At 45.6% G+C, this 144,179-nt stretch overlaps 2 protein-coding genes across 2 annotated transcripts; one reads left to right on the top strand and one right to left on the bottom strand.

Annotated features, from left to right (window-relative positions):
- Positions 1–27,264: 27,264 nt before the first annotated feature.
- On the top strand, positions 27,265–53,811 carry LY86 (lymphocyte antigen 86). The gene is made up of 5 exons (XM_082754806.1): positions 27,265–27,578; positions 41,896–41,982; positions 43,084–43,212; positions 49,848–49,900; positions 53,053–53,811. Exons 1-5 carry the CDS (start codon positions 27,458–27,460, stop codon positions 53,146–53,148), a joined length of 486 nt encoding a protein of 161 aa, XP_082610932.1. The 5' UTR covers positions 27,265–27,457; the 3' UTR covers positions 53,149–53,811.
- Positions 53,812–86,921: 33,110 nt separating this feature from the next.
- On the bottom strand, positions 86,922–122,612 carry LOC309875694 (uncharacterized protein; the record flags this gene model as incomplete). The annotated part of the gene is made up of 6 exons (XM_082755360.1): positions 122,533–122,612; positions 120,833–120,923; positions 91,133–91,176; positions 90,498–90,634; positions 87,836–87,933; positions 86,922–86,978 (listed from the first exon to the last, which is right to left on the bottom strand). Exons 1-6 carry the CDS (start codon positions 122,535–122,537, stop codon positions 86,922–86,924), a joined length of 432 nt encoding a protein of 143 aa, XP_082611486.1. The 5' UTR covers positions 122,538–122,612.
- Positions 122,613–144,179: the final 21,567 nt, after the last annotated feature.

Raw genomic sequence — 144,179 nt, 5'->3', positions numbered from 1 at the left:
CAGATTGTGCTCTCCACTGCACGGGTAGAGGAGAGCCCTGCATTTGACCTGGATGCTCTCCAGCAAGCAGCTGCAGCCTGTCCCCTCTGATTCAGGCAGTTCAGAGCCCTTTCCACTGAGACAAACATTCCATTTGCATTTCCCTTTCCCACCTCGGATAATGGGAACATACTGCTGATGGCGGTCACAGAGGCCGTACATCACACACCACTTCAGAGATCTCCCGTTGTGCAGTTCACTCCTCAGACAATAAAAATACCATGAAAATCCACAGTGGCACAAGTTATCCTTCAAGTCACAGCATTTGCTAAATGAAGAGAAACATGCAAGGCATCATGTCATACCCAGTGCAGCTCTGACTGCATGCTGGAAGCTTCATAACACAGTAATTGGTAACACTTGAGGTTTTTACTAAGTGTTTAAACCACAGTATAAGTGAAACACAACCTCTAGCAGAGATGTAATACATTTTTTAAAATAGACTATGCATTACTGAATATGCCACCATTTTTCTAGTACCCCTTGAAAGGCAAATGAAAGAAAGGGTCAGCCTTCCTAATCTAGCAGGCAAGCCACATAGCACAACCTTCATGTAGGATGTACCAGCCTCCTACTTCTCACTCTGCCTCCCCCAGCCAGGGCTTCACTCCCAAACACCTCTGGGTCTGACAGCCAGGATCCATCCCCAAACCTCTCTGCATCTGAGGGCCTGGAGAGCCCCAGCCCTCCTCAGCTTTTACCCAAGGTGCTGCCAGTCCCTCCAAAAGCCAGCAGAGGAGCCACGTTTTGCTTTTGCACAAGGCAGAAGCTCCTGTGCTATGCAGAACAGCTGAACTTCAATGACTTGCAAAACCCAGGATGCCCAGAAATAGCGCCATGGCCGCCTCTGGGTTAAATGCCATTAAAAATAAGCATGGACTGTGCCCCCTCTTTTCTTTGCACAGGCACAGGTTTGATTCTTGCTGTCTTCTCATTTGCCAACTCAGAAATTACCCCATCACTTTGCAACCTAATGGAGAAACTATGTGAGAACACAAATGTCGCATATCTCCTAATATAACCTGCTAGTTAGAAAGGAATTGGAGCAAATGAGATCTCCTGGGCCCAGGAACCTGTGCCTGGTGAACAAACCAAGCAAGCTACTTCCCAAAGGGCCCTTTGGATATAACTTGGAAAGGATTGGGCTGAAAATCAGCATAGGCAGAGGAATCTTTTTTTCAGAATAGTCCTTCGTTCGTGAAGAACTAAAGATACACTTTCAGAAGTACTGTTGTGGCTTAATCTTGCTAAATACCATTCTGCTGGAGGCCAGACACCCTGCATTTTTAAAGAGATTTTATGGACTGTTTATCTTAATATAATCTCCCACAAACGTTTATGGGGAGCGTTTTATTTAAAGCAGTCTGTGATCGGTATAAACATCACCATGGTATTAGGCTAACCAAGCTCTGAGCCGAACTGGAAGTTGTGTGGGAGCTTTATTTGGGATATTAAAGTAGCACAGCTCAATATATGATTTTATTTGCAGTAGACTGCTGGGAATTAGAGATTAGTCATGTGGGGATTTTAACAGTTGTGAAGTTATAGAAGGCTGACTCAATGGTTTTCGTCTTGTAAAATGTCACCCAACTGTCTTGTTACTTCAGATTACAAGATTAAGAAGTTAAATACTCAAATCCCCAGAGAAAGGTTTGAATTTTGGGGTGGGAGGGCAGGAGAGAAGCACAGAAGGAGGAGAGAAGTAGGAAGGTATCTGCAAGCACAGTCCCATAGTGTTCTCACAAGTGACTAGAAAAATGGCACTGGCGCTTCCAAATTTAATTTTCTCTCCATGACCCTGTGTCAGATTCATTCAGTTTACAAGTCGATTTCATATTATTAATTGTCAGCCTTGAAAACTCCGCTTGGGATCCACAAATCAAGTTGTGTCTCTTTAAGCCTCCTAAATCACCAGTAATGAAGATTCTGCCCTTTGTAATTTACCTGTCAGTGCTTTGGAGATCCAGACCCAAATCCATCTTGCTCAGCCCTGCAGTGCCTGAATATGTAGCTCTGGATCTTTTCTGAAGCAGCACTGTTGTTTCAACGTGGAGGAGACTAAGACAGGCGTTCCCCGGGCCTCCTCACTTTTTTCTTCACTCTATTTGTTATACACGTATTGCTGGGATGCTGAGAGGATGCAAGAAAATGGGTCTTAAGATACTGGAAAAAATGCACTAAGTGAAGGATCAGATAGGATTACCTGCTGCTCTGCCCTGAGCTGTATGTTGACATTCTCAGTAGCAGGATAGGCTGAAAAGAGGATTAAAAAAGAGAAGAATGTGGCCTGCCTGACTGCCATAGCAGAGAATTTTGATATACCCTTTGTTCGCTAGGTTTTATTTTGCACATGCAGGAATCCAGGTTTCTGTGACATCTAAATTCTTGGCCTTTTGCCACCCATATCAGTAACTAGCATTTGTTATTAGTAAGAGAGCTCCTGTCCTATTAGAAGTCCATCCTTCTTCACATTCTGTACTTGCTATTGATTACATTTACACAATCATACAGTCTATTTAAGCTTGTACTTTGAGGAAAGTGATAGTGCTTTACATTAGGAAGTGTCACTTGCTAGATTCACATATGGCAGTTGCATGGTGAGTTGAAAAAGAAGCAATCAAGGGCTGTGTGTGGGAGTTTCTGATTTGTGCCTCGGAGTTACTGCCTCTCTGCCAGGTATAAAGGCAGAGCCAGAACAAACTCTTCTAGAAAAAATAACACTATTTTTGCTGCTAACACATAACGAAGATCAGGGATCAGATTTCTTATGTCAGTCATGTTATCTTTTTAGCCAACTCCAGACTGTGTATTACAGGCCATCTGATTTTTGCTGCCTGCAGTCCAGCTTCTGGTAATTGCTCTGCCCCAGAATGAGCATTCTGCTGAGCAGAAACAATCTGATCCCAGAGCCTTTGTATTTACTCCCCCAAACATGAAAACAACTCCAAAATCCATGTATGAAAAGCTTATAACTTTGCCTCATACCACTTCAGAGCATGGAAAATGCTGATGATCCATGATTTTCACTTCATTCGTTCATCAAATTCTTGGGATAGTGCATCCAGGAAGAAGAAAATCATCATGTCACAATTAAATGCCACGGAAAACTACCTGCACAGGAGTTAGCTACACAAGACTTCAACAAATACTGAGTGTAGTTCATTCTCTACTGAACCAAGAATCTCTTTGTAAAAACACCTTCTCCTTAGTAAGTTGCTTGAAAGGAAACCTTATCCAGGATATTTAAACAGCTGCTGAATTGAAGCCTTATATGCATTCCTATGAACTTGGCTGTATCTCATTTTTTCCCTGCCCTTATTTCCAATTTACAGGGATTTAAAATAGTCACTGTAATAGATTAAACAAAGCAATCCTGATGTAACTTTCATCTCAGGAATTCCCTAAACACCTGATGGTGTGATGCAGGGGAGGTATGTCAGGGTAGGCATCAATCTCTGACACACTATGGCAGTTCTCATTTTCCTACAGACTTTCCAAAATTGGTACAGTTATGATGCAACTCTTCCTCTGAGAGACCAAGTGAACAAGTACATCTCAGCCAGTAATGTTTTACGCTTTAGCTTAAGAACCTACACTGTGTAAACTGTTATTTTTGCCATCACAGATAGAGTCATCTTAGTACGTAAACGGACAAAGGACAATAATGTCTTATTTTGCCTTTAAGATGAATAATGCATCCTTTACCTCCTGATTTCCACCCACTAAACTCCTTAATCATTGCTAAGCTACTATCAGGGTTATTACCTTCATCCACATCATCTAATCCCATTTTGATGCCTTTTGGTCTTGCTCACATGCTGTAGCAATGAGCTTCACTAACTTTCCAATCACCACAAGATAAGTTATTGCCTGAAGACCGTTAAACCTTCTCCCCAGTGAATTTCACTGGATAATCTTGTGTTGTGGCTGCTCATGGCAGTTTCTCATACACTTTATCCATGTTCTCCACAGCAGACCTCCGTGGCACCACACACCTGTCTCTCCATAGCCATTTTCCCCCCCTAGACTGAAGAATGCGATTTATTCTCCTGCTATAAAAACTACATCTATCATGTCTTTGCCCTTCTCTGAGCTTTTTCTAATCCTACTGTGTCCTGGTTGAGAGTGTGTTCAGAACTGCATAGATTTATATAGGGACATAATGTTTAACCTCCATTCCTTTTCTGCTCTTGTCTAGTCTTCCATCATGAGGGAACTGAAACAATATTTATTATGCAGAGATGGTATCTTCCATATCCTGGATGAAACAGTTTTGGTTACTGAGGATCCAGGCTCAGATGAATGAGAGGATACAACCAATAAAAAAAAGAATGAAATAAAATTAGGCAATCAGGTTAGAAATTAAAGGAAATAATAGTGTGATAATAAAAAATAAAAATAAAAATATAAAAAAGCAAAATTTATGGAAGTTTTCATAGCACAGTATTTGGGAGGGACAAAAAAAAAAAAAAAAATCATTTTTTTTTGCTGAGCTGTGGTTTGAAAAAGTGTCACCGAGGTAACCATACCAGGAATTTAGGGTATGTCTATGCTGCACACTGATAATTTATCCAGTCAACCTCTGTGCTAATGCAACTATACTGCTTATAATACTTACAAGCTAACTAGTTTAGGGCTCTCTCTGAAACCCCTTCAACCAAATTGCACTGTGCAATAGAAATTAATAAATAAATAAATAAATAAATAAATAAAAAGTGTTCAGCACTGCAGGACACCTTGAAAAGGAAAGTAACACAATTATCTCCTTTATACCAATGGAATAGCAGCTATGGTGTTTTTACAGGCATGGGGTGTTGAATAAACCTTGCAGAAGACCTGAGCCAGGCCAACCTATGCAGCCTTACTCTGCATAGATGAAGATGCCTGCTGACTCCAACAGAAGTGCTCCCAGGCACAAAATTAAATCCAGGCATATGGGTCTTTTGCAGCAGTAGGCCTAAAATTGGTAACCCCCCCACGCACAGAAAGCTATCTCTGCAATAGAGCCTGTGCAAGATGATATGTTATCAGGGCGACAGGGCCTGACACACAGGGGTGCTGTACCTAAGATGCAGCAGTTACTACACACTTGAACTCACCTAACTCTAAACAGGATCAAAATTTAAGAGACTGTGTCTCAGACAAAAATGCAACTGGAGCATGGGGAAGGCCTTACTCCATTAGCTTTGGTCTGTTATTTCTGCCCATAACAGAAAACACCAGTTTGTGCACAGAGGGTGGGTGCTCACTGAGGGCACAGACTTCTCTCCAGAGAGGAGTCACACACTGGTACAATGTCCTTTCTGTTTCTAAAGCCCTTGGCCACAAGTAAGCCCCACCTGCCTAGCACAGGCCAATTGATGTGCCCCTACATTCACAAGGAACAGAAAACCCCGGGTTGCCAAGTCCCCTCTGAGAGTGCAGTGATGATCAGAGTCGAGGGACGCATTTGAACATTTCCAAGGAGCTCCTCACTGAAACAGGCACAGAGTAATCATACCTTCTGGACGCAGGCATAGCTATCCCAACAGGCCAGCCTGGGAGAAACGTGGTATTAAATTAACAGCTACCCATGACACACAGAACTGACATGATGTATTTTTGGCCTGATTTCCTGTCTGTCAGCTCCCTTTAGTGAATTTTTTCTTCAGCTAATTTTAACCAATTTTGAAAGAAGGGCTGAAGTCTCACAGATAATTATATTTTTATAAGTTTCAAGGATCTGGCAGCTGGAGAGAGAAGAAAGACCAAAATTAGTGCTTTCCATTAAGGAAAGGCAGGCAAAACTCAGCCACTATATATACGCCAGCGAGCCTGAGACAGCTAACGAACCCGTACGCATACAGCTGCAGACTAGCATCATCTGTGTTCTCTCTTGTCCAATAAAGCTGGTAAGAAGGACATGGAGATGCAGTAGCAGTTTTGCACTGGTGTACGTGTTAGGACACAAAAAAAATTAAATAAATTCTGCTGTTCTCATAACAGTTCCCGTGGTTTTGTTGATGTACTGGTAATCACACACACAGAATTTCTAGGTTGGAAGAGACCTCAAGATCATCGAGTCCAACCTCTGACCTAACGCTAGCAGTCCCCACTAAACCATTTCCCTAAGCTCTACATCTAAACGTCTTTTGAAGACTTCCAGGGATGGTGACTCCACCACTTCCCTGGGCAGCCTGTTCCAATGCCTAACAACCCTTTCAGTAAAGAAGTTCTTCCTAACATCTAACCTAAAACTCCCCTGGCACAACTTTAGCCCATTCCCCCTCGTCCTGTCACCAGGCATGTGGGAGAACAGACCAACCCCCACCTCGCTACAGCCTCCCTTGAGGTACCTATAGAGAGTGATAAGGTCGCCAATAGCAGAGTATCTACTGAAATTAAGATTATTTGTGAAGATGCAGAAAAAATATCTACCTTATTGTAGAAAACTACAATTATTGCATCTCATTAATGACTTTTATTCATGGTCATTCTGTTTTCAACTGTTAATCCCACAGTTATTAGATCATAATATTGGACCATGAATTTTGTAATTATTAAAAAGAAATTCAAAGTTTCTCAGGCCAATTTTCTGTTGTGTCAAATTAAGGGAAATTGTGGTTTGTCTTTAAATTAAAACCAAAAAGAAAAACAATGCTTCAGAAATAAAAATGTCATTGTTCAAGGAAGAGTAATAAAGTATGAATGCTTCTCCTTCATCAGACTTTTATAAATGAGCAAGAACACTGAAACCAATAAATTACCATTACCCAAGCTTCATAAATCCTCAGTGGTTGGTTTTTACCATGTAGTTTAAGTGTAGTGTAGTAAGATCTCAGAAGAGGCTAAGAAAGATTCATTTGGTGGATTTATAGGTAGAGAAGAGGTCTCTGCACTTTCTCAACCATTACTTGCAAAGTCAATATGGAAAAAGTTGCCCATTATGAAAATTGGTGGTTCTATAAGACAGCTCTCTGTAAGTGAAACTGTAAGAAAAGGCCTACAGTTACGCAGTAGAATGAGTAGGTTTTATCTGCCCATTTTGCAAGCACAGCTTTGCTAGCAGGTTAGCTGGAAGAGGGAATCAAAACAACAACAAAAATAAAAGTAAGGTCAGCATACATACAAATATGAAACATCACTGAAACTTGGAACACAATTTAAAAAGTGAAAAGTGGAGGAGTTGACCAAAACAAGAGGCAAAATAGGTTGCATGAATTGTACAGGGAGTTACCCAAGGAAGAGTGACAGGGAACACAGATGGGTTCCTCCTGTACCGATTCAGCTCCTTGATGTAACAACACCCAGAACCACAAAGTATATACACCAGCACAGTTTGAAAGTGGAAAGTCAGAGAAAATAAATAGAATGTCTAGTCTATAAATATGAAATGAAACCATTGCTGAAAAGGGCTTTGTGCCTTGTGGAAGGCAAGTGTAAGCTTGTCTGCACTGTCCTACAATTGGAGTGTGGGAGAAATGTCTACATTTGGGTACAGCAAAAAATTCAAGTTTAGGTCTCAGTGAAATCTGGGCTTCTAAGTATCCCAATTTCCTTAAATTTGGAACCTGTGTTACTTACATGCTTCTGATGATTTTTACCTTTGAGTGAAATTGTAAACCCAACAGGCTGGAGACTGTCTCACATTTATCTCCTTAGCTGATCGCAAAATACAAATTGTAGCTTGCCATACATTTCTAAGAAAAAAAAAGACAGACCTCTCCAGCAATGGGCAAATAAGAGAAAGCCAGCATGCCTGAGCTCCAAGACAGACCCAGGGGAGGAGAGGGGCTGTTGGAAAGCTGTTGATTAAACTTTGCTTCTACTAAAGTAGACTGATGGAGGGCATCATTATCAATAGGAAACATGTACTTCAGTTAAAATTAAAAAAAAAAAAAAATTGTTTCTTGTACTCATATAACAAGGAAGTCATTTGAGTGCATCAGATTAAGAGTATTATTATATGCTGTCACAGGGCATCCTTGAAGGCAACCCATGAGATGAACAACATGCAGTATGTGATAGCATTCAGAGCACAGCTTTTACTATTCCATGCCTTTGAACGGCACTTGGTGACCTTGAATATTCTGAGCAGGGATATGGGAGGGCTGTATTAAGAAGGAATTATTAAATATTGATTTTTTCTCTCCTGGCATTGGGCATCAAGATAAATGCCAGAAATTCATCTATCCTGTTGAAGCTCACCCAGAAAAGGTGCTTCATCAAGTTCTGGTGCATAGAAAAGGAGACAGGGACAAAGAAACAAGAAACTTTTGCAGCTTTTCAAAAAAAAAAAAAAAAAAAAAAAAAAAAGTCTTTGTCAGGCTTCTGAGCAGACCCTTAAAAAAGCTTCTGCAACCAGTATTAGCTCAGTTACCACACTGCTCTCCTGTTACACTCCCATCACAGATTTATTCACTTACTCATGGAAGTGATCCTAATACTAAGACCACAAAAATTATGAGACTTTCAGAGGGAAATTTGCAAGTGCTTATGCCATGCTCAGGAACTTTGCTGATCCAAAACTTGGTAGTTGTCTCGCTTCCTCCTGAGCACAGTCTGTGAACTTTCAGACCAGGGAATCCTGGGTCAAACTCAATATAACTTGCGGCACCTTGACGCTAAGCTAACACATGCTGCAATGCTTATGGTTAATTTCACACTTAAAATATCTTCTCAGGAGTTCTCAAGACAGAAATCCTGAACTTTATTATTTTATTAACTGCCAGCAAGGGAGTGCCTTCATTGATTCTTTCATTCACTCTAAAATAATGATAAAATAATATGTTGCCACAGAGTTCAGCTGTGGATTTTAAGGCCAGCATGACTTTGTCCAGAACTGGATGAATTCCAGGGCTGAAGGAAAGGAGAGAGCCAGAACTTGTGACTGCATCAGAGCTCAGCTGCAATTCGAACTAGGATAGTCTTTCTGGCACCTTCAGTGCTACTGGATCCACTTTACAAAAGGAAAGCTGGAGGACATTTTAATGATTTATTCAAGCCATAGTCAGGTTGCTCACAGTTCTCTGCTGACAATGCAACATGTTCCTTTGAACCAGGGCTTCAGCTTACTGACATTTTTCCAGAAAATTGGAACAATTGACCTCCTTGGAAGAGTCACAGCTCAAAGAGGTGGTGCAGTTTTTGCTCTTTGGAGTTTTAAGAACCCAACTGGATAAAGCCCTGAGTAACCTGGTCTAACATCATTGTCTGTCCTACTTTGAGCCTGAGGTGGGATTAGAGATGTCCCAAGATCACTTCCAACCTAATTTATCCTATGATCCTGTGACAATGTTCAAGACTTGCAAACAAAGTCCTCTGTAATTTGTTCTCCCAAATAGGGGATAATTTTATTTTTTTTCCAAAAATTAAATTCATGAAAAATTCCTATTTGCTCTGTATCCTATTCAGATATGCCGGTATGGATGAAACGGCATTTGGTTGATCTCAAAGAATGGATGCTCACTTCATCCTCTTGAGACCCAAGCCAAGTTCTCTGTTTCATTTTAAATGTTGACACAGTGGTTATTTGCAGTCTGTTTAAGCCTAGTGGGCTGAAACCTTAAGAAAAAATTGAGGAGAGAGTTCATCAATAACATCTGCTGGTGAAAAGAGCAAAGAACCCTTCCTCACAAGCCCCTCAGTGAGACTTGCCAGAGCTTTCTGTAAGAATCTGCTGAAGAGGACAGGGAGACACCTGGGAAGCACAGGGCTAAGGTAGGACTAATCTTCATGTGCAGTTTATACCAATTCAGGCTCTTTGTAAAAGCAGATGTTTTCAGCTAGAGATGAATCCAATAGCCATTGTCCCATATTGGAAAACACAGGCAAAGAAAATGCTGAGTGTGTATGGGGTGAGGAGTGGCAGCTTGCAGAGTTTTGGCAAAGGTTTTTGTGGTATGAAGAGTCCTGAGGGATTTTTGTTTCTGAAAGGAATGGAAAAGACTTGCCTGGAAGTCATTCTGGGGCATTACAGAGGCAGTACAGACTGCATAAAACACTCCTTGCATTCTCTCACAAAGTCATGAAGCCATGAAATAATTGAAGTAAAAAGGGACTTCTGGAGGTTACTTAGTCCAAGTTCCAAGCTGAATATCTCCAAACATAGAGATTCCACAGCCTTTCTGGGCAACCTCTTCCAATGCTTGACTGCCCCCCTGTGAAGATCATCCCTCTACCTGGCTGGACTTTCTCAGGCTATGACTTGTGTATGTTGCCTCTCGCCCTTTTGCTGTGGACATCTGGCTACATCTTCTCTATAATTTCCTATTATTCAGCTGCAGGCAGCAATTAGACACTCCACACCTTCTCCAGGATGAAGAAAGCACTACATCCTGCTTCTCCTTGTACATCATATGCCCCAGACCCCTACCTGTCCTAGAGGACTCACTCCAATTTCCAATACCCCTTTTGTGCTAGGGACTCAGAACTGGGCACAGTGCAGTAGATATGGCCTAACAAGTGCAGCACAGAGGGGAAAATCCACCTCCCTAGGCTTCATAGCAAAGATCCTGCTAACACAGCTTAGTCTGCAGTTGAACTTCAGTGCCACCAAATGCATGGCTGCTGGAGACAGGAGTAGCCAAGCAGTTCCATGTGGACTGGTAATAGGAAGAGAAAAACAGGGAATTAATTTTTTTTCCTTTCCCTCCAGGTTTCTCCACGCTTCATACCAGCCTGCCTGCCCAGCCATTAGCCTGGAAACAATTAGGAAAAGTTGTGGGGCTCAAAACAGATTATACCAAGGTCCCAAACACATTTTATGGTTCTCACAGTCCAGGCTTACATAAGAGGTAGACAAGCAAAAACATCAACCAAAAGATGGGCTGACAGAGCATGCATCATCTGTGTCTGGTGAGAAAAATGACTAATGGAGTACAGTAAAAAAACTAAAATCTGTGCTATTTACTCTTTTGTGCAATATCTGAACTTAACTCAGTACTTAACTCAGAGTACTGTTAAACTGTAGCATGACAAAAATTGTAAATGTAAACTATGATGCTGAGAAAACCAACCCTGAATCAAAATTTGGACATCTTGCCTCAAATAGTAATTTTCATTGTAATTCCTCTCCCTTCACCAATTTTTTCTAGAATGGTATTATTCTTTTTTTCAGAGAGCATAATGTAAGTTTGTTCATTCACGCTTAACTTTGGAAGCTGTTATTAAAAACTACATTTTTTTTCCTTCTTCAGGTACAGTTTCTATCACATGTATTTGTAGTAAGTCATGTTTTGCCCTATGACTAGTCCTGTTTATTTCTGGGATGACAGAAGTGGCAAATTTTGGCCCATAATATCTGTATGCATCAGAAAGAGTGAAAGAGAGACAGAAAGAAGTGGTTAGAGTACCATGTATTCTCAGTAACCACCCACATATGCCTGCATACCCACAGAAGTCTCTCTCTACAAAAAGTTATTAATTATATTTTAAAGATCTAGAGGTTTAATCAAGCTGCTTTGGAAGAGCTGATTACAGAATAAGTTTAATTCCCTCATTACAATTGGTCAAATAAAAAAAAAAAAAATCCAGTTATAGAGAAAAAAGATCTACTAAGAAGCCTAATAAAGACTATTAAAGACTATGATGGAGTCTAACGTGCCTTCACCTTTTTTTTTTTTTTTTTTTTTTTCCCCACACTGTCTGCTTTTATTTCTTTCATCAGTATTGGCATAAAGTTCCCAGACATCTAACTTCCAGGCTTCCATATTATCCTTTTACAAGCTAGTCTGTCTGTTATCATTTTTCAGTGAGCACTTTGCATTGTAGGGTACCAGCCCCAAAAAAACCCTGAAGACATTAGTTAAATTTAAAAATCAAGCAAACAAAATCCCTTCAAAACCTACTTGCAAAAGTAGAGATTAAACACAGAAAAGTTAACAGGAGTCCAAAAGGTTGATTTTCCAAGAGATGTGTGAAGCTAGCTGGATGGAGATTAAAGTACCTGGGCGGAACCAGCCCCAGACCTCTGTTTGGGGTGCTTCCAGAAACTACACCAAAACACACAATAAGAAAAAACACAATACATGTATATACATATGTATATATATATACACACATACAGATACATGCAGACTTGACTAGAACAGCAGTGGACTGTCCATGCAATACAGACTTCACAGAATTCTAATAACAAAATAACACGCTGTATTTGAGGTCTCTTCTAACCTGAATGATTCTATGATTCAGACCACATCTCCTTCCAAGCAGTTAGATGCTGAGGGCCAGTTCTTGTACCATGAGTACAAGGTCAGCCCCTTTGCCTGTGGAAGACTAGATAGTGTCACCAGCATGAAACTCCTGCTCAGTCCCAGGAACGCCAGCCTGCTGGTGAAGCAAACTCTAATTCCATATCTTCATATCCGCCCAGTTTCCAGATCCAGTCTGTTCTGCCCAGTTCATGGCACAAGCTTCCCACAAAACAGGGTACCCAACTGGGCTTGCCACTTGGACCTTACCTGCTACGCAGCATGCACTAGCCTGTTGCATAATGGCAAGACAAAGGTCAGTAGGGAGAGCTGTGAACTGCGTAGTGTACACCGGGCTAAGATGGAAAAGTGGAAAGAGCCTCTCTCATTTGTCCATACCCAGTTAATCTCCTCCATTCTTCTGCCTTCCAAACTACACCAACCTGTCTCCTCCTCGTTTGAGTTAAGATCACCCACCAATTCCTACAGAGCTACCAAATTTGATATATCACAGCTTATATATCTCTGAAACAGCAGATGACCAGACAGCAGCAGTAAATGAGAAGCCAGCACATTTTGCAGCCCATCCCTGCTGTCTGAGCAGCAGAGAAATTTCTGAGCATGCAGGCAACTGGGTGACTTCCAGGCACATGTGGCCTTGTCTCCCTTTTCCATGTTTGACACATTCACATTTATTTTTGTTATTGGCAGACCCCTGTAACTTGACTTCAACACCACCAAGAGAGAGGGCTGGAGAAGCTCGGACCACTACAGAAGCTCTTTGGTTGGATTATTCTCTCACTAGTGAAACACAGTGTGTCTTAACGCTCCCCATAGCACAAGTTATCAGAGTGAAACATCTTTCACCATGAAATCAATATAGCCCAGAAAATCCAGAAGAGTGTTACACAGACTATTTTACAGTGGCATGCAACATTAGCGTGAAAATACCTTCCTACTGGCTTTTCCCATGTCAGCAAGTGAGGCATTGCCACTGGCACACCTGTAGAAATCCAGCACGCAGCTGGGACTTTCTGCTGACATGGTACAGCAACATCTTCCCTCCCAGCAGGTAGCTGAGAGGTAAACTGCTTGTATAGACCCCTGCTTTCAACCTTGGTATTCTATCCCAGCCCATTTCCTTCAGCTGGCTCAGCAATAAAATACCTAATGATGCTGCTGCCTGAATCATCACTGGACTCTGGAGATAAATGGCCTGGATCCCCCTCTGCAGAACCATTGCTCCAGGCTCTTTGCAGTCTCAAGTAAGCATTAACACCAGCATGTGTCCCCTGCATACAGTGCCCCACTTCCACTCGGGTGTTTTGCAGAGAGATAAATTGGTTCCACCACCTACTCTGCTGCAAGCGCTCAAACATCCTAGCTCTTAAGAGGGACTCTGAGTCCAGTAGAGCCTCCCTCCTGGAGGTGTGGCACCACGGGAAGGGAAGCCAGCCTGGGTATTGCTCTTAGAGTGATCATTAAGGGATGTCTGCTCTTGTGATTTCATTAGAAGAGCCTCTTCCCCCAGCAGCAGTGCTTCCAGGAATATTTAAGTAGAATCAAGGAGTGATAAAGACTATTATTATATTAATACATATTTATTCCTTCTCCTCCCATCAACTTCCCCTCCTCAACGTCAGCAATTAGCACATCTGATGAGAGATGCAGCGAGGAAACAATTTCAGGTTAAGCACATCACGTACTGACTCACTGCCACGAAGCACCAGCCTTCGACAGAATTCCTGGTGAACGACAATGAAATATTCATCAGCCCATATTTGTAAATGGCCCAGCAACACACTGAGTAAATGACCTCTGATGAAGCGCTTCACATTAAAATGGAACGGCAGCCAGCTGAAGCGAGGGAGCTACAAACTACGCATGTTTTGTCAGCACAGACAAGCAGCAAACACAAACAGAAAGGAATCTAGTTGGACTCATCATCCTGACGGGGAGAAACAAATGAGGAGCCAGCCTGTTTACTTCAGAGAGACCCAGTGGTAGTGCTTGCCTGAGGCCGGAGTGGCTGGGCTACATTTTACTCCCCAGCTGCTGGCCAGCATCAGTCACCCCTGGTCCCTTGCACCTCCACTGAAGCATCAGTGCTACCGGTCCTTAACCAAGGGACCTGGTCCCTAAGATTGCACACATAGGCCTGTGCCCTTCCAAGCAAACAGGGTGCCCAGCACTGGGCAGAAGCAGCCCCACAGTTTGCATTTCTTGCCTTACCCACGCATTTCAACGTGAGCCCCTGGGAGGGGGCTGTGAGGCAGGCAGGTTGTGGGCACGGGGTGTGCCCAAGCACTGCTCTTTGCCTGGGGTGTTATGGCGCAGTGATGGTTTCGGGAGCAGAAGGGTGGATTTTCTGTCCTGCTTTCAGCTCTCATCGTTATTCAGGACGCGTGATTTCCAGGGAGGTTGCCAGCGCTGCACTGCACTGCTTGTGACGGTTAATCCTCGTACGGGAAAGCTCCACAATGGAAATTGTGAGGAGAATGCAAAATAAATTAGAAAAACCTAGCAAGCCATCGCCAGCCTCCACAAAACGCAGAGGCATGCAGGCTCTGCCTCCCCCAGACCTTTTCCAAAGCGCTTTCTTGAAATCGAGCTTAAAAATACCCATCAGTTATTGCCCCGGGGCCTTGCAGAAAGGTGAGCTCCTACCGCCAGAGCCCGGCTGGAGACGCAGACACGTTTTTAGCATGTATGTATTAATTAAACGCACGGCGATGAGGCAGATCCCCGTTCAGGCCCAGAGGCCCGCAAGGAGCAGAGCAGGCAGCGCGTCCAGGAACTTGGGCAGACAGCACCATCAGGTGGCTCCTGTGGAAAGCGATGGGCAGAGACACACAGGGCTGCCAACGTACCCAGCAGCACCCTGCCACCCTCTTGGCCATCCCTGGCCTCTCCTCATCCCCTTCCAGGTTCTGGGAGAGCACAGGGGTCCTCCTGGAAGGATCACTGTAGGTCCAAAATTACACAGAAAGCTTTGATGGCAGCAAGGCACAGCCAGAAGGGAAAGCTTCCCTTTCTCCCACTGTGCAGATCCTCAGATCCCTTGTCTTGTCCTTTTTATTGCTGAGAAGTGTACGTATCTCAGCTTTACTACATAGTTTAACTAACACGTTAACAGACTACCTGCTCATGGCCACCAGAGTGCTGGTCTGAGCCAAGTCTCCATCGTTCCCTTCAGCCTCTTCAAATCTGGGGGGCACTGGCAAATTAAAGTTTTCACTTTGAAAACTATCCCCAGTGTGCAAATCCCTGTGAAGCCACCTCCACCTGCCTCTCTAGGGCAGATGAAGGATACCCCGTTCAGCCTCAAGCAGGTGCTCTTTCACCAAAGACTGCCTTTTAAACAGCAGCTGCTTCAACATCTTTGCTGCCTGCCCTTGTTGCTCACATATTTGGTGAGTGTAAACTGGGAGCAGGAGCATTGACCACATTCTGGAGTCACAGAGCAGATATGGCCCCAAGACGTGTGGTATTTAGGAGCTGGAAGAGCATAAACATAATGAACAGCAATTGAGCTCTTCGACTTCAGACCTCGAGTATGCTGCAGCCTCTGCCCCCAGCCTCACACCTGTAGTTCTTACCTGACCCCAAAAAGACAGGAGAGCATTGGATGCAAGAATCTGAAGGAAAAAGAAACACTATTTCACCTACAGTTGTGCAATGACAACCATACCCACCACATTGTGCTGCCAAGGGAGAGACCCATCCAGTCTTAGTTGCTTTTCTTATACATGGACATTAAGAGATTTTTCTTCATAGTGTTCTCCACTCCAATGAATAATTATTTCTAATTGACTCCTAGGAGCACTTAGGTAACCTAGTTAGAAATATTTATAAATATACTTACTTGGTTGTGTCTTTGTTTATGAATGTAAGATATATAAATAAATACATCAATACACATACGGATTTATGCATTCACAAATTTAAAGGAAAACTATTCAGATGTGGTTACTCAGCTCCTTTAGGAAACACCACAACTCAGAGTTTCAACCTTGAATGCACACAGTTAGATCCTATCCCAGCTGCTTGAAAATCAGGACTTTTCTTAGCTACATTTGTGCTTATGCTTACAGAAGGGTTGATTTAGGTACCTAATTTTGGGTCCCTAATTTTCAAAAATTTGTGGCCTAAGCAGGAAGTCCTGTGTTTCCAGTTATAGTGCCCCAAGGGGCACTTCTGTGCGAAGTGCATCATCCAGTCACCTTGAAGGGATGTTAAAGCATTGAAAGTTGTTGACAGCCCATCTCAAAATCTCTGCCTCCTGTAATAAAGAGACCTCCAATTCCCAGATATGTTCAATGCAATAAAATTTCTGAACATCCCACATAAAGATGATAACGGAGCACCTAACACAAAAGATGAAAGAAAGTGGAAATGAGATTATATTTCCCATCATGGCATCCACATTAAGCTCAATAGCTGCTTATTTCTGCTATAATTGTGCCAGAGTCATTTTGAATTTCGTTTTTGTTATGCACCTTGCTCCAAAGCTGAGATATTTGGGGAAAAACAATACACAAAACAGCACTTAAATGCACACGGCAACGTCTCACCAGTTGCTGCTAATGATGTCAGAGGAGGTCAGGTGGGCATAGAAGTATGAATTATCCCTACTTTTGTACATTTTTGAGTGACTAAACAGTACCCAGGAGAACTAAAGTCTTCCTAGGACAGCAGGAGCACAGAAAGCTAAGGAGGAAGAATGCCTTTTTTCCTGCCACCTTAATTCTCTTTGCTTGCAAGCCCCTCCTCAGCCCTTGCCTTTGGTTTTACTGTAAAAAGAGAATGTGGTGCTAAGGAAAGTCAGCTTGCAGCAGCGTTGGTTCATGGGAAATCCTGCAGAAGCCACCTCCAGGCACTTCTGCAAGTACATTTCTATGCTGGGCTGTCAGTTGTGCTGCTCTATTCTAAGAGTAGAGCCATGGAGCAAGATGCTTGGGGTGGATTTGTTGGCAGATCAGTAGGGACTCATAATATTCCTGCCAAATTCATTTTCTCATGTGACCTGAGCTTGACTTGGAACATGGATTTCCTACAGAGACAAGTTTGAGCAGTGCCAGGAATCTGAAGGCCAGGTGGTCTGCAAAGCTTCTCCCCAAGCTCTGCGATCTTATTTCCTCACATCATTCTTTCCAGCCAGCACAGAGCTTGGGCTGGGGTGCTCACATCAAACCGAGTCCTAAAAACCAATGCAATCATTCCTTCCCACCACCACCTATCCTCTGGAAGAGATTGCAACAGAAGTAGGAGGAAAGAGGAGCACGTTTCTGCTAGGAAACAGATTCAGACAGGCTTTGACCAAGACTGCTAGTGAAACTTTTCTCTGCCAGAGGAAACTCGAAAGAAATCCCACTTTTTCATCTCAGCCACATCCAAATTGGGCTTAGCTAGTGCAAACTGTCATGTCCTTGCTAACTTAGAAAGCCTGTATTTACTTCCTACCCGAGAAGGAAAGCTATCATGCAAAGACAGATAGATGGGCTTTTCTGAAGAAAGCTATCCACAGCCATGCCGGTCTCTTGGGACAAGATGGCCCATATATTAATTTTAGATCTCTGGCAATCCATATACTAGAAATAACTTGTGGCTCTGATCCATACTGACTTCTATTAAGGAAAGAGATGCTAGAATGAGCTGGAAGCTCTCCCAGATGATGCTCTCTGAACATCCATTGAGAAAAAGCAGCCTACCCTAATACACTACTCTGTCCTAACCCTAAGAAACTCTTATGAAAGAAAGCAAGTTTAGCTTTCTGAATAGGCTCGATGACACTGTCAGAATTATAAGGTGATATCAGGCCAGGACCTGGACCAAAGATGGTGCTTTTCTCACTATTTTGTCTCAGCAGCAACCAGGGGTAATACACAGTTGTCTTGTCTCCTTCTGGACTTTTTAATCTTCTCGTACCACTAAGGAAGGATCCCTGCTGTCCAGCCCCTGACACGGAGCAGGACAAGCAGTCTCATCCTAAAATGGCTCCTGTCATTCTTTCTGGAAATGATAAGAGAAGTCGAAGTGGCCCTTTGCACGTATAATCCCATATCTATAATTGCTGCCTTGTTGGCAAATCCCAGTCACAGATTGCACTCAGCTCTATCCCACCCTCACATCAGATGCAATCCGCACCAACCTGTGCCTGTCAGAGTGCCTGGCTGAGGTAGCTGGGCGGAGGAGAGCTCACTGCGCTTGCTCCCCCAGGAGACTGAGCAGAGAAAAGATTTCAGCAAGCCTGAAAAATCCCTCTCAGCTGAAACCATCCCTGCACCAGCTCTGTCCTATGTTTCTGAGGAAGGGATGTAGTACCTCCTTCCTCCCAGCTAGGAGAGAGAAGATGGTACTAGACCATACTCCCTTCTGTCAGATTTAGGTTTGGTTGCAGCAGCTGAGCTCCCCCTGCACAATTACAATAATGCTCAATACATAGGGAGGCATATCTTCCACTGAAGCAGTATTTGAAATAACAAGCCAACCAAGAAACTGACCTCCATGCATTCTCTTCACTGGCATCATGCTGAAGAAAAGGTTCAAAAATCCTGTGTTTCTACAGTTTGAGACCTGCTGGATTAATTCAGGAATTGCTTCATGGGGAGCATCTGCAAACTGCCTTACCAGACACCACTTCTGCTGGAAGAACGTAACTGGAAGAACGTCAGTAGCAGCTATCAAATTCATTTGCATCAGAAACTTTTTGGCAGTAGGCTGACCAATCTGAAATTCAGCCCCTGAATCCATTAGAATCCAGTTTAAACTTAATCTTCCCTGAGCTCTAGTTCCTTCGCCCCCGTTTCCAGGCAATCAAACAAACCCAACTTCACCAACCATCAATCAGAAAGAATAAATATAGGATAGCAAACACTTGGGTATCAAAATGCAGCCTCTGCAAGTGGCAAAGTAGGTTGATGAAATCCAGAATTATTGCCTAATTTAAAAGCCCTGCTTTCTTGTCTGGAAGGGTTGAGCAGGTTGTTTTCAATGTCTGTTGTTGGTGAGAGACCTCTGCCTCCATTTTGCAGTGTTACTGGAGCACACGCTTCCTTTCATGCCTGCCAGCATTTCATTACAAGAACATTTTTAAAGATTTCATGTCATGCCTGTGTGGAAGTCAATTTAATCATTTTAGGAGAGAGAAACTATCCATGATAGGTGATCCAGAAGTAGAAGGTCAGCTATTTTGGACATTCTTCCCTGCTTGTGGATCATTATTTAAGCCAAAACTGTACTGAGGTTCCAAGTTCTTGTGTGGCTGTGAAGTTCCACTGTGTGCATTTTTCATTTTGATATCTATGGATTCCACTTCCTGTCCCTGTATTGGAATCACTTACAAACACAATTAACCTGTAATGCCAGAAACTCAAACCTCAACCGGTGCCTTGCTAGGTCTGCTCTGTCAGAAGTCCCCGGGCTGTATTATGAGAGGAATGCCTGGACACCACTGAGCATTTCCAGGCAGTGAAGTGAGCTTATTCCACCAAGTCGCCTCCCCGTGAACACAGGAAACTCCATTAGCCAGGATGGAGAAATGCTCGTTTTCAACAGACTTCCAACAGCCAACACCACGCCCCAGTCCATCTGTCCCAGGCGTGGGTGGCTGCTGTTCCTTGCTGCCTAACCAGCACCGATCTGCATAAATCCAAAGTTGTGCATTGGCATTGCAGTGCTGGCAAACAAATTCACTCCATCCGGGAGGACTAGAGGTTTTGATGCAGACCACTGGCCCCATTGCAATCCTGATCCCAACAGCAAGGTAGACATAATGCCTGGCCAAACAGCTGCTCGTGAGCGCAGCCACAAAGCAGCACAGAAGAGAGTGACTTCGGATATAACTATACCTGCCAAGCTCATGCAGAGCCAGAGGCTGTTTTCTTAACTACATAAGGTTTCCCGCCAGAGCAGTTTCTCACCATGTTGCTGTCACTGCCATGCACTGAGAGGCAGTCCACATTCTGGGGGGCAGCACAACAGCACAAAACACCCTCTCACCCCTTTGAAGTTTGAGGTTTCAAAGCTTCTACCATCTTTGGACTTCATCTGAAAAAAACAGAGGACATCCTGTGGTAGCTCAGAGTTTGTTAGCCAAGTATAAAAGTGGATACAAGTCCCTGCTTTGAATTCCAGCCTCACAAAAAAAGTTTACCAGCCCATATAGGCTATTGTGGAACAAGTTAGCAGAGAACTCTGTTAACTCTGTTCTCTGCTAACCACAACACATATTGCCATTACTGAGAAAGCTCCCCTTCTAGTATGCACGTTTCCACCAAATTGTACCATAAGGAGTTTTGGACTCAGTGAAGTGGTATTTTCTGAGAGAAGTATTCACTAGAAAATTTCCACCCACCTCAAAACCTGCCTGTCACAGTAACAGCTCCACGCAGCTCCTGAGATGGGCTGGTGGAAGTGAGGAGGGGAGATGCAGAAGCAGATGAATGCTTTTCTCTTTGCACCAAAGCTGTTTCCACTGCTTTCACCCCTGCTACAGTTGGAGAGACCACATGGCTCAAAGGACAGAATTTCTTTTTAGCCTTAGGCTCGTGTTCATTTGCATCCGAAACAGGCAATGCAAACACGAGTACATGTATACATGTACCACTGCTTCTGCTCTGAGCAGTGCTAAGCCTGCCTCCCTCCTTCCCATTCCCGTATTCCAAGGCACATGCTGCAGGAGGAATGGGCGCACTCAGCAGCACTCATCCAAGACAAATGGCACAGACACTTCACACATATGTCTATCCTCTTCAGAGAGCACCAGAACAAACTTGTCTTACATTTCTTTCCCACATGCAAATGAAGGGCAGGGGAATATTACACAGGTACCACCTTCCTGCCCCAATCCTACCACGGACAAGTACCAAGTCCTCACACACTTTTCCTCCTGGAAGAAAGGTGAGAGAAGAGTCCAGGCAGAACACAACCTAGTTCTTTGCTTGGGGTTTAGCACGGAGTTTGTATTGCTAGAAGGGTCCCTGGTACAGCAGGGCAAAAACAAGGGCAGTAAAAGAATATAATGATAAATGAAAGCTTGAACCCAGACAAGCACTCTTGCCTGTGTACTACCCATTGGCTTCATAACTATGTTTCAAATGCTTCTGCTACTGACAGTAGAAGTCTACAAGCCTGAAAATCAGGTTTTATTCATCTTAACTTCCAGCAATTTAGAAAGGAGTTAAATAGAGCTTTAACAAATATTCTGTGTTCTTATATGAAGACACTATATAATCACAGCACAGGAATTGCATATGTCTTTCAAATATTGGATTTTGTAAATGTAAGGATTCAAGTGTTAAAATCTATAAGTATTCAGCATGCTTCCTTCATGACAGCAGCTTAATTTTGTCCTTTCTCTATGACTGGCCATCAATTTTTTCCTGGAAAAGCTTTGTTATTAACCAGAAGGAAGCTGTGTAAGGCTTTGGTTTTACATGTACCTATTACAGCTGCATGGCCTTCACTGTAGGTTGAATCAATGTACACCTTCTCTCTTTGTAGCAGACAAACCAGTCTGTGTCTCAGAGTGTAGACTCCAGATGAGTACTGAAAAGTCCTAACAACGTACAACCTTAATATAGTTTTCTGAACACTTAATGTAAATGATACAAAGGAGAATGTCCTTAACTTTTCTCCATACCACTGAGTAATTCCTTCTCCTGAAAGCTTTGATTTTTAGAAAGAACAACCAAATTTAGCACGACACCTAAAATAGTGCTCCACTACTATTTAAGGTGACAAAGTAATTAGAACCTGACCTGTATAAAGCCACATGGGCTCATGCCATACACCAACCAGCAGTGGGTACTGCTGAGAAGCAGCCCAACCCCAGACAGCCAACAGAAGGCTTGTGCTGAGAGCCTGCCAGGGCTGAGCAAAACTCAGCTTCATGGTGCCCAGAGAAAGCACACAACAGCAGCCCCATCTGCGAGCCTTGCTTTTATAAAACTTTTATAAAATTTTGTTGCTCTGCTCATTGTCTTAGCCTCTGACTCTCGCCTTGCTCCCGGAGCACTTGCGAGGACAGCGGGTGCTCACAGGTTGCTGCGGTGACAGCTAAGAGGGCCAGCAGGTCCCAGAAGCCTTCCCACATGTGAGCCCAGTCCGCACACTGCTGGCAGTGTTGCAGCTCAAACACCCCCCTAGCACCATGCAAAACTCACCTTTGCTTCGGAACAGTTGGAAAGGGAGAGGGGGTGGAGCATTAGCTTTTGTTGAGGACAAATGAAATACTGTTTTTGCTTTTCTAAGCCATGCTGTATTTTAACTAAAACATTAGAAACCTTAGTGACAGTACACTAGGAAAAGCTGACTTTTGCAGTTAGTGAAGGTAATTCCTCTGAAAATCTCATTTATCTTGTCATCTTTTACTCATGGGAGACCCACACGGAGACATCTGAAGAAGAAAGCTTTGGTTCAGAGGGAATTGCAAGAGAAAATAAATTAGCAAAATTTTTAGTGCAAAGTTTTATCTGTAAAAATATTTCATTGTACGATAGAGGAGTACCCAAAGATACCAAAGGCAAGAAGAAATAATTTTGTTTGAAAGAACAAACGTAAACTTTGTTTAGAACTCACCTTACACTGGACTTGCACATTGCAGTAAAAATTCTTTAAAGAAGAGAAACTCAAGGGGAAAACCAGTTGCAGAGATGAGGTGAAGTGCTATCCAGGCCTACATTTGGAAAAGTTTTGTAAACACAACTGCCTGGCTAAGAGTAAATAAAAAACAACATACCCATAACTATTCTGCAAAATTTGGAGTGCAGGTACAGTTGTATGTATGCAAGAAAGAGGCCCCACAAGAGGCATCGGGTCTCATGACCAGCTAAGCCTCTGCAGGGAACCCAGAGAGTAATTAAAGCAATTCAAGGGCAAGGATGCTGTGTGAGCACAAAACAGAGCATGAAAAATATGTAGCTTTGTTGTCCTGGTATGCAGGCTATGCCTTGGATATGAAACTACTTGCATTAATTGGAGGCAGGTAAAGGAATCAAGGCTAGAGGAAGATAATTTGCCTTAGTGAGTGTATGAAATCTGGAGAAATAAGAAAAAAAAAAAGGCATTGTCAGTATCAACTAGATAATTGTAGGGGACCTTTAAGGATACAGTCTTCAGATCTTAGGAGGCTACCTTTACCTAAGCAACTGTACCAGTAACACTACATAAGGCCAAGACGTGAATAAAAGTATTGGAAACACCAAATTTGAGAATGGAAGTAGCAGAATCAGGGACAACAATGAAAAAAAAATAATGAGGTGAATTGCATATTTGCAAGGAGTTTGGGTAAAGAAAGAAAAGTGGTAAAAACAGCAAAAAAGGCAGGTTCCGCAATGTAAAAAGGGGGGAGAAAGGCATAAAATCAGGCAAAGGGCAAAAGAGGGTGGGATCTTCTGACAGCGGGAGCTCAGACACCTACAAACATTAGCAAAGCTACCTGCATACCCAAGCCCACCAGGATGCTAGAGAGAGCCCCCGTGGATAATTCATACAACTGTTCATCAATGGTCCGTGTCCAAAAGACTCAGTGGAGAGAATAAAGAGGGACAGGCTCACGCCCTGGCACCAAGTGGGTGGAAAGAAAGGGTGACAGAATGATAATAGCATAGTTGGGTTAATCTTAAAAGATTTGAGAATTATACTTAGTAGTTTTGTAGTTATAACTGCAAAATAATACAATTGTAAATTAATGATAGCAGCATCTGTATTCATAATATCTATCATTAGGCTACTTAATAGTATGTTGTTTAATCAATATTGCTGTCTATTAAAAGTTATGACTCAAGCTTCCCTAAAAGGGAAGAGGTGGACCTGAAGTAATGAGGAAAAACAAGAAAAAAGTCTCTTTATTGCTATACTTTCTCCAAGGAGCTGCTACTGGTTATTGTTAAGAGGTTAGAGACGTGAGAGGCTAGTGATAAAAGCTACTGGTAAGAGAGGATTTGCTCACATAACAATCCTGTATCACTAAAACCAAGAAATAGTTACAGACATTGACAGAACATTTACCTGCTTACTGGTCTCTCTTTGTACTTTTTGCTCTTTCCATTTATATTACAGATGTAATTTCCTTGTTAAGGTAACAAGCATTTTCACTCCTTAATACTGCAGAAGCACCCAAATAAGGTGAAAAGTGCTCTAGAGAGACAAAGCCACTTCCTCTCCTCAAGTAAATAGTTTTCTTTACTAGCATTTTGTGCTGCTTATCTCCATGGTCAAAGCCTCCAATCAGATAAAGAAACATGCTTGTTGGCCAGCTAAGCAAGCTGCCAAAACAGAATTCCCACTGCCAGCACTGATACCACTTCATTTAGATGTAGTTTCTCATCCCACAGGCTTCGGCTGTTTGAAGGGAAAGCAGTTCTCAGAACAGATGGAGTTGGTAATAAAGCACTTTCTAGGAGATACAGGGATTACACAGGGAATGAAATGGCGAAACAGTGTCTGGAGTACACGTTGTAAACTAAAACCACCCAAAGTATAATTCTCTTCCCACTGAGAACAACATGGTGGAGAAAACTGGAAGCAGCAGCACAGCTTTCCAAAATGTTCGCCATCATGGCTGCTTCCCCTCAGAAGGGCGGCTATTGAAACTACTTGAGACACGTTCCAACCTCGCACCCACAAAAAAATCTTGTGATTTGTCATTTCGAGTCAGTGTCAGGAGCACTGCCAAAAAAAAAAGGATGAAGTAGCTTTCTCAAAAGAGCAAGAGAGAGTCTATGCAACAGACGGGGAAACAGTGCAGGCGCTTGTCTGTGTATAACAGCACTTCTGGACTCATCTACAAAGTCACATTTGATTTCTGCTAGGACATCTACACCAACTGTCCTGCTTTCAGTGAAGCAGGAAAACCCATATCCTGAAAGTCCACTGATGTTCTGCTCTCCCAGGCTCGTGCTTAGACTGAAATCTCTGCAAAGCACAGCCTAGACTTTTGGACATGAAGAGAACAGCCACCACAGGGCTTCCATGAAGAAGAAAAGCTGCTTTAAGTCAGCACTTCAGCAGTCACTGACGCTGGAAACACAGTGCCGGCAGGATGGGGTAGAGAGAGGCAAGGAGGGTAATGTTTACAATGTCCAGATAAACCATTTTGGTCCAGACCAAGGCTCCATTCTGCTCAGTAACCTGCCCCAGTGCTGTCTATGATCAGGCATGCAGAGAAGAGTAAGAGTAGGGCAAGCATCTGTAGTCTTTCTCCCACATTTTCCCCTCTTCCAATTATTTTCATCTCACAAGAGGTCTTAAGCCTAATATGGTTTATTAGTTGACACCCCCCACAGTGGGTCTCTCTTTCAAGTATTTGCCCTATTATTTGGTTTTCTTTGTTCATTATTATTGAGCATCATACTGATGTTTCAAAGGAAGAACCATGACAATGTCACTCCTAATAATAATAATAATAAAAATAAAATAATAAAATAATAAAAATAATAATAATAATAATAATAATAATAATAATAATAATAATAATAATAATAAAACAGAGGTTATGTTATGTTCTCATTTCTGACTTGCAGTGCTTTGCATTTTGTAAGGAGTCACTACATCCAGTTCTCATTTTCTTCATAGATCTTAGTGGAAAGGGACTTTTACTCTACATGATTCAAGTTTAAATGCATGATAACAATCCTGGACATTGTCTCTGCTTATGGAATTGTGCTAGCTCTCATCAGCTATCAGCTGGGTATCACCAGAAGTCCAGTCAAACCAGACAGATCTGTAACTCAAATCTTTTTTTGTATGACCTGTACACATGTGTTATGCCTAAAGACAGTTGCCTGGATTCTCACCCTGGCCCTGGACATATAACTCACTATTATGACAGCAACCAAAACCATGAAGCAGACCTGAAGCTCATTATTCAAAGCAAGCAAGGTTTATTGGACTGCATTAAACTGGTTTTTCAATTTAATACATCCTGGCTGAAATATTGGCCCCCTCTTTAATCTATGGGATTACTTTCGTTACCTTCATTCAGGCTAGGATTTCACCTCAGGAACAACTCTACTGTGTATCATTATTTTATAATTATCTTGTCAGGTGCTCTCCTGTTTGCTGAAGTACATAGGCTTTCCCCTCCTCAACTTTACTCAGTGACAGAGCAAATGATACTTGTAGCCTTTGGAGCAAGAAAGACTGAGATGACCAAAGCAATCTTTTACTCGACTCTGTCATGCTGCAGAGCCAATTTCTCCTCATCTCCAGCTCCAAGAACACTATTCCAGACTTTTGCTTTATGGCTGAGTTTAGCTTGTAGATTTTTTCCAGTTAATACTTTGTCCAGGAAAGTCCTTTTTGGCAACTGGGTTTTGAAATGCTGTTCCAAATCCTGGATCTCAAACTGAATCAGAGAATTTTACTGGGGATGAGGCAACACTCCCTCCTTTCCTTACTGATCATTCCTTGCCATCTGCAACAGCCACCATTATTTATTTTTTTTTAAAGCTGTGCTTCATGCAAAAGCTAGCATGAATAACAAATGCAGTGTCAGTACTGGATGGTTAAATAATCAGGAAGACAGAAGGAAAAAAGTAATGTCTGCATTTACCTGACTGGGTTTACAATTAAGTAGTATATTCCTAAGAACCATTGAACAAAATGAACAAAAACGCAGCCTTCAGCACAGTCAAGCAGAGAGGATTCCTAAAAGGTTCAAGGCTTGGTTATCTGGTGTGTCAGCTGTGTCAGACAAATCTCTCTTCCCTCTAGCAGAGTGATTTTATTTTCTTTTTAACCAAGAAAAACACAGAAACCAAACTGGCCACCTTGCAAAATTTAGTCTGACTTTGTGCAATTAAGATGGGGTGATTTGGATCAAAATGTTTTGCAGCCAGGGGGCCTAAATAAGTTTGTCTGAAGTCTGGACCCAAATGCTTTGACTTCAAGAGAAGAAACTGGCAGTAAGAAGAAAAATAAACAGTTTGCTGCATTGTTCCAGCAGGCATCAAGGCAGGGCTACGCAGTGCAGCAAGTAGGTGTGATTAGCTCATTTGTCATTAGTTTAAACTAACATGAAGCAGAAAGCAGAAGTCTGAGCACACGGAAACAGCACCCTCCAATTCCGATTAGCCTCTTGTTTATACCACGTTGTGGTAAGCTGGAGGCTGCCTTGGCTCACTTAACCCTTCTGCAGGCGTGAACGTAGTAACTCCTGTCTCCCTCAGAGAAGGGAACAGCTCCCTCCAGAGAGGGTTAGCAAGAGACAGAGAGAACTGATCCTGCAAACTGCCACTGTCACCATGAAGACATCAAATGCTCTCGTTCTCATCTTAGTCCTGCTTTCCATCAGTGCCAGCACAGAATGGCCTACGCACACAGTCTGCAAAGAGGACAACTTGGAAATTCATTACAAAAGCTGCGGTGAGATTCTTAACATTTCCATTTTCCTTTTAGCTGGGCAACAAAGTTGTTCTTAGGCAGTGAGAGAAGCCTATAAACCAGGCAGTGAATGGAAGGGTTACGTTCTCAGGCCAGCACTGGGTTTTGCAGCTGGAATGTTTTTAGTTTTTCAAATATAACGGGGTTGGTTCTCACACACACAAATCTAACTGGTTTTAGATGGAATATAATAGGAAATAATGTAACCTAATTCAGATTGTTAAATAGCTGCCAAAAATTCAGTTCAGCATGAAAGACAGTTAGGATTTTTAACTTGAAGCTCAGTTACAAAAAACAGGAAGACCCTAAATCTTTATCCTTTTTTTACCTCTGACACAGACTCTTCAACACACCAATGTGCTGTTTTCTTACCGTGTGGTTAGGCTGTGGTGATGTGCTTTCTGTCCTCCCACTTGGAGTGACAAGGGACCTGGTGTGACAGTGGGAAGGAGTTGCATTCTCAGCAGTTGCCACCATGCTTAGCAAGACCTCAGCAGCAGCACTTAACAGAGGCATTTCCCAGGGACCTCAGGGTTTGTTTGTTCTTTAAATCTGTAGAGAAGAAAAGGAGCAAGTGGCACAGGGATGACTGAAAATGAATTCACTGAATGGTGCCTGCTTTCCACCTCTTGCTTTGCTGGCCTTGTGCCTCTCCTATTGTGCTGATCGGCTTTACAACTGGGACAAAGGGAATTAGATTCACAGACGCCTCATTCATTTTCCGCACGTGATGTGAAAAGTGATTCATGGCAAATGAGCACCCTAGAGTTTGTTTTTCCAATTCATCCAGATACAAAGGCTTTCCTGGGGGGCTTTTTCTCCCCTGTAGCTTTCATGCAGTTTTGCACACCCATTAAAATAAAACCAGTGAGGGACAAGGGAAGTAAATAAATATTTGCAATGCAATTCTTCACTGGCCTGCTCCCAGGAGAACAAAGTCAGGCTTCACATATTATAAATGGGTATACTGCATTAGGAAAATATATAATTAGATATTGAATACGAGCACTGGTATTACCTTTATTTTAAGAATTCGTTGTATAAACAAATTCTGTTCCCTCTACAGGTCTCAGTTAGCATGAGATGCCTTGACACAGGGGCACGGGCTACAGTTTGAGTTGATTCAAACGATGATGAAATTTGTCTGCTGGGCACGTGTCAGTCAGGCATTGCTTCTTACTATGCACACCACTGGACTGACAAACAAAATGCATTTGTTTAGAGCATACATATCACTTGTTTGGTTTGCCACACACAGAAAGGTAACAGGAGGAGTTCATGAGGAGTTCACAGCTTGAGAAGCACAAGCCAGAGATCTCAAGTCAGGTCCCAACACGAGAGTGATTTTCTGTTCTCCTACCCACAGCTATGGGAGATGAGAGGATTACACAGACATGGAAGCAATGCAAGAATTAAATCAGATTCCTTGTTTGAAGCCTGATTCTTTGCCCCCTTATAGCTCAGGCAGATTCAGTTGTGGCAGCACTCACAACTGCTCTCAAAGTGTTCTGCCCTGCCTTTTTCCACAAGCTACCTGTACCTGTAGCACCAGACCAGGAAGCACCATTGGCATCTTAGCTGATCTATCTCATAGTCTGGTAGCTTGCATGAAACAAAACAAACAAAAAAAAAGTCTTTTGGGATGAGCCCAAAAATCTATAGAAAGCCTGCTAGATGGGGAGGATAAATCAGAATACAGTCTGCATTCCCTCTCTTCAGAGAAGATACTGCTCTTCCTGAACTCACTGGCCAGCTTGCAACAGTGATCAACCTTTCAGGAGGAGGGAAGCTTTGTCTGCACTTCATTTCACTCTTAACCATCATTTGATGTAAAGAACATAGCTTTTTTTCTTTAGCTATGTCCCATCAGCTATTCTCACCCAGGAAGGAAAAGACATGCTAGTGCCTGGATTTGACAAGACCCTCTCCCAACCAACCCTCTCATGAAAACTTTGTAATGTCAGCAGGCACAGCATCAATGCTAGGCAGCTGCCCATACACTTCAGGTGTTTCAAGGGAAGGAGTACCCCAAAACCATAGGGTTGCTCATCCTTCAAGGTGTTAGTGTGAGATTAAAAAAAAGTGGAAGCAGCTTCCTGGCTAACAGACCAGAGCTGGGAAAAAGGGACTATGATAACACATCCTAGCAGCCACAGAAGGCATCCCAACAAACTACTGAAGAACATTAATATGTTGCAAAACTAAAACCACACTTATTTTAAGCTGACTCCCCACGGAGGGCACCCAATCCCCAAATCAATGTTAGCCCCCCTCCATGAAACTTTCCCCCCTGCGTGTCCTCTTCATTCTGATACATCCTCAAGGTATCTCCTGATCCACTGAAGATGCCAGAGAATGAGACATTTTGGGATACAATATCTACAGGGAGGTTTCTAGTATGAAATATTGGGTAAAAAAATCCCTGATCATTTCAAGAGGGTCAGGATTTCACCACTATTATGGTTACAATAAATTCTACGATGATATCAGTACACCAGGGCTGAATCAAGTAAAATCTAAGAAGGTCGGGAGAATTTTAACCAAGTACTTCACAACTTTATTTCTCAAACTCTATCAGCAGATTAATAGAGTTCAGTCTGAGAGCTTAAAATGGAGGTGTGTGTTCATTTATGCTTTGCAGTTTATCAGATCTTCTCCTATAAGGCAGCAAAATCTGATTAAAGCCAAAAGTAAGAGTTAATATACCAGTGATAAGCGTAGCAGAGAAGCTTAGCTGGCTAACTGAAGATAGAGAAAGAATAGCAGTCTTCTATACCCAGGAGCAAGTCCCAGTTCCCTGTTGAAAGCACTTGACCTAGCTGCAACCTGCCTCTATAGTGCGGTAGTTTACAGGCATGCATCAGTGCATGCCTGTATGCCTCAGTGTTACCCCGTATTCTGGATCCTACAGAAAGCATCCCCATTCACACCCAGCAGCGTCAGACTAAGCAGTCCAAAAACAGGACCCTAAGGCATGTATCAAAAGAAAGGGCTGGATAAAACCCCAGTGATCAATGTCACTCACTTGGAGGGAAAAAAAAAATAAAGGAAATCAGAAGAAAATTCTCAGCAGTAAGACCATTGCAAGAAATTCAGGCTGAGAGATGGGTGGTCTAGAAGTAAATAGGCAGTACGCTGCCTCCTCCACATAACCGCAGGAGACATAACACCGAGACAGTCTATAAATAGCAAGACATTTCCCATCAGTGCCACTCTTCCTCCCAGGAAGAAGTGACAAAAACGAAGGAAGATCTCAAATGACCACAAATCACTTTAGAAACCTGGGCAGGGATCCTGAGATAAAAGCCACACAGGTTAACATCTCCAGCTGAGAAAAGAGAACCATAATTGGCAAGTCTATGCAGAGACGTGAAAAGAATCTGCTACACAAATGGCTGATTCCTATCCCTTTTAATTTCACAGTGATTTTTACAGCAACAATGCTTTTGATCTTTCTAGCTACATTTTAAAAGGAAATTCTGTGGGAAGGGAAAGGCAGCAAGGCAGCAGTAACAGAGTGCCCTGAGCAGATTCCAATGGTACTTGATTGTCAGGCATCTAGCTGAAAGTGCAAAGTGCAATGCAGTCAGAAACTACAAAATGTAACTCTTCAATGCATCTACCAGCACCTGCCTCTAGACCATTCACATAAGCTTGTGCCAATTAGCCATGAAAACATTCTTACGAGGTACTGTTCAAATGGGACTCTCTCCATAGGGTAAAGCAGGTGACTGCTACTACAGGTGCATGAAAAGAATTTTACAAGCATTTTTACAGCTCTTTCTTAAAACTTGAGTTGGGCCTGTGTCAACAAATCAGTATTCCAGAATAGCTGTTTTTATTTCAGCCAGCATGCCCAGACCAGGGTTCCCAGTGATGAAAAAAGCTCTGTGTGAAGGTTAGGACCTTGAAGACTTCCGAACTTCTGCTGCCTGAAAATGGAGACTTCTTGACAATGCAGAAAAGGCTACTATTAAGGTAGAAGGGTCCTAAAAAGGGTCTGGAGAGAGCGGACCATTAAGGACTTTGTTTCCTAAGCACAGGAGTAAATAACACAGAATTTCAGAGAGCTTCAGGCCAGCAAAAGCTAAGTCTTGAAGGATATTCCCCAGGCTTTATAAAATGCTGTTCGGAGCATATGGGATTTTTGACTATCAGGCAGAGATGAGCAGATTTCCCAAGTCACGTTTGACTTTTTTTCATCTGAAGCCACTAGCTGAAGTTTTGAGAGGAGGAGGAATCAATCACCATCCATTTCAAACTCCAGAACCTAAACAGAAAACTGACTGTACCCTGTCTTTACAATTTTATCTATCTACAAATTTAAAAACAAACATGCAAACAAATAACAACACTCAGTGATATGGGCAACCATTTGCTATAATTAATGCCTTCTGCTAGACATAGCAGCAGCCTCTCTCGTCCCCTTCAGGGAATTATTTTTACATGCCAATGCCTCTTCCTAAAGAGAGCAGTTAGACTGAACATGTGTTGTCCACTGAGATCCACGACTGCTTGCATAGCTCTATGTCACACTTCAAGCAGGGTTATTTTTATGAAGATTTTTCCTGCCCTACACTGATAGAGTAAAAGAGAGCAGCACTGCCTGCTTTGGTGTGAGCTTGCACTGGATTGCATTTACTGGTAGAGAAAAATCTCATTTGTATTGTTTTTTAAACTTGCAAGCTCAGATTTGGATCTTGCCAGAAAAAGCCCCTTGAAGTCAACAGGGTTGTCCTGGTGCAGAATCTGCCTTGCTCAGATAAACTGTTAACCCTCCTGTTAAACTCCACTTCGAGGGAACTTCTCAGTGTTGGTTTTTATTTGTTTTGGGAAGGAGGAAGGTTGCTTGTTTGTTAGTTTTAAAAGTGGAGACTGATAGGCTGGTTAGATTACATTATCCCGATGATTTGTCTGTCTGTGCTAATAGTTTTGGTCTTATTGGTGTCCCCCTCACACACTCAGGCCCATCACATCCTTTCTCCTACATATAGAGATCAAATACACTTTCTTTTAAAAATCCTTTTTTCCTTATTTTCTTTTTCTAATAGACAACCTAACAGCCATCCTGCTAAATCAACAATACCAACTTGTAAGCAATCCTGCTATGTTGTCATTGCTGCAGCACTAATTTCACAGCATATCCCTTTCTGCTCCTACGTCAACCAAGGCTGCTGGTCCCTTCCTCCCTGGCCACAAACACATGCATCCTTTAGTTAAAGGACAACAGTAATCCGATAGCTTCAGCCGGCAAAGAAATGTCTGCAAAAACTCTCACCTCATGCATCTTCAGGGCAAATGTTCTGCTAGATGCTTGGTGAAGGAAGGCTCTTTTTCCATTATTCTTTGTTTTTTTTTTGGCAGACAAATTGAGCCAGATGCTTCCCTTGGACTTATTTATTTATTTCCCTCAAGCAGTCTCCAGCAATTGCTTCTGCTTCTAAATTATTTAAAGCCACATGACACCAACTCCCCTCTGATCTTTTGTTGCATAGATTGCTAATGGGCAAACAATCAAAGAACTTAAGAATTTCACTTGAAAACATTTTTTTATTTGCTCTGTCCAAGCCATCTTATTGTCATAGCCTGGCTGCTGCACTCATCTGGTATAGCTTACTTATTCCAGGGGGAAGGCCAGATGTTGACAGGCATATTTCTGGCACTGAATCCTAACAGACTGAAGCTACCATCAGAATCAAGGTAGAATGGATGTGAGTACACATGTAAATTTGCTTTAATTTTGCACATGTAAAACTTTTTAAAAAATTTTGATCCTTCCATGAACTGAAATTTCTGAGTGTGTTTCTTTCTCCACTTCATTAGAAAGGATTAAAACTTTCTTTCCCTATGTGACCTATGTTTCCCTATGTTAGATGGTTCTAACTTAATTTTACCTCATTTCAGAGAGAAAAGGGTATTTTGTAAGTTTTAAAATGTAAACAGTAAGGAGGAACAGGATACAATTTCACACCTCTGTGGTACTTTGGAAAAAAAAAATAGGTTCAGCATGTAGACTTTGAACCATTTAGCAAAATCAATATTAATGCTTTCAATGAGACTAGTTGTGGAGAAAATTAACCTCAGCTGAACTTTTGCCACCTTGCTTTAAATTTTCCCATCTAATTTAGTTCTCAGAGATTTCCTCATGGTGCCCATTTTTTTCCCATCAAATCAATGAAGGTCCTGCATCACATACTGCAAAAGAAGGTTGTTTGTGACAGCCCATCCTGCTCATCTGCAGCTGCTAAATCTAAAATAACAGATACATTTTCCACCTATTGACTTTTACCATGTCTTCAGTTGTTGTAGCCACTGAGTCACTAAGCTATCACAAGCAGAAGGGGTAACAAAAATGTGCTCTTCTCTTTGGGAGCAAAGAGGAAAACAGGAGAGATGCATATTAAAAAAAAAAAAAAAAAAAAAAAAAAAAAAAAAAGGTGCATTTCACTACAGTTAAAAAGTACTGTGGGCAAGGCAGAACCACCATTTGCTACTGCATGCAGAATTTGAGTCTGTATGTTAACACAGCTTTGTTAGCAATGTGATAAAACTGAGATTAACTTCCTGGGTTATATAAAGTTAAAATTATCAAAAGGCACATTCACTGCATCAAGTTAGGAACAAGAACAAGCTCATAAGTGCTCCAGGGCAAAGCTTTCTGTGTAAGTGTATGAAGCATTGCTAGGCTTTCTGGGCATGGCCACATCACCTCATTTAGAGCTGCCATGAAAGTCCCAAAAAAAGCTCTGTACCCTACAATACCTACAGTTTACCAAAGAAAATAGGAAAGAGGTAGGAGGTTTCGCCCAGAGAAGGTGTGGATGCCCCATCCCTGGAAGCATTTAGGGCCAGGCTTTGTACAGGTCTGGTGGGAGGTGTCTCTGCCCATGACAGGGGGTTGGAACTGGATCACCCTTAAGGGCCCTTCCAACCCAAACCAGTCTGTGATTCTATGATCAGCTTCTTGCAGCAATTTAACATCCACCAGCAAAAATACCTAGAATAATCCAAGAAAAATGAAAGTACACCTCAAAAATGCCAAAATGACTGCTGCATTATTGTGTTGGTGTCACTGCAGCAACCTGAAGGGAGCTTATGGCAAACTAACATTTGAAAGGAACAGTAACAACAAGGGACAAGATGCCCAAACACTCTGCAAAGAACCACCATATACCAAACCCCAAACCTCTGATCTGTCATAAATGCTGCTTTTAGACTCAGGAGAGCTGCCGCTTGCCAAAACTAGGATCTTGAAAACTACCACAAGTTAATTCAATGCACCAGTTTCCTCTTCACCTGAAGATGGATGACTCCTGTCAAACGATCCAGTGGCGATTGGGCAGGCGGGAACCCTGCTAGTTTCCTTAGCAGAGGGAGCATGCCATTCTAATTATAGCTTACTGCCACACTCCTGTGGTGGACTTCAACCCATCCTGGGAAAATGGGAACATTCAGTCCATTTATATGCTGCTGATTACTGTTCTGTATAATCAGCAGTGAAGCCTGCTATCCCAGAGCATGGCATGTGTCTAACAGCAGGGCAGCTGCTGGTAATGTTTGGTTCTATTTCTGACACAGGCCTGCAAGTCTGTTGTGAATCCTCAGTCCTAGAGGCAAGCCCTGATACCCAGAGATCTGTCTCAAGCAGAACAATATAAAAAATGATAAAGAAGCACGTGAAGAAAGAAGAGACAGATCTGATTAGGAATACAGGCAGTTACCGTATGCATCTTACTCATGCAGTGCATGGCATTTTCTTACCAACAGAACAGAAGAACAAAGACTTTCTCTCTAATACATTCCCTGCTGGGCCTAAATTAATGCAGTTCTTTTTTTTTTTTTTTTTTTTTTTTTTTTTTTTTTTGTTAGACTGCTGTAGCTGAAGCCTGCCCTGCCTCCCTTTCTCTCTCAGGCTAACTAGGACAAATCAGGATTATCAAATACAAATGCAGATCCGTGTGTGCTGTCTCTCAAAGCCAGCATCTCTCAGTTTTGCCTTCTTAAACAGGCTTAGACAAAGCTTTGTCATACCACTCAAAGCACAGCAATATCTCCTCACCCACACCTTTCCAAATATCACCACTGGCAAAAGCAAGGAAAGCCTTCATGAACCCTGAGACACTGGGCCCCCCCTCAAGCCCTTGCAAATAGCTTTAACAAGTCTGCTGTCAAGAAAGGTGGTTTGGGCAGGAAAAAGCCGGGAAAATTGAGTTAAGTTTTTGGCAGGGCTGATTTTGGTGCAAGGTAATGACACTCTCATCCCCAGACATAGCCCCAGGCTGTAGAGAGCCCCTCACCTACATTGCCTTTAGAGGCTTCCACCCAGCTCACCACCAGCTCTTTGGCTTGATACTGGGCACATCTCTTCCTCTCTTTGCTATCTGCCACACATCTTTGCTCATGGGCTGAGCCTTCTATCCCACATCTGGTCCTCACACCCCAAATGCTGTTAATATTGCAGTTATTGCCCCAGCAACACATTGGGAGGTCACCAGCCTTCTGAGTTAGTTTCTGAACATCTGCAAATCTGGGCATCAGTCATACTCTGCAATGAGCTGTATTTGAATTAGTAAGAGACAAAGCCTTAGTCCTTCATTGAAATTATTTCATAAAATGCTGGAATTACCTGGCTCCAAAACTAGGGCCATAAAAACAGGCCAGTAATGCCTTTGCCTTAATCTAACAAAACTGTAATTGCTATTTGCATTACCAGTGTTCAGTATTCTTGAGAGAGGAGTGGAAATTATTTAAATATTGCATGAACATTTTTTAACCATATTCTACATTTCTCTTTCTAGTCTTGTAGGGGTTTTTAGATTACAGACTGTACTGAGACTGATCTTCAGACTCCACCCTACTGCCACATACGTCTTATCAGAAAGGAAGCAGAGTTATTGACTATTAGCCACCTCAAAGAGCTTCAGGTTTAAGCAGACCTCAGAGACCACAAGTTGATAGGACTATAGGCAGTGGGGAATCCCTATGGTCTGTAGCTCCCAGGATGTTAAAGATACATCAACTGTGATTTTCCTGTTCCTTAACCTCCACGTTGCCTAATCATGTCAGAAACATACAGGAGATAAACCATACCATGGCTTCTGCAAAGGAAACCAGTGTGCCTATCTGAACTAAGGAAAAGCCTGGGTGAGTGCTTTGAAAATAAGTATCCTTATGATTAAGTAGCCACAACTGACATGATTCTCAAAATTTATTCTGCTCCACACTGAACAGAGGGTCCCTCTGCTCTTCCCAGCCACGTATGAACATGGCTGCAGCACACAGTGAAGGCAGACCTGAAGGGAAGTTCATTAAACTGAAGGTACTCAGGGAAATCTAGACATAGAACTAGAAATCTAATTCAGCTGGTGCTTCTTCCTCAGTACCTCGTAAGTAGATTCCACAGTGTCAAATATAACCTTGAGCATTCAGGTTAATTTATTTAAATAGACATTAAAGGGAAAACGTTGAGTGAATACAGAGTGAGATCCCAAACAGTTCCTCATTCTTTCCCCCCCTTTCATCACCTTGAATGTTGTAAGGACTAATGATTTAATTTTATTAAGAGCTTTGAAGATGAGGAGTGTTGGGTAATTACTAAATGTTTCTTCCTTGTGCTCATTTCCAGCTCTTCTAGCATCAGTCTGTCCTTGTATGACCCTAACCAAGCCCAGCTATGTCATTCCACTCAATTGTACATCTTTTGTCCTAGAAGTACAATTTCTAAAGACCCAAAGCTTACTAATTTGGAGAGGCTTCTCACCTCTGCAAGAGTTACAGATGTGCTCTCCTGCAAGAAAAGCTTGAATGCTTGCTGCTCTTGGTTCGGTCATGCCGCTTATTTTCGTATTCATATAAGAACAGTGGGATTTAAGAGCAAGTTCGGATAAGAGTAAAGCCAGTAGAGGATAGCTAACAGGATGGTGGGGAGAAAGATAAGACAGGCTGTTCTAGAGTAGCCCAGTAAAATTCCCATAACAGGTACTTCCCATCTGATCATGCAGTTTCTGTAATCCCCTGTTAGTGGTCTGCTAATAGCTCTGGCTCTGAAGGACACAGCTGTAGCAGGTTAAGACATTATCATTCCCAGCTGTCCACTTCATCTCCCTGATGAAGATCAACTCCCAGAGAACAGGAGACCGAACAGACATGTGGGGCACATGGACAGCCACAGCTTGCAGCCCTGTGTCCTGGTGCACACCCGTGTTCAGCAGGAGGGTGAGCTGGTGGCCCTGCAGCTGCAGTAACTGAGGCATGAAAGCGTGCCCCTGTCTCTGTCAAAGGTACAATGCCTGCAGCCAGGAGGGTCACGTAGATATACCACTGTAAGTCTGCCTGAGCTAACTTACCTAGGACATGACCTTCTGCTAAGAAAAGGAGTAGGAAAAGGAGTTCCTGAACTTTTCTTCCTAGAATTTATCTGAGCTTCTAAGCAGTACTAATTGTGTCTGCTCAGTGATCTAGAAATGCCCAGCCAACTTCACCACTGCAAGCACCTCAGAATATTAAGCCAGGCTGAAATTGTGAACTATGGTGCCACACTACAGGTTGTACATGAGGAAAACCACATACCAAGTCAATATTGCAATCAATCTCCAACGTAGTACTTGGGAAAGAGTAAAACAAGAGGTATGATACAGGGGTCAGCTGTCACTCCACCTTGTAACTGATGATCAGATACATCCCAAAGTTACCTCCCACAAAGCAGGACTGTACTGCAGAAAATGCTATTTAATAAAAGCTGTACATTCAGTGTGAGATAAAGCTGAAGGCCCAGCATTAGGCATGGCATTGAGTTCAAACAGCAGGCCTAAGAGATCTTACAATGCTTCAGATCTTCAGACTGTTTACAAAGGACAAAGATTCACATCTTTCTGAAGGCAGTTGATTGAAAGGTTTAGAACTGTCTATAGAGAAACTTCAGCCAAATCCTGTTCCTGGGCACCTTCATGATAGCCGAAAATGTTGTAACCCAAGTATTTCTCACACAGATGTACAGAGAAATAAAAAACACAAAAAATATTCCCCCCCTTCCCCCCAATAAGCAGATTTTTACTAATAAACCTCTACATGTTTGCAAAATTTCCAGCAACGTTTAAGTGTTGGTAATATATCAAAGCTGAACTGGAAAAGCAAAACTCCGCATTCAGTTGAAGAGTTTCTAGCTTTAATTATGGAAGAGGGAGCAGATTGAAGGGAGTGGGTGGAGGGAAGTCTGGGAACATACAGTACTGTGCACTATGAAATGTTGCAGGGAAGTAGAAGGCTGAAGGGCAGCCCCACGTATTTTAGAGATTTAATGATAAATGTTATTGCTCTGCACATGTGAAAGACATAACTTGTAGTTTTTCAGTCTAACCAGCTCACTTCAGATTGAGGCAACAAGGAAGAGTAAGAATTAAACCTCCGTAAGAGAGAGACAGTGACTCACAGTTGTGCAACAGAGAAATGGCAATGGCCTTGAGTTGCTTTTGTCACACATGAGGGACTCCTCTACATTTGAAGAAAGGAGTAAGGCACACTACCTTAGTTCACAGCACACAGCTCAATCCACAAAACATCTCTGCATATCAAGTAGTGTGTTTTGTTTTTGTTTTTGTTTTTTTTTTAAAAAAAAAAGTATTTCCTTTAATTTCCTTTTAGCAGCATCCTTTAGCAACAAAGCCATCCTTTCAATTGATGTCAGCAGGAGTCTGCCATGTACACTATAGTAACCAAGATGTTGGATTGCAAAGTCATCACCTGAATTTCCACAGGGAGATGGTCAGAAAATTAATTGGAGTTTAATTCACCAGTAGAAAAGTTTGTTTCACAGCAAAATAGTACCAACACAAAATCTGAGTGCTCTAATTCACGAATTTTGCTGGACTACCTCATGTGAGTGTTTTCACACACACTTCCTCACTGGGGATCAGGCAACACGTGCCTCAACACACCAGTGTCCCTCTGTGCTGCACCACTTGTGGTGGAATATGGGACACCATGGTTATGTTGCACCATGAAATAATTCACCTGGCAAAAAAGCTCAGCTCATGTACTAAACTTAAACAGCTCTGAGGTGGAGTTCCTTGTGAGAAATACATGTTTTCCAGGGAGGCTTGGTTTCATGAGCACCTTCTTTCCATCCAAGCAGTTATGGAAGATAAATTTTCAGCTAAAAACAAAAACAAAACAAACAAACAAAAAAATCTAACCCTAATACCTAATACTAATAAATAAATATTTAATTTGTTGACTAAAGCACAGCCTCTTTCTCTTGAAAACAAAAGAGTATTCATTGCAGTGCCATCTTTGATCATGTTCCCCTCTGAAAATTACGGAACTGGCAATTTTTGTCGTTTGACAACCAGTACAGTTTGTAGGCAACAGTACCCAACGTGCTCAGGATCTGAGCAGCTGCTTCCTGAAACTTATCCATGTACCACACACCAAAAACAGAAATGAGAGGGGCTCTTGCAGAAGTCCAGAAGAAAGCGGAAACCAAGCCCTGAGAGGTGGCAGAGACCAGAGCGGAAGCAGGCATAACAGTCCTGGAGAAAAAAAAGGAGAAGTTTGACACTCTTTCCATCTGGAGCTGGAAACTGCTCTCCTACCTGATTGCAACAACTTCTGAAGCTGCAATAACAAAGCAAAAACTGACAGGAACATGGAAAAGGAGGAAAGACCCCCTTCTGACCCCTGTCACACTTGAGTAGCCAATGAACACTCACTCGCCTGTCCCAAGCAGGTCATATAACTGCAGAGACTGGTTTAGTGATGTGGAAGGAAAAAAAAAAAAAAATCATAGGGATACAGAGCTGTGGGAAATGACTGTGACTTTTACATATAACAAATAGTTATTTTAAATTGTCATAAGCTAGGACCTGGGAGATCCTTTTGGACCACACTGACAATCCACATGCTGCAGATTCTGGCTTGAAGATGCCAGGTCCTCCCAGTGCTTTCATTCTTTTCACGCTCGCCTAATAGACAAACAAGTTTTGGTCACCCAGGCTGGTTCCCTGTCAGCTGCTACAGCTGTGGAGCACTGCTGCAAAAATAGGGTCAGACTAGGAGCAAAAAAGATGATAGACACATTAGCTCAGACTCGCAGAAGTCACTCATGACTCAAGTTTCACCACAGCACCAAAGTAAAATTCTCCCGACCCATAATTTTCCATTCAGTAAGATGATCACCTCAAAGCACAAGCAATAATAAGTTAGAAACAGGATTCAATTCTCAAGTCTATAATTTGTCACCAACAGCTCTGTGTAAACCATAGAGCCTACAGCTGCTTCTGTGTGTGCTGCAGTTGTGCCTGGGTCCACGCCCACAGCTTCTTGGTTTTCCACAGAAGCCACCGTGAGGGCCAAGTACGCCTTGAGGCTCTCCTACAGCATACATCCATGAGTTAGATGACATCCAGCCAAACTGGCCACATCTTCTACCTCCAGCCACAGCTCTGGAAACCTCTTGCACGTGCTGCTCATTGCAGCCATGCCAGCAGCAACTGAGCTGTCAGTTGTTGCTGCTGGCTGTCACCAGAAAGTGACACATCGGCAAGCCTTCAGGCATAGCGCATAGCCTGGGGAAGGAAGGAAGAAGGTGGAAGCAGGAGGAAAGCAGTTGTGTTTGTTCAAGAGTTTTGGAGTCTTATGCTGAGGAAGGGGCACCATGGAAAGCAGCAAGAAACACATACATCCAATGTTGGTAAGCAGCTTTACAGCTCCTTCTGCCCTCAGCTCTGCTAAGGTCTCCAAGAGAAGAAACAAGTTAGAAATATCACACAATAACAGACCCAGCATGGACCACTACAGGATCTCAGCAACAAAATTTTGCTTTCGTCTTTGGACCTTCTAATTAAATTCAGGATACAGGTTTCCAGACAATCACCAAGCAATCATGTGATACAAATTCATTAAAAAACAGTCATCGTAATCAATTCTTTGTTTGTGCTGATGAAGGAATGGTGACACACACAACCTACGAACAGCAGTGCTAGGACTTCAGTGTCAAATGAGTACAGACAACCCACCTCTATGAGGAATTTGCTTTCCCTGAACTTGGTTAAATTTTCCACCCAGCAGGTTGTAGCCACATCTGAACGTGTTTCAGATTGAAGTGGCAGGAAGGACAGACAGAAGTAGCTAGTAAACATGGCATGTAGGAGCTTTGAGCCCATCTTGGAACATTTCTAGGAAATCTGTAATGCTTTTGTTGTTGTTGTTGTTTTGTGTGTGTGTGTTTTTTTTTTTGTTTTTTTTTTAAAGCACTTTGTAGTTTTATTGCTCTTGTTACCCATTGCTTTCTATTTCCTGACAGATCCCCAGCAAGACTTTGCTTTCAGCATTGACCGTTGTTCTGATGTCACAACCCACACCTTTAACATCAGAGCTGCCATGGTCCTAAGTAAGTGAATCACTATTTCCTTGTGCCAAGAGCAGGTAATTCACCTGTAAGTGCTGATATTAAGTAAGCTAGGGCGACAACCTCCGATAAAATAAAAATGGGCTTCATTTTTGAGAAGTTTCAAAACCTGCTTGAGGCTAGAGAAATGGCAGTTCTGTTACCAGCTCTGCCTCAGACAATGTATTCAGCCCTGAGCCCCTATCCCTCTCCTACCCTTCATCTGTACATATGAGCCGCCAAGGTGGGGGCTGGCTCTAGAGCTTTTCTTCACAAAGAAATCATTTGGGGAAAGTCCTGCTGAATGAGATGGCTACAGCACCCACAATCTCGTGTCAGCACCCGCAGCGCTTCCCAAATTGCCAAGGCTTACCCTTGCACCTTCTTGCAGCCCCGTTGGCCCCAAGTTCACCTTGAACCTCTACTGCTACAACAAATATGAGACTGTGCTGCTGTATACTCCTTCTCTGAACAGGAGTTTGTGTGCCAAGCATCTTTTAACACTTAGGAATGCTTCCTTACATGTAAAGGTCATCCTCCTGACGGATGTGCTGCCCTTTTCCCTGGAGCACCTGTTATCAGATGGCTGCAAAGTTAAACAAGCCTGCGCACCACATTATAGGCGTTTGCAAATACCTTTCCACCAAATCAGATTACAGGGCCTCCCTCTAGATCTGGTAGCCTCCTAGCACTACTTATCTGCCATGCTGGTCCCTGACACAGGGCAACCATCCCAAGCCAGATATTCAGCCACAGGCTGCTCCAGGGGGCACACTGGACATGGCCACGCTGCTAGGGACAGAAGGGAAAAAAGAGTTTAGGTGCGTGGACACATGCTTTCCTATGCCACTTGATCTCAGGATCAGAGAATTGTCATGGGCATAATTTACAATAAAAATATAAGTTATGCCTCTCGTTATATCTACCTTGAGAGACTTGGAGACCTGCTCCTGAAACATGTATTTCTAAGTATCAAGAATCCTCAGTGAAGAGAAAATGTTTAATGGCTTAAAAACTGGAGGGGAGGATGGGGTGAATGGAAAATAAATTAAAGCTGTTTACTCTTGCACTTTTTCTGAACACTCCATCCTTCTTTCTGTGTAGGACACAGCATTAAGGAACTGTACGTCAAGGCTGATCTGATCATAGGTGGGAAGACCGTTCTAAGCTACTCAGACACACTTTGCGAGCCTGGTCATTCTCAGCTTATTTTCTGTGGAAAGAAGAAAGGAGGTAATTTAGGTAGCACTCTGAAATGTTTGATGGCTACTGAATACTCCAACCAGGATGCACCTGCTGTGCTGCTGAACGCACCAATACATCATAATGTTCTGTTTACTTCAACAGCATGTTAATGGATGACAGAAACACAGTAGGAAAGAGATGTTTTAATTTTAGAGCCTGCATTTCCTTAACCTGTTTGCTTGCTTTTCTTTTAATCACAGAATATTGCGCACACATGGGATTTCACATCCATAAAAAATAAGTTTAGTAATGTGTCCACATCCAACTGCAGAGAGGTTCATAAGCCCTATTTATAGCCACATGGTTGTCATGTGAGCAAAAAGTACTACGGAACTAGCCTTTATTTTTGTCAGAGGAAGGGCTGAGCAAACAAACAAGGCATTCTGAACACATTCTTTACTATTAAGCAAATAACACATCCTGTCCTTAAAGGCAGTTTCTAACACACTTTAAGGACTATGCTTGAATAAGGATCTTTGGATCAAGATAGTATTTGATACCATCTCTGCTTTGCACCTTGTTTCTGCCTACTGTGTGACTATGCTGCAGTTGGATGAATACAGATCATGCCAGTCAAGCTGCCAGCCAGCAGCTGCCAGCCTCACACTAGTTGGTTTACAGCAGCATTAGCTGACCCCAAAAAACAGGCATTGTTGTTTTCATGGGGGCCTGTGCACCTCAAGGTCCTTCTGCCATGATCCAGGCCAGGTAGTGCAAAGCTAGCCACAATATGTCCAGAAAGAGCTATGGTCATGTCTCTGGACTGTAAAATTCACATATCATAAACAGTCATTTTGAAATCCCTCTTACATCATGATTGTCCTCTATGTTGATTTTAAAACAAAGAGGTGGAACTGTAGGGAAGTCTGCCACAGAGCTCTTAGAGAATCAGTTAGTTTCAGGAGCTCCACTTTCCTTCCATTCATTTGCATCTTCATCATGATAATGCTGCAACAATTCATGTGCAAGGGCTATGAGTCTGACAATCAAGCGCAACACTATTGCTATGACTGCCCCTGGAAAATTACTAAAACATTTCATGCAGTATAGAAATATCACAAAGAATAATAGAGAAATGCTGCATGAGCAACCAATTATGTAAATCCCATAAGCCAGATAGACACACACACACACAAAAAGAAAGTTTTAGAGGTTTCTTCAATTGTGTATTAAATTATAAGAAAAAAATAACTACCACAGACCTCGTGAAAAACTACCTTGTTTTCATGAAGTACTTAATAACATCCTTTAGAGAACACATTAAGAAGTGGAGCCAGTCCTGAGTAGAGCACAAACTGCCCTTCACACATTAAGCTACAAAGCCAAAACCTCCTGGGGTTTCCAATTCTCTTAATCTTAGACTGACAGGTGATTGTTTCTACTAATTGAAGCACACAATGATATAAAGCCATAGTTGACTGGTGAAATAATATTACGTATCTTTGTTTAGAAGCATCCCTAAGTTGATTTGAGGACCTCTGCACCCCTATCGTGTTCAGTAGCTATTTTTATTTAGTAATTAAATCACAGTGGGAAAGAAGTGAACTTTCTCAGACTAAGGTTCAAACTGAAAGCATGGTATTTCTTAATTAGTTGACATTTGATTCTAACCCATGTTTTAGAAAGTGTGCTCAATACCTGTTTGAGGCAATTCAGCACAACCATATTTTGACCATATTAGTACAACTGTAAATCTGACCACAAAAGACAATATTGTGAATAGTCAAGTATGCAGCCTAGCAAAAGTGAAGGGTAGATGACTCTTAACAATGGAAGCTTTGTGTGCAGAGCCGTGTTTCCATGTTGTATGGACAGCATTTCCAACATTAGTCAAATCCGACATGAGCTTAAATACAGTTCTACACACAGCATGCTTGCCTACTACAAGAAGGACAAAAATTACCTCTGCCTTCCTCTTCCAAAGTGACAAATAACATAAAATAAAAGTTCTATTGCAGATTTTGTTGGTCCACTGGCATGCACAAGCAGAGAGGAAGTTACAAGGAAGAGAGATTTGTAAGAGATGGATTTGGCAAAGTTTTGGATGTTGCCTCCCTCCAAGTATAATAATTATATACCATATATACAGTATATAATACCTAATATGGCTGCAGGTTTCATGTTCATCATAATCATAGTATTTACTATTTATGTTAAACAAACCTCACATCTGGCACAGCTCACCGGGAATCCCAAAAAGGATTGAAGGTTTTTGTTTGAGTTATATCCCTGTTGAGAAGTTGCAAGCTCAAAGGTTGCAAGGAAATAGGCCATTGTTCACTTAAGAACAGCAATAACAAAAAAAGAAAAACAACTGCTAAATTCTTTGTGGTATAACACGAGCTCAGCTCTTCCTTTATTTTAATAGAAAGTGGTTATTCTCCACTTCCTCTAAAGAAAATAGTTACATAAGATTTAACAGATTTCTCAATGCAATCACTAAAATCAGAAAAAGAGACCTAGCGTGGTAATACTTAGCAGTGTGCCAACCACAACTTGCAGGCTTCAACAAAACTTCCTGGTGAAAGATGCTAGCATACTCTGCAAGTTTGCAACTTTTCTTTCAGCCCCAACTGAAGAAAGCACCAGAGAACTGGCACAATTCCCTGTGCGCACTCTCAAAACAATACAAAAACACCCCTGACTTTAGACCTCCACTCTACGCATTATTGCTTCTTCTGCTAGGTTTTACAGTGAGTGTTTCCAAAAAAGTATTTATGAATAAAAATAGAGAACGAGGCATAAATTACAGAACTGGGTATCACTTTGGGAGTTTAGATACATTTTTTTTTCCAAAAAAGCAGCTACACCACAAAGCTAGGTCTTGTACTGATATACAATGCCATCTTGCTTAGCCCCTTCATATCACTTTTTCATCCCCAGTAAAGAGAGTGAATGTTTCTCATCCAGCTATGTATTTATATACTTTTTTCTCACTCAACTGTATATCTATAGCTGGCAGTTATTCAGATCATTCCTGCATCCCTGAAACTCACAAAAGTTTTGTGTCAATTGCATGGGTGCAAGATCGTGTCCTAGAAGAACTCCAACATGGAGCATTTAAGTTCTAAAAAGATTTAAAACATAGAAAAAGAAGAGGTGGGTGCAGATGTACAGGGCCTTTATATAGTACAAGAGTGTGAGAACGTTTAAGATTTTCAGTGCAAGGAAGATTTGAGAAAGAGGAGTGAGAATTTCATTATAGGTGTTTTGTCAGGAATGAGAAGCATCTTCGTGGTAAATGGTAACTAGTAAGTTGAAGTAATTCTCGGGAAGTTCTTACACATTTGAAAACTCTGCGTCAAACTGGAAGCTACCAGAGGCCTGTTCACTGACAGGGAAAAGGACTAAGTTACTTTTGGTAGAAATAGTAGAGGAAAGCTAATACAAATACAGTAATATTACCTTGAATCAATGGTGGATTAGAAATGTTTCCCAGAATGCTCTATAGAAATCACATTCAGTTAAGTCTTTAAGGAGAAGAGCTGAACATGGAAGGCAGGCTAAAAGCACATCACTGATGACAGCACACGTTATAGGTGCTGTAACTTACCAGACTAATAATGACATAGGGGACCTTTAATTAGGAAAAATGTAGTCATGATTTATGCTGTTCCCAATAATGTAAATATACAGTCATGCATTTGTGCAACTACAAAAGCATCTGGGCTTGCTCTGTGAAGACCACAGAATTCTTTCAATGAGCTTGGCTCAGTGTTTGTGACAGTTACAGCCACTGTTCATCCTCTTTCAATGTAGGAATGCAAAAGAGTATATGAGTATATGAAGGATGCTGTGATAAACTACAGCCCTTAAAGCCTTGGAGAATGTTTACACTTCTGGAACTGTAGCAGAAATCTCCATGTGAGAGGAACACGGAATGGGCTGTGAGAAGCCTGATCCAGACAATTTAGGCACCAAGAAGATTGCTATAGTCAGAAATGAGTATGAACAATAAAATTCACAGATCTACGATTCTATATTATTTCATAGCAGGTCTCAACTAAATGAAAAGTAAAGCTGCTTTTGCTTTCCTATCAGAATATACATGCAAAGCAGCACAGTCCTTTTTCACAGTTACTTAAGCAAGGAGGGTCACAGGAGCTTTGTGTGGGCCTGCTACAGAACCACACAATGGTTGATGCTGGAAGGGACCTCTGGAGATCATCTAGTCCAATCCCCCTGCTCAAGCAAGTTGCCCATGACCACATCCAGGTAGCTTTAGAATGTCGCACAGGATGGAGACTCTGCAACCTCTCTGGGCAGCCTGTGCCAGAGGTCAGTCACTCTCACAGCACAGAAGTGCTTCCTGATGTTCAGACAGCACCTCCTCTGTTTCAGGTTGTGCCCATTGCTTCTTGTCCTGTCACTGGACACCACTGGAAAGAGCCTGGCTCTCTCCCATGTTTGTTACGGAACAAATACGGAGCTACCACAAGTCAGAGCAATCAAAGAAAACAGGGAGAGGTGAGGCAGAACCCTAAGTCTGCCTTCATATAACTGATGTAATCATTACTTTGTCATAGCAAAGAGGGACAAAACGGCTTCTGCCTGTAGCAAAGGAGAGATCAGCGTTGCCATCCTTTCAGAAAAAAAAAATATATGGCCTGATGACTTCTATTTCATTTTGACATATAGGTTTTGCAGAGCTTGGATACTGTTTCTCTGCATTTAGAATCTGGACAGCTTTCCAACAGCCTAGGTGAGACACTAAAGAACTACATGATCCAAGCCGAGTTTCCATATCCCAGAGGAAAAGGATTTCAGGGAAAGGAAATTGTTCACAGCCCAGTTTACTCTCTCTCCTCCTCTGCTGTCATCTAAGATGTGCTAAATTCAGAGATGACTGAAGGAGGGACAGATAAGGCCCATTTTAGGCCCTCTACTGAAAGCAAGTGCATATAAACCATGAGCCATTCCAATGCAGGGTCCGCACCACTCTGGGGGTGCAGCTCACAACATGCCTTAGCTCACATCCACACACGTACATGTACATCCCAAGTCCCAAGAGAGTCACTCATCACATAAGTCGTGCAGTAAGCAATGCCTTTAACTCCTATTTAGGCTCTAGTAAGTTGTGAACTGAGAAGTGGGCTGTGCTGTATTTTTAAGATTCTTGAGTCACCGCTCTCTGCCGCGGAGATGTGTCAGACTCCAGGGCTTTCTTCATGCACAGAAGCAAGCAGTGATGGCAACTGCTCTTTGAATAAAAGACTTCTTGGTGTCTGGGTGAGGTGGCCAGGGAAGCAGAGTGGAAGGAAAACAGTCTGAGTGCTATAATGCAGTTGATCAGTTTTGGAGTGAGAAGCCAGAATGTACTGATTCTATTCAATTTGGGTATTATTTTTTTTCAGGGAGACACTGGGAAGTCCTGCTTTTCTCCACCTCCCAGAATCATCAGGGCATTACATTTAACAAACTTCTCATTAATACAAAGTTGTGGGACACTGGTGATGTCTCAGGTTTCTGCTACTCATTTCCTAGTGCATATTATAGTTACGATTCTTTAATTTAAGTTTGTTAAATGAAGGCATTGACTAGAAGACATTCTGTACACTTGTTTCCATTTCAGATACCTATCACATGGTGGGATGGACCATATGACAATCATGTGACAAATCTTTTGTCCACCCTTTAACAAGGAACAGTTAAAGCAACGCAGAGATACTGGACTAAAACAACTTTCTAGGATTGACAAGCATCAAAATGCCAGCACATGCTCAAACACGATGAAACACTTACTCCTCTGTCACTGTCAAAGTAAAGAATATTTCATGACACCTACAAAAGAGAATCCTTAAACAGTTCTTAGTTTTCCATGACTTCTGTAGGGCAAGTTGTGCAAGAAATTCTGTACCAAAACATCTACGAATTTTATTTTCAGTCAAGTCTACACAGTTTGGCCCAGTAAGCTATGAAAAAGTAGGAGGAACTGCAGAACAGCTTGTGAATTCTGTCCATTAATGCTAAAGTTGCCCTTTCTTCCACAGTGAAGAGCAAGCATGTCTTGCAATTAAGGAGATGGAGATTGGAAGGTGCAACTCCTGGGCTCCATTCCAGTCACCGACACAACTCACGATGGCTTTAGCACATCATGTAACTTCTTGGTGAATGCTCTCTCAGTGAGATAGACATGTTCTTATTACTTTAAGGTCATGTTCAGCAAGCAGTCAGAACTCTACACCTACAGAAACACTCAGCTCAGATTTACCATTCTGCTAATTCTAAGCAAAAAGTACAGCTCAACTGTTGAATCCCCAGGTGTTTAACAGATCATGCTAAAGGGCTCATGTCTAGCAATTTCCTGCTCCCCTTTCATTTCCCCATTTGCAGGATGCATGCTGACATACGGACACCCACCTGGTTGTGCAAAGCCGGGGCCCCCTCCTTTATCTTCTTGAGCCCAGGCTCTGCCTTCCCCATAAGGCAGTACACGTCCTGACATTTCTTTCAAGAGGGTTGTTGCAAGACTGTGTATTGAGCACTTTGCAGTTCTGTAACACTTGTCACTGGAGCACTTTGAAGTGCTATTACCAAAAAAAAAAAAAAAAAATTGTCTATCAGATGCTTGTTTCCTTCATGTGCTATGTGGTGTCTAACCACCCCTCATTTCTGCTTTTCAGAACACCTCTACTATGAGGGACCTGTCACACTGGGGATCAAAGAAATCCCACAGGTAAGATTGCCATAGATGTGCTCTCAAGCAGAAGGGCTTTCTGGATGAGGTGTAGTCCTCTGACCATAAGCAACAGCAGCAGCATATTACAAGCTTCCCCAGCTGGCACACTGCATCATGGCTAATCTTTGTCAACATGAAATTAAGAGGCTTTGTTTAAAAAGCAACAAAGACACCATTATCCAGAGACAGCCAGGCTTTCTTCAAATAGGAGATCCCCTCTACCAGCACTAACTCACACAGACATACAGTTCTTTAGTAGACTTTTCTTCTATTTATCTTAAACTGGCAACAAACAATGCAGCTTCAAGTGACTCCTGAGAGACTAAAGCTGCAGTTCAACTCACTCCTTGCTGTGCTGAATAATTTGGAGAGTCTCATTCATCCTCACAGACTATAAAGGCAATTTGGATAACTATTGCAATTGCATGCATTTCACTGTACGTATATAGTTTTAGGTAGTGACAGATTTCTTCTAAGTTACAAATAAAAGTCCAAGTTATGAGACCAAGAGCACTTTAAGGTTCCCCGAGGCCATAGAATAAGAGATGAATTTCTCAGAAGGCTGAGAAAGCAGGCAGTGCTTAGGCATTGCTCTTACTGAGTTGCTTGGTTGTCCATTATAGATGCTCTTTACAAGCAGTCTTCTTCACACTCAGCTAGGTCTCCTTCCTAAACCTCAACCAAATCACATTGCAAAGCTAGATAGGTTTTAAATGCTGAAAGCAATATGGTCTGTCGTAACCAGGCACAACTTGAAGCGATATTTTATGGTCAAAAACAAATGATTTCTAGCCAGATACCTGAAAGATGGGACTGAAGGGGAGAAGGCTAGATCTGGATCATCAAGAGATCTGTTTGAGTACATGGGGAGGAAGGAACCACAGTCACCACTGTGAAAGCATGCAGCTCAAGTGGTCAGTCAAACACCCCTTAGATTTACTGGCACAGAGAAGTACACCATGAGCTCTCAGTTCTACAACAGCTGACATAAAAACTTATGCCTCAGCCTCAAAAATGGGGATCTGGGGCCTAATCAGCACTGGATTGGTCCAGGCACAAGAAAAGATGACAGGATCAGAATAGGGATAGAGGACAAGGACACACGTCCTGGAGAGCTAAGCTTGCCAGGTCCTGCACAGGTTAGAAGAATGATAGCTGGGTTTGGGGAGAGCAAGCCTCCATAACAGCAGCTATCATCTCAGCCTTCCTCCGCTGATAGCTGCAACCATAGCCTTCACTTTCCAGGCTCTCCTACAGGGAGCTGAGCTCCCTTACGCAGGCTGTTATCCCTGTTATCCCATCCTTACATCCCAGGCTTCCCTAAATGCCATGCCTAGAGATACCATGCCAATGCCTAACGTGTATTCCCCCCACCACAGCACAGAGAAATACCCAAGCTTGGATCACTCAGCATCCTGCTCCAAGAGCAGCTTTTCTAACATACTGATGACACTTCTGTAGTAAAGGCTCTAAAGAAACTTAGACACAGGTCTCCAGACAAGGAGAAAGCCTTGAAAACATCCACACAGAGCAGCAGAACTCCAATCATGGGCAAATTAGCTGAATTTGGAGCCAGAAACATTAAGACTGTTCGCTATCTTGTTTTAATAACAATTTTTACCCATGAGGAAATTATTATTCTGGAGAATGAAAAAAATCTAGTCACTAATGAGCAATGGAAATGAGTTATTAAAAACTCACTTCCATGAATAAAACTATAAACTTTTGGAGAATTAACATGCTTGTGAGAAAGGGAATAGGAAGCCTTCACTGTTAATTAATTGATCAGGCAAATAATGCCATTCTTCCATGCAGCAATCAGCTTCTGCTCATTACAGAGAAGTCTCATCTGACCAGCCCAAGGGACCCTTAGACAATCTGTACAGCAATTACAACAAGGCTGTATTCTCATGAGCATGTTGCCATTGGGCCTCTCTCTAAATTTGGATGTTACACTTAGCTTGATACTCTCTGTGAGGAAAGATGGCAGATATTGCCTTTGAAATCCCATGGTAAAAGGAGAATGGCAAGGAGCACAATTAATTCTAGCTGTACCTCTTTCTGCTTCACAACCAGAGAAGTCCTGAGCAGGGCAAGAACTTCCTATGGTTCAAGGCCAGGAGGCCACTGATGCCAAGTTCTCCTCTTCTGCTGGTTTGCCTACCCCAGGTTTTGCTCCCTTACAAACTCCAGAGAAAACAAATGCCACAATGCTAGCAACCCAGCGTCACAGAACAGTTGAGGTTGGAAGGGGCCTCTGGACATCTTGTCTCAGACTGATCCCCTCCTCAAGCATGGTCACCTAAAGCACATCACACAGGATCACATCCAGGTGGGTTTTGAATATTTCCAGAGAAGGAGACTCCACACACTCTCCATGCAACTTGTTCCAGTGCTCTGCCATGCTCACAGTAAAGAAGTTTTTTTTCAAGAGGATGAAATTTCATTCACCTCTTCTGAACCTCATAAGTGAGCCTTGACACCTCCCTGCCCACTGCATCTCCAGACACCTGGAGAGAGCAGTTATGACCAACACAAAAAAAGCCATGGCACCTTTAAGGTTGAGATTTTTGCCCTTCGACAATACAAGTTCTGTCCCTAAAAAAAAGATACTAGTGTTTACCTCACAATTTGAAGTTAAACTACCACTTGTTTTACTGAATAAGAGTTCATCACAGTTTGACTCATCTATACACACATCCCCAAGATGCCATCTTTTATAGAAATTCATATGCATCAATAACAGTGTACACGGTGAACAAGATCCAAGAAAGAAGGGCCAGACAGACAACTGAGCACCTCTTCCCCTTCCAGTTACTAAACAGCACAGGCCATACTGTGCTTGCTCACAAGAAACATGAGAAACAATACAGATTTAAATGGAATTTTTATGCATCAAAACATTTCATTCCCCCCATTGTTTTAATTTTGAACTTGTGCTGTCAGCATTGATATTTCTGAAGAGCATATTTTGGCAGAAACTATTGGCAACTCCTTTACCAGCTGAAACATTTGGACAGGAAATATTTCAGAGAAACTTGATGGGAAAAGTATTATTTTGTTTCTAGGAAAATGACTCGCTCATAGAAACTGAAGCAATTATTTACTACTCGTGGACTAATCTCTCGCTTTGTGTTTGTTTCATACAGGGAGAGTACACTGTTTCAGCAAGGCTGACTAATGAAGATCATGTCACTGTTGCTTGTGCTGATTTTACTGTGAAAAATTATTTAGATTATTATTAGCAACTAAAATAACGTACCCAGACCAATTTCATTAAAGCTACAGATTACCAAAACTATTCAAGCCAATTGAATTGCTTGCATGCTGCAATAATTCTGAAGGAAATAATTCCCATATGGTGGTTCTGATGCTGTTCCTCTTTATAATTCAGTTTTCAAGAAGTCAGTAGACCCTCTAGTGGTAATTTTATCTCTAAATGCACACTGTAGCCCACTTTTTGCTTTTAATACATACAGCTGCAAATAGAAAGCATTTGATACCAACATTCTCATCTCACGATGAAAATAGGATGAGGCAGAACAGGCGAGAGCCAAAACAGTTTTTGCAGTAAGCTATGGAGGTATCCATTTCTAACACAGGCTAAAGAAGATTTTCATATGTATTATGTAGTTACACCCCTCAATGCTTTCAATCTTCCCTGAGGCCTGTCTGGAGCCTCTGATTGTATAGATTTTGTTATAACTACAGAACAAAAACATGATGAATGTGCCTCTTTTCAGCACTCCATGTCCAGTCATGGTATTGATATTACGTCAGGCTTCAGGACTCTACATGCATTTGTTTGTTCATCAATGTTTTTGTGATATGCAAATTGTTCTATTTCTAATCTATGTGCTTGTCTTGCTTCTTGATCAATTTGTAATAAAAGAAAATTTTCCTCATGATTCTGGGATTGTTCCAAAACTCAAAAGGGGGAAAAAAAAAACTACCCACAAACTTGGGAGGGAAAGAGTAACCAAGGGGGAATATTGAAGGAAATAATTTGAATGAGCATGTTCCTTTATTATTTTTTTTTTTTTAAATATGAAACATGAGTTATGCTGATACACATTTTATGTCAGCAGAGGACAGACTGTTCTTTGCTTTGAGCAAAAAGCAGTATGAGAAGTAAACACAACTTATACTACCAGCCACAGCACACCCCCAAACTTCTCATTCCAGGAGCCTCTGCAGCTGGCATAGCTGATGGGTAGGTCGATAGCCAAGCATAGGGAAAACACCTGGGCTCAGGAGCTTGGGTTGGAGAATGTGGACCTGGAAACCTGTTTAGGGGACTGGAGAAGTAGGAGAAGGATCAAGAGTGGGTTTGAATGTTCATTTTGAGAGGTAGGGACATGAATCAGAGCCACAGGAGGGTGCTGGAGCTGAGCACAGGTTCACGAGGTAATGAGCATGGTGCTGCATGCCTCACCTTGGCACGCTTCGCCAAGGGCAGCAGGGGCTGTGGCTCACAGCTGGCCACACAGGAGCTCTGACACACATGGTCTCTGTCCTACTCACCCACATGCTTGTGGCACAAATAAATTCCTGAGCAGCAAGAGCATCCCTGCTGCACTGATAACCAACACTGCAGAGCAGCCAACAGCTGGCAGGCAAGGGATAGTCCCTTGCTTCCCTCCTGCACAGTGAAACTCTCACCTGCCATCCCAAAGGTGAGCAAGTCCTTGAGGCCTAACTTGTGTTAGGCAGGCTCGCCTCTGCTGAACATGAACCAGCAAGCGCCACAACATGGGATAAGACAGAACAACATCCTGTGGTTTCAGCCCATTTTTATTAAAGCCTGATTTGGAGAGGGGAAAAAAATGCTGGAAGTTCCCATTACAGCTTTGTCCACCACTTCCCAGATCAGGATTCAGCTCTAATGCACTGATACTCCTTTAGAAATAGTTTGTCCAAGTCACCACAGTTGCTACGTTTTATGTTTTCATAACTAATAAAACTGTACCACAACACAGATACAAACTCAGTTTCTCTTCACCTCAGTAGTTTAGGTTCACCTCTCCCTATGATTCCCATATCAGAAGAGACAGACCTTAAGATGAAATGAACAAAGCTGCATTTAGCAGTAGTACTTGCACAAGAGTCTGCTTGCTCAGCTCCCTTCCACTGCAACTCCAGAACAAAAGCCTGAGTAAAACCCAAATGCTAGCCACTGAGCCTCTTGGTCTTTTTATCTGATGAAAGATTCACCAGGTGGAAAACAAACTTGCACTATTTTAAACTCTTATGCTTTAAAAAAAAAAAAATAAAAAAATCCCATAATAGCCAAGTTCCTCTTAGTCAAATGCGCCATGCTCTGTACACTCCGGAGCAAGCCCAGCCAAACACAGCAAAAAAAACAGCCTTCGCCTCCACATGGTGCTCCCCTGGAACCAATGCAGCAGAAGCAGGAGGTCTCAGCTGCCCAGAAACTGGTAATTTCAACCGGAAGCATCACACTTCTGCCCTTGAGATCTTCTGTCACTGATTCTTTGATGCCTGAATTACTCAAACCCATTACAGAGCCTCAATTCTGGCAGCAGCTAAACAACATTTGCCCCTCCAGCCTCAGCTTATTGCTTGAATTCCTGTTTCTCATCAGCAACCATTGTGCGTGGTCAAGCAACAAAAAAAAAAAAACAGGGCTCATCTTCCTTGATCCCAGAACAGCTAACGAACTCCTTGCTATCCCGGCAGGCTTGTGCTGTAGTCACACTGTCACACCTGAATTCAAACACACTTGACAGTCACTGCAGTTACCTTTTCTGAAATAGCCTCAAAAAGCTTAATAAGGGCACTGCAGCAACATCCAGATACTGAATATAGCTCAGCTGTGCAAGGGTGAGATATCCTCCAGGGGTTTGCAGCCCAAGCAAGTAGGCAGCTGAGTTTTGCAGAAACAAGCACCCGAGTACTTCTAGCCAGTTCTCCTTGAGGACACAGGGAAGGTAAAGCACAAAGTTATCTTTATTCTCATGTAGTGAACTATGACAAAGGATCATTATGTGGCTGTACACTGCAGAAACCCCCCTTCCTGCACAGCAGGAGGGCGGGATGCCCCTCCAGGAAAGCCCTCTGCCAGACTTGGAGCACATGTCAGTGTTCAAGCAGCCATGAACAGGAAAACCTCATGTGATGCATGCAGCATCTTCCTCACATGACAAGAGCTGGCTGTGGAAGATAAGAGGACAGATAAGAGGACAGAAAGTCGCATGCAGTCCCCTGGGACAAAGAGGTTTCCCTCTATGCTCTGCCAGCCTTCCAGATTGCTGTATTCCCCTACTCCAATACCCACACCTCCAAGAAGGTCCCCCCAGAATATTATTACCCTGACCTAGCTCTGTCTAGGTGACATAAAGCCATTTAAAAATAAGAATTGTTCAAATGTGCATTATACATGTAATGCAATCCTCTACAGACCAACACTTACAGGGCTAACTCTTCCCTTAGCACTCCCCTGCTCTCTTCTTTGGGACAGGGACTGCATGGCTCTTGAGGGCTGTCCTGCCCCAGTGAGAAAAGCCATCACATGAGCAGATATTCTCAGCCCAGCTCCCCCATCTGTCTCTCAGCACTCTGATTTAAACATATGAGGAGCTGCCCTTAAACTGGACCTGATCTGAAGCATATCAGTATCAACAACTTCCCCAACAGCATGCAAGGAAAAAGATACAGAAGGAATAAAAATAGTGAGAAAACAAACAGCAACAGAAGTCAGAAATAAAGCTGCCTTTGTTCTGCTCTTAAACCTATACAGTGAAACAAAATATTTGCATAGAAAGATCCTGCTCATGAGGCCTTAAAACTTTTTCCTCCTTCTGTTTCCATACCATTACAGTGCTTTTCACCCATGTCAGCTGCTCCCAGAAGTTCATTAAAAATTTCCCCAACAAGTGAGACTGAGAGCACCCCCCCCCACCCCCCCAGTCACAGGACACCAACCAAGGAGCCTGACAGGGTCACGGAGGAGCAGATAGCCTCAGCCAGGAGACATCGCTAAGAGGGATTCAAGCATCTCCAGTTGGGGCAAAGTCTGAACAAAGAGATCAGACAGAAGAAGAGGCTCTCAAAGAGCCCTGCCTGAGGCTCTGGGGGATTTCTGCCAGCGGGGTATTTTGATGATAAGGGTTGCAGAGCTTCTCAGTCTGCCAGGCATGAGCCTGCAAGATGGTAAAGCATCCCGTTGGCCCTATGATAATGCCTGTACTATCTAGTTAAACAATAAGCCTTAGGTTGTTTTCCTAACCCAGGCAGCGGCTGGCAAAGCTAAAATAAGCTACTGTTGTCTTACACTGCAGTACAACAGCCTCACACACATTTTCCTTCTCCCTACCATATCTTCCCTCTTCCACTCAGCTGCACAGAGCATACTGATGCCATCACTGCAGGAGCAAGGCACTCCCAAACCAAGCAGGGAACAACTTAAGAGGTTCAAACTTCAGCCGCTTTGATCGGGAGAGTGGCTCCACCAGAGCCAAAATAAATGTTTGCCGATAATCCCGTGCCCTCTGTTTGCTTGTGTGGCTCCCATTTTATTAGCTTTCTTATGGCAAGTTTTACAGCTGAGGTCAGAGTGATAAAATGCACAGATTGTTCTTCACCATGCTGATTTGTTTCTTCAGAGTTAGATGCAGCCATACCTTGAAAAATGAGATACTTTGATCTAGGGTGCTCTCTTGTCCCTTGCAAAGCTTCACCTCCTTAGCCACTTGACAAACAGAAAACCTGTTCCAGGGCGGGAGGAGAGCAAGTCATAATCATTTCCTACTGAATGCTCGAGATGCCTTTTACTGAAATACCCAAATCCTGAAGTATGATCAAATCAATCCAATGACGGTGCTTTACCTCCCTGCAAGGAGCGCTCTCTGCCTGTTGCCCCGGAGAACCCCTTGGGTAACTGCAGGACCACATCAGATCACAAGATGTGAATCACCACCCCATCATCTCCGAAATGTCAGGGTCTGTGCAATAGCTTTTAATTCAGCCCAGAACACAATGCTACAGCTTTCATCTGTTCTCCCGACTTGATTTATTCAAGTTATGCTCCCGCTAACCTATTTGATTTTCCCATTCTGAAAGCCAAGAGAAGAATCAAAGAAGGAAAAAAGGGTTTTGTTTTTCCTTTATTTTTTCAAATTCACACTACTCAGGTTGGGAACTAAACCATGCTGCATCAGTCAGCTGGAGACATCCTTGTTGTCTCTAGATAAAAATCAAAGTTGAACCAATTTACCTATTAACAGTGGCATAGCAAAAGCTGAAGAAGCCATCAGAAGCTTTCTGGTCCCAAGATGGAGTTCCTGTTGTTTTTCAACATGCTTAGAAATTACTACTCAGCCTTTACCGAATTTTATGAATGGAAAGCAGTTTTGCCCCAGAGCTTGTATTTATTATTCATAGCTTGGTTTGTTCTCCCTGTATGTTAGGGAACTGTAGATCCAGATCAGGAATACACAATATTTTCCATCTCTATTTCTTTCATCAACACCTCTAAAGGTAAACACACAACAGAAGACATGTTTATAAACATATTGTTACCTTCTGGATGATGCGTACAACCAAACGAGCAGGCCTGAAGCCACTGCTAAGATGAGTTTTGCTTCTGCAGTTGCAGAATATGGCAAGGAAACAACATTGCAGAGTTTTTATCCTCCACACCACTGCTGCTTGCTCACACAAGTCTCTCAATCTTGTCTGAATAGCAAACCGCTCTGACACTGGCATTTGCTGGCCAGCAAGAAAGAGCAAAACGGATGCAAATCCCCAAAACAACCAAGATAAGAAGCTTTAATTCAAGTAGACCCTGAAGTACCTCAAACTTTAAATCACACCTGAGTACCCTGTGGCACACACACACACAAAGGCACAACACATCACGTCCAGTCCCCCAGTCCATCTGTGAGGCAGTTCAGGGAAATTTTTCTGCATTGTTTTGACTGCAATCACAGTCTCTTCGGGCAGACCTTCACACAACTGCGATCTCTATCAGGATTATGAAGCACATTCTCTGCAGATTTTCTGTGTTGTTTCTCTCTGGTTCTTCTGTTTTGTTTTTTAACCTCCTACTTAAAATAAAACCCCAAACACTGATGAGACAGAGCTAACAACAGAAGAATATTAAGGTGTGAAACATCTTCTGCTCAACCTAAAATGAAGCAGCCAGACCAAGCAAAGCAGTTTGTCTGGAGAGCAGTTTGCTGTCTAAAAGATAAAATAAGTGGAGAGGCCTCCTAGACACAGACTTGTGGTCACACAGCAGAAAGGGCTGGTAGGAAGACTCAATCTAATTTGAAGGAAGCCCAACACTTCAGTTGCATTCTGCTGCTGTGAGTCCTTCAGCAGCAGAACTGGCTGAAGGAGCTCCTGGTCCTGTCAACACACAGGAGTTGTGCTGTGGTTTTATTTGCTTATTTCAGGCTCAGTTAGTTCCCTGGCCTGCTTCCTACCACAAATCCTTCCTCGCAGCTGAAGGGTCAAAGTCCCAGAGGCTGCATTCCTTGTGATTAAAGCACTGCTGAGGTTTCCGTATCGCCCCGCTGCCAGCTGAAGTGCCATTCAGGAGGCTCTATCACACTACCAGGCTTTTCTGACAAAGTAATTTCAAGAAGTTTCTGCCGCTCCAGGTTGCTCATTCCTTCTTCCTACATAGCGACTGCACCCACAGAAAACACCGTAGGATGGACAAAAGTGAGGAGGTAGGGAGGGAACACTGCCAAAGTGGTACAACAGAGGGAAAAAATCAGACAGATGCTCTGCTACATTGCATAAGTGAGAGTCTCTGCAAAGATAAACTGTCTCTTTCGAGAGGGAAGATAGGTTAGGACCCATAAGGTCCTAACCATCTCTAGGTGCTCTTGAGAGCATGCTGAAGCAGCTGGTGTACCCCAGAAAATCCACCCTGGGCCTGAGCATCTGCCTTGGCTGCTCACAGACACAGCACCCACAGTAGAGCAAAGCTCCCAGACAGAGGTTTCCACCAGAGCTGGGGCCACGTCCTGCTGGCTTCCCAGGGATGGCCTTTTCCTCACTGCCCCAAGCCCCAGCTCCTCAGTGGAAGACACAGCAGAGCTGATGCCCCATTGAGGAGGGGCCACACTGCCCTAACACCATCCTGGCTCAGGATGCATTCGTAGCAGCACTGAGCACAGCCCCTGGATTCATTGGTGTTAATAGGGAAGTTAGGAGCCCAAAGGACAAGGCAGCGGGTAACCCCTTCACACCAGTAAACCCTTGCACCTTTTCCTCAGCTGTGAGCCCAACGTGTCCCTACAGCTTGTTGGGAAGAGCTTGTTAGAAAACAATGCTGTGCTGAAAAACTCTTCAGAGGATCACCCCCTTCATGAGAAATTAACAAAAAACCTGAAACGCTTTGATGTCAAAACTTCCTGGACCAGTGTTATAGGACCAGGTTTTTAATTTTAAAATAGCTTCCTACCTGGTATGTTTAGTTACCACTTTTTGATAATTAATCATAAATAATGTTTAAATATCAGAAAAACTGATCTGACCTTACCAAAGAGGAGCTCCCCTGCCCCCCTCCCCATGAAGCAAAGTGTTTCATAATGCAAGCCCTCCATCCCTTGGAGGAGGGAGGTGAGATCAGGGCAGATCCCCCCTCCCACCCCCCAGATGAAAAAATACCGAAGTCTTGTGGATATTTTTTCATGAAGTGGAACTATCCTGCCTGTAAGGTGCATATACCGATAAGGTATAAGCTGCAGCCGATTTCCCCCCGCTGCTCAGCACTCTGCAGGAGCCCCGAGGCGCTGTGTGCGTGGGACCCGCTGTCCTGCTGGCAGCTCCTGGGCGGGGGACACGTCAGGGCACAGCCTGTCCCGGGCAGGGGACATCCCTGCCTCTCACGGCATCCAGGAGGTGGCACTGTTCAACTACTGAGGCTTGCCACAAGCCGCCTGATTTCCCTTCCACCTCCTCGCCAGTCGTGTTGTGGTGTTTTGTTTTGTTTTTTTTTTTGTTTTTTCCTGCCTTGAGGATGGCGATAGACCATCGCAAAAAGCTGGGCTGAATTAAGAATAAAGACTCCTTAGGACAGACGATGGCTGTATGATTGCACGAGTGTTTCTCTCCCACATCAGAGCGGTAAAGGACTGGCTAAGACAGAGAGGTTTGCTCTGTGCAAGGTGATGTTATACAACTCTCTCCCTCCAGCAACTACCGGAACTGCTCTGTTTTAACCCTTTGGCACCTGCCCCAGCCCATTCAAAGTCCCTTTTAATTAATTTATTTTGAACAGCCTACACCCTCAGCGCACTGCGAGGCAGAACACCTACCTGGCTCTGACCGAGCGGGCAAACAACAAGAGCACTTTATCAGGAGGGAGGCGTTATCGCAGCCCAGCGCCCCGACTCCTGCTCCCTGAGCAAACAGCAGTGGTGGATGGGGACAGCCACAATCCTTCACAGCAGCTCACCTGCCCTGTGCCTGCCACGCAGGCTCCCAGGCAGGGAAATGGCACACACCTACCTTCCCTCAGCAGTTCACACCGAGACTTGCTGAGCTGGGGGGACATACTCGCTCCTGCTGGGATTCGACGGGTCCGTAATCTCCAGGGAGGAGGTAGCAGTGCTGCAAGACTTAACAAAACTCCTGTTGGTACTTTCATGTCCCAGCACGGCCCCACAGGAACATGGCTTGTGGAGGTGACTGAACAAGCTACTGCAGTTCACAGCAGTGCTTTGACTCTCAGTGAATTTGGAATAAAGTACAAAGTGGAAAAAACTTGGCTGAAACATCCTGAAGTTATCTCCACTCACATCAGTAATGCAGGCAACAGCTTTCCTTGTAGACCCTCCCCAGCCCCTTTGCAACACTCACTGCAGCACAAAAACCCTATCATCCAGGAATCACTGATACTCTTGCAACTATTTCATTAGTTGTTTGCAGGAGAAAGATAACCACGAGGAAACATCTGCTGGATTTTAACTTCTTAGACTTGCTCAGTAGCAGTGGAAGCAACAGGTGGGAAGAAAGCAGCCAGCCATGACCTGCTAGCTTCTCCTGAAGCTGCATCTGGCAGTGGTTGGAGGGAAGTCAGTGGTCAGAGGCTCAGCATGGGAACCACTCACCTACACCAATTCTGCTTTCAGGACTTCAGTGAGTTCACAAATGAGTACTGTTCCCCTTGAGCAAGGAGGTCTACAACTGCTCATCAGACTGTCTCTTTCAAATAACAGCCCAGATGAGTCATAGCAAAGACTGCAGTGCTTGTGTCTTTTTTTAGTGATTTAAAAGTTCTCATGGCCATTTTTTTTCCTCCCTGAAACTTGGCCCTTCTCTGCCACAGTTGCAGAAACTACCAGCAAATGAGGCTTTGCAAACTATGTGCTCCAGGACAGTGGTGTCCAATTTTCCAGCCAGATAGGCCACAAGTTCTTCTCACCATATGCAAGTGCTACACATCTGATCCTCCCTGAACATAGCATAGCATGCCCAGGTGGAAGAACTAACTTGTGTACATGCAATTTGCTCAACACCTCTCAGAAATGCTACCTGTGCTGCAAGCATGCATGCAAGCCTGCATCTACCCTGCTTCCCACCAAGGCTACCAGGAGAGGGGTCCTGGGCTATGAAAATGGCTCATGAGCAAGCCATTTTCTGTGAGTTCCTTGAATTTAGTAGAGGAGCTACCCACAAGCACTGATTGTCTGGCAACCAGCCCAATTAGCAGTTTTCCTGAGGACCTGGCAGCTCCTCCTCTCCCCTAACAAGGGCTCACACCTGGACTCTGTTACAGGAAAGGCCATCATGAAACAAAAAATGTGCCCCAGGCATCGCCTCTGCCATCACCTGCAGGGTAGGAGTGGCTGGCTCTGAACATCCTTCCAAAGGAAAAGAAGAAAAACAAAGCAGTGACCAAGCTATGAGCTGTGTGAACTGTCCTGCTGGGCCTTTGCTTGTTGGTGTAGCTAGGGTCACACACCAACACCAGGCAAGTGGCATGAGAACAGAAAGCTTCCAGTTAAACAATCCTCTTGACTTGTACCAAAGCCACCTTCCTAGCACTTTAACACTTCAGCAATAAATGTCTCCTCACACACTAATGACTTAAATATCATGTGTCCATAGAGGGAGACGATTTCAACCTGTGTCAAGAAGGCCGAGCTCTCTCCTCAGTAACTAGGACAAACGCTAACTCCAGCACAGCACTGCTGTTATCCCATCTGACCTCAGCAGCCAGCCAAAAATGTAGGGAGCGGCAAGTTTCCGTTACAAGCCGTTTTGGTAGCTGAATAAGGTGTTCCCTCCATCCCTCACCAAGAATGCATAAATTCCTTTTTTCTCCCCCCCCCCGCGAGCACAAAGATCAAACAACTCAAAGCGATGTATTTGCTCACATTCTCGTGTCCCTTTTTGAAGCTCATGCTCCTTTTGAAAGCCTCTTCAGATCTTGACGGCAGCTCTGGCTACTCCTGCTGCAGGACTCGAGGGTGCTGCCAGCTTCGGTGACCTCCCCTACAGAGGGGAGAGCTGCCCATGGCAGGTACCTGCACCCCAGCCACCTCTGTTGACAGGACGGCGTGCCAGCAAACTTGTCAACACCACACATTAACGCAGCTGCCTATACCCCACGGCAGATGCATAGCCTGTTCATTAACAGCTTCAGCTGCCAGCACAAGGTTCGGCAGACTTTTTCCTGAGAATCACCCTCAGAGTGGTGCCTCTTTCCTTCTCACAAGCCCCATCCACAGCTGTGCTTCTCCCTCAGGCCAGCACAATCATCCCTGCCACCCCAAAGCAAGAGGGTTGAGCAAGCTGATCCTGCTAGAGAAAAAAAAAAAAAAAAAGAAATACTGTTTGGGGTGTGAGAGGCATAGGGTTAACTTTTGGTTCCCTCTGGTTTGTTTCAGAGTCAGGGACAAGGAAGAGATGCAAAAGGAGAGTCAGTGTGTTCAGCAGCAATTAAACATTAGGACGGCCTTCCTCCATCATTAAAACTGCACCGTAATTTCACTGACTCTTCTCAGTCCTTGCATATTTGAAAAGTCAATAGCCAGCAGAAGCCCATGCTGCCTGTCAGGAGCATGTTCTTGGACCTGGGGCTCAAGTATTTGCACCTCTTGATTTCCATTGGAAACCTTTTCCTTATTCACATCATAAATGGGCAGCATAGCCCCTCTCTACCACCTGCCTCAGCAAGGTTTAGTCTATTTGCAATTTCACTCCAGTTTATTAGCATCTGCTGCAGCACTCACCAAAATCAATAGGAAAGAGCCCATTTCATTGATTAAGGTGGGAATTAAATTCCTTCTCTTTCCAAGCAGCCTTGAAGTATTGCTCTCTCTTTAACACTGCTGAGTCCTACAAGCAGGGACTGAATCAGCCCTTTCTTCTTCAGCTCACATCCATAAAAAAGAAAATGGGGGAGACTGAGTCTGATCTGAAGACTGTACTCCTACCTGGGTCTCCCTAGATAAAGCCAAGGTGACGTATTCAGGAGTTGAACTCCGCCATCTTTTGCTTAGCTTAAAATCATCTTTATCAAATTGGTTTTCTGCTCTTTTTCCGAGAGGTTCAGGAGGAAAACCTAGGCTCCTTGCCCCCCATGAGGAGGGTGGGAGACAGGAGCAGGAGGAAGAAGCATGGTTCCTTTCAGGGCTATTTCCCCTCCTCCCCCCTACTTTAGGATTCTGGAGATGGCTAAACACAGCCTTCTGTTTTTGTAGAGAATTAAAAGGGTTTTTTTTTTTTTTAGGGCTGAGTACTGTCGTGCTTTTTGTGACAAGTAAGAGTACTGAATGCTTCGAAAAGCACCTCTCCTAAACGCTGGGCACCAGAATCACTCCCTGCACCAGTTTCCCCATTGCCAGGATGCCTTTTTTGATGCTGGTCAAAACCCACATGCTAACGTTTAGTAACAAGGGCCTGTTCAGTGCATCGTAACAAAGATGTGGGGAACACCCTCTTCTTTTTCCTGTGACTATGATACCAAAACATTTTAAGATCTTCACAGTGCTCATTTTCACCCTGCACTAACAGCTGGCATAGAAGACCCTGAACTAGTTTATCAATTGACGGGAGCTCCGTGAAAGAAAACAAACTGCGTGATGGGAAGTCTGCTAGATCCCCAGATTGTTTCCATTTTAGTAAGTGCTATTGCTGGAAATAAAACCACAAAACAAATGATAGTGCCATGAATACTCCCTTAAGTAGCATTCAGTATTCCAGACCTGGAACTTTGCGATAGAGTAATTATTAGCCCCACTTTGTTTCCAAGGGAAACTGAGGCCAGTAGCACAGCAGGGAATTTCTTACACTTCTGCATTCCCAGCCCAGCATCCCCTCCAAAAGCCAGCTGTCCCTTCCCATGGCTCACATCTGCCTGGATCCTGCATTGAGAAGCAGCAAGCTGCCCCCGGAGCGAGTGACTCAGCTGCCCCCAGCCGAGTTTCACCCATCTCCCTTCTCCGGCCGGGAAGGAGAGGGACCGTGCCAGCTCCCCACCCGCGCAGGCTGGGGCAACACGAGACCTCGAAGCTGTGCAAGCTCGCAGGACTGCTTGCGGCTGAGCCCAGGTGAGCCACGGGCACGCTGTCAGGGGGCTATGCCAGGAAACACCAAGCATCTTTCCCAACTGCTGCCGGAGCAGACGGCACCAGGTGTGCTATTTAACCAGCCCGGGTGCGGCTCTTATCCATTACAGCCAGTCCCCAAGATACTTTGCCTTGAGTCAGTCGCTGGCAGGGCTCCCAGGGAAGCAGTCTGCTCTGCATCTCCCACCTCTGGGCAGCCCTGGCAGCAGGGAGAGGATGGGCACATGGCCGTGCACCTCTGCGCTGGGAGAGCCTCACATCTTCTTTTTGAAAACATATGGTTTTGCAGGAGGGAGTAAACTGGGTCTAGAAGCACTTGAATAAAAACAGGGCTTGAACTGCCTGGCTAAACACACACGAGCCCATATGAATGCACTTACGCGAGCTGACAACCGGTTTTTATCTGGTTAGCGCTCATCAATTAATTACAGACCAGCGTGTCCACACCATGGTTTCTCTGTGATTTAGCCAAGTCAATTTTCCAAAACAATTTTAACTAACCCAGTCACAGCTGAGCTGTAGACGCGTATTTCAGTATCTGGGACGCCGAAGCACAGTCAGGACTCTCGGGCACTCAGTGCACATAAATGCAGTTTTCCAGACCCATTACAGAAACTTGCTGTGCCTGCCTACAGTGTCCATGCCCACCCCAGCCCTCCCACGTAACGCTGGGGAGAGGGGCCCGTGCCTGTTTCTTATTTACTTCAGTTCCTAATGCAGTCCACTGAGCCTAAGCTGCTGAGGAAGGTTTGTGCTAAGGCCCCAGCCTGCAAAAAGAAGGTAACAGACAGCTGAGGAGCAGTAGCATCTTAAACAGCTGCAGCTGTTTCCCCAGTGAACGTGATTCAGAGCCTCAGCACTCGCAAGCTGAAGCTCAGAACATAGCAACAATTCTTGCAAAATATTTTGCTTCTTGTCTTTTTTTTTTTTTTCCCCTCCTCCTCCCCCACACAACTTTTTAACCTCTTGGTGCCTATGCTGAGTCCCTACCTAAAATAGGTCCCAGGGTGGAACATACTTGCCACTTGATCCGTGGCTTGCTAAATTTAGCCAAACACAGCCTGCCCGTACAAGATGGTTCTCTTGAAATGTCAGTAGCCACACACAAGGTTGCCAATGTCATCCAGGAAGTGGGACACCACGGCAGTTATATTTTTTACTTAAAATAATAGTAAAAGAAACTGTCGCACTCTGTGGAGAAGCAACCATAAATTTGATTCAAAAAAAAAAAAAAAAGGAGGAGGGAAAAGGGAGGGAAGGACAGACTTTTGCAAAGCAGCACTTGATCCAGAAGAGAAGCTTTGTATTTAGCATATGTAGAATAGATTAACTCTTTGACTGGAGTCAAAGAAAGCTGAAAAAGAGAACAACCTACTTTAAATGATTTTTGGCAGCAGAGAGTTAAAGTGGAAAACAGACTTTTAATCTAGAGGAAGGGAAGACATGGAGGAAAAGAGAAGGATACACCAGCATAACATACAATTCCATCTCCTTAAGTTACCAAGTGTTTGATGTCAGCATCTGACTTTGTAAATATGCGACTTCTGAAGACGTATCAAATACACAACTGCTCCTCCATGCAACAAGGCACTGTGATCCACAGAAAAATCTTCCCCAGGATTGTTGCAGTGGAGACACCAGCAACTAGTAAAGAAGAAAAACAACAAGCAAAACATCCTCCTTTTCTCTGGTGCTCCATAGGCAACTGCTGCTCCCTGCCCTCCTTGCAGCATCGCTGAGAACCACCACCTCATTTTGACCATCAGCTGAGCTCTGAATGTTTCTGCACAGCCTTTCTTGGTTTTTAGGAAGGAAAAAAAAAAAAAAAAAAAAGGAAAAGAAAAAAGAAAAGCAGTTGTCTTTGAACTTAAACCCATAGTTATAGAATTTAAAGCAAATTACATACTTTTTTAAGAATTTATCTAGAAATAGCACCCTCAGGTTGAAAAAAGCAACAAGAGGAGAGAAGAAGCTCCTGAAGACAAACAGTACGTCAGCTCTTTATCTCTCCATGAGAGAGAGAGGAGGAACCTGCACTAGGAGCAGCGTTTCCAGCCATCCTGTCCTTTCTAAAGGAAGGGCAAAAGCTACCCCTGACCCCCAACTCCGAATTTGCTTCTTGCCTCCAGGAGGGCCAAATGTAACGGTAATGAAAATGGTGATTTGCACCAGCTGCTTCTTCATCACTTGACTAAAAGCAGGTGAGCAAGCTGGGACAGCCCTAAAGACAAGGGAGTGCGGGGTTAACCCCATTAGCTCCACTTTGCAAATCCCCCCTGCCTACCCAGGCAAGCAGCCTGCCCAGGCTCCGTTGTGCCCTGTAGCCTTGAAATTATGCCTCATCGCTACCAGCACGTAAAACCAGTCACCTGCTGCTATACGTTCAGGCACAGGATGAACCCAGTGCTCTGAGCTCAGCCAAGCTAGGGGGAGGAGGCATCTAAAAGCAGATGCAATTAAGGGCATGTTAGCGTGTAAAATCATCACGGTTCCCACCCAAAGCCCATGGCAAAGCTGAGCAGGAGCAGGACTAGGCTGGTCCTGGGGTGCTGCGGTTGTTGTCCCAGGATGTGCACAGAAATGGGGGGCCCAAAACCCAGGGGGAGGTGGCTGTGGGGCCCGGAGGGAAAGCCAGGCTGTAGGTACGTCTGGGCTGGAGAACTAGCTCGCTGTGTTGGCACAGGCAGGACCTCGTGTCTGACTGATCCTGCAGTCAGCAAAATGTGATACTGCACCCTCTTATACACAGCCCCCAGCCCTAACGATGCCTCTGCGGAGTAACCTGTTGCATCTCAAATCTAGCTAATTGTCTGGGCAGCAAAGAGCTGTTTTCAAGGCTAAGATGCCTGAACTTTTCCTCTCAGAGAGTGAGGAAAAGGAATGAGGGATTAACTGTGAAAAATGCATGCGTATGTAGAAACAGAGCTGTTATTCAATATCATGCAACGTCTTCCTATTTGAGGAGCTGCCTGACCCTTCAGATAGATAAGCTTTTGGCTGTGATGGGATGGCTGTAGCAGGGGATAATGCAAGGCTTTTGACAGCAGTGGGACAAGAAAGTATTCTCTTTGCAACCAGCGGTACAGATGCTGCAGTGTTTTATCATCGGTATTTTGCAGAACTCTCCATAAACTAAACTGCTGTTCTACTTGCCTAAAGTCACGGGTAATTATCTTCATATCCAATATAAATTAGCAAGATGTGGGTGTCACTGATACTGGGACAGTGTAACTTGCATCATTTCTGGCATTCAGTGATCTGCAAAATAATTCTAACTACATGTAGAAAATGATTACAGCAGGAAAAGGGGAAGATGTATGATTAAACAGATGGGTGGAGCTTCCAGCACCAAAATCGTGCTGAATCATCTTCTCCATATTTTACGTTTTACACTTAGGCTGTTTTTCCCCCCCCACTGGATATCCTTGGGGTCAGCTGAAAATCCCACAGGTATATAGTTTCATGTACCACCAAGGCAGCTACATGGTAACATTCACTTTTTTTTTTTTTTTTTTTTTTTTCCATTTTACTCAGAACTGATGGAGTCCAAAAAACTGTTGCACAAATCAGAAAACTCAAATGAGTCCCACAGAGATGGTCACAAGGGTAAAAACTGCACACAAAAATGGAAGCAGGGCCTTTATTCTTAATTAATTCTTATTTAACTCAAATATCTAGCAATCAGTTGGACGAAAATCTCTCTTTGTTTAACATTAAACAGCTGCTGTTCCATTAATGCCTGAGTAAGCTACTAATCTACGTTCCCCAAGAAAGACCTCCAGCAAGAAAAAATCTAAAATATCAGATCTTAAAATCTATGACTTTTTTCTTCTATAAGAGGTGGGAGGGAGGAGGTAGGGGACTCAGGAACATTTTCCTTTCTGAAGCTTTAAGGGGTTTGCACAGTCACGCACTCTTCAAATTGAGAATTCTTGGCTGGGGGCTTCCCCTTTTCACAGCCAAATGCAGCAACAAGCTGTAAGGATGCACAAATTTCCCAAGCCGCGTGCAGGGATACACCCAGCATGGAGTTACTGCTCCAGGTCTTAGCTGTTGCTGTCAGATTTGTGGGCCTGAAAACATCCCTTCATAAGAAATGGACCTGAAGCATCATCCTGGACCAGGGCTCCCCTGGGTGTTAGCAGTCGTGAAACCTGAGGCAGAGCCTTTGACTTTAAGGCTCCTGTTCCTGGTGTAAATCTCCCTGTCTGTCAAGAAGAGAGAGAAGTGTCCAAGCCATGACAGCATTAGTCAGGTTGCACTACTGTCTTGGCCGACAGTGGGGTAAAACAACCATCATTTAGTCCAGTGCAAATGTTATCCTCATTAAGCCTGTGCCAAGAGATTTGCTAGTTCAGCTAATCTGAATTGGCTGTGGGTATCCGAATGCAAAATAAGCACTTTCCCCTCTTTAATTATAGTCTTTATGTTTCATGATTTAGGTTGCTCCTGTCATTGTTTGCAAGAGAGGATGGGGTTGCATAACAGTGTGTAACACGATACAGCTGCAGACGGAGCTGCTCAACCAGTGCAAGCCCAAATAGAAAACAGCTTCTTCTGTTAACCAGCAGCTGAACGAACAGCAGGGAAATCTCACCCGTCCCTTTACACTGGTAGGGGCAAGGGAAGTCCTGTGGGCTGTCCCTTTGCCCTGTTTATATCCAATTTATTGCAGCCACCAGCACCTTGGCAAGATTCGACAGAATTCTCTCTGGTGGGTCCTGACTAAGAGATGAAGACAAAGTGGTTCTGTTCAGAGCGTTGTTTTCGATGGGAGTGTTGGCATCTTTATTTTAAGGAAATGGGAAACTCACTCCAACTACATGTATTTCACTTTTCATTCACCAAGTGTCAAACCTTGTAGGTCTCCCTCAAGCAAAAATCCAACCTGTGTCAGCAGGACTATTGGGTTTGTCTTTTTTTTTTTCTCTTTTTTTTTTTTTTTTTTTTTTTTAACAAGGCCTGTAGGATCCAGTCCAGCAACTCTTCAGCCATCATGTTCAGGTTCAGGATTAGTCTGTACTTGACCGGATTCTCATGCTTCTGAGGCATATTCTGTGCAAAGAAGATAAAGTGCTGCACCAAACAAGTATAAATGCTTGCTTTATACCCTTCTGGGGCCTACGTGAGCTTTGGTCAGAGCCTGGGACCAAATTTTCTTCTTGCATTCTTCAGCGTAGTTCCTCTGAAGTCACTGCTACCAGATAAGCTATGTAGCATAGCACAACCTTATGTGGCCACTTGGACTGAGTGGCTTATTTTTAGCTCAAACCTCTACCTTGAAAGATGCCTGCTCTAATAATGCAGTACAGCCTCCGTGGTACCAGTGTAACTTTCCCTACAGAACATGCTTGGTTGGTACACGATTGCACTGAAACAATTTAAAATCACACAACCTCTTTCAAGTGTCACAGACTTCTGCGGATGTTCAGATTAGTTTGTCTGGCACATTGCATCCTCAGGGGTATTTTAGGGAATGAAGCTGCATAGCTGTAACCATTTTTAAAATCAGTGCAAATACTGGGGTAAAAGCTACACTGCCACTTACTGGCTTCACTGTTCTACCCCAAACAGAAATTTTAAGTATGTTGACTTATCCTGGAATATGAGGTGCAGGATTTGTCAAATGAAATGAACAGCTGCACATGCTCTTGGCTGTGCAGAAACAGACTGGGGAATGTAGAATCTGATGAGTGCTACTAGATATAGAAAGACCACCTGAAAACCCCATGGGTGCTAATTCACGGTTACAAAAGTGTGACCTAGAAAACCTCACACATGGCTCAGTGTTGCACTGACCTGTAATGGCAGCTTACAAAAAGCAACTCGCCTAACAGAGCAGTTTTTCACCCAGTGCATGCCCAAACCTGATCCAAGCACATCCCATAGTGCCTTGGCTACCAGATGTGGATTGCTATTAAACCAACTGCTGCCTACATTAGTCAGGAACATTGCTTACTAAGTATGTTCAGACTTCAGGTTGTCTTGCACCCAGCTATTATCTGATCTTAAAAAGCTACCCAGCATTCCCCTGCCGTTGAAGGCAATGCAGATGGCTCCGCATCAGGATTGCAGCTTTCTGCAGATCGGGTTGATCCGCAGCACATCACTCTCAGTTCGGGCAGTGAGAGAGGAGATGGAGAACATGAAAAAGCATCTAAAACACAGCCAGCTAAGCACATGACTTCTATACCAGTTCAATTTCCTTGGGACTTTCCCAGCATTTTTACCCCAACTGTTTGCAATAGCGAAAAAAATGTTGAGATTCAAGATTTCTTTTTCTGGCCCAGGCATCTTAATAGCTCTTCAGCCTGGCTGCAAAACTACATAAACAAGGATGAAATTCTGGCCCATGCAAATCATGGCAAAACTCCCACTGATCTGAATGAAGCCAGACTTTCACCCCCACCTTCCACAATGTACAAACCCAGATTTAAAATACATTTTAAAAATAGTGCTCTAAAACTGTTCTTTCCAGAGCTAGATAGAAGAGGGAACATCAAAGGGTGCAGCCTTGCTGTTTTCATTAAACTCTCACCAAGTTTGGCTAACTACGATGAAACAACAACGGTCGTGATCCCGTGTTCTCATTGAGATCGTTATCAAAATTAGCAAAAGCAGTTAAGTCAAAAGAGTGAGAAAACTGTGAATGAAGTTCAGCTCCAGCTGCTGGAACTTTCCTCCAGTACTGCTTGTTTGTCTGCCTAGCTGCAATTCATCTTTCATTTTCCCCTGTCGCTTATGGCCTCCAGTCCTCAGTAGGATGCTAGATTCCTTGGCAAAGAGATGCAGGCTGTGTCGGTACCATTCTTCATGCTCCGCTGATCATTAACTCATCTGCAAAATTCCTTCCAGATATCTTACTTCTTCCTTTCTGCTGCTGCAATACAGCAGTGTACCTCCAGACAGTCTTTAAGATTTTCTTTTCATGGAGAAAACCATAGGAACTTCACAACACATGATGAGCATCAAGCTTTCCAGAGAGCCCATGCTGTTTGAGGAAATGCTCTTGAGGGAGCAGCAGGCTGTACCTTGCCCATAGATAAGCAGCAGCAAGCAGTTCAGCAGTAAACCGCACGGTCTCCACTCAGTAAGAAACGTAATCCCTCTAAGTCAACAAGGCAGGCAGGGCACCGATAGCTTTCTCAGAACAGAACAGACATTATTATACCTCTGGTAATAAACTAGCAGAAGTTGACAGTACATGTCTCTGGTACCACAGTAAAGCCTTTCACAAATACAGCCGTCTGCATTCTCTCCAAGTGTTTGGTAAATCCAGTGTCTCCCTGACAATGTTCTGGAGGTCTCTTGTGGTCTGCAGAAAGCTGATGGAGTTCAATGGATGCACTGTTGTTTTCTTTCTTTGTTCATCCTCTGAACAGTTAAAGAAATTAGGACAGGCAAGTACTTTCCTAACAGGATTTAAGCAGGATGAGATGTGGCAGAAGCAAGTGGTGCTAAGGAAGGGTTTTGAAGTGAGTGAGGGGAAAAGGAAGAGACATGTTATACCACCAGGAGTGATGAAGAGATCTGTCCAGACTTTCTCTACAGAGATTTGTCCCATGCTATGAAATTGCTGGAAAAAACCTCTGAGCTAAGCTGGTTCCTTGCACTGAACGCACAAAAACCATGCTGTCACAGTGCTCATAGAGACAGTCAGCCATAAGAGGGCAGCAGGTATCTAATACAAACAGAAAAGCGTCCCTTTCTGGTACAGGATGTCCCAACAAGCTAAACTCATTGGGCAAAGCAAGAGAAGAGGTATTTAAAAAACTATATTAAATCTCCCCTTAAAGAAGCACTGTTAGCCAAGCAACTAGCCACAGGCAGTACAGCCACATACCGTCTTATGCCAGGAAGAAAAGTGTTGTAATGTCTCATCCTGAATGAGCCATCCTCCATCCTGCCCAGCTTTTATCCTGGAGATATATGAAAGAATTACATTTCTGGCAAACTTCCTGACTTAACAGCTGAATGGAAGTCCTTTGTGAAATATGCATTCCATGGCTTGCCCTCAGCCTCACGTAATGAAAATAGAGAAGGAGGGGAAAAAAGGCCCTGAAACACACAAGCCAGGACACTTGTGAGTGCAGTGCGGAGCCATGAAAGCCAACCCTGCCACCTCAACGTGGTCTTCATGGCTCTGCATGACCCGGTCCTCAGGTCAACTGCCTGACCGCGGAGCAGCCATGTGCCCAAAGCCCTGCGCTGGCACAGCGTCCTGAAAGCAAAAGGCAGCGTTTTCCCTGGGGGAAAAGGCGGCTTGGCCACTCCTCCCTCTGCTGAGCCCTTCAGCAGGAGACAAAGGCTCATGCTGATGCAGGACGGGCAGCGCCTCTCCATCCTGCTGGTCTGGAGGTGAAATCTCCTCACGCTGTGAGCGTGTGACCCAGGGTGGAAATAAAACGGGACTGGCAAGCCACCAGCGACTCTGCTCCCATCACCGAGAGCAACTTAGGCTCACGCTGCCAACATTTTTAGGCAGCGAGATCTGAGGAGAAGTCAGATCCTCAATGCACAACACGATGCAAGTGATTTCAAGTGACACACACCCAGAGGGATCTTCTCGGGGCTGAATCCAGAGGCCAGCCGTGCTTTGTGCCAGGGACAAAATGTGCACAGTTTCCTGGGGACATGCCGGCTGGCCAGCCAAGGCCACACACTGCTGCCTATGGTGCTGCTGGTGCTCCCCATCCCAGCCCCACCATGAGGCCAGCAGCAGGCCAGGCAGCATCTCCTTCCACAGCCCCAAATCCCGTGTCCAAAGGGAAGCCTCTCCTCCCCCAGCCACAGAAAAAAGCTGGCCACTCGCACGTGGGGTTTCCTTCTTCTCCAGGCAGGACTGAGGCTGCGATGGCTGCAGCCAACGGGCTGGTGAAAGCCCTGTGCGGAGGCAGCCCACGCCTGGCAAGCACCCAGCCATCCTCCACAGGAGGGCGCAGGAGGAGACAACATGGCCGGCTGGCGGGGCCCTGCCTGTCCCACAGCCCCTGCAGGCCCTGGTGAGGGGCTGGAGCAGATCACCCAGAGATGTTGTGGATGCCCCAGCACTGAAAGCATTCAAAATTGGGTTGGATGGGGCTTAGAGCAACCTGGCCTGGTGGAAGATGACCCTGCCTGTAGGTGATCTCTGTGGGTCCCTTCCAGCCCAAACCATTCTGTGATCCAATGATTTATGGAGGACAAGTCCATTATGCCTGCTTGCTTTTGTGTCAGCATTGTCCTTTAACTTAAATAGCTCCTCTTCCTCCTTAGCGTTAACCTCCAGGATGTATTTATAGAGAGCGATCATATCCCTCTCTCAGCCTTCATGGTGCTGGGCTGAATAAGCCAAGCTCTTTCCATCTACTTTTATAACACCAGCTCTCCAATGCCCTAATCCTCCCGCAGCCTTTCTTTGCACCTGTTCCAGTGTGAATCAATCTTTTTTGAACGTGAATGACCATAACTGCCCAGCATTGTGCAGATGGCATGTCACATTGCTTTTTACAACAGAATTAGTATTTCCCTCTCTCAAGCACAGATACTTTGCATCAGGCAGCCAGGGATTTCACTTGGCTCTTTCCTACCATGACGTGCTGGGGTGAAATATCACTTGCTCGCAATGGTAATGAAGCACGAGATAAACCCAGAAGCATCATAGTTAAACAACTACAAAAATTATTTGGGAGCAATGCTGTAGACAAGATTTTTAAATGTTCAAGAGCCAGAAAAAAAAAAAAAAATCTTTTTCTGTGACAATCTTACACTTAAAAACTGTCAAATTTAATATGGAAAATATAATTGTGGAAGGTCTGTGTGGAAAAGGAGTGTCATGAAAACTGTTCACAGATGGTAAAATTATTCTTACAATGGTAGAGTGAAGTAAGATGTGTGCTATAAAGAGCAAATGATGGCCACTGTCCCACATGCCTTTTGCAGCACCCCTGTGTGCCTGTGTCACTGTTCCAGCATTGCTGCTGTGCTTCTTTATCTTCCAGCAGGCCTTCTGACACCCATCATGATCACTCCCAGCACTGCCATCTTTGATCCCTTCACTCGCCGGCTGGTGAAGGGAGCCAGTTTTTTCTCTGTACGTGTTAGATCCTGAACATGTAAATACCGTTACTTATAGCAGGCTTCTTTGTGCTCCAGTTCTCTGTGGTGACCAGCTTTGGGTCCCAGCCACAGCCCAGATGCATCATGCTGGAGCTCGTATCACATCTGTCCAGACAGCTCCGTTCCTTTCCGAGCCCCCCAAACACCAGATGCCTGCACTGATAAAGGAGGATGACTGTTCCACATGTTTTCAGCTGCTTTCTTTTTTTAATATCCACTAGGATGTTTCAAAGGGCTGGAGAAACCCTGCAATGTATGAACCCTGTACTGCAGCAGAGATGGGAAAGAGATGGGAAAGGAACTTCAACGAGTTTCCTTGAGACCTCCCTGCCCTAGGAAATGATCTTAGTGACACCAAAAAAAAAAAAAAAAAAAAAAAAGCTTAAAGGTAACACAAAGCCACAAATCTTCAGGCCCTTTAGTTGTATCAACCCAAGCATTTCTCTTCCATTTGTTTTCAGTGCTGGATGGGTCTCGTTTGTTTGCAGAAGGCGACCCTGGGGGAGTGCATGCTGACCTGCTGAGAGGATGCCATGCAGTGGTCCATGCCCAGCCCGCCCCGCTTCTGGTCACTAGGGGCCACTCTCAGAGCTGCTGAGGAGAGGCCAGCAGCTGTGTCTTGTCACTGTCCTCCCCTCCCACCCCTGCCTGCTGCCCTGCTCGCTGGAGCTGAGCTGGGAACCAGCAGGGAGAGCTGGGAGGGAGGCACGGTCAGCTGGCAGGGAAGAGGAGCAAGGCTGGTGCTGAGTGGGGAGGGTAGGGAAGGAGGGGAGCTGAGGCTGGGAGAGGAAGAAGAACAACATGCTGCTGCAAGTCCTTCCCCCACGATGACTGGAGAGAAGAAAGCTGATTGCTGACGAGGAAGATTAGGAGGCCCTCCCTTGCCCGTGCCAGCCCATCCCTGCAGAAAACTGCTGCCTCGGTCCTGCCCCGAGACCCATGGTGGAGCAGAGAGCTGGACCAGGGGCGTGGGAATGAGGGGGGCCTTTGGCTTGCTTGAACACAGGTGGGGCGCAGGCGTTGTACAACCAGGTGTCATCTTCCTCCAAATTCCAGGCGGAGGTAGCAGCCCCAGGGCCTTCAGCAAGGGAGGATCCATCAGGAAGAAAGAAAACGGCAGAAAAGGAGGAGGTGCCGGGGAAAGCAGAGAGCAAGTGAGGCCAAGATAGGCCCTTGCCCCCAGCGCGTCCCAGCGGACAATTCTGAGACACTCGCCTTAATATAGCACCATCTGCCCAGCTATTTTCTCCTCTGGCTCACGTACAGTGATCTCCACATTGCAATCAGCATGGCTGGCATACTTGAGCTAGCTGCAGCCTAGCGAGGTCAGGCAGGGAGCAGTCGCTGCGTACACACAGAAGCGAGGACTTCAGCCCCGGCTCTCCAGGTCCCTGAGCAGTTTTTGCTGAAGCCCATGCCGTTCCCTCTCCCCTGCTTTGACCCGTACTGGCTAGGTCAGCCAGCATGTGCTGCCCTGCTCTGATCGCAAAGCAGTCTGGTCCTTAGGGAGGGTGGATTTGTGTAGCAGGGGCTGGTTGGTACCTCGGATAAAGAAAAAAAACAAGTACACACGGGCACTGAGCTGAGAAATAGTTTGGCAGGTCTCATGTTTTTGTCCAAAGTCCCAGTAGTTTGTATTTTTCATCACACCTTAGAGACAAGAGCTTCACTCTTCTGCACCAATATCATCTTGCAAAAGAAGCAAGTAAGAAGAATGCCACATTTGTGGTTTGCTGTTTATTTATTGCTCTAAGCCTTGCGGTTTTGAAGGTAAACTCATTTTTCTCTGATTCAGAATGGTGGTAGAAGGAATACTGAAAGGAACACAAAAACACAACACTTGTCTGTTCTCAGAGGGTGTGCTCTCCTACATCTTTTTTGTCTTTTTATTTGTTTTGTCTATGGAGACTTTGTGCTCTCTGGTGCAGAACCAGGACTTCACCTGTTTCTGTGTTTACCCTGTATCTCACAAAGTTTGAGCTGCCATGCAAATAATAAATACAACCATTTATATGGCTGAGCAAAAGCCTTTTTTTTTTTTTTTTTCCTAAAATGGGTGTGACACAGGCACAGACTGGGCAAAGTTTGCGAAACACTTTGTACTCTGTGCTGATTGCTCCATCTTTTATACCAAGCTGGGGCTCCCAAGAAGAGAGGGAATTAGCCGGGGTAGTTCCAGCGAGGATCGAGAGCTTGCGCTGCACAGCGGAGGCCCACGTGTTCCCTGCAAAGATAGCGTGATGTCCATCTACTTACCCTGAAACCAAACCCTACGATACATTTCCTCTCATATGAAGTAATCCTACAGCACAAATCAAGATTAATTGACATCTCGTGTCTACCACAGCTGCACAAATGGTCGGTACAGCACAAGTGGGGCCTGTTCGCTAATGGTGAAGTAGCTAAGAGCAGACCTTGGATTACTGTGGCCTATAGTAATATATCACTTTCCATAAAAAGAAAGGAACATTGTGCTCTCTTTCTCAACACTGTTTCACCCCAGCTCATCAGTTGCCCAGCAATCGCCCTCCTCTCCCAACACTTGCATGGCAAAAGGAGGGGGTTTTAATCCCAGAGAAATTCTGCTGCGCTCAACTGAAGCAAAAGGAGCAGGGATGAGCGGGTGGGGGAAGAAGCTGTTAACAGCAGCAAAAAACTCCAGCACGAGGGGAGTTTCCAGGCTATCAGAAGTCTAAAGGCCAGTCTTTCCTTTCTAATGGCGCCAGTGTGCTCTGCCCTGGCTGACCGGAGACTGCCTGACAGGCGAGAGCAGCCTCTTGTCTCTGCAGAAGGATTTCATCTCTCGCTGAACAGTCAAACCCGCTGTTGAGTTACAGCTCCATTTCAGTTACAGCAGCCTTTTAAAGCACATACGTTAAGTTCTCATATTGTGAAACCAGTCATTTCGCAAACTGGCTAAAGTTTTCAGTCATTTTGCAAAATGCCAGGAGGTAGTAGGTATGCACATGAAATCCTCACCCTCTGGCTATTACTAACTCACTAACTCAAAGAGAGATGTAAAACTATTCTTACGTTCACTTCTACAACCAGACAATCTTTTGTAATTACTTCTAAAGTCAGTCAGCAACACCCATCCCTTGACAGAGCTAACTAGTATTTTCACAACAGTGTATTGTAACATCAGCCCTTACATTTCAATCTCACACGTAACATCTGTCTCTGTCTTGTGGAGCTTTGGCCCGCTGCAACTCCATTACCCAAGCCAACCTCCCCAAATTAATATTGATCATCTGTCTGAATCCATCATAAAAGTTTCTTTCCATTACCAGCCTCACCGCCAGGAAAACTGAAGAAATGGTCACAGAAAAAGAGAACACGTTTCACATGTCCCAAGAACACGGTGCCATACACTGGGAGAAATACCTAAGTTCCCAAGATACAGGATGGGATGTTTAGATTGGATATTGGGAAGAATTTCTTCATGGAGAGGATGGTCAAGCATTGGAACAGGCTGCCCAGGGAAGTAGTGGATGTAGCACTAAGGGGCATGGTCTAGTGATGGGACTTGGTAGGTCAGGTTGATGGTTGGACCTGGTGATCCTGAAGGTCTTTTCCAACCTAAATGATGCTGTGATTGTATGGAGACACCACTGACTAGGTACATGTTCTGCAGGGCAGGATCAGAGTCATACACTGAATGTCATCCAGCCCTGCAACACCATTGTGAAAAAGGCAAACAACACGCTGGATGTATAAACAAGAGAAAATCCCTCAGGACAAGTGAAGTAATACCTCCATCCTGGGCTAGCCAGGCCTAAGCTGGACTGCCATTCAGTTTTGGATGCAATGTTTCAAAACCAACCAACTGGAAAGAGTCCAGGAAAGACAAATGAGATAGATCAGAGGTCTAGAAAACACAGTCAGTGATGAAGGACTGGAAGAACTGCATCTATCCAATAATATCCCAATCGATATAAAATTGCTGGAAGTACAGTCACCCACAGAAGTCTATTTTTGATAGCTGCAGTGCACCAGGATGCCCAGCGTGCCAGCATTCACACAAGTAGTGTGACGACAATGCCAGGCAGTTTGTGAATGTCTCCAACTTTCAGTCACTTTGTGTGGCAACTGAGAAGAGAAATCAAGCAGTGAGATAAAATGTCTGTGATTCTTGTCACCAAATGTCCAAACTTTCAGTCATTTCATGAGTAAAACGTTTTGCGAAGTTAAAGAAAACTGCACTCATTCCACAAAATTACTTTACAGGATGACTAACCCACATATGAAAATACTTTTAAAAATTATTCTAACCAATTTTTTGTATTACTCTTTCATACTACCTGGGGAGCTTGCAATTGCAGAACCCCGTGGAGACTAAGGAAGGCAGCATGCTTGCTTTGCAAAAGGGCAGAAGGCACTAGAAGCTAGTTAACATGATTTGACCGCAGAAACCACAGGAGCCTTTGGCCAAACTGAGATCCAAAATGAAATCTTCTGAGTTCAAGCCTACTGCCCTCTCCATCACCACCTACACACATTCCCACCCTCCATACTGTTCTTTTTTACCCGTCAGTATGCATAGCTACGTGTATGCGTAACTATAAGTACACATTGCACAGCACAGCATCATATGGGATATAACACCGGTTACCCACCAAAACAGGACTAAATTTAGTCACCTTGCAGGGAAATTGGGATTCAGAGTCCGAGTTGGGGGCTGAAGTCACCTCCCACCACAGCACCCACAATCTGCTTCAGATTGGGGATTGTCTTTCCTTACTGCCTCACCTGGCATGTAGGCACAAAACAGGCATGGGAAAAGAAAAAAGAAAAAAAAAAAAAAGAAAAGCAATACCAAGAAAAACTTCCAGTTATCACATCACGGGGCAGAAAAGGCCTGGTTGCTCTCTGTTCAAATCCTTGTTTGGCTGGAGGCATGTGTGTGCACCACTTTCATTTCCTCTCCTCTCTCTCTTGCTCTCTCCTTCACACACACACATACATTTCCCTGCAGCAGGCTGCCTGGCACTCCTCATTTTCTGCCTACAGCAAGCAGCCTCTCTGATACTAAAAAAGAAAAAAGAAAAAAAAAAAAAAAAAAAGGAGTCAACTGGAGTCAGACTTTCCCTGGCAGCTCTCCTTTGGTGCCAGCCAGTCCCTGTGACCAGAGCCACTGCCTGCAGTTTGGCGGTGCGCAGGCCGAGTGCCGTCAGTGCCGGGGACGGTGCGGCACCCAGGCTGGGGAGGATAAAGTTAACTCGGTTCCTTCAGCACAGCCTGCAGGGTAGATGGATTGCTGTGCAGACGCATCCCAAATTTCTAAGCCTGCCAGTCAGCCTCAGGATTCTCCACTGACGGATCCCCAGAGAAATCTGAAAAAATAACTGATCTCATGAAAGTAGCCTATTGGTGCTAACTTCCAAAAGGCTTATTGCTCTGTTCATGCTGACAAATGCAAAGGCTCTCCCCACAGCCATCGCGACAGTCTTGCCCCTTCAGGACCCCGGGGCTGCTGAGGTGGAGGTGCGGATTTATGGCACTGGCTTTTTCAGGGTATAATGCTGAGCCTCAGGGATCAAGGGTTATGACATTTTTATGGCCTCTCCTCTCCCCCCCATATGAATATGAAGCAACCGTAAGGAAAAACATCTGGTTTCACTTTTCTTTTCTCCACCACTGTTCCCATCTGACAAAACCTTAAAAACTTGCCAGTGCTCTAGTGAGCGGTGTGTGCCAGCAGTCTGCAAGGAGCCAAGGCTTTTTTGGTGTCATCACAGTGAGCATACACTGCCCTGGAAGGAACAGCTCCATGGTTGCTTGAAGGCAAGACTAACCGGACCTGGTCCCACTGTCAAGTGTGCTGGCAGCCCTCCTCCGATGCTCGAGCAGGATGAAGGGCTGCTACAAGGCTGCCCTCCATCTTGATCTCATTAGAGGCTGCATCTCCAGAGGGAAGCGCAGGCCACAGTGAGGAACACGGCGAGAGGAAGTGACCCCTGCTAAGCCCAGGGAAAAACAGCAGCGAGGAGGAGACGCCCTGCCACCCTGCTCACTTTGGGTTTCATCTGTTGCAGATGCTCCTCAAGAGGCGTGGGCCCAAAAATCCATGTGGAGGCCTCCAACTCATGGGACCTGCCTGGACCGCTGCTTGTGCCACGGGCTCCAATGCCAGTCTGGCAAAGGTGGCCAAGAGCAGTGTCCACAGGTGGACACTCAGTAACACTGACACTGCGTAATCGCTTCCCTCAGGTTATCCTATTTATCTGAGGAAAGACAAAATCAAAATATTTCAAGGAATTTGAAAGCCTTTCTCCCTTATCTAAAGGAGGGGAAGGCATAATGCAACAGGCAAAGGGCAGTGCACCAGCTCTGGAAAACCTCCAGAAATCATCTCGCTTTCAGCTTCCCATCTCAGGGTTCAAACTCCCCGAGGAAGCCAGCTGGACTATACCCTATATCTTAGGATACACCTAGTAAAAGAGGGACAACTTAAAAGAAGCACCATGTGCTGTCCCCCAGATATGTGGTGTCGAGTACCGCCAGCTGCTGAGGAGGCCATGGGACATGAGGGATGTGGTGTTCCAGGGCTGCATGGCAATGAAGACCTCAGGTCAGGCATCAGAAACAAATTTTAGAAACACTGGGGCACCTGAATAATGAAACTGGCCTCCAAGGAAGGTCCCTGAGGGACAGGGACCACAAGGGTTCACAGAGAATGATTTTGACTATCAGGATGCATGAAGAAAATTTCTGGGCTGCAAGAGAAGACCCAGGGCATTGTTTTCCATTTTCTTGCTCTCATTTTGACTGCTGTTCTTGAGTATGCCAACACCACTCCCTCCTCTTATTCTTTTTCTTTGTTTACTTAACTTTTTCTCCTCGTAGCAACTGCATAAAGATGAAGCCATCTGATATTTCCAAGTAACCAAGACCATTATTCACTGAAGGCACTGGCCTGGATCCTAATTACTGCTGGTCTCAACACAAGAGTAGCACACAGCTGTAAATACCTCTGTACAGTATTCCTCTTGTGTCAGGCTGACCCTAATTCTTACAAGGCCCCTGGGGTAACAAATAAAACTTTGACACCATGCTACCAGAGAAAATTGGTGTGCTAGGTACATTTTGGAAGGAAAAACAACAGCAAGAGAGGAGACAGGGTGGAAATACAGTTTTGCACCCTCTTCCAAGGCATGCAGAGGGGAAGCAGGTGAAAGGAGTCAGAAGTCACTAGTATCTGCAGGCCACATGACAGGATGGAAACCTTACAGCTCAGTGACATGAGGACAATGAGGACTTTCCGGATCATGTCCCAGTGCCCTGCGAATGTTTGTTGAAGAGGCTGGACCATTCCCTTCTCACATCACCCTTCCAAGCATTTGCTCCAGGCATGCTGTTCTTCTGGCATTACATGATTTCTTCACCTTATTTCCCTCTATTCACACAAAGAGCCTGTGTTTCATACGGACCTTTGTTTGAGGCTAAAGAGCAAAAGAATTGCCAGGTAACAGCACTTCACTACGCAGGTGATGGGGTCAGTGTAAAGCCCTGCTAAGGAGGAGAGTGCTGTGCTTTTCTTCTCTCTTTGCCAGAGGTACAGAAAGGAGAAAAAGACAGGGTAGCAAAGCATGTGACAAAACACAAAGTGTGGTGCTTTTGTTTTTAATATCCAGAGCAATGCAAGCATAGTGTAAGATCCTGACTATTTCACAATGATAAAGACAGTCACTAAAATATCCTTTTTACTTCTTTTCAAAACACAATTCCCATCAGACATGCTGGGAAAAGAGTTCAGTTTGTCACCAGGTCCCCAGAGGGTTAGGCACTTGTAACACTCCCTCATCTTTTATTGTCCTTATTCTTCAAACCCTGCCCATCGCCTGGGTGATTTTACACTGCCCTTCTGCTCTCCTTCCCATCCATCACAGGGTATTTCCCTTTCCCTCTTGCTTCCTCCTCTTCTCTGGTCTGCTCTTGCATTCCAGCTCCCCCTGCTCACCCCCAAAGTTTGTTGGGAGAGCAGCATTCCTCCCGTGCCTTCGGTCCCTCAGCCCACGTGGCCGCCTGCGTCCAGCCAGCAGCTCCCACCCTGGCAGCAGGGCTGCAGGAGCCTAAACCTGCTGCTTCTGGCAGCTGGGCCAATTTAGCTGAGCAGAAGAGCCGAAACTTTGGCAAGAGGTTTCAGCCTAACAAGGGGAGGTGAAGAAGGCACAGTGCAAAAGTCCACTGCTGCATACCAGGAGGTAGAAATCAGTACAGCTGGTACCGTGTGCTCAGCTCTCAGCCAAAGTCCTTTCTCTCAAGGTTGTGCTGGCAGACTGCAAAAACAACGACTGAAAGCTCAGCATGGGAGTGAGCAAAGGGGAACTTGCCCCAGAAGAAAGAATTTGTGAGGAGGAAAGCTTAGCATATTTTGTTTAGAAGTCGAGCCCTTGGTAGGAACTTGTGAAGAGGAAGAATGTTGATCCAATATACACCTAATGTTCTTTAATGCATGTGTGTATTTCTCCCAGCACAAAAGTGCTCGCTTCAAGACTCAGTTCTTAATGAGTGGCAGTGTGGAAAGACACCCTCATCTGCTTCAAGACAGACTATATGCTGTGAATTAAGACATATTGCAAGATGATTTTTACCAGGAACAAATATTTCCCACTACTCTGGGTGGCTGCTATGCCACACTGAATTCTCCCTGGCACACTAGAGCAGATAAATATTCCCGAGAATAAGGCTTGTGAACCTCGGGTCCTCATTTCTTCTTGGCAAGAGGGCGTCCCAATCCTGGGTAGGACTGCGTGTGCACGACTGGCTTCTCGTGTGCTGGCCAGAGCAAAGAGCTACAGGGTCATATAAATAATAATTATTAGAAAGTGACGGGCAGCCAACACAGTGAAACCTGCATCCAGGACTGCAGACACATCCCCCGTGCTAACTAGCTGCCTCTTAAGATGGCTCAAGATTTCCACGGCCATGCCGTTTGATCTCTCGTTCAAGTGCCACGTCTACGGGGCAAACACATTCCCTCCGTTCCCGGATGCCAAGTTTCACTCCAGCATGTCCAAACCACTGCCCGGCGCTGCTGCACTCTTTTCCAAGGGAACTCTTTCCCCCTCCCTCTTTTCCTCCCTTCCTCCCTCCCTCCTGCAGGTCCTGCTGGTGGCAGCTCGAGGCTGTCTAACGCCACCCTCCCTGCTTGATAACAGCAAGAACCAGGATTTCCTGGTATGCCAGAAGCGGGTTTGCCACTCCTGCCTGTGTGAAAGGGGTGGGACAGGAGGTGAGGCAGCCACCGGGTGTTAGGCTCTGGGTCGTGTCTGTGCACCTTGACATCCTGCCAGGCTATAATAGGAGAGACCTGCAGGGAGCAACGTGTGTCAAAGTTGGTAATTTTCCTTCCTGCCTTCGCTCCTCGAAACCGCCTGGACTGGATAAGCGCCCGCCCTGTTCCTTCTTTGGACAGCCAATGAAGCATGTACACCGCACACGCGGCTGCCAGCTCTGCTGGAAAATGTACAGACCGAAAGATCACCTGTGACTGCGCAGCCTTGGCGTGAGCCCTTCTGCACGTCTGCAGCTTGACGCTGCTGCTGCGGCTTTTTTTGCTCGCCGTGCACGCAGCCAGAGGCGCCTCTGGAAATGCTCCCTGCAGCAGGGCGGGTGGCCCCAGTGCTTGCAGCAGCCTGATCCTCCCTGCACTTCTAAGCCCAACTGTGCTAGTAGTGCCTCCTCTCCCTTCCCTCCCCCAGCGATTTCCAGCTTCCCCAGCCCGCCACGGTGTCAGTCCGCAGCTGCAAAGGGCATCCCCGGATCATTTGCAGCTGGATCCGAGCCAGATGCGGCAAAGGCTGGAAAGCTCCCTTGTGCTCACAGCGAGACCACAGGTGGCTGCGGCTTGCGCCTACCTACTCCTGCCCCTGTGCCACGCCAGCGTCTCAGCCCAGACACAGCCTTGCACGTGGGGAGCCGGGCTTGGAGAGCTAACTTGTGCCCTTTTTTGTGTGGCCCCCCAAGCAGGATTACCAAAAATTGCACAAAAGAGCCCCAGTCTCTTCAGGTTTGCAGAGGAGGATGCAAAGCACCCAGGTTAATTGACTCTTTGTCCTCCTTGGACAAAATTCAGGTGCCACGTCATCTAAGGCTGTCCCACCCCTAGCTGGGGCCAAGCTGGCTCAAGTTTTCATGCAAAGAAAACTGATAAGCTCGCCTGGCTGGCAATCGTTGAGCTCCCAGAGTTGCCAGAGCAGATCTGCTGTGCCCGTCCTCCTGCCTCCCCCAGCCCTACATGCTGCCGTCTCCTCTCCAGCTACTCACAGATGCGTGTGGCCAATTTTCCACTTTCTAAGCCCCTACACAAACGTAGGTTTTATTCAGTTTATTCACCTGACTTTTAATTCCAGGGAAAATGGGGCACATCGGTGGTGTCAGCACGTTCCTGGTTTCAGGTTTTCTGCTCACAGCGGTGCTCGCCACTGGGCTGGTTTGAGAGCTGGGAGCCGGGTGCCTGGTGGTCCCCTGGCAGCAGCAGGGAGGACCACGTACTTGCTACCAACTAATTCAGCCAATTTATTTTAAAACGCTGTATCAAGACGGGCACAGCGTGAACAGAGAAGTGCAAACCCGCAGAGATCGAGACGGCACTCCAAGCTGGGCATTGCTTTATTCTTCTGTCTGCCTCTGTTGTCTGTGTGGGTGATTCAGAAAACCCTGTTTAATAAGACTCAGCTCCTGCCATCTGTTAAGTGAGGCGCTATAGGGACTGGGTATTGTAATGCATTGCACAACAGAATTGCCTGTGATTTAGTGTACTTTGTGCAACATGTCCCGTTGCCATCGCTCACAGGGATCAGGGTGAGGCTTGAAGGATCCTTTTCTCTTTGGGGCGTAGTGACTCACTGCGGTGGATGAGTGGGCCACGTCGACCCTTCGCATCCCTCCAGCTCTGAGTCAGAGGCTCTGATTACAGGGACATGTTTAGGATTACAGACAAGCACTTGCCCAGAAACCTCCTTCTCTCCTTGGTCTGCCAGCATCGCTGCTAGCGGAGCTCTTGTGCTCTCTCAGACGAAGTGGAAAGGATGGAAATTCAGGCACCCTCCGGATGGCCTGCAACCGTACACCCAGATGTCAGATCAAAGGTACCAATCGATCAGCTGGGCCGGTGACACCCAGGCACATAGTGACGGGATGACATAATCACATCCTTTCTCGCGCCAGGAAATCTTCATAGTAAAACACAAATATGTACCGGCAGTTCATGTAGGTGGGTGTTTTGCAAGATGTCTGGCTGTGCGGCATGGGCCCTCCCGGTGGCAGGGAGCAGAGGCATCATTTTACAAACCTTTGGAGACAATGTGCTTTGTACTTTTTGAGGCAGCCATGTGTCTGGCTGTTGTGGTGAGACGGCAGCCTTATTTCTTGAGAGCATCACTCCTGCCCTTTTCCACCTGCTGCATCAGAGGCCGCGTCTGGCAGCGCAAGAAGAGCCTGAGTGACGGGCTGGCACAGGACCTCCCAGACCCTCGTGGCTGAACTCCTCCTGGTGCTGGAAATTAGGGGTGGTGGGAACAGAGCTGGCTGAGCCCCTGCCCCTGGCAAGGTGTTTTCGCTCACCTCCTCAAAATGTGTGGGACAAAATCCCCGGCTAACTGGTCCCTGCCATTTTGGAAGACCATCTGCAGTGTCCCTGGGGGAGGCATGCCCTGCTCTGCGCGGGAAGCACATCCCTTTGTGTTTCAGCATGCCATCCGGGCTGCTGCTGCTGAAATACCTGACCTGGTTTCACAGGGATGGATACAGTCACACACAAGCATCAGCGTTTGGGAGGTGACTCAGAAAGTCAGCTATAGGCACTAATGAAATGCATTTAAAAAAAAAAAAAAAAAAAGATAGAGGAAGGGCTGACACCAAAGTGAGCAACGGAGGACCCAGAAACCAATGGGTTTAACACTTGGTCGACAGAACTAATTATGGGGAAGGAGCTGTGAGCGTGTTTCCATGCAGCTGCTCCTCCCGCACAGCTGGAAGCTCAGGCGTTGCGGAGGCCCCGGTTGCACCACACCTCTCCGCCTCTTGCTCAAGCTCCCCAGGTGAGCGCCTGGCTGAGGTTCCCGCAGCGCCGTGCTGTGTGAGCGAGCATCCGCCAGGGACAGGCGTGTTGGTGCCTGCTGCCAGCCCGCTGCCTTCGCCTCCCCGCAGGGGGAAGAGGGGAGGAAGAGGAGGAATTGCTGGGCTTGCATCGCACAGCTGCCCGCCTGACCCACGTCCCTGTGCCCGTCCCAGGGCTCGGCCTCTCAGGCACAGCATGGGAAGCACGGGGGGGCACCCACGCAGCCACCCCAGTGACGGCGAGGGCCAGTTTGTAGCGGGAGAGGAAGTTTACTTTCAGGGAGTTCAGCTTTCCAGCGCCAGCATCAGGCATGGCTGAAAAACAAAAGGCCAGAGGGTGGGAGGAAACACATTTAAGAAGCTTCCTATGTGCAAAACCAGCCCAGCTTTCTCGGTCAACAGGAGATGCTGCATCCCTCTCCCCTTGGTCAAAGGCATGCTGCGGTCTGGCAGATGCCTGTGCCAGAGCGTTATCTCCCATCTCTCGCAGATGCCTGCGAGCAGGCAGCTGTAAATCAGGGTAACTTGGAGCCGTGCTCCCAGGAGTACTGCTGTGCTGGCACCCTGGTGCTCTAAGCACAGGACCGATGCCCAGAGCGTGCTCGCTGGATATGCAGAGGTTGTCTGCAGGCTCTCACCACGTCCCTCGTGGCTGGGAGAAATAACAGGCGCCATTCCTTCTGGTGTGGAGGTAAAAGAGCAGATGTGCAGGGACGTGGGTTTTTTTTTTTTGAACTTGCTATCCTGAGGCTTACTCTGCATCTGTGCTGCCAGTGGTACTCTGACCAAATCTGAGAGAAATGACAGCTGTGTCTAGGGAAACACCCTCTTTCCAAACATTGGCATCTTCCCCAGACGTCTCCGCTTGATCTCCATGGCTCCTTGTTTTGTTGCATCTTGCTACAGAAGGCACCGAGATGGCAGCCCAAGAGCTGAAAGAGTTTGTCAGCTGTTGCTGTAGCAGCGAGCTAGTGTTGGAGTGCTGTCACCCTGGGGAATTGTGTTTTCTCAGGGAAAGAAGCAATAAACATAGCATCTCCACAGCCATGAGGGAAAACAGACCGTGTCCTGAAGCCGTTCTCTCCCCAGCAGTTCCCATCACTGGATCTGAAGCAGCAGAAGAGAGAGGGCTCATCTGGGCACTGAGGGACAAGGGATGCTTTAAAAGTAGGTCCATCCCCAGCCAAACCACCCCAGTGGCCACAGACCGGGAAAAGAAGCACGAAACATGCCAAGCTCCCCAGCTGAGCTCACCACTGGACATCACAGACCTGGGTGTGTGAGTGGTACCTCGCACACACCTGTGCTGTGCTGGCAGAGCATAGGGCAAATAGTGTGGGGTGAGAAAGCGCGCGCTTGCCAAAGGACCAAGCTCAGCAAAGAGGCAGCAAGGCATTGCCCTGAGGAAGAAGGAGGGATAAGGAGGGGTGCAGGGAGGAAAAAAGGCAGATACAGCAAAGCAGCATCACGGAGAAGCACCAAGTCCAAGGAGGAAAGAGGGAACAGTGACACCACGAGGCATGGTGCAGGAGAAAGGAGAACCACATGGATGGGAAGGAGTGAGCCATAGCTGAGGCTTCCAGAAAACAAAGTGAGAAAAAGAGAGAAAGGATGATGAAAATGAGTGTGGGTGCAGCATGGGGGCCAGCAGTTAAGTCTGTGGAGATGAGAAAGGTCACTTTGTGGGGTGAAAGAATTCACCTGGCCATATGAAGATGTCAGATCCACTCAAGAAACTGAAGTACTGAAGGTGCAGTTCATCTCATCCCAAAGCAGATGTCAGCTACTTCAAGCATCTGCTTTTCTCTGAGAAGAGGATCTACAGTAACGATGCCATAAAAAATCAACTGCACTGCAGAGATCAAATTCCAGGGGATGAATCCTTCTGTCTAACAACTCCCTGCTCTTGGGTGGCAAGCAGAAGGGCAGAGCTTTGGGATGAGGGTTGCATGTGCGTGTTTGAGGGTGATCTCCTGGGAAATTTTCCCCAGGCCTGGGTGTTGCCCAAGGAAACATGAGTAGGTTTCTGTGCTGCTTCACTCCCAAACTCGTCAGTGGGGAGGGCTCTCCCGAGAAAACTCCACAGGTGGGTTTCACTTTTGCTGGCAGCATCCATCTTGCACGTGTACCTCCACAGGCAGTGGGTGCATGTGGTGTCAGTGATGTCCAGGAGGACAAACTGTGAGGGACAGCAGTACGTCACCCAGCCCACGGCTGCAGTGCAGCAGTGATGCCCACGGGAGTGGGATTAGCCCTCTGTGTGCCCATGAGAAGTGGGCTCGGGCACCTCTCAAACAGGCTGCCATCTAGGCCCTGGCTTGGGAAGCCTGCTGAGATAACTGCTGCCATCGTCCTCTCCTCCCTGCTCTGCGTGCGGGTGAGTCAGGGCAGCATGGGCAGCAGCCACTGTCCTTGGGGCCACCTGAGTCCCACACAGCCTGCTGCAGGCCCTGCTCACAGGACAGTCCGTCCTGATCTCCTTACGGTGATTAACCACAGCCCTTCACGTGCCTTGAGGTCACAGGGAGCCTTTCCCCAGGCTTGGCCCCAGCCCTAGGGCAGCAAGATGTGCTTCCCACTCTTTTTCCCACGTTGGTGCAAAGGGAGATTCACCCCTCTGCCCTGGGCTCAGTCCCACGGCTCCCCCAGCTCCCCATGCCGTACAGCCCCCGCACAGCACAAAGGGATGCTGCAATATCAGCCGAACCAGGCCACCTAACAGGGAAAAAAAGGAGGACACCCAGGTGACTGAGACAGCAGCAATGCACACAGCAGCAGCTTGAAACCTCGGCATGGCTCTTTGGAAAGATTACAAGGGGGTGGGAGGTGGAGGAAGTGTTTTCAACATTCCTTTATTAATAATATATGAAGAAAAATACCCTGAAATAATATGGTTGAGATCGGCAGCAGTTCTGGGGAGCTTGCCAGCTCCTCCTCCTGATCCTTCTGACCGATAGCAGCTGGAGGCAATGGGGACAACATCTCAGCCATGGTGACTTCTGAGTTATGCTTGGTGCTGTCAGGAGAGAGAGCGCAGGAGAGGGCTTAGATTTCAAGGCACGTAGCAAGTTCGGTTTAAGATGGGCTTAAATCTTGGCAAGGCTGGGATCTTTCAGTCCAGGTCCTGGATGTATGCAGAGGCCTCTGTGAAGCCCCAACTAAGGTAGAGATTTAATCCAGCTCCCAAGATGTTGCATAAAGGTACAAAAATGTGAGCTTTGGTACTGGCTCACCATCTGCCTCTAGGTACATGTAACAACACAGTAAATACCACTTGCATGTATTTGCAGATTTATTGGTCAGATAAGTGGTAAGAATGGTATGGAAAAGTTCTGCTTAGGAACAAGCAATGTTAAAAACAGGCACCTCCATCTTTGCTACTACCACTACTTTGTAAGGGAAATAATGCTTCCATTGTTTAGGCCGTAAGTGGTCACCACAGAGGGTAAAAATAATTAGGGAGGACTTAATAGGAGGAATCTTATTTATATTTATAATGTTTCTACGGTCTCACCTGTACTCAGGTGTTGCCACTACACCCGCCTCAGAGGATGTTAGCTACAAGAGAAAGAAGAGATTACAAAGAGAGATGACAAAAATGGTGTGGAAAGAGTTGGAAAGGACGTATGGGATTTTACACCACAGGCCATCTCCCATGGCTTGTTATAGAAGACTTAACACACTCAAGACTAGAGGAGGTGAAAACAGACAGCTCTACAGAAAAGGCTAGTAAAATATTTCTCTTTGTCAATTTCTTATGGCCCAGAGACAACTTCGCCAGCCTTAACTGTTTTTCTTAGATTGCACGGACAACCTGCCCCAAGATACACCTCATGCCACAGGCTTAGGACCCAGCATGGGGCATCACGTGCAGATGGACCATTGTATCTTTGCCAGTTAGACATGAGCCCTCAGGTTTCATAATATGGCACCAGACACTGCACAATGGTTAGGAAGAAGGTCCCCCTCCAGGCAACCAGACCCTTAAGTGTCTGATATGAAGCTTTTTGTCTTGGCCTGAAAGCCCTGGGGTGCTCAGCACTGCCCAAAACAGGCTGCTTGCTGCTGCCTTAATCCAGCACAGCACTTCTGTTCTTCCTCAGACATCACACAGGAACAAAACAGACTGTTCACTTTGCCCACGTTGGTATGTCCCTTTACCTTCAGCCTGGGCTTTTACTACTGTTTTCTGAGAGATGCAATTTTCTGAGAAGTGCAAGCCAATTTTCCACAACCATCTCAGCATTTGCAGTCTGAGACAGCTTTCAAAAAGGTGGTCAGGCACTGGCAAAGCACCTGAAGGAGTACAGGCTGAAGAGCTGGCTATGAGCACCACAGTAGAATCTGGCAGAGGGCTAATTCCTTTAGAAGTGCAGCAGCATCAGCCTGCTCAGAATAAAAGGCAGAGCCTCAAAATGAGTCATGTTTGAGACACTGGATGGGAGACGAGGAGAGTTATGTTTCAATGTCTTTGATGTGGGAGTGTGGACAACACTTCCCTGTGATGGCAAGGACAGTTTTCCTGACTTCTGCTTAAAACAAGAGACATGGAGTCAAGGACCATGACTGAGACTTATCTGTATTGCAGTATCACCTAGGCTGTTAACCGCAATAATTACTGCTCGTCTTTCTAGAAAAAATTCTCTGCATACAGAAAGGTTTTCTTATGTGGCAGCATATGATAGATCATACACTCTCAAGATGTGCTTCTCCTCTAGATGTAGCCAAATCCTCAGGGACAGTTTTGTTCATCCTTTGTATTGCTGCGGGGGCTGTCACTGGTGCCTGGTTCTTCCTGCCCCTGGAATCGATCACTTCTTTTTGCAGCTTGCTTGTGACTGCTTCCCTTTACTCCTGGCTTAGCCTAGCTCACAAATACAGGGGACCATTTCCCTTTCTGCTGGGGGACAGTTCCACTTTCTCACTCTCATGTGCTGGCAAATTCTGGTTGCATTTAGGTTCCCAGTCCTGCACAGGGACAAGGTTTTCAGATTATAAAATGTCCCCATGGAAGCTTCACCACGTTTGAGAGGGCGTTAGTATTCATACAAGTCAGGGAAGCCCTTACTGGGAAAGGAAAAACAACCACACTTTTGTTCCTACTTCTTGACAGTGTCCCTTTAACAGCACTCAACAGCTGTTAAATGGGATAATCGCCTGTTATCCTCATGTCACTAATTCAAATGCTAATGGCTCTCAGTGCATAAGAGGTTATTCAGCCATCCGGCACCCCAGGTACACCATGCATGAGGAGGATGCTGAAGTGATTAAGCTTCCTTCTGGGACTCTAGGCACATTTAAAAGAAATGCTTCCAGATGAACTTGGAGAAGAGATAATGGCCAAGACGGAAAGGAAAACTGGGCCATGAGGATGCTGGCAGGAAGGATTTGCACATTTTGATGCCTCCAGGGTGCTCCATTCGTCCCCATGGAGAGAGACCCCGCGCCTGCTCCAGCCTGAGTGCACCCCCCTCTGCCAGCAGATTTAACCAAGGCTGAATTTGATTTCCAAATGCATAACCACTACTCATGCAGTGGTAGAGCTCAGCAAAGGGTCATCATTTCCCCATCCTGGATAAACCGCTGTCCCAGCAGCACAACGCTTGCTATCAATCCAGAAAGAGAGATGTCTCTTTCCAATGGCTGGCTCACTATTAGCAGGTGACAACAGGCTCAGCGTACCTCCAGCCACCCAACGCAGAGTGACACGCCGCAGGGCAAACAGCCTGCTGCTGCTTACCTCTGTAGCAGGAAAGAGGCAGCAGCAAATCCTTAAAATCAACACCAATGTTATGGAGCAGAGGTTGGAACTGGATCTGCACGTGTGTATACCAAACGCAGTTCGGTGCATGCATTGATATGTCAAGTCTACAATCTCCCAGGGAGTGAGAGAAGAAGCTACAAAGATATATAGCATCTTCGACACAGTAATAGCCACATATTATGTAGACACACTGTTAAACAGGTCACACTAGTACCTGTCAAGGGCCTACTCAGCACAAGAGTAGAGACAGAGTTAAGCCTGAAACTCTCCTGTGGTGAAGCTGCCAATACTACAGGACCTGCGAGGCAGTAGGCCGCTGGTGTCTGCTATTGCCTTTAGTAAAGACTGTTACCTGTGATGCGGAAGGAAAGAAACAGCAGTGGATTTGCTTTCTGCCACAGGGGCTGTCAATGTGCCTCACCAGAACCTCTTGATTTCCAAGGAGGGTGCCTAGATCCTAGAAATTGCTGTAATTTATCTAGAAAGTGGCACGGAGGAAGAGAAAGGGGGAATTAACAGATGAATGTCATACCCTGGACAAGGAGATACGGAAGGTGAGGAGGGTAAATGGCTGGAAAAGAGGACAGCTGTTCCACTGCTCAGCCAGCCTCACCTGAAAGGCGTGTGACCACATTCTCCACGTGTGTCAATAATCAATGAGCACTCCAGCCTATTTTTCTTTTGAAAAATCTACTTTGGTATCAAAACAGTGGCACACTTCTAATCATGGTCTTAAACCCATGCAGACCACTATTTTTAAAGGAAATTCACTGGCCTAAGCACCTTCTGTTCTCTGCTTTAACTTAGAAGGGATCCTGCATTTAGGCCTGTAGGCCTGAGCTGGCCTTGTGTCGCCAGCCCCTCAGTGCTTTGTTCCTGGCTGTTCTGACTCCACATCTTCTCTGACAAGTTACTTATGGCCAGGAAAAGTTGTTCTCCTTGCACTTTCAAATATATATATATATATATATGGGTATATAAATATATCTGTTGCCATGGCAGTGGTGCAGATTACAACCAACAATTTTGGGCACACAAAGTTGAAAATGGTGACCAAGTTACAACTCGGTTAACTCCTTGGCTAACAACTCCTTTGTTTCCTCCCAGGACACAAGGAAGGAATGCGGCCAGCTAGCTGGCGAGCACTGGAAGGCCTCTGCTCCGCAGGCTTGGGGGTGACGACCATGCCACTGCGGCACGTCCCCTCCGAGCGGCTGCAGGCCTGACCCAGTTTCTCCTCGGAGCTGTCATGGCAACCTGCACGGTCGCGCTCACACGGTGAAACTTAGATTGCTCACAGCATGGAAGCGGGACCCCAAAAAGTGTGTGGGGATGAGCGGGAGGGGTCTCAGCTTTTTGCTCTGCTTCTTGCATAGCACCTTCTCCTCGGCAGTCAGCAAAGCCTGGCTTGATACCGTAGCAAAGAGGTCGGATGAAGGAGAAGATGCAGGAGAAAGAGAGAGCTGCCACGTATCATGCTGCTGTTTTTCCCCTGGGAGGAAGCATGGTTAGCCTGGATTTATACAGAAATGAGGCATATTCAGCTGCTTCATATAGCTTGAGGTGGAGGCCGCCTCTCCTTCCCTTCCATCCCCATGAACGCAAGGCCATTGCCCACCCAGACCAAATGCAGCAGCCTCACAGCCATGAAACCCATCAGAAAAAGGGCAAGCAGGACTTTACCCCAAAAACCTCATCAACCTGAGCGGGAGGGAAAAATGCTCTGCACCATGGGCCAGATGCCCCCCAGAAATCTCTCCGTTGTCACAGGGAGTAGGAAAAAAAAAATGAAAAAAAAAAAAAGAAAAAAAAAGAAAAAAAAAAAAGACTGGCTGAGAGGTTTGATTTATAAAGGGAAATGAGCTGTAAGATAGCGTGCCCAGCCTGGCTAAGCAACGGCGAGTGCAAGAAAAGCGAGCAGCAGCCAGCAAGCACCGGAAGGGCCCCGGCAGCAGGGAGAAAGGCACCAGTGTGCTCAGAGGCAGCGAGAAACGCAGAAAGCGCACGCAAAGTAGGAGTGCTGGGATGACATTTGAAAAGGGGAAAAATTCGGCGGAGCAGCAGGAAAAGCTTCCTGACAGCGAGATGTATGTGCTGGAGCTGTCCCTCAGGAGCAGCCCTGGAAGCCTCATCACTTGGCATCCGACAAGCGAGCCGGAGGAAAGCTGCAAGTCCTGGAAAGGCCTCATCCGAAGCTCGCTGAAGGCAACAGCCAGGCTTGCATTAACTACAGGAGGTTTGGCTCAGAGACCAGCTCTACTGCTAGGGACAAGCCTGCAGGGAAGAGAGGAGCTTAGGGAGGTGACCAGGTGGCCCTGGGTCCAGGACAAGTGGTCTCCTCCCAGCGGGAGCCAGGAAGCAAACAGGGTTGGGGAAAGAAAGCATCCCTTCTCCTTTAAGGCAGCGTATCTGCCAGCAAGGAGCTGCTCCGCTCTGGCCACAGCGCAGAGTCAGGGCTCAGGCTTCTGTTAGCCTGGGCCCCTGGGAAGGCCTGCTGCCAAAAAAAGAAAAAAAAAGGGCAATTTTGCTTTAGTCAGGGGGTAGAGCATGGGTGGATGGGATGGAAAAGTGAGGGATAGAGGGGGTGAAAACACACAAGAGAGAAAACATATGCACCGTGTCTCTGGATGCTGCGCAGCAAGAAGCCAGGCAGGAAGGAGCTCGGGTCTGGGGGAGGAGGCAATGGATGCAGGCAGGAGCCACATCCAGAGCAGCTCCAGGGAAAATGCTGCTTCCCTCCAAGCAAGGAAGAGCCTTCCCCTGAAAAAAAAAATTGTCAAAGATAACCCCAGAGCTTGCTAGGTCACCAGCCCTTCCCACCACAACATGTTTCTCTGATGGGAAAAATCTGTGCTCAGATTGCCCTTACTCAGGACTGGCATCCCAGCATCTCCTCCACAGCCTGACACCAAATTCCAGTTTCTCATCTTGTCCACAAACAAAAGCACCTGTGCATGAAGGGCAGCCATGCATTGATGTAGTGAATGGCCAGGTGTGAACAATTAAAGAAGTAACTGAGCTGTACGCACAGCAGCCCTGAAAGTGCTCGGTGGTGTTTCTACCCATCACTGCTTTTATTGCTGTATCCCTTTATTCTGATACACTGTCCTGTCCATCCAAACTGCAAACTCCACAGGGCAGGAAATGACAGCCTGTGCTATGACCAAGCCAACAGAAATAAATGGATTTAAAGTGGAAAGCCTAATTTAAGAGGAAAGAACATCATAGAGAGGTTGCACATATTTCCAGATGAGGCATCACAAACCCAGGGAAATCAGAGTTGAAGTTATGCCTAAAGTAAATTCAAACTTGTTGAAGTGTGGCAATGTGCAACTGAGGCATACAAGCAGCCTGAATTCTGCCCTGCAGTGACACATAGCCATATGATTGTGATTAAAATGTTTTAGTACTTGTCCTCCCAGACTAGATTACCCTGATAAATACAACATTTTTTCATATTCCCTTCTCTTGCCCCTCCTCCAGCAAGCCTGTGCCCCAGGTAGTGACACCAGCACCAATTTCACTGCCTACCAGGAAAAATGATACATGTCATGGGCCTGTTACATCTGTGATGGGAGCCCCAGGCTAAGCCTTGTCTCAGAAATCGTGTCCCTGCTGCCACCAGGCCCCCAGGCACTGGGAGAGGAGCTGCACCCTGCATCAGGGCAGTGCTCACTGCTGCTGAGGAGAAGGGAAGGCTTTCCCTCACACCTTGTATACCGCTGTAATCGACACCCATGTATTTATTTTACGAGCTCATTAAAACCTAGGTTTTAAAGTGCCGAGAAAATAAAAGGGAGACAAAGAAAAATCATCTGGATAAACAATTACGGCTTTTTGTCAAGGACTCAGGAGCTAATCGAGTCCAGATCTGTTCCACACTCACATTTACATGCAAAATTGTACTTACTGAGCTAGAAAAAAAAGTCCAGTTAGCATCAGGAGCCAGCTCTGCCCACAGCTAGGTGCACGCAAGTCCCGAGGAGCAAGCAGGGGCTCCCTGGGCTAGCAGAAGGCAATGCCTGGCCCCCAATGCCTGCACCGGCCACATAAGGGCCAGTTTTGCCCTGACTTCCCCCAGGTCCGCTCTGAAATGACTCTGCAGAAGTCGTATTTACATAGGAGTGTGGGTGGCCTGAATTGTCCCTGTGTGTTTAAATATTGGGCACTAAGTCACAGCAGTCCCCTTGTTTGCACTTTGGCTGCTGGACAGCAGGAACACCCCAGCATTAGTCAGAAGCAGACGCATTAATGAGTGAGCAGATATTTCGTAGTTTACAGCTTATCATTCTTTTGTTCACATAAATACACACGCTCACACCCTGTCTCTGCTTCTTCCCCCCTGTTGACTTCCTACAGGTTATTTTATTTGGCCTTTGTCGATGGCCTTACAAAGTTTTCTGCTGTGTGGACGTGCACCTTGCCACCAGCAGGCTTTCTGTACGTTGCGCTGAATCCCAAGGAGACTGATCTGGCCCTGGAGCAGCTGCTCTGCCCAAGCCAACAGCCTTTCTCTGCATGTGATGATCCCAAGTAAATGTGCAACCAACAACAGCTGCCAGCAGAGACCTCTGCAGCAGGAAAATATGTACAAATCGCATCAGATGGAGGAAAGCACCGTCATCTTTGCTGTGTGGAAAGGCATGATGCCGAAGCTGGTGATCAGCAAGGTAATCTGTGACACAAAAGGAACAACTCCTTTTCTCTGGGTAAAGGCTCCCACTTCTCCTTCATCCCACTTCTCCACTGCCAGCAACATTTACAGATCACAGTTCATGATTTAATGACTCACAGACGGACCATGTCCAGTACAGGAGAACCTCCCTTGTGGTACGAGCTCTTTGTGATCTGTATGCCTAATGGATGCTAATTGTGAATCGTGAATACTTTTTCTTAAACAAAACTCTAGGGCTTTTAGGAGTATAATGCTCTACAGTGGACTCAATGGGAGCCAGTTTGGATGTCATTTTTGTGTGCGAATAAAACGGTTTTTCATTTAAAAAAAAAAAAAAAAAAAAAGCTTATTTGCTGACACTGAAGTTTCTTGTGGGAATACATCACTTTTTTAATTAAATTTTCATCTGGAAGATTTTTCGGGTCAAAAATGGAATTTCTGGTCAAAACCATAGCGGGGAAGAACACACAGGAAGCCAGGCTGTGAGGCGAGCCGAGCAGAGCCTCGCGTCCCAGCGGCCGGCTGCACGGTGGAGCTAGCGGTGGCTCTGCCACACGGCCACCCCTCACTCGGTGACACTCAGGGCACCGGGAGCATCCCCAAGCAGGGGACACAGCAAGGAGCCACCAGGGCAGGGTCTGGCAGGAAGCAGCCACTCTCACCCCTGCAATGGGATCCGGGGGAAGATGCCTGGTCCTTATCTGCCTTGCCCTCCATATCAGCAGGAAGCACCTTCAGCAGGAGCATCAGTGCATGCCCTGGGTGGCCGCAGGGCTTTATCAGCTCCCGTGCCCCACCACGAGCTCCTCTGCACGGCACGGCTCAGCTGGGATGCTGCAGCAGAGGTGGGGATGTGGTGGCGACCACAGACAGCCTGCTCCTCGGCTCACCTCAGAGGGAGTAGGTCACAAGCACTGCAGCTCCATCACTGCAGCCAAAGGAGTATGAAACGTTGTCAGAAGGGATCGAAATCAGGCCTGGCACATGTGTGTGTGTGTGTGCGTGGTTTCACAACACCTCCCTCTTCGCCCCACCAGCCACACCAGTTTTCCTCAAAGAAAAGCAGAACAGTGGAGCACAGACCCAAAGCTACGCGGCCGATGTATTAAAGCCTTGTTTTTCCCACTGCTTGAAGGACTGACCCAGCCCCCTCAAATGTTCCCAGCATATTTGAATTGTGAGTCAGAGACCACAATGGAGATACTTGCCTGGCTTGACAAAGTTTAAGCATCTCCTGCCAAATAGTAATCGCTGATTTTGCTCCATCACTCGTGAGCCCTGTTTCTGCCGCCCTAGCCATGCAGAACACGCTGCCTCACTGAGAAGGCCAGCATTACTCCTCGGATGCTTACCTGCAGCTTCTCCAGCTCCTCACGGCCCGCTTTGTGCAGAGCACTACTCACACACAGGATGGGAACATGCAGGTACTGACAGCCCCTGCACCTCTACCCATGGTCAAGGCAACGAAGAGAGACGATAGAAAGAAAGAACAGCAGCAATACTGAAAACTGAGGCCAGAAAAGGCTTCATCTTTGCTGGCAGGGTCTAACATTCAAAATAAAAAAGTCAAGACAGAGATATTCATGGACTGGACCAGCAGCCCACTTGGTGAAACATCGTAAGGCCTTAGAGTTAATCTATGAGGGACCAACACACCCTCTGCTTGGCCACCACTACCAGCTCTGCAGTAACCTCTGGCTAAAGGGAGCAGCCAGGAGCAGGAAGCATTAACTGTGTCATTTGCCACAGCTAAAGCCACCTGCTGCCATGAGTTAGCATCCAAAGTAGCAAAATTTTCATTGCTCTTTGCCCTGCAGATGCAGCAGGGCTGCAGCTGTGAGTAAGCCTCCCCTCCCAGCCGCAATGGGCTGTGGCGCTGCTGGTCATCACACAGGCATGCCAGATCGCTCTGCCTTCCAACACCTTAACCTGGCAGTACCCAAAAGCCTCATCTGCCCCTGCTTTTTTTTTTTTTTTTTTTTTTTTTTTTTTCCCCCTGAGCAATTTTCCCTTGCTGCACCAGTAGAAATGCTGCCATCCAGGGGCAGAGCTGAGAGCAAACACGGGCCAAGGCAGCCTGGCCCCCCCTGGCCTGGGCAGCAGGGAGCTGAAGCGCGTGCCCTGTGCAGCCTCAAGTGCCAAAGGGCAACTCGAAGGCCACTGCTGCTGCTTCAGCTGCTGCACCATCAGGCTGCTCCCGAGCAGTTTAACCAATGCACCAGTTCACATTCCTCAAGACTGCTAGCATCAAGCAAGGTTTTAAAGAGTTCCAAAAGCATTTGCTGTTTAACTTTCAAGTTGAAGACCAGGATGTTATCTGCAACACACTTTCAGTTATTATTTGGCTATAGGTCACACGCATTTCCCATTTTAAATTTCTCTGTACACTCGTGAGTGCTTGAGTCTCTCTCTTTTTTTTTTTTTTTTAATTAGTTTTTTTCTCTTTTTCTTACATCGAAAGCCAAGATTCCCAGGTGATCTCAGCACTCTGGCAGGGAGACACAAGGGCTTCAAGGAAATCCCCACCTATCGCCCTGCAAGGCTCGAGCTGGCAGCGCCACGTTGCTCCTCAGCACCCCAGCAGTGGAGCCGTGTTGGGAGGACTGAATGCTGAGAAAAAACTCAGACACAACCAAACCCTCCAGCACTGCACCAGTCTGAGTCTTGTGTGTGTGTGTGTGTGTGCTCGCTTCCTTGCTTGATATTCCTCTTCTTTCGCAGCTAGGGTTAATATTTCTTCAGTGGATTCATGCTCCTACTTGCACCTAGAGATCCTCCCCACTATCTCCCCCATCGCCCCGGCTGCAGCACAACGAGCAGCCGGCTGCTATCCACCCCTGCTGCCTGTGGTTTCAGACAGCTGGGCTGCAAGCCGGGCGAGATGTGGGAGTTTCCTGGTTCTGGGTTGCATGCGGAGGAAAGAGGTGACTTTGGGTGCTTCTCGTCTTGCTCCGCAGGGGCGCTGACTTTCGCCTCTGCAACACCTGCCGTGGGGAGCCTGGGGGTGGGACACGGAGGCAGCAAGAAGAAAAACTTCGAGCACAATTTGCTCACTTCCTTATTAGTTACCCTTGAAAAAAAAAAAAAAAATGTTATGAGAAGGCAGGAGGTTGAACAGGTCTGAGTGGACTTCATGTAATAAATGCAAACACTGCACTTTGACATCTCTCTGCTTTTAGGAAGGGGGAGTGTTTGACTGGAGGCACTGCTAAAGCCCGAGACAGAGACCCAGGAGCTCTGCAATTTCCTTCCCAGCTCTGCCTCAGGCTTTAAGTTTCAGGACTGTGGTGTCTTGCTGACAAACCTGAGCCGTGCTAAAATGAAGATAAAATATGAATGATCCCTCCAAACTTCCCACCCCCCGAGCACGCGCTGCCCTGAGCCGTGCACATGCGCTCGCCTCCCCCATCGCAGTGCTGGCAACGCGGCGATGCCCAGACCTGCGCCCTCCAAACGCTGCTCCTTAGCACGGGGGCAGATCCTGAAGGTGTGTAAGAAAAAACGAGCAAGAAAAATCAGCTGAACTCTGCAATGTGCAAGAACACCAGGCTGGATCCCAAGCCCATTCAAATCGATGAGAGGGTTTCCAAAGCACAGTCTGAAAACAGTAAAAGCAGTGTTAAGTGTTGTGGCATTGGGAACAGGTTTTTCAGTCCTGGCTGATGGGTCAAAGCTGGACAGAGCACTGAAATAACCCACAGGGGGGATTGCTCCGTGGCAGCCACGCTGGGAAAGCCATGGGGGAGCTCGTTTAGCCACTGCCCAGATTACTTCATATGTCCACATCCGTCAGTCTGGCATCATCCATGAGCAATCGAATGTGCCCATGAAAAGCTACCTACACCACCTAGAGCTATTGATCAGAGACAGACCAAAACAGGAGGCAAGCAGGGGTACTGTAAGATTGGAGCAAGGGGTCTCAAAGCTCCTTGCCTCACACGGTTCAGATGAGGCCAAGCCAACCAAGCCTGGAAGGAGAACTGCCCTTGCGAAGGGGTCTTCTGCAGCCATCTGCACGAGACCACCGCCATCTGAGCTGAAAGGAAAGCCTCGTCGTACAGGCACGGTGAAAGGCTGGGCCAGCTACGGCAGGGGGGCTGCAGTATGTTTTTAGAGCATGCTATTCTGGGCAACAAGATTTGGAAAGTGTGTCTGGAGGCTGAGCCAGCCGCACGGTGCTGGCCCTGAAAACGTGCCTTTCTTGAAAAAGTCGTTTTGAAGAAATTTGGAATTCAGTCCGAATGTAAGCAGCTTTCTGCTCTCCATCCTGCCTCAGAGGCAATGCAGGAACAAGAAATCCAAGGGGCATACACTGGCTCTGAAAGAGCCTCAGCCCAAGGCTCAGGCTTCCTCCTTAAGCCAGAGAGAAAGCAGGCAGCAGCAAAACCACTGCATATTCACACAGAGATCTTCTGGTGCTGTTTGCAGGAGCAGTGGCTGCAAAGTCCCCTCACGGATGACGCACCTCCACTATGCTGGGCGGTGAGGTGGTCAGCTGTGCCTTGGCCGTCCAGACGACTCCTATTACAAAATCTGGAAGGGAGAGGGAAGCTGAAACCAGAGAAGCTGCAAACAAGGCCTAGCAGCCTCCCGCAGCAGAGCAGGAAAGGCTGCCCACAGAGAGAAATGCTGGCACTTGGGAGAGGACAGTGTTTTAGTGGTAGGCACCCAGGAAACACGGGTGAGCACGCAGTGTGCAATGAGCCTCACTGTCTGACGCTCAGAAATGAGGATGGTAGGGGCCTGAAGCAAAAGAAGCACCGCTCTCCTGCCCTGCGAACCCACAGCAGTTACAACAGCAATTGTTCCCCTCCAAAGCACTGCTGTCACATCCATCCCCCAGCTATCTGCAACAGCGCTACGCCCTCATGGACGGGTTTGGCACAGCAGCCTCCCCAGCCAAAGTTTTGTATCAGGGGCTAAAGATCAAACCCTATCTCTCCGAACACACCTTTGTTAGTTTTGGCTGCACCCTTTCAGGTATCACCTGCCTCCCCAGGCAAACACGTTCCTGTTCTGATCTCCACTGGCCTCGTGCACTCCTCTGAGGGCTGATTTCGCCCGGCAGGTACCTTACCTCTGCACACACCGCATCCGCAGCGAGCAGCCGGGGAGGGAGAGCCCTCAGACCACAGCGGCTGCAGCGAGCATGGTGCAGGAGGAGAGGGAAGGAGCTGGAAGCAGCTTCACCATCAGGCTGAGGCTGGGCTTTGCTGGAAACGGGATGGAAAACTGGCAGCGACGTCTTGCCACTCCAACAAACAATGCATTCATATGCAGAGCTACAGAGCAAACGATATGCCGGTTGTTCATCTGGAGAACAGGTTTCGCCAGCCTGGATTAAATGATTACATTGCCACAGCATGTGCTGCTTGCTGCTTTGGGAGATAAAGGAAGTACAGCGAGAGAGAGGCCTGACCCCAAAACCCAGCTCCAAACTCCTCTACGCTTGCAGAAAGCGTGGGCCCACAGTGGGCACAGAGCGGGTGCCGTTTAAAAGGAAGCATTTCAGTGCTGATGCACTAATTGCTAATGCAGGGGAAAAAAAGAAAAAAAAAAAAAAAAAAAAAGTTTGAATTACAGGAGGCATATACTTTGACTCAAGTTACTGCCTCCAGATGTGCAGCAGGCTGAGCCTGTTCCCGAGCCTTCTGCTCCCCGTTCCCACAAGCACACACAAAGCTGAAGGCTGGGTAAGTGCACTTGGAGGTCCAAAAGCACATGTGCAGCAGTGACAGACTCCACCAAACTCTGCGTCCCGCATGCACAAAGCCCCCGTTGAGCAACTCCCCGAGGATGTAATTGCAGTCGGCTTCATTCCAGGCTGTGAGCACAAGTCTGGCCGTGGACGTTACTGCTAGCGCACAAGGAGGAAAGGAAACGTACAGGAGAAAGTGCAAAACAACACTCTGGCAATCCACACACACTTAGGTTAAAGGTTTTTTCCTCTATAGCAGAAGTTTACTTGGCTACCTTTGGCAGTCCTGTCAGCTTCCCCACATCAGTCTTTTGCAAGGCAGAAAGGCTCAGGCCTGCGTAAGCCTCCAACCCACTGCACTGCACCAAACCCACAGCCCCTGGCAGCACCCCTGGAGCCCTCCAGGGCCCTCGTGGGCAAAAAGAGGATGCCCAAGGAGCCGACCCAGCAGCTTTGGGTCTCCCAGGCCTCAGGCAAGCTGAACCCTGGTGCCAGGAGCCCACAGCATCCTTCCTACCCCACGCTCACCGACCTCGCAGCCTGCCCCATCCCTCAGGGGAGGATGCAGCTGCTATGGGGGAGGCAAACTGTGCAGGGGCATGGCCAGAGCTACCGCCCTCTCCCCCGCCGCATGTCGCAATGCGAGCGGCAGCGACACTATCGCTTTCACATTTGCCTTTTTGGTTGTTCAGGATGGGCAAAGCCACGTGTCGGTCCATAGCTCATGCATGGGAGTGATGCAAGCAGGCATCACAGCAAGCTTTCAGCCCGAGCAGTTGCACTCCATCAGATTTCTTAGCCATCAAAAGCCAGGTCATATCAGTGGGATATGGGAAGTGTCAGGCAGGCTTAAGCAACACCGAGCTGCCATCCCCACACACAGTAGCCATGAGCACACACACGACGTGTCCGGTTGGGCTGGCTTCCACTCGGGCATTTACACTTGCGACTCATGGGTGACTCTTTACAAATATATCCGCCAGATACACGCCAAGGTACACTTCCATCCACAAGCACATGACCGAAGAGGTGGGTTTGAGCTAAAGTGATTCAGCCTCCCAGTTACAGGAACAAAATTAGCAACCACTCGTAGACGTCTTAAGTCTGAGATGGGGCTAGATGGCACTGTAAGTTAGTGAATGCACAAGCCCTTCACGTCAGGAGATTTCACTTTGGCGTTATTATCAGTGGAAAGCCAGGAAAGCCAGTGCTCCCTGAGGTATATTTTCTAGAACTGGGCTAGTAATGCACGCAAACAGACTGATCCAGCACATTTCCTTGGTACCTAGTTAGGAGCTGATCCAATAATTTAGTCATTCTCTGGAATTTACTTATTTTTTTTCAGCAAATAATTCTTGGCTCGCAAGCATTTAAACATGTAATGTTTATTATAAAACATATGTTTTTCCCCAATACAGTTTTTTGCCTACAGTTTCCCTGTTTTAATTTATCCCATTTCTCCTGATTAACCCCTGCCCCCCACCCCCGTTGTTCCCATGCTGGATGCCTCTACCTCTCCCAGGAGAACAATGATGAAATGACATTCGCCTCACAGGCCTCCTGGCACATCACCCCAAATCACCAGGATCAGCTCTGCGAGGCAGAGAGCCCTCTGGCCCCGAGCCCCTGAATCACTTAAAGAAGCACGGCTGAAACAGAGCAAGACGTGGCCATGGAGGTGACGGCTGCAGCTGTGCTCAGCTCGGGGAATTCAGGTCCCTGCAGCCTCCAGCCTCCCCGTGGGCTGATTACGAGAGGAACGAGCAAGGACCTGCCGTAATCTCAAGGCCAGACCTTCAACGACTGCCCCTGCGCTCCCTCCTCAAGCGAGCATGCCTGCCACGTGCACGGGGTGGGAGCGGGATGTACCGTCTTGCCGCAGCCTCCCGGGCTGGGAGGAGGATGGCCGCCTCTCTAATGGAGGCCACATCGGCAGCATCTCGTCCTCCGATGAGTATCTCTCTCCCGTCATTTAACAAGGGGACCAGCCCTCTGAAAAAACTTTTCCCAGCAGTGAATCCCATCGGCTTCCTGACAGGCTGGGTCATTCCAGCCTGTGAAAACGCCTTCCCCGTTCCTCAAGTAACAGATTAGTCACGTACATTTGCAATGGCAGCGAATCTACCAAGAAGCTGGGGAGCAGGGCAGGAGGAGGAGAGCAGCAGCATGACAAGCACAGGCAGAGGAGCAGAGAGGAGAAACTAAACTTTTCTTCCTCTTCTCCCATGCTCTTCAGTTTTGAACAGCACTTGCAAGCTCAAGCTGCAAAACAGCTGCATCACATGCGGGAGGTGAAATCCAGGCACTACCAGGGAGCCCTGAGCATCCCTGCCTCTCCTCTACTGCCTGATGGAAAACCCTGCAGCAAGAACTGACAGCTTTTCTGAGGCTAGGACCAGAAGCCTCCCTAAATACGGATGGCATTTGGCAACAGGGAAAAACTCCCACTTAAGCTCCCATCTTCCAAGTGACTGACAAATGCCAGACCTCGGCAGGGCTGACAAAGGCTCAGAGCCTCAAAGCATCCTGGTTAGAGGCGAGCAGCTCTGAGAGGAACACAAGCATTCAAAAGGCCCCAGAAATCCAGCTCCTGCTTAATACGTGGCTTACTGGAAACAGCTACTTCCTTCTTCCAGTATCTTGCATGAAAAATCATTGTCGTCATTAGAGCAGCGGTGCATGGAGCCTGCAAGCAGGTCAGCCTGCGCCTCGGTGCTGAGTGCTGCACACGTGGATGTCAAGCTGCCCCGGGGCCACACTGCCGGCTAAAAACACCCCAGAAGTAAGAAAGGGAGAGTCAAAGTGGGAGTACCTGAGAGATCTAGCAACAGGAGGAAAAAAAAAAAAAAAGAAAAAAGAAAAAAAAAAAAGAGCTGTTTCAGGTCATGTGAGGTGTGCACACATTCCCAGACGTTCAGTCTGTCCCCTGTAGCTCAGGGAAATGCTTAATGGGCAGCATGGCCTGGAGAAATCATGTAGGGGGCAGAGCAGGCGAGTGCCTGGGGGGAGGCAGATGGGCAGGTTTTCAAGACAAGTGCTGCTACTGCAGAAACTGATAGGGAAATGTGTAGGCGGTCCTTGTCCTGGTAATGAGTAACAGCTACAAAACTCTTAGTATCACTGAAATACACATTGGTTCTGCCAGTACGGTCACCACAAAACTACCTGTCGCGTGTTAGCGCTGCGGTATTCATTTCAGATGTTCCAGAGAGAGACAGAAAACGTTGCAGGCCAGTCCCTTAGGGGGCAGCGCTGAAAAAGGAGCATAAAGCATGAGCACGGCTGAGACAGAAACCTCCCCATCAGGAGAAATACCAGAGGAAGCCTCAGAAACGTCCAAGGTTTCCTTCCGGGGAACAAGTGGGCATGTGGCTGTGCACAAGCACAGAGGCTGCTGCACCCACCCAGCGCCAAACACGAGCCCGGCCCTGTTCGGGACGGGCCACGTCCTGATGCAAATTGCAGGCTTCACCCCCCAATCCTCTCACCATCCCATGTCTCCAAGGGGCTTTGCTGCACAGCTGGCCCCGTATTGGAGGGAGATGTGCTGCCTGTGTTGCGCCAGGAGGGTGACTAGGCTGGTGGATCACCTCAATTGCTATCTCACAGTAATAATCTATTTATGATATTTGTGCTGAAGCGCTTGAGGCACTAAGTCTGGTTTTAATGCTAACTGGGACGGTCCTGACCCAAACAACCACCCTCTGTAGGGAAGCTGTGTATTTTGGGAGGATTTTTTTTGGTTGTCTGTTTCCAGAACTGTACTAGAATACTGTTTAGCTTAGGTTTTTACTTCAACATATATTTTTTGTCTGTTTACTTTGCAATCTCAGAGAAAAAATGCAGAGCAGTAAGCACTGCTGCACATACTTGCCATGCAACACGTGTTTATCCTTCCAGTTCACCCATGTCTTATTCCTGTTCTGGGTATTTATTTTTGTCCTCCTGCGAGGGCTTGGACATTCAGGAAAGATGCCATTTTTAGAATTACTGGACCTCAGGCACTGGAGGTACATAAACAAGCAGTGTGCTGAGGCACGAGGGTGCTGACAGCTTTCCTAGGTGGTTGGCTATCTCACATAGCCAGGAGATGGGGATAAGATGGCTTCAGGAGCGAGCGGCCCAAGCACATCTCTGAGGGAGTTTTGTGCTCTGTAGTGGTGCTTTTCATACACAAGATGGGACACTGGAGAGAATTTCTTTCCCCCCATTTGCACTGTTAACATCTCCCATATTGTATGGAGGTGTTGGGTGTACACAAGCTCTTCTCTGCCACATACTGAACAAAGCCACAGGAAAAAAAAAAAATGATGCAGCCACTGCTCTGGCCATGTCAACTTGAGCAATAAAAACACAGCACTGAAAAATAAACCACACTGCTTCAAAAAGCCCTCAGGAGGCTATCTTCAATGGTATCATTTTTTCTGCTTCTTTCTGATCCTTTTTTTACTGTTGAAGCTGACATCTTTTCCTCTTGCTGAACCAGCATTTCCTGACAGCAAACCATTGTCAGAAATTTTCCATCCAGCTCTCGAGTGGATTTCAACACTCGATCTCCGCATACATATGAGAAGAGGTTAATGTCAATCTCAGAAAATTATCTACAGGATGTGCTCAAGGGTACCACCAGTAAGGAGCAGCACGTTCGTTTGGAGAAGTTCAGAAACTGGCCAGTTTCTTTGCCTCAGAGCTGGGGTCAGCTTTTCTCTGCTCAATTACAGCTATAATGGTGATCCTCTCTCAGCTGTTTACTGCCTAACTGACCTGTCATTTGGAAAAAATCTTTCCATGGGGAACACTGCCTTTCGTGACACAGTAAAGCCCCTTTCAAAAGCCCTGGGACATTCTGATGGTTTTGAAACAAAACATCTTGGAGAAGAGCACTGCTCTCCCAGTAAACAGCAGCATAGGCTGGCCTCAGAAGCTAAACAAGCAAGGCAGGAGTTTGTGGGGGGAGCTGGTAACAAATGCAGCAGTGAGCTTCTTAATCACAAAATGTGATCATTGCCTGTGGGGCATGAGGACAATTACCTTGTCACAGCTGCCCTCTGAATAGTGGTGACGGGACATGTCTCCACATTTGGAGAACTTTAACCAGCAAAATCTCACCAAAGATAACAATGCACTGGAAGTGTAAGCATGCTCAAACAACATTTTAAAGAAATTAAAAAGGAAAAATCCCCTGCATTATCACAGAGCTGTCAGGCACGATGCAACCCAGGAATGGCAGCCTCTGTCTATAGTGGTTACACTCCAGGGGTAGGGGCAGAAACCCCAGTTCCTGGGGCTTTTTTGGGACCGGCCTGACCCAATTCAGATTTTTGCCTGAAGGGCACTCCAGCCAAAGGTGCCTTAATATGCACGCTCACGGGGAGGGGTACTGAGCATCCCAGCAGCACATCCAGGAGACATCACCTTTTCTAAAGGACATGGCTGATTCATCACCCTGCTTAAGTATGGAGAGAGTCCCAGCTGCGGAAGCCAGACCTGTTTGGCAGCAGCCAGCCAGCATCAGCTGCCGCCTGGAAAAGGAAAGAAAAAAAAAAAAAAGCTTTGAAATGAGAGAGTGAGCAGAGGAATGGAGGGGAAAAATGGGTGGAGGAATGGAGGAGGTGGACTTGCGGTCTCTGGTTGGGTAACAAGCTAATTCCCCCCTGCTCCCTGCCTGCGACTCCATCTAATTACCCTGTTTCCTCTGAGCTGATTGGAAAGCGGCCTTGTGTCTGGAAAAGGCCATAAGCATCTTATGTGCATCTGTTCCCCCTAATCCCCAACAACCAGTGCCTGTGTGCTGGGAGAGGCAGCAGGGGAGCCACACACAGCGGCTGCCACCGTGCCCCATCACCGTGCCCCATTCCTACGCTCATGCCCCATCACTCTTGCTGGGGTTGGGGGCTTTCAGGGAACTGCGATTGTTCCTCTTCTGCCCATTTCACAACCCAGAGGCCCTCTTTCCTCCTTCCCCTTGCAAGAAGAAAAAAAAAAAAAAAAAAAAAAAAGTCTGCAAGGGGAGGGGAGAAGGACCCGTTTTGCTGCTGCAGTTTGGAGCTGTTTAAGCCACTCATTTTCCCCTTGCCCTAATCCTGCATTATCCTTCAGGAATGACATTCAATTCCTGAAGGGGGGGTGGGAGGGGGTGAGGGGTCAAAAAAGTGCTCTCCAGGGCCCTGCATGGTTTGCCCAGGAATTTGGATTGCACTTCTCATGTGTGGCTCCGGGAAGGGGCAGAGGCACAATTAGGCAGCCATTTGGTAGCATGCAGGCACATTTTCAGCAGGCTCTTAATAGTGGGAGCTAATTCAATGCGAGGAGAGCACGGGGATAAACAGCTCCCTTTGCCAGCAGCAGGATTGTCACATCTGGAGTTTACACAAGTTACGAGGAGCCAGGAGCCACTATTTTGTTTCACCCGCACTGCATCATAAAACATGTTAGCACGTTTAAAGCGCCGCAGCACCGACGCACGCAGGGTTGCATGCGTGTGAGGGGACATCTCTGCCTCACAGCCCCACCGTGTCCTCACCCCACCACCTTCACAAGCCATCCATCTGCTGGGCTAGGCCCTGTGTCTTGCTTAATGCCCTCAACTTTGCTCCAGGCCCCGGGATGGGAGGGTTTTGGCCTCCAGCAGGGCCTGGTGCTGGCCCCGTGTTGTTCGTCCACACTGACTGCCTCGTGTGGGACGCCAGCAGGCCCCTGCAGCCCGATGGCCACCCCCCGGCCTAACCCAGGTGGAGGCCAATTGTTTTAAATGGATTTTGGAAAGGTTGTCTGTGCCTCTGTGGGGCATTTATTTCCAAGCGCCTCCTGTGTTTACCCAGCCGGCTTCCTGCTGTTTTGCTTTGGGATTTCTGCAGCTGCAATGCTGGGGACTCCTCCAGTGACAGCCTCCTTTCTTGTCCCTCAGCACACCAGCAGAGGTGGTAACGAGCCCTGTGGACTCGGCCACATCTGGTCTCCATAGGAAGCCCTTGTCCTCAGCCCAACCAAAATGCTGGGCACCACTCGCACTCAAGTGGCGAGATACGGCCGGCCACAGGCCGGGCCCATCCTGGAGCTCCTCCCGGCCCCAACCCTCCTTACTGACTAAACGCTGACTGTAGTCAGCTCTGGGCTTCTTGGCCAAATTCTGCTCCTGGGAAAGTGACCAAGTTTCCAGTGTGAAAAAAGCTGAAGTCAACGGCTTTAGCTAAATTTTACATCTTTGGAGCTTCACACCTGCACATAATGTAAGGATGAAGAAGGCAAAACCCACCTTCCCCAATTCATTTTTTTTTCCCCATTTTGTGTCAGCAAGCACAAACTAACCAAGAAATCTGCTGCCTCCTGACAGCAGATCTGACATGTCCTCCTATGATTTGGGGTCAGATCCAGACACAATACAACCTGCACTGCCCTTCCCCTCCAGCAGCTCTGGTCAGGGCTCTTGAGATGAGACGCATGGGGTGGAAAGTGGGGAAACCTCCACTTTCACACAGATGTGGATGTCCACAAACCCCATGTTGGGGTCAGAGTCATGAACTGTATTCACAGCAGAGATATACGTTGCAGATGGTTTGGAGTAATGGACTTTGGTGAAGGATCAGGCTGGCCTGAGTGGGTAAGCAACCAGGAACACAAAAGCCACCTCTCCGCCCACTGCAGGGGTTGCAAAACCTTGCACAGAGGTAAAGACCTGGAGGTTACTGTGTGGGAAGCGGGCTGTGAGTTATTGCTTCACCTCATCCTCCCACCAAGGGACAAAGGGCTGCCTCTGGGAGACACACCTCACGCTGCAGAGGACTGTGATGCCTCTTGGTCCACCTCGCCCACCAAGCAGCGGTCTCGCTGCCCCAAGTCCCACCGGCACTCCTGCTGCCCGTGGAGGACGATGTGAAGTGGGGAGAGTTGGCTGCCCTCTGCTCCAGCGCTCGTGACTGGCCCGAAAAGTGAAGTGAAAGACAGCTATGGGAAGCTGCAAGGTTGCACTTCGCCTTTAATGCTGTCCTCCCAGTTCACAGACTTTATTTATGTGTTACATCTTTTTTTTTTTTTACCTCACAAATGTTATCTTTATGAGAAAGATGCACTGGTTTAACTTCAGCTTTGCTAGTGTGATGCAAACACTCACATCACTTAAACTAAAATGTGAAGTCCCTCAATGTAAATTAATGCAAATTTCCCCGTGAGATTAGCAGCTGGGAAAAAAAAAAAAAAAAAAAAGTGTCTCTAAAACCTTCATCTTTAGGTACCTAATAAGTGGCATAAACTTTGAAAGTACCCAGACTGGCCAGAAGTTTTCAGTTAATTCAGCCTGCAGTGCTGTGAAACAGGAGGTGCATCTGATCGTATTCCTGTGGAGCTGCAAAGACAATTTTGCTCAATGCTTTGGAAAGCCAGACCATGTAACCAGAGCCTTAAGAAGTCACTGCAGAGTCTGGTTTGATCCTTTATTTTCCCCTGTTCTTAAAAGAAATAAAACAAAGCCTGAATCTTCAGCCCTGATGTTACAGAGGCATGCTTGAAACTGATGGTGTTTGAGGATGGGAAAACAAAAAGAAACAGAGAAAAGATGTGTACTCCTTCTCCAGCTTCCCAAAACCACACCTCTCTGTTGTGCACACCCTCCTGCAAACCCTCTCATTCACAGAGCTTTTCGTTCACATTTAGGGCCAGAGGTTGTGCTTACAATTGCAATGGCAGTCTCACACCTTCCTCTTCAATACCCAGGTAGGATGTGACCAGCCGTGCCACTAGCCAGAAGGTCTCCAGCCCCTTCAACATCCCCTTCCACAGCCGGGCAAACTCCCACTTATCCCCCTCAGGTAAAAAAAAAAAAAAAAAAAAAAAAAAAAAAAAGAGCTAACCAAGCTGTTTCTCAGAAGCCCCACTGACATGAACTCTGCCCCCAATTACATCTCTGAATGAGCAGAGCTATAGAGGTGAGTGAAAAGAAAGTTTGGCTTTAACAGATTTTCTCTGTTAAGGAATCAGCACAGCCAGTCATTTACTTGCATCAGGACTCCTATTACCTGGTATTTTCCATGTTGCAACTCAGTGGTGCAAAAGATGGGTCAAGTCTGCAGTCAAGGGCTTGCTGTATTTCAGGCTCAGAGCAATCCAGGATCTCAAAACACTCTAAAACAGCTTTCTGCAGCAAACCTCAACCCGTCTGAGCGCAAGAGATGGGACAAGCTGAAAAGAGAGTGTGGGCTTGGCTGGCCACAGGTAATTAGTCCTCTGGCTGCTCTCAGCACCTCTGATGTTTTGTCTCTAGTGGAGAGCTGTGATAATTGAGCCAGATTTTCATGAACTATCTCAGATGGAAGAGCAGTCTAGCTACAGCAACACAAACCTGAGTGTGCGCTCCTTTCCCACAGAGGCAAGACAAGTAAAATCCACTGCTTTGTAATGCTGCAGCAAAGAGGTTTTGAGGAACTCATGCCTGCTAATCTGACTAGTCTAAATGACTAGCTCAGGAAACACTGCTTTGCTGCAGTCACAGCACTCAGAGCTTTTAGAATCAGGTCCTATGACCACATCCCCCAAGCTATATAAATCAGTGGATGGGAAAAAAAAAAAAAAAAAAAAAAGGAAAAAGAAAAAAGAAAAAATAAAGAAAGCACACCACACAAACTAGGTATCCAGATACTTTTGAAGATCCAGGTCTGCAGAGCTGATAAAAAATCACACAGCAATTATTGCAGAGCTAGGAAGAGACCATTCAGGTACTATGATCTATGCTTCCCACAGTAAGTGTCTATAGCAAGAATAAGTGACCACAACACAGGAGTCATGGCTGCCGGCCCTGTGCTCTATGCAGAGATCTGCAGTTAGTCCCTCAATGTCTTTCATTCTTTGAGACTCCTTTCAAATCTCTTATAAGGGTATTTCGAAGAAAACAGAAGTCTTCGCATGACAAATTCCACACACTGTGTGTACACAGGCATGTGATGGGAAGAATCACATTCTGTGATGCTAAAGAAATAAATTCACTGTATCCCAATTCATTCTCTGCATATGGCCCAAGGATCCCAGCCTAGATGTGTGGAAAAACAAACAAACAAACAATAGCTATATTGTATGATAGAGCTAAGCATAAAGAGGCCCTCTATTTTCTACTCCGTTGTCACTGAGGTCCTATCTTTCCAGGACAAAACCTCTGTGAATATTCAAGTTTTGGATACTGAACAGATTTATTTTGACGCCCTTTTCTGGGGAAAGTATGCAGCTTCCAAAAAGCAGGCAGTGAGAGCAGTGTCAAGACAGCCATGGGCCAGTGAAGGGCAGTCATCATCCTTTCCCACTGTGCTGACTGATCCTCAAAAGCAATGGCATATTTTAATTGTCTGCAATTTGTTACGGCAAGACCAAATCCCCCAACTGCATTGGAAACCATTCCCTCTAACTCTTGGAGCTGTTTTTTTCAGCTTTTATTTATTTATTTATTGGTCTTTTGGTCTTGTACTCATTGCACCAAGTCAGATACTGCAGACCATGTTGGGAAAACCTGTATCTGTAGGTGCTTTTCTTGACTAGGGGAAGACCTGATCTAATGGAAGATGGCCTTACTTTGAAGTTGTCCTTCCAGTAGTCCTTTCCAATCTGTATCTCTCTGAGACTTATTATGCAACTTGACAAGGGAGAAGCAAAGCCAAAGTTGTATGAAGACAGCCTGACCCAGATTTTGGCTGGGGCACCAGGCACCCCATGAGCCTAGAGATGGGTTACGTGGGGGCACATTGAGTGGTTGGAAATCCGCTGTCTCCTTGGGGCAGTCGGTAGTCAGCAAGGTGACCACTCTTGAAGATTTTAGCTGAAAGAATTCACCCAAGGCTACACAGAAGCACAAAGTGAGCCTCCATCTTCCCAGTTCCCTGGTCACTTCTTTAGCCACAGACTCTGTGGTAAAAACTTAACTGCTACAACTTCATATAATTGTGTCACCACTGCATTTCAGAAAGCACCTGCAAAACCCAATAAACTTACCAAAAAAAAAAAAAAAAAAAAAAAAAAGCAATTGAAAAGATAAGGCAATGGCATTATATTGTCAAGTGTACAGCTTTTACAGTTTTTATTTTAATATAAACTGCTGGTTAAGCTATTAACTGAACTATAATGCAAATCCTTGAGAACTTTACCTAATATTCTGCAATGGGAAAATGTAAATGAGAAATTTCTAAAGCAGATAATGAACTGCTTTTGCAAATGATGGAAGATTTTTAGCTCACACCACAAACATTATAGGCTGCCCAGCTGAGGTACTGAGTAGACACAAACCCTACATGTTTCCATTTCTGTATGAGCTGGTGCAAATGAAGAATAATTTAATTGATCATTAGCGCAACAGAGGTCTGGGTTTTCACTCTGGCTGTAGCTTATTCAACTATGACTTTATATTTAAATGTTTTTACAGTATCTTTCACACTGGGGCTTGGGGGCTCCCAGGCAGTAAGCGATACATTGAGATAAAAGGGCAATTTAAGGGCTATTTGAGTTTTCATCCTTACTTCTTCCTGCCTTGCTTTTGTGGGTTTAAGACATAATCTTTTTACTAATTAAATACATATGAATATTCTGTTGCCCGCACAGTGAATATATAATTAGACTCAGGAGAAAGATTATGTGCTCTCAAGCTGATACTAACACTTCAGCATAAAGGTACCCAAGACACCAGTAAAAGTAACCTATGAGCTTCTGCTAATAACACGCTGCCTCAGATCTCTGGAGGATTATTTTACTCTGGAGCTCTTATAGGAGTAGTATATTGAAAGGGGCCTGAAACAGATACCCTATAATTTATGTCCCTGCTTAGAGCCTTGGTGAGAAAGAAGTGGCCTTTGCACTAAATTGTGATGGTTTCTTTCCTTCTCTTTTTTTTGGGCTGAAGTTAGCACACACGATTTTTGGAGAGCAGGAAGCTGCAAGGAACCTTTGGGTAGCTTCAAAGGAAAAACAAAATATATTCTGCTGTCCAAGTTCCATCCTTTTTCCCTGTCCAGAACCACTTTCCCCCCTTAAAAATGCAGGGAAACTTCTTAAGTAAATCATATTAGGCAGGGCCCTTTCTCTAGCTCCAAAACTGAGGACGTATGTCTGCTGCTTTACGCTCATGAAGCACATACTTGGGAAGCTGTGCTACCTCCCAGTGCTATTATTTGCTATACCTCATAAATATCACAGTCCTTTTCCTTTCCTCTCCTTGGCACTCTTCCCATTGTTTTCAGGTGGCTGGTTTTGTTTTTGTTGTTGTTTTTTAACAGAGGTTACCCTCCCAGCCCTCACATGATAATGCTTTTTTTTTTTTTTTTTTTTTTTCCTCCTGTGGTTTAACCAGCTCAGGCAACTAGATAAATACTGTGGGGAGCTGGCCCTTAAATATCAGGTTTGGCCTGTACTTTTCACGGAGGTCCTTATTTCTTTAAATCGTAGGTGGTCTCCTTAAGACAGCATGGAGACAAAGCTGTTGTAGCAAAAGGGGGAAAAAAAAAAAAAAATCCCCTCAGGATATTTCTTGTGGTAAAATGGGCTAAGGAATATTTCAGGGCAGTTCCAGACAAATGCAAAACCAAATCTCTGTGAGGTTCAGTGAACTCTGCAAATTGTGTGTTTCCTCCAAAACCCCAAACCAGGCAACTTGATCTTAATTCTGGAATGAGTAGTGGGGATGCTGGCATTTCTGTGCCCTTTGGCAGTTGTGAAGAGGGTTGGTTTGTTGTTTTTTTGTTGTTGTTGTTTTGTTTTGTTTTTTAAGATGTGTATTTTCAGAGCAAAGTTTGCTTAAAGAAAGCAGTGGGTTAGCTGCTGAAAATCAGCCTATATCAACTAGCATCAACCAAAAATTTAGACCAGGGAAAGGAAGTTCATGTACTAGAAGTAACATCTCGGTGCAAGCAACCCTCAAATTTCCTCTCATCTTAAAAAGAAAATGATACCTGGACACCTTAGAGAAAGACCAAGAAATAACAAGAGAGATGCAGTCTCAATGTCAGCAGTACTGGTGATATTACTAGCATTATCTTCAAGTTAGTACAATGTAATCTTGATGTAAGGAAGTAGTTTCTAACACAGCACAGTTCCACCATGAAAAACAAACTTTCAGTCCATTTGGAATTGCAGTTTGCAAAACCATATCCCTGCAAACTCAAAAATGCAGCCATTTTACTCTTTTATAGGGGAACAGGCCTCTGTTCACCACCCGCATGTAAAATTATTGGCTGGTCAAGCCCAGGAAATCTCAGGGTAACACACAGTGTTTGGACATTTTTCCATAGGATCTAACTCCTTAAATAAGTTCCTTCTGCAGGAGACTGGCTGACTTTTTAATGTTTCCATTGTCAGTAAAACATGTCCTCTGGTGCCATAGCTTGACATGAGTTTAGGTATGGATATGAAACTCTGAAGTTGAGTAAGGGGTCAAGAGTGAGGCATGTTTCTCCTTCACAGCCCCAAACCAGGCAGCTTGGTAAGTGTTGAGATGAAACAGGTACTGCCTGGCTAGAGAGCTCTGTGTGCTGGCCCTATCTTATGTCAACTAACACAAAGAAAAGCCCCTAGCCCTGGCGGAGCCGCTCCATGCCCCACGATGCTTACAAGGACTTGATGATTGCAGGTACTGGCTTGTGTCCGCCTATGTATCCGGGACCATTCATTTACTTTTCCTGAAACTCTTTCCTTTTGGGAAGGAAAACCCAAAGTGTCTGCCTGCCCACATGGAAACATACTGCATATTTCAGTCAGAGCTGTTGAGACAGATTGCTAAATTTAATTACCAGTTCCAAGGGCTGAGGCTGTGAATGACAGGTCAATTCATGCAGTGAGTTAGCAAAGATTGCTGATAAATGCTTTCTAATTGAAAGGATGATAAAACACCTATTACTCACTGAGGATCTTGAAGGATGAGTTAGTCCTGGGGATTTCTTACACCATGAAGATCAAGAAGTGCTAATCTCATCAGCACTCTGCCATCATTTCCTACCCGCCTCGTCACTCACAAGACTCAGGAAGGATTTTGCAGGGGGCTGCCCTGTCGCTGCTCCCTCACTCCTATTACGGAGATGAATAGAAACAGGCAGGAGCGGCATGGCTGAGGTCTATTGTACTCTGGAGAATATCTGACATTTTTGTGAGCTAGGAAAACAACAAAGAACAAAAATAACCTCTCACAGCTCCCTTGGAAAACTGACTGCATTAACAACGTCGTATCCTTCGCACAGCATCTTTTAGCCTGAAGCGGTCTGCGCAGGCTAGTGGGCATTACCTACAGCTGCTCAGTGACCTGTTGAGCACAAGCAGTTTGGACCTGGAAAGCGGGACTTTGCCCTAGAAAGACCACTATGCAGGCACATGTGCCTTTTTTCACTGACCAGGGCATTAGGACAGTAACTCTGGCAGTAGGGTGTAGCAGTCATACAGGAAGAGAAATGCCCTTACATTGTGACAGTCACAGCAGGACAAGTCCTGCACATAGATCTTACCCAAAAGTTAGCTTCTGCAGCACTGAGTGACACAGCACTTGCTGCTGGGAAGGCACGAAAACAGCCACCACCCAGGAGCAGAAGCCTCTGTTGCCTTGCTTCCATGCTGCGTGACCCTGGATGTATTTTCTCATTTCTCCCTCTCTTTCTCTTTCCCTTTTCCTTCCTGCTCTTTTTGCTGGACTTTTTAGAGCATAAGATCTTCAGAGTTAGGTATGTATTTGCACGGTGCCTAACACAATGGGGTACAGTCCTAGCTTAATCTTCTGGATTCTGCTGTCATATAAATAATAACTCATGCAGGATAGCTGACATACAGCCACACTAGAGCTAAGGCTGGGACAGGGCCAAGTGACACAAGCCCCAGAGCACATATAAAGTGCAGTTTTGTCACGGACGGAAAGTCAAGCCAATTTCAAGTCCTTGGGCAGCAGACATCGACTTACCTGTTAGGATGCGTTACTTTTCCCTTTCTCCCCCACTAACATATACACATAGTTTTTGCTACACATTATTTAACATTTACATCCTGAAGCCCAAGGTTTTCCGGGAGGTTGCAGCACTCTTGAAATTGTGCTTTACACGTTTAACTGGTGACAGATTTACTGTCTCTACATCTACAAAAATACTTTACACAAAGAAGAGCATTTCCCATGGAAATGAGTGCTCTAGGCTGGAAGTCTGACCAGACATTGGCATGAGGAGAGAAAGAAAATAGTTTAATTAATGTAAGAAAGTGGTCCAGTGACAGCATGATTCATGGTGCTTGTATTTACAGAATCAAATAGTGTACAAGCTTGTAAAACTGTTAGACCCTTTTCTTTTAACTTCAGGCTGCTCAGACTCTTCAAAGTCTAGATTGGTCTTGGTCAGCTCACTCCTGTACTCAGTATGATTTCCCCCAAGCCAAAAGCCTCAGGCTGTGGGCAGACACCCTTTTTGATGGTCAGATGTACAGGTAGATTTGTGACTGAAATGCATGAGGTAGATCAGATAATCATCTCCATCAGTAAATCTTAGAGAAGTAACTTGCAGAAAAAGGACAGTGATAAGCCACCGTGGGCAAAAACTTCTTCCAGCAGCTGGATCCGGGTGACATTGTAGTGCCTACAACATTGCACTGATGCTTAAAACAGTTTCATTTAGTGCCCTACCATGGACAAAGGTCATCTCATGCCACTTGCTTTAGGCACACGTCTTGACCCTGCTTTCCACGCACTCTTCATATGTTATAATTGTGTACCAAATATAGGTGGGTACTACTATATATACATTTTTAATTGATGTGGGCTCTAAGAGTACTGTCCCTGCTATGCAGGTACCTATGTTGGTATAAAACTGCCTTTCCCTGATGAAGTATATTGTCTTTCTAACTTGGGAATAAGCCCTCCCTCTTTACATGCATATAAAGTGCCATGCTCACATTCTCACTGAAGGTTTTTATTTGGGAAAGTACCCCTGCTAAAGCAGGCCAGTCCATAGTTGTGGTGAAACACAACTTCAGTAAAGGCGTCCCCAGACATTTTCATGCGTACTCTGGCATAAATGACATGTATCTCTGTGAAACAGAAACTCCTCTCCTTCCCTCCATGTTCTTATCATCAGTGAGCATCCTTCCGAGCAAAGACTGTTGTTGGATCTCAAGAAAAGGCTAAAAGTTACTCTTACGGCTTCCTGTTCTCTCCCCTTTCCTACGTTGCAGTGCGCTGCTTAGGCATTTGCTCCTACAACTATTCATGGGGCTGCACTGTAAATCAAATCAGGCAACCGTTCCTTTTCTATTTTTTTTTTTTTTTTAATAAAAATATCTTTCATTCTTCAGGGTGTTTTTTTTTTTTTTCTTAAAACACTTTCTCAATCCAGATGCAGCTGCAGCCTCCATCTCGTCAAACCACAGCCTGAATTAGCATCCATTCAAACAAATAGGACAGATATCCCAAGTTTTATATTTCATGCTTACTGCAAAGCTGAGCAGATGTGAAGCATGTTTACAAATGCAGAGACATTTTGGGAGTTGCCCTGTTTGATGTCTGGACTTGTTTTGTACACACTCCTTATACTTCTGCAAGTACTTGGAGGAGGATCCTTCCATGGTGACTTTACTAAATGAAATAAAACGAAGCCTCCTTCTGTTTGAGCCAAAGGGAACTTGGCTTAAAGCTTTTTTTTTTTTTTTTTTCAGTTGCAAGATAGCTCTTCAGCTTATATCTTACTGTGTCATCAGTAATTAGGCATGTACAGGAAATCAATCTCAACAGGGATGTAAGATTCAAAACCTGCCAGTAAGCGTTAGATAACAATTCTTTTTAAATACAAGCTCTTTAAATGGATGCTTATTAGTGAAATACAGTGCCTGAGTCAAACTCCTAGATAACCTGACGATAATTAATTTTGTTCAAAGAATATGCCTAAGCTGTTTTGGTGACCATAGAGATAGAGACCACTAAGATAAAACCTCTCCATGGCTCCTCTAGGCTGGGAAGTATGAACAGGCAGTGTAACAATTGCTAGGAGGGATGCCAATGTGAAAACAAACTCTTAACTGAAATTTAGACCTGGAAAATGAATGTCAGCCTGTAAAGAACTGTTCCTGTTAGCCTGGAGATTCAGGATGTACTTACCCGGTAGAAACCACAAGGGCATTTGTTTCCTCTGATGATTATTTGCGTCAAAAAGCTTTCTTGGATAGTTATTGTAGCTAAGATTTCCCACCTAGGTACACAGGAAAAGACAGTAAAGCATAGATATTTTCTGCTCATAGATGTACTTCCATATCTCTATACTCACACTACGAACACACACAAGTAAGCAGAAGGTCAAAGGTACTGAGCTGCAAGGCGGCAGTGTCACTCCAGTAATTACATGTCTACACACGTAACACCAGGTTCAAACACTGAGAAGATGTAAACTGAAGATGCTGTGTGTAAGTCAGCAGCGTTAGGCCACTTGATGCTGATCCAAAATACCTGCTTTAAGTATACAGGTAGGACATGCCCTCTTAAATCCAAGCAGATCCACTGAGTTAGAGACAGTTTACAGAGAGCCAGATCTGTCCTTTTTTTCTTCCAATTGCAGCCTATTAATCCATGAAAGTTGCAAAATAATGAAGACCCATTCAAGTTTATAATTATATCTATAAACTCCTGCAGACCACTGGATTACTTGCAGGAGTTATGCTAGTGAGGTTGCTCTAGCAACACAGTTCTTGAGATGCAGTCAGCAAACCAGGACTGAAAAAACAAAGAACCCACAAATGAAGCCCAAAAGGACACACAGCTTGTTTCATTGCCTCTGACAGCAAGGTAGTTTAAGCAATGCTTTCCTTTAGGTATGTGTCCCTAGTGATTTTGTAACTGGGAAGGACCTATTAGTTATGTTGAATTGGGGTACTGCCAGTAGCTATTGCTTTCAAGACCTTTACGCACTGAGATGGGAAGAATGTGTCCATGAAATAGATACTAGACCATGTGTGTTTGTGCATGTGTGTGTCAGCCTCAGAACCAGAAAGGCCTGAATGAGTTAGATCTGTAAACTTAGCTCCCTCTGGGAAAACTCCTCCTTCAGAACCCTTCTACTTTTTCAGAAAATACACATTCTTGTTATTCCAGCTCTCCTCATCTTATATACTATGTAATTCCAACATGCAGTGAGATCAATGTTTACACTGGCATAAAGGATTCCTGCAATTATGGAATGAATGAGGAATATAACAGCAAGACCATCCTACAGATACACAAACTGATCTATAGGAATCCGTTTGATCTATAGGCTTAACATTCATGAGTAGCAGTGCACAGGTACCTGAATGCATCTTCACCCTTGCTCATAAGAGTTTTCCCTTAATGACTCCATTTAGTCAAAACTCTTCTATAACCCAGATAGAGGCACTAGAAGACACTTTGAAGTTGAACAGACAATGATGTGCCTCTCTGTTTCCATCTTGCATCCATATCCTGTGGTTTTACTCCCACCTCAAAGCTGGAAAGAGACAGGACTCAAGGGGAAAATAAACCAGCAGTTCCTCTGCACAGTCACTGTTTTGGGGAGAGAAAGATGTGGGTGGGATGGAGAGCAGTTCAAAAGATGCATAGCTGACCACTGGGGTCCCTCTGCACTGCCCACTGCACCCCTCAACTCTGTGCCACTTCCAAACTTTAGGGGCTCTTTCATCAGACCTGACTTCCAGCGACAGTCTGTCTTTATGATCTTAGAGCTACCTGCTAGCTCCACAGCTAAGTGGCTGGAGCAATAGGCCAGTCCTTTCCCCCCACCCACCTGCAAATCTCTCTGGACTAGAGTACAAGAAGGGAAGAGCTCCTACCCCATGTCCAGCCATGGCAGCTGAGATTAGCTGGGAGGCGCCTGCAGCCAGCGCTGAGGTTCGACCCCTCCATGTCCAGCAGTGGGGATTTCTCAGATGAGTGCTCCTGCACTGGAGCTCGCTCCCCTTGGCAGCCACTCAGACCTTGAGTCTAATGAGCTTCGGGGCACCGTGCAAGCCTCATTCGTTTTGTTTAACATTCGATTAACTGTTTCTGGGTTTCTCCTGTAACTTAATGCAAGATTGAGGCCTCCACGGCAAAGAGGAATGAGAAAAAATGTTACTTCTTAAATTTTTCTACAAAACACTGCATGACAGCACAATAAATACAATTTACTCAGTGCAATCTAAAACAAAAATAAAAATAAAAAATGCATACAACAAAACAACCCTAAAATTGACAAACCTAAACACACTGTCAGAGGTCTGCAAAAAGTTGGCTGGCTCTACTCTTCTCCTGGCAGAGGAAACAGTTCAGACACAGAGCAGAGATGCAGCAAAAGGCCAAATGAAAATGCACAATTAGTCTTTTTTGTAGAAACACCTGCTATACTAAGGATGCATGAAATGTTTTTCTATTTCATTTCTCTCTGAGCAATTGCTAGAGCTGCTACGGAGCTATTTTGCAATAGCAAGTACAAAAGGAGGTGGTTTATCTGGCAGTCAAGATGTGGTTCGCATGATGAAAGAGTCTGAGGACTCTTGTGTTGGCATGCACATACCAGCTACTCCCTCATGAGATCCTCGGAGCTGCAGCTCACCAATACTCCATTTTTCTTCCAGGTCAAGACTTCGTCCTAAAGTTTCTGAACTCCTTGCCCAGGGCTTCAGATCTTCTCCAACCACAAACAGACTGTATCAAGGAATGACAGGTTAGCCACAGGCTCATGTCCTAGTTCCTAATAACAAAGATGGGAAAGCAGGGAGAGGAGGAGAGATTTAAGGGATTTTAAGTGTTACCTATAATTTGACAGTTATTAATCATGTTCCAGCTCTCTAAGTGCCTGCAGCTCCTTCATAATTCAGTATGTACCTGCAGAACCACAAGGGTTTCCATGGAGCTGCATAAGGTGAAAAGAAAAAGAAAAAAAAAAAGTACTTCCCAACGTACTCCAAAATTCATTGGGTAGATTATGCTGTTGAGGTTGGTTGAGCTTTTCCAATAGTCCTTACAATTCACATAGACCAAAACAGGGCAGGGCTGGCTTTCAGAGTCAGCAGGGTTGGAGCACATTGCATTTCCTCCAAGATAAGAAAGAGGGTCATTTCACGCTTTGCCTGGATTTGCAGTAACAGAAGTTTTCTCTTCCTGGGCAGACAGCAAAACACAGATCAAAGGTACTCATTCTCCAGGGGTTGGACCTGGTGAGACCCAGAAAAAGGAAGACACAAGTACTATACTGTATGTGCCTCAGCCATACAAAAGGACAAGCCATCGCATTGCTAGGTCCTGTTAACCCCACAGTTAATGCTGTGTGCATTGGGCTTTCAGCTGTGAAGATTTTCAGTTTGATTCCTGTTATGGCAAGATTCAGCACACATAATATCCCATTGTTTTGGGGACCCCATGCAAAATGCTGCACCTTTGAAATCTACCTCTGCATCCATATTTTGTAGCTGTTGCCCAGACATGCTTTTCGTTAATATTTTTGGAAAATACAAGAAATGCAAATCAAAAGCTTCCTATTCTGCATGATGAATGGATGATGAAACTAGGGTACTCAGCTACCCTACTGTTCCTCAAAACAAGTTGCTAGGCATAAAAATTTCACCCAGCTGAAAGCAAATACATACCCCTACTCTAAGGCAGCAGTTCCAGACAGACATCAAATGAAGAACAGAACTTAAATGAAGAACAGAAGCAAATGATGAACTTGAGCATGAGTAGGCAAACTGCTAAGGAGAAGAAGGGAGAGGAGAAACCATTTTGCAAGACCATGTGGAGGGAATTTGAGTGACTCACAGGAGTAGCAGCTTTCACTCGTTCCAACCATTGCAATACACCCTTGGTCCCCACACCCCAGTGTCTCCATGCTTACAGTAGATATCTTGATGCTCAAGTGGCAGGCCCGTGGGACTTTTCTCTGTCCTTTCAATTCACTGGCACAGCAGCAAGAACCACAGGATTCTGGGGGGGCTTGTGCTGATGCGAGGGGCTGCCTGCATCCCCCCTGCTTTGGGACTGGGTGGTGTGGGGTGGCTCAGGGGCATGCTCCCTTAGGGTACAGTGGCCGTGGCATCAGGTCCTCTGTGTTGCTGTAAAAACAACTTTGATCTTCTTTTGTCTTCTGGCAGAAGCATGGCAGTGGGAAGGACAAAGAGGGAAGAGGAGATCACAGAGTATGCAAGCACCCACCACCTGGGAATCCCCCAAATGTGGGAGAGGGCTTCCTTTGCCAGAAAACTCAGCCAGCTGTTTTCCCAAAGGGCTCTTAGGGGCTACAGATATCTATGCATAACAAGGAGCATCTTTTAGCTTGCTCTGCTTTTTATTAAAAAATCAATAAGCACTCTCTTAATTCACTTAATGACATCTTTCATTCACTTCCCACACCCAGTCATGCGCTGAAATCAGACTGACCTTAGTAAACCTGTATCACTCTTTTCCTGGAAAAGCTTGGCATTATTTCCTAGTAATAACTGCAGAAACCTTATGGAAGAATCCAATTAAGCAATAAAGTACAATAAAGTACAAACTATTATGCTAACATAACAATTCACACCTACGGTATTGCTACTAGATTCACACCTGCAGTGTTACGTAAAACCAAAAGCCGGGAACTATTAAAACAAGCTAGCCAATTTAATATTACAATATAATTTGTGCCTGGGGATACACTGCAGAAATTATAAAATATTGATATGTATTTTTATTTGAGTGTGAACAAATACCTGAATTTTAATAGGGAAGTGGTTTAAGAGGTAAATCAGATGTAGCCTGACCCACTTAAAACTATACAAGGCAAAATGCTGAAAAGCAGCCTGTGGGCTGGGAGCCTGCAGGAGGAGTGGAAAGGTGTGGATGAGGTGACACCACAGTGTCTCACATCTGCCCTGTGGCCCACTCTGACAGGGCAGGTACTCGACTGACCTTAGATGGAGTATCTAATTGAAGCCAACAGAGCTATTATGTACGTAGGGCTAGCTGCTGGGATGGAAGCACTTTGATAGAAAAAAATTCAGTGCTTAGTCACAGTATCTAGCATGCATTCTCTTTGAAACATCCCCCAGTGATAGTTATCATAATTATACTTCCTTACTCAGATTAGTTACAAAGCAATTAGACTCTGTCGTCTGTTCTTGCTCTGTGAATAGTTTCTGTTGGGTTGAAGGCACGGGACATGGCACTACACAGCTGTGTCAGCAGCTGGCTACCCCATCCGAAAGCACTTCCAAACAAGGAAGAACTAAAATCAACAAATCCAGAGTCTGCCAGAACTCCCTTCCTTATCCCCAAATTCTTCAGAAAACAAGAAAATGACATTGTCTTATACTTTACTTATGCACGGGGCTGGACTTTCACATTTCCTTTGATGTTGACCCTAACTGAACCAGTTGCAGAATACTAACGAGGCAGCTGAGTGATAATATTCAACTTGGGTACCTGGGACTTACCTTTCCCATCTAAAATGGTGGCAAGCCAGAGAGCAGAAGCAGCCTCCTAGTGCTCTACTGCCTCTTAGGTACAGGGGGCATGGGGGAGCTGCATGCTGCCATGCAGGAGTTCGCTGGTAGCGCACCTGTAACTCAGCGCCTGAAGGCAAACGTGGCCTTGCAGGCAAACTAAGGTGCCTATGCTCATGCAACATCTAAGTAAGCACAAGTATTAGTGATGGCTCCTTTGAGAGGCTGGGCCCTTAACTAACGAGCCCCATAGCTTCTGTGTCTCCTCATGGACCTGCCTGCCTGAGGCGGGTTGCCTCCACTTGGCTACTGCATCCTTCTCTTGCCTGACCCCCTCTGTGTCCTCTTCCCCATCTGCCTAACAAGCTGCCATGAAAATAATCTTCCCCTCCTGCTGCTCCGACCTTGTCCCCGGCTGCCCTTGGAGGCGAGGCATGCGCCAGAGGCCGCAGCTACCTTGGCTGGTGACACTTTAACCGCACGCAGCCAGGCGGGCAGGCCAGAGGTCAGGGTGGTCCCCGGGCATCGCCTCTGCTCCCCGAGTCCAATTCTCCAGCGTGTCCCTGCTCCTGCAGCCGGCCTCCTTGCACTGTTGTAAAACACCATGACTCCCTCCCCATTAATCCTGCCCTGGCCCTGACCAGCCCGGGTGGGGGGCTTCAGTGGTGCTTTTGGCCTCAGGTGGGCCCCTCGGAGATCTCCAGATCTTGCCAGGTGCCTCCAGGGGTCCACGCGCTAAAAGGTCCAGGCCCACCCTCTCCACAGAGGGCTGAGCACAAACAGATGAAGAACCTGGTGGGAACCCCACAAATTAACGCCCACAGAGTTGCTCAGGACTACACTAATTAGTTCAATAAAATCTTACCGGCTGGGATTTCTATGGAAACCCAGCAGTCCCTGCCCCCACCAGGGGTGACACCATCCAACTGCTTCAGCAAAGGTGCTGGGAAGTTATCAGGGACACTTGGCTCAAAACTGAGTTGTCTTACAACATTTTTCTGAAGTGCTGTTTGCTTTGGCCTGTGGATTCTCTGAGGAAAACAAACAGCAACAACCAAAACACAGCAAACACCACAAACAAGTAGATAATTTCTAGGAACAAACTAATGGCTTTAGGGATAAAGTCTGTGAAGAGGAAAAAAAAAAAAAAAAAGAAAGAAAAAAAAAAGGCGAATGCAGTGGAAGCTGCTAAACTTCAGAAGTGTCTGGAGCATGCCCAAGGCTTGTATTAAAATTAAAGGGGGTGAAAATGGGTCGGATCTTTTTATTTTGCATTTGTATTCTACCTGTTCAAGGGGCTCCTTGAGACCTTGTAATGACTGAAAGTGTATTTCATAACTCTGAAAACAGAAGAGAAGTAAAAGCAATCACTTCTTTCTCTGCCTTTTCTGTGAAACAACATCCCTTTAGAAACACACAGCGCTCTATTCAGTACCCAAACTGTGTTATTAAACTACCAGACATACACACAACTCTAAAACCTAGAAATACAGAGTGGGGGGACACTATTTTTTTTTTAAAGAAGCCATTCCTAACGATGTGGCAAGGAAAAAAAAAAAAAAAAAAAAGGCGGAAAGACACATTTTATATTAGGACCAGATGTGGAAAGGGGGAAAAAAATTAAGTTTGTGCCAGCCAGCATCAAGGAGGATTTTTATGCTTCAGCTTCGGAGCTGAGCCTGCAGCACGCCGTACCACATGCTGGTATCAGTCAGTCTAAGGGCTACAGCATATTAGCAGCGTAACGCTCTTGCCAGCAGAGAGCAGGGAGCTGGTAAACTAACAGCAACCTCTTCTCCCTGTCTAGTACTTGCAGCCTTTCGGAAAGTTAGTGAAAGCCTGTTCAAACTCTGCTGCAGTCCAAACTTCAAGCCCATTGAAAAGCTTGCTCTGGCCCCAGTCCAAAGTCCAGTGTTTTATTACCAGTCTCATGTCTTTCTGTCCTTGGTCTTCTATTATCCACTTATTTTCTTAGCTTTTTAGAGAAAAATAATAATAAAGCATCCTTATAGTACAACAACTATCTTAACAAATTCTGGTACATGCCGTGGACCTCGTTAATTGATTCCACATCCAAAGCACAAGACTTTGGGCTATTTTTGTTGTTCAGAGCTGTACATTGGCCAACATCCTCTGCATATAATTAACCCCCTATTTCCATGGAATCTCTGCATTAACTTATTACAGGCTCAGCTGGTAATGAACTCCCAGGAGAAGTCCGCATACAAACACTGGCCATTGGCTTTGCTGCCCACGTGGATTAAACAAAAATTAATCTCATCTATTTGGTTATTCATTTGGTGTCTTTAAATTGGAGGCGTTTTTCTGCTTCGTTTGATGCACACAAAGAAAGAGGGATCTGGCTACTGAACTTTATCCAGAAACATCCATGTGTGGAGCAGATTAATGGGAACTTTTCATACCCATAATAGCTTTACAGCAGCAAAGTAGAACACGCAGTTCTCCCCGGGTGACTATAGTGCTCTGGGAGACAGGGAAAACAAATGTGGCTAGAAGATAGTAATGTTTTGCTCATCAAGCACTGCGTAGTTTAGACATCATTAAAGTGACATGTTTAGAACCAAGCCTGGGAGGAAACTCAGCTACTACGGTGTATGTTTTTTTTTTTTAATGCTTTTTTTTTCTTTTTTTTTTTTTTTTTTTTTTGTGACACTCTGAAGCTTTTGGACACTGCAATAAAAAGAAGGATGTGACAGACAGAGATGTCCCAAAGCAGCTGCTGGTATCAAGTGACCATATGTAAAATGGTAAAAGGGAACTGACAGGAGGACTAGCAAGGAAAAGCAGCGGTAGCAGAGCTTACCAATTTTCCCCCTCTATCTGCCTCCCTTCGCAAATTAGTCTTCATAAATTAAGATATCAGATCAGCTATTTTTATACCACGTATAACTTAACATGTAGCGAGCACCTGGCTGGGACCCAAAAGATGAAGGTCCTTCTCCAGGCTTTGCACTGACCACAGATAAGTCACTGTACTGTTCCGTGCCTCAGTTTCCCCATTGGTACAGCTGGAATAACAATAACTGCATCCCTTGGAAAATGCTCTGAGAAGTACCAGGGAAAAGACTGTAGGAGAGTAACTCTAAGTGAACTCATTTCTCCCCTGCTTCCTTAGCATCTCATCAAACCTCTCCTCAAAAAAGGGGTGGCTCTTGGGCTTTCGGGTTGAATATACCATAAGTGGTGATTGGGTGGGTGGCACTTCATCTACCAGCTTGCATGTCATTGTCTGTGCTGTTCTTACACCTCCAGAGAACACAGCGCAGAGATCCTCCTGCAGTTTTTGACGGTACATTTCCTTATATTGTATGGACATCTCTCTGGTCCATCAGACTTGCATGGAGGTTTCCTGAACAGATGTCATGGGGCCTCCTGGTCTTCCCTCTGCCACAGCCACAGAAGCTGCTTCTTGGCATAATTAACTTCCACGCATTAAAACATGAAGTAAATCCAGCTATCCTGAAGAGCTTCCTCAACTTGAGCCTTCCAAATACTTGGTCTACCTTTAGTGGACGGTACTAGACACAGTTCTCACTGGAAGTCCTGGCATAGCAGACCTGCCATTCCTCTAAACATCCCCTCCCCACTTGTGGGGAAAAACTCATTACTTCGAAAGGTATTTACACAAACTTTCAGTTGGCAGAGGGGGTCCACGTGCTGTTAAATCCCACAGTCCAGTTTAAGTCCCCTCCTTGTACGACATCCCTGTTGTTGTAGGGCTTTCTGGAAGAGGAGCAGAACTGGAAATATGCTTTGGGGATTCTCCTGGTACAGATGAGCACTGCTATTCTTGCAAGTCAAGGATGTAACCCATCAGAGACCAGGACCTTGAGCTGACCTCGGAGGTGGCCTGAGCAACCTGAAGGACCATAAGCAGAGTGGAGTGAAGGGGGCTATGCATACACCTGCTGCCCTACAACCTGGCTAAGACAGGACACCCAGTCCCAACCCCACTGCCTTTACACTTGCAAACAGGGGTAACAAGGACAAAAAGGCTGCAGCTCTGCCTTTTTCAGGGTGAGCTTTGCAGACTCACGTGGCAGCACGGGGACTCGCTCAGGTGGTTAAAGGCTGGGGCAGCGATTCCCAGCTGGTCGGCACCCGAGCCAGCTGGATTACAGCCTACGTGCCTCAAAGCCTCCCACTGCCGTGCAGACGTCGCCCTTGACAAGCAGGGGCAGATGGGTTTGGGGAACAGCGAGTGCAGTGGCCCAGCTCATTCTCTGAGGCATCCCTCCCTGCCTGCCCCCCACCTTCCTCAACAGCATCTCCTGTGTGTAGTGGGGCCGGGGGAACAGCTGGCTGTTCCTCAGCAGCTGCTCCTCCTGGCCACCTCCATGCCCCACTGGTGCTGCTGGTTACGTAGGAGAACAAGCAGCCGGGGTTTTGCTGGGGTATGTCGCGAAGCAAGAACAGCCGTCATGCCACCTCCGTGGTTGCGGGAAGCCGCAGCAGGTCTCTGCAGGCCTGCATGGGTGAAGGCCCTCATGGAAGAGTGACAGGAGCCTTGTAGCCCTGTGCTACCTATTCCAAACTCTGAACTGAAAACATTAAAAACTGCTGAAGGACTTAGGAAGAACAGCTTCCGAGAGAGGGCTCAGATCTGTTGCCTTAAGCATCCTACATCTGAAAACCACCAACCTGCCCCCAGGCCACACCAGCACAGGTCTAACTGCAGAGCATCCAGTGTGCTGTGCCCTGGGGTGCCACCATCACTCGTCTCCTCGTGGTTTTCCCTCAGACTGACAGACTAGTGACAGGATCGTGACTGGATGTCTTGTGCCTTCTGCAAGGTTTTAGGTCTGGGCAGAAAACTGCAGGCTTTGTTTGTCTGACAGAGGTCTCTATTCACTTGCGAATGCCTACCACAACCAGCTGGCTGGCATCTGCCAAACAAGCAGAAGAGCAGGAAGCAAAGCGTGTCCACAAGACGGAAACCAGGCTTGAGAGCTTGACACAAAAGCAAGTGGGGAGGTGTCTGGGACCCACCCACTTCTTCAGAGCAGCTTTTCAAGCTGCTGCACCACTAGTATTCAGCCGGTCGACCAGTTCATCTAGTCAGCAGCATCAGCAAACAGCTCCACTTAAACTGTGCTGCTGGTACACTCTGGTCCCCCATGCAGCTGCTGCCAGGACATCAGCGCGGCTCGGGCACAGCTGGAAACTCACCCACCAGCTCAGGGACTGAGGCCATGCAAACGTGCAGTGAGGCACATGGATGAACCAGCCACTGGAGGGCTGACTCAGTTTCTCCAACAGAGCCTCCCCACTTGCCTTTTTCCAGATCCAAAGCGTCTCTGCCTGGTAACAGCAAGAGGAGTACAGCTACGAACAGCCTAGGGCAGAGCAAGAAGACAAAGCAAAGCAGAACTAGCACTTCTGTTTACTTCATCAAAGTCAACACTGGAAGGACATTGCTATAGTTGACTGTAAACAGTACAAGATGGTTTCTGCAGGCAAACAAATTGGTTGAACGTGTCCAGACCCGTGTTCATTACTAGTGTGGAGATGAAGCTGGTGGGATTCTTGTGGTGCTGAATTATTTGGCTTGGTACAAGTACACATTCTCACATATGAGTTTTGTACCAAAGTACAAAAAACGGTGTATGAGAATTGGTACTCTACGAGCAGGATTGTATCTAATCTAGCAGTCTTAATTTCTGTTAAAATTCCCATGAGAACAACAGTGCGACTGCCCTTTCTTCAATATTTGCTAATGCTTCCAAAATACGGGGAAGAATTTTGCTAATCATCCATTTCCTTACACTTTGCAAAGCAGCTAAAATAAAACCCTAAAAACTACAAGACATGCAACAACTAGTGGCGGTTTGTAAGCAGCACCAGTTAAAAAACCAGCCAGAAGATTACAGCACAAAACATTTTTCAAAGGAAACTCAATAGCAGAGCATTGTCGAGGATGTGATGAATGAAGATTGCTGAGTTGTCTTTGAGGATGGATTTCGCTTCCACTGAAGTCAATTAGACCCTAGGGGAGAGATTTAAGGAATTCATTTCTCATTCAACCTGAAGCCTTCTCAAAGGAACTTGCATATCCACGCTGATATCCAAAACCTCCAGCTCAAGCACCCAAAACTCAGACCACCCACAGCTGTCGTGCATGTTCAGGTCTCCCCAGCAGAGTGAAGGGGAGCCTAGCAGATCACCAGCTGCCCCGTTCCCTACTTCTCATATTCCCTGACCCACAGAAACCACCTTCAGAAATGGAGGGTGGTGACCATCACACACCTCCAAATCAGGTATCCCATGATCTTCATCCCTTTTTAGTTTATTCTCCTCATGGTGCATGGGGTGAAACATATCAATCTATCTGTAATTGCACAAAAAGTGCTATAGAAGAGTCCTGATAAGCTGCTAAGACACAGTTATTGTTATAAATCACATTTGCTGTTTAAGTTCAGGGAATAAAGAAAGAAAATCCATCTATGGTAAAAGCAGATGATGCTATCTCTTGAAAGGCTAGAACTTCCTGATCCTTAAAACATTTATCAGAAGAGTGTCAGCTAGGTTTTTAAAACACAATCTCTCTGTGTCAAAAATGTAAATTTACAACAGACGCAGGTACTTTTCCAAAGTTTTACCCATACATTTGCAAGACCTCATGCTGACACAGTGAGGAAGTTCTACCAGCTCAACAAATAGCAGGATTTTTGAGGTGAGTTATTCAGGCCAACTCAGGCTCTGTGACCATTTACTTAGCTTTTGGTTTATTTTGGTCTAGCCTAAAATTGACTTCAAGATCAATTATTCTGGTTTAAAACAAAGTTGTCCACGCACGGCTTTGTAATAATTTTAAACTTTGCTTTCAGTCATGGGAAGCAACTTTCCCACATAGCAGAGGACAGGACAAGTTTTAATTCACACCCTTATTTATTTTAGAATTCCTGTGTGGAGCTATTCTTATTTTGGAATAAAAGCACTCATGCACAGACTCAAGTAACTAGGGAGTCAGAACCCGTGTAATTATTTCTGAACATTTTGTGTGTACACCAGCATTGTATCAAAATGCCTGTTCTGTATGCCAATTCTGATGTAATGACATCACTCGCTGTAATAGATTATTTGGGAATTAAAACCAAAATAAACAGGTATTATAAGGAAAAAATATTGCCACATGAGGGCATGCTTCATCTCTTTCAAAAGCCTGCCTTTTAGTCTCGGATATTTAAGGCAAGCTACATTTCAAGACCTAGTTTTAAGAAAAAGAAAACTCAGTTTTTAAATATGATTTACTAGGTTTCTAAGGTACAAATTAATTGCAAATTTATTACAAACTTTAAGAAATATTCATTGCTGCCATCCATGAATATACTACTTTTCTAGGCTGATAGCAGCACATGCTTTGGTCTTAGGGCAGGGGATGAGCTACCTGAATGCATAATACTCAAGTTTTGTACAGTTTGGTTCCTTGCAGTAACCATAGCAAACTAAAACACAGAGCTACGGGGGATATAAATTTCACCTTTTGCCCAATGGGAACAGTTTCCTGGTTGATCGGACACACCATGGGGAATAAGGGCAAAGGTTGCCATCTCCTACAGTCTGCTTGCAAAAAAGGGCAGGGTTGAGGGGTTCCCCAGCTTTAAATCTATCTGTATCTGTCTCTTCCTGGACATGACCACACAAGATTCAGTGCACCCACAGGGTCCTCAAATCACAAAATCAGTACCAAACTGGCACATCACCTTTAAAGAGTCTTGTAGAGACGTGCAGTAATCCCAGCAAAGCCCAAGTGACCTGTGCTGCCACTGTTTAGGCAAAACTTTCCACCCTTTAGGCAAAAAAAGTCCACCTTTTAGGTAAAACTGCCACCAACAGGCTTCTGGAGCCTTGGGCTACTGACGCATTTATTGTAAGAGCCCCAAAATGAATTAGACTGTCCTGATGAGAGGTTAATCTCTCCATCCAGAGAGCTGCACCAGAGCCGGGAGGATCCTTGAGACTGCCAACTTTCTCCAGTCTCCGAAGCAGGATTTTGGACCCATGGTAGAGTACAGAGATAAACTAAGAAATAACAGCATCCAAGCCTTTGAGTCACTAGAAGTAATTTTTCACTGGTGAGTCACAGTATCTGCACATCCTTGCTTCCTGGAAACTTAGGGTACTTAAATACGCAATATCTCATGAGTATCATGGCTGTATCATGGAGACAGTTCTCCAAAGTGTGAGGTTTCTCCTGCTACCTTTCAGCTCTAGCCAGTGTCCATGGATGCTAAACATGCTAAAGGACCCGGCCTCAGGATTACTTGTTAAAATCAAATGGGAGGGGTTTTAGTAACTTCCAGAGGAACAAGGACATGCATTCAGTTTCAGACACTTGACACTCATCTGACCTGTGCTCAGCCATCTCTGGCAGCGAACAGCAGCTCCTGGAGGATTCATCCTCAGCTTAATCCAGGGAACCAGGAAGCTGCAGAAGCTGTGGCTGTGACAGCACACAACTTCGCAATTTTGGCAGTCTGGGCTTGTGCTGACTAAGGTGCTAACACTGACAATAAGAGACAGCTTATTGGGGAATCTTTCTTCAGCTTCTTCTTCTATCCCAGAGATGTAAATCCACCACACTCGTCTTTCACCACCGCACCCATGCTCCAAGATGATTTCATCTGGCCACAGAAAAGACAGATGAAACACGAATGCTCCAGCACTTGTGGAAACAGGTGCAAGAAAAGACATAGGTGGAGGAATAAACAAATTGATAGATGTTTTTTAATCCTTTGACCTCAACAGTATTAAATTCCCTGATATTTTTGTTGTTGTGAATGTGTTTCCATCATAAAATTAGAAAGTGACAGGCTTTATGGCTTCATCTTAAAATATCAAAGGAAAAGGCACTGTAATGTTGGATGAGAGCATCAGTCAGCCTCCTGGGTTAACGATGACTAAAATTTTGCTCTTCCTTCTGAGATTTTACCAAGAGTAGTTTTGAGTTGCTTCATCAATACCAAAGTAACTGGATATTTATAGCATCCACGGGGCTGGACACATCACTCCCTTGGATGAGCAGAGCCAAAGGAACAAGAACCCTGGTGGCGCAGAGAGGCCACCCTGATGGATGCCGGGTGCTGGCCGTGGAGGCCGCAAAGGGCTCTCCCCTCCCTGCACCAGGCCCACACGGGCAGGAGGGCAGGTGCCACACCACCGCCATTTTGTAGGCAGCCTTGTTTGGGTGTCAGCAGGAGCCCTGCACTGCCCCAGGCAGAGCAGGGAGATGAAGAAGCAGGGCAGATTTGGAGGAGGGAAGCCCTTCCTTGTCCTGGTTAAGCAGGATGGGGACACCTGATGTCAGCGGCCTATCAAGGTGCTTGTCACCCAGCACAACACCTCTAGGGAAGGCAGCAGGGCACAGAAGATGTCCGCCTTCCCAGGCTGGTGACAGCTAGGCATCAGCTGGCTTACCAGCTTCCCCCAGGGGCAGCAGCAGGGCTGCCGAGAGGAGCCTCTGAAGTGGCTCACGCTGCACCTCCAGGCAGAGTGCCTTGTCGCTGTGCTGATATGCTCCAAAATCCCTGAGCTGCTGATGGCAGCTGGGCTAGGGCAGCTTCTTAACTGGCCCTCGCTTCAGCAGGTAACAATCCGCCTTGTAGGCCACTGCCTGCATGTGGAAATCTCTCTCACTTTTATTTAATCTTGGGAGATTCCCTAGTGACTGGAGAGGAAGGGAAATTACAGCGTCCCAAAGGCCTGAAAGGCAAAACTTAAGCACAAGCTGGATACTGAAGTTCCTTATGCACGGCTGCAAACCCCAGCCAAAGCCCTCAGGCACAGTGCAGGTAGGTTAAACCAGATCACTAGATGAGTATGCCCTTACGCAGGCACCGTCGTCAATAGGATTTCTGCCCCACTCACAACAATGAGCCTTTTTATAAAGCCCCAGCTTCCTGATCCACCTTCACTGCCAGTGCTGGAAACGCTGACAAGCCAGCTCCAGCTCATCGAAGTGCTGTGGCCACAGCGAAGCCACCCCCTTCCTCCTTGCCTCCCCAGACACAGGAGAGCCGGTCACAACCCTGGCTGTGTCACGAGCTCTCAAGAAATTGGCAGGCTTGGCCTTGCTGCTGCTGAGGTGTGAGCACGTGTTTCGTTTGCCTGGTAAGCCGTGGTAGAGCGGCGGTGAACATCTGGGTTGAGAAAGCCGCCGCTGCCACTTGCCAAGCATAGGTGAGTCAAAGCCCTGACAATGGGGATGTAAATGCAAAGCATTTACAGACAGAACAGGAATAAAAACCTCACGCTGTACTGAGAAGCACAAGGCAAAAATCACTGGTGACTGTAAAAAATAAATTAAAAAGCTAGGCTTTCAGTGGGGTCAGAGCTAAGCATGAGCTCTTGCTTCAGCCCAGGGACAACTGTGTCCAGCCTCTGTGGAGGAGAATCCCTCTTTGACTGGGGAAGAACACAGGCAGCAGGCACAAGAGAGCAGCACATGGCAGCAATCATGAGAGAGTGGCAAACAGCCATCCTGACTGGTGGTCACAAAGCTGTCCAGCAGCTGCACAGGGGGAAAATAATAAATAAATAAATAAACAGCAAGAGAGAGATGGAGTGAAGGAGGAGGGGAGGAAGTTTTAAAGACAAACAGATTGAGAGCAGCCTCTCAGACAAGTCACAACTCACGGAGACAAGCACGTTCCTCCTCTGAGAAAAGTACCAATAAAGTAGGGGGCATCTGTGAATGGATAAAAAATAAAAAAATAAAAAATAAAGGAATAAAACCTGGACAAGTAGGAAGCTGCAGTCAATCAGCTTCATACATATTTAACAGGGATGTTCATCCAAATAGAGGCCTGCCTGTAGTGCACTAGAAACGAGTCTGCTGCCCAGAAGGAACACACAGAAAGCCTCACTCACAGCCAGCATGGGACGGAAAGGCAGAGGATGGCTCAGTATTGTTGGGGAGGACAGGAAAAAAGCAGCCCTGATGGAAATGGAAGAGATGGTTGGAGGGATCGGGCAGCCCCTGCTCCTGTGCTGATAAGATATCCAGGGAAGGACATTCTCTCCAGTCCCTGACCCAGGGAAGACAGGAGAGGCCATGGTCTGCTTTGCAATGGAAATCTCACTCCTGGCACTGGCTGCAGGGGACAAGCAGTGCTGCTGTCTGTGAAGCCGGAGAGGTTGAACAGTGGCCCAAGAAACAGCACAGTTGTCCAGGCTGCGATAGCCCCAGGAAAAAAAAAAAAAAAAAAAAAAAAAGCTTTAGCTCTTGTTTTCTGGTTCAAAGTTCCTGCTCTCAGTGCAGCAGAATAGCTTTGACAAGCCAGAGAAAGCCAGAGGAACATGTGCCAGGATCATAACTGATCTCAGGAGGATGTGGGGTAGAGGGATCGCATCTACATTAGTCTCTCTAGCAATGGCCTGGGTCCAGGCATAGACTTGGGTTATAAACCTCGACACACACCTCAGTGGGCTCTTTCAGACCCACATTAGCAAGGATTCAAGCCTGACAGAAACATGCTGCACTGAACCACCTTGCTTGTGCTCCACCTCCACCTTGGCTGAACCGACGCCTCTGCAAAGACAACGTGTCCTGTACCAGAGATAATCTACAGGCAGCCTTCTGCAACCCCTTGACACAGGACATCACTCAACAGATGTATTAATATACACTGGGCTTGCCCCTAATGGTACAAAAATAGGAAACCCACCTTAGTCTACTAGCTTGGGAAATGTCATTGCAGGATTCCCCCTGATTATTGTCCTCCAGCGGCATCCCTATGAAACACAAAGACAATTCCTACCAAGACCTATTTCCTCTCTACCCAGCACAGCCTGTAATAGGAGTTCTGCAACCCCAGCTATGTCCTCGCTGACACCTGCTCAGCCTCAGAGCCCTCCAGGGGTTTGCACAAACACGACTGGCTGAACTTTACGGCAAGGCACGGGAAAACAGACAGTCTCATCCCATGGGATGCTATGACCCTGTTGACACAGCTCACAGTGGCTGCTAAATGGTGTTTCCAGAGCAGACTTCCCTCTCTTCAAGATGCAGAGGCTCTCTCTGGGGCAGAAACAAAGGCTCCAGCCTGCCCTGTTACCTGTGGCAAACGAGCATCAGCTAGCCAAGGAGAGGCTCTCACCTGGCAGATGGGAAGCAGAATGTAGCTGAAGAAAAAGAGGAGCACACCTACAGCACATGACAGTAGTACGTGATATGTTCCAGAGATACGTGAAAATGACGGTTATGAAAGGGATGGGAGGGGAAAAAAAAAAAAAAAGAAAGAAAGAAAAAAGTTTCTTGGCTCATGTCCAGGGGGAAAGGTTCATTTCTGTCATCAGACTTAATGGCTGAGCCTAGGGAGAAATGCAAATGCTATCAGGTCCTCCCTTCCCAGGGAGAGAGCAGGGTCAAAGGCAGCCCCACCTCTCCTCCCCGCATGCATGCCATCTGCCTCCGCCTGACCCGAGGCTGGCAGTTGTCCTGAACTGCCATTGTAGCCGGGTTTAAGGGGAGCAGCAGCAGCCTGGTGATTACTGCATCATGCAGGGAATCAGAAGTACTTTTGCCTCAGGCACCACGGTAAGCTCAACGGGAACCCGTTTTCATGCGTCAGATGTATTACATGGATGCCACACATCCCATTTGGCAACTCCCTCAAATATTGCAAGCTTCTGGACAAAGGGACTCCCAAACTCCCTGGATCTGGCACAGCGCTCACCGACTTGAATTTAGACTCGCATTCTTGGCCAGAAGCCCCGAGCGAGCGCTGTGAAGGAAGCGCCCTCGTCCCCCCTCTCCCTCCTTCCCCTCCTACCCCCGGACGGAAGGCATGTTGAATCGCTCCTCTTCACGGGCCAGGGAGTGCTCTTCTTCTGGAACAAAACCCTCCGCACGGGGAGCTCTGCTGCTCCTGCTCTTCTCAGTCCATCAGAAGAAATGCTGCTGGGATCCTGCTCTGCTGCAGCCAAAACGCATCGCAAAATCCAGCTAGTTTCGCCAGGATTTTGTTTAGGAAGAAAACCAGGAAAACAAAGCGTTCCAGCAGTGTTGAAACATTTATTTTCAGCATGTTTGCAGAGCAACATAGCTTTTTTAAAAAATAATAATAATAATTAAAAAAAAAAAAAACAACTTAAACACTACTGTCATTTTGATTTTCTGTTTGTATTGCATCAGATAAGCTGCAAAACTCAAAATCAAAACTTTCAATTGACCCAAAGCAAATAAAGGAGTTGGGTGTAAAAAAAATAAAATAAAATCTGAAAGCCATCCTCTATAAAACTGAAGTGAAAACTGAATTTTCAGCTTCTGTACAAATGTCAAAAATTATTTTAATTCATTTCTCAATCTACAAAAATCTCCTGGTGGAGATAAGCTTTTACCACTAGGTAGGATGGGACAAGTGCTGTGTTGTGTAAAATGCTGTTATAAAAGTTTTTTAACTCCAGTAAGGTGATCTAGTACTACAGCGTCTAAAATTTGAAATTAAAGAAAGTGAAATTCCCTTCACCTATAAAAGCATAGCACCAGGAGATAAGCTGTCTGTACATCAGGATTTTACAGATTCAGGAATTATATGACCTTAAATGGCATTTCCGAGCATCAGTCCTCAATGTGACTTTTCAAACTGGTGAGATGACTTCAGCATCCTATTAGTTGTGTTCTCATGTGCATGTATGCACCTCCACTGGTCTTACAGTTGTAAGTTAGGACAGGATTTGGGCCACGATATCCATAGGGCAAACGGCAAATCCTTAGAGGAGAGGGAAAAAAGAGACAGTAACCCTAGAACAATTAGTGAAGTTAAAGACAAGAAAATTTAATAATGTCAATAGAAGCAACGCCATGAGTTAAGTCTAAGTAAAACATTTGGACTTTAGATACCATCTAGGCTAAGGACTCTGTAGGAATCACTGAACTGAGCACTAAAAGAAAGCCCCTGTGGAGGAGGCAGCAACTTTAAATCTACAGAAAGCAGCTTTACCTACCGACTGCAGGCAGAGAGCACAGAACACTACGCTTAAGCAGCAACTGCAGGAAGCACGTGGGTGGCAGCAGCCATCCTCCACACCAGCATTGGGTGGAGGACACTGCGACCACTCCTCTGGCTGGTTCCTCTGGGAAAGCTCTGCTCCGCAGCAGCATCCACCGCCAAGGTGCACCCCACTTTCCAGGGGCCCGCAGCTGGTTTCAGGATGAGCCTCCTGGAATTGCCAGGGATGGACGCAGAACAGCCAGAAATAAAACTTGAGATCTTGGACCTAATACAATAGGTCTTGGAGGCTGTACAAGAGTCACAGAGATCAGATGTCACCCAGTGATTAGGAGAGGGAGGGATAATATCAAAGAGAAGGCAGGCCAGCTACGTTAAGAGGAAGAAAACTCCTTCGATTCAAGCCAAGACCTATGAGTCAGAAGCTCTAGTTTATACCTTTGGCAGAGCCGAAAACTTCCTGTGACATCTTCAGCAAATCCACTGTGCTCCTCAATACAACAGTACAATAATTCAGAAGGATCAGAGCTTTAAATTAACTGAAGTTTACAGCCTGCTTGGAGCTCCCAAGGTGAAAAGCGCTCTTACCTGACAACCCAGCAGCAAAACCCTCCTGCCACCCATCTGCTGCGCACAGCACAAGCACTCCCAGTAGGATACCATCCACAGCAATACTCACGCTGATGTAAAACATGCTTTAGCACTTGCTGCTTACTGTACTGCCATTAACAATAATGGCCTGGCATACTGCTTCCTCCTGTGCTTCCTGCACCTTAAAGCCAGCTATATCCCACTGCGTTCTTCATGAAGCGAAACTACTCCTATCATTATACCAGGTATATCCAAGTAACAGGAAAAGACAGAAGATTTGTTATCAGGTGCCATGGGAAGGGAGGAGGATGGCGATTGGCAGTTTTGGCAGCTATGTAAATGGTGCCAGGTATGGCTGTTTTGTTAACCACCTCCTTGTCAAGACAGCCAGATCCATGGGGATTCATATTTGGAGAAGTCTTTCCAACACACTGTTAGCTCTTATCTTGAGCTGACATTACATGCTGTTCACCACAGGCCATGACAGAAGTTTTAGCAGCAGCCACCAGAGTAGCAGAATATTCTCTGGGAGAAAATAATAATAATATTAAAAAAAAATACCTTGAATAATATCAGTTGTTCTACAGCTTCTGCCTTCCAGTTGGGGATATTTGGCTCTGAGCTGATGAAAGCACTTTCAGAGTATCAGCTGGAAGGAGTAAGGCATCCAGATGTATTTAACAGAAGTAAAAACCTATGTATGCCCTACGTTTCTTGTCTGAAAGTCACCACCCAAAAATAACTTGTGATCAAGTTATTTTTATTTAGAGAAGAGCCTGTGCCTTGAGTTTGGATCCGAGTCCAAATTCCACTACAGTTTTGGACTGTTGTTAAGGTAGGATGCTCCGTTCTGGCCCAGTTCAGAAACGGGATGACCAGTAAGGGTGACCAGTATTCTTGCTTGCTCTGTTTTGTCTGTGTACATGTCAAGGGTCCTTTTGACGGTTCTGTATTTTTGGATCTGGAAATCCTGAAGGATCCTTAAAAAACACGTGCACATTTTCTTCCTGCTTTCTCACATTTCTGAACGAACCCTTGAGCCCAGGAGCTTTCTTGTTTGCCCCAACTGGATACTCTCAAACATTTTATTACAACTTTTTGGTTCAGCTTTAACCACAGTGGTATTAACATAATAATTAACATAAATGTCTTGTAAAATCACTGTTAGTAAATTTGGATAATAACAAACTCTTAGGTATCTGGGTTTTTGCTGCACTGGGTACCCATTCTAGAGCTCTTCTTTATGCAGGAAGGTGACACAGCTCCACACACACCGTTCCAGTGGCTCATGTAAGAAGTGAGCATTTTACACGTATTTTACACACATGCTTTGTACAAAATATCCAAGTATGTATTCACCCCCCAAAAAAAAACAAACCTGAAACAGCAGCAACGTTATCTGTCCCAGTAGATGTATCCAGACCCACACACATGCATTGCCTGTCTTCAGACCTGTAGGAGGCAATACAGGAGCTGCCTGAGGCTGCAGACATGTTCTGTGGGAAAGGCTGAAGCCTTCTTTTCTCCCTGTCCCTCCTTACTAAAGCCCATGGTAATGCAAATGCTCCCTCTTAAAGGTAAAGCAATGTCAGCTGGGTCAACTAACACCATCTTTGTCAGCACTGAAAGCTATCTGACAGACTTCACCTGACAGATTAGGAAGACCTTGGACCACCTTTTCTAACAGCAGAGCAGCGGGTATGGGAGCCATCAGCAGAGGGTTGGTAGCAAGCATCTGGAATGGCTGCAAGACCTCCAACCAGCTCAGCTGTTTGAAAATTAATGTCTGTCCGCAGTCCTGTGGCACTGAGCTGGTACATCTTCAGACATCCTTACATAAATCTCCAGTGCACTCAAGAGATTTATGATAAACACTTGCTCTTTCCTTAACCTCCAGAACCTTTTCCACCTGCTGAATAACGTAAGTTTCCTTCCCCTCAGCCAGCCTGTTCAATATCTATATAAAGCCTGTAGAGAAGATTCGGTGGCACCATGGACTGACTTGTCAGCAGTACACACATGACACCCATCTCTACATCATCTTCACCTCCCATGCAAATAACACCATTACCCAGCTCTTCAAGGGCTTGGCTGAGATCAGCAAATGAATGAAGAGATGTTGGCAGAAGCTGAATTGTCACAAGAGCCTGGGCTGAGGATGGTAGAGGAAAGTATTTCACATTTCCATAATATCATTCATTCTCCATCACTGGCATTAAGACTAACTGGAGATTTAATGTTCATCTGAACTCATTCCTCCTGGAAACTCCAATAGCTGCTGCAGCAAAATCCTCTGTCCTTCACTACTATTTCTGGTCAGATGACTTGTTAGTTTGAATTTGGCCCTTATGCTTGATTTCTAAAAACATTTAGAAAAGATACCCTGTGCAAAAATGTGTCGGTCTATTTATTCAGCAACACAAGACCACCAAGCAAGCTTGAGCTGAGCTCTCTGCTCTGCTCGACACTCAGTCCCAGTTTAAATCAAAGGTCTTATTTTCACAGCCTTCATCACCTTAGCAAAAAAAAAAAATGGTGTAAGGACAGCCACAGTTATGTTGGAATCTGACAGTTACATTGCTCTGTAACAAAATAAATACTCAGTTTGAAGGATACGCCCACCAGGGACAGAGGTTCCCTGGTGCCTAGGACACAACTACAGAGTCCTGACCAAATGCAGGAGAAAACCATAAATCTCAGAAGTCCAGAACAAAAAGGAAACTCCAGTTTTTCAGCCCAGCCTTCCCTTCTCTATTCTAATTGTACCAAAACCACCAGTACAAAACTACCGGTAGTCCATGACTGGCAGGCATGATGAAGTCTGATTTCCAAGGGCACACTCCAGTGCAGGTTCCCCGGTGCCTGACAAAAGGTGACCTGAGCTGACAGCATCGTGATGTTTCTAGCACAAACAAGCTCTCTCTTGTGCCTCTTCTTTTTAAAATGTTATAGGAACTTCAGTTTGAAATCTCTGTTCTTTTGCCAAATTCAGCTGAAACTGACCAGCAGGCCCACACTTTTGGGGATGGGGGGAGTTAGGGCACAATGGATTCACATGCACAGACACATACACAGCATGAATTAGAGAGATTGTTTTATTAGGAACCAAAGCTGGCACACCTAAAAAGTGCCCTATGTAAGATGTAGGAGAGAAAAAGACAAACAAATGTTGATGGTGCTTTGTGTTTGTTTTCAAGAGCTTGTAAAGTAATTAGAGGCAGATACATAAAGTCACACATAAGCCTTTCAACAGAACAGCAACAGTTAGGCAATGAAAAACTTGAGAAAATCACAAATAAATAAATAAATAAAATTAAATAAATCCACACCACAGTGCCCTAGGTAATCAGGTCTGAAACAACAACAACAAACTAAAATAAACACAAAAGCAGCTTTTCAATTGTATGAAATGCAAGATAAGTCGACAAGTCTAGAAAATACCCTGAAATGCACCTGAAT

Source organism: Aythya marila (genome assembly GCF_965140915.1).
Source record: "Aythya marila genome assembly, chromosome: 2".
Classification (NCBI taxonomy): Eukaryota; Metazoa; Chordata; class Aves; order Anseriformes; family Anatidae; genus Aythya; species Aythya marila.
The sequence above is the reverse complement of the archived record's forward strand: the minus strand, read 5'-3'. Positions and strand labels throughout refer to the sequence as shown.

Excerpts from the sequence above, each read along its gene's own strand:
- LY86 (XM_082754806.1), top strand. The coding sequence starts at position 27,458 with ATGAAGACATCAAATGCTCTCGTTCTCATCTTAGTCCTGCTTTCCATC. Across the intron at positions 43,213-49,847 it reads CTGTGGAAAGAAGAAAGGAG|AACACCTCTACTATGAGGGA; the intron begins GTAATTTAGGTA and ends TCTGCTTTTCAG. Across the intron at positions 49,901-53,052 it reads GGATCAAAGAAATCCCACAG|GGAGAGTACACTGTTTCAGC; the intron begins GTAAGATTGCCA and ends TGTTTCATACAG.